The sequence below is a fragment of the Vigna unguiculata genome, chromosome 6 (genome assembly GCF_037176805.1).
Source record: "Vigna unguiculata cultivar grain cowpea cultivar isolate G323 ecotype 2 chromosome 6, ASM3717680v1, whole genome shotgun sequence".
Classification (NCBI taxonomy): Eukaryota; Viridiplantae; Streptophyta; class Magnoliopsida; order Fabales; family Fabaceae; genus Vigna; species Vigna unguiculata.
The window spans coordinates 43,764,852-43,907,634 of NC_140797.1; the positions used below are offsets into that span (position 1 = coordinate 43,764,852).

Genomic DNA, 142,783 nt, shown 5'->3' on the forward strand with positions numbered 1-142,783 from the left:
ATCTGCATAATTCTGCAGATCAGTGTTCTGCATAATCCTGCATATCAACTTATTTGCCCAGCGAGTAGGCTCGCCCAGCGCGTAAGCAATTCTGCATAATTCTACAGAAACTAATTTAAGCATAATTATACCTATTCAACCAATCCATACAACTCCAAAACCTCCACCAAAGACCATTCGAGTATTAAACATTAATTCTATCAAAATATTCACACCAATTGCATCCAATTGCACCCATAACATACAATTATTCTCAAGCAACAGATAAAACCTAAGTATTTATCGTTTTCAAACATCACAACCCAATTCACATATCAAACACATCAGTTAATTATAGAATAATCATATAATAACAATCCTAACAGGTTTGTGAAACATAACAGACATTAGCTTCCCTTACCTGGTATCCTGCTTAAACAACTCTATAAACGCCAAACGTCTCTAACTCCACAGGATGCTCTATCTACATATAGAAACATCACAAGAACGATCAGGACATACCATTATGATCACTGATCAACAGAGACTCATATTGATAAATAAAATGACACATGCAAGCAGTAGAGTGCTTACATGCAACAGAAAATAGAAAAAGATAAAAAAGACAACGAAAACTTAACCTACACGAACGGAGAAACTGATCGGTCCAAATTGAAGAGCTCATCGAGAGGATCAATCCTACGGTCTCGGTTCTTCAATCAGACGACCAGAAAGACAGAACTTTTAGAGAGAAGTCAGAGAGCTCTAGAAAAGTGTTTTTTAGAGAGATGATGTGTTTTAAAATAATGAAACTCGTTTATAACAATTCTATTTATACTAAAACCTTTTTAATATTAAAATAATCGAGTCTCACTATTTTTAAACCACTATCACTTCTAAAGTACCATTTTTTGGGATTTTACAAATATCTTTTTATTTATTTTGTAGATAATTTTTTATTTATTAAAGATACTTAATTTAATTTAAAAATTATTAATTTAAAAAGAATTAAATGAATGAAATAGTTAAAACTAATAAAATGATTATTTAAAAGGTAAAAATGATAAAACAATTATTTTAATTGTAAAAAATGGTTATTAATTAAAGAATTAATTTAAAAATAGAAATCTATGACACCAAAATGGGATATCCTATATATATAAACCTTTATATATAAATATAAACAAGTAAAACTACACGTGAATAGCGAATGTGTATTCACTTTTTTTATGACAAAAAATAATGAAATTATAATTAAGAAAGTAATTTTTTTTTACAATTTAGTTTTGGATAGTTTTTATTTATTTAACTTAGAAAAAATGGTTAAATTTAAAAATCAGTTAAATTAAATAAAATGATAACTTGAAGAGTAAAAGTGAAAAAAAAGTGGAATTTTTTTTTTCCAATATATATATATATATATATATATATATATATATATATATATATATATATATATATATATATATATATATAGGTTCTCATTAATTCAAAATGTGAGCACTATTTCTGCCAGATCTGATTAAGAGAAATTTTAAAAGTGTATTTTAAAAAAAATGAAATTAAAACAATTAAATGAACCTCAACAACTTACAATTAAGTTTTTTTTTTTTTCTCTCTTTATGTTTGTTTAAAGAGGGAATAAACTCTGTTAACTCTCTGATGAGAATGGGAGATTGTTAACCACACATTAAGGATATACTTTGTCAACAAATTGCGTATAGAGTTTAGATGCATGATTGCTTTAACTAGGTATCTATCTTACTTTTACAGATATCACAAGTATATTTAAATGTTTTATCCGAGAATTGACCTTAAAATGGGTGTTTAACTTAATTTTATAGACATTATAATTAATTTGTACATATTATTACTGAAAAAAAAGTAATGAATTTTTCTAATTTAAAATATTATTTTGAGCAACATTGCTCCTATACTAAATTTGTCATGAAGTAATAAGTATAAAAAGTTATCTTAACCTCTCTAAGCATCAAATAATTGGGCAGAAAAATAAGATGGTGAGTTGCAATAATGTTAAGAATTAAAAGAAAAAATGCATCAATCTAGTGAAAAAAATATATTTTCATCGTGATATTACTAAAAATTTTAGCAAATGATTTAAATTAATTTAATTCTTTTAATGTCTTTTTTTAATAAAGAAAATTATTAATAAATTTGGGTGGTGAAGAATATGCATATGACATCCAACATGAGATCAGAACATTTCATATTTCACAAGAATCTTTAGTACAAAAGAAATAGGACAATATTCGACGTGACAAGTCTTTCATATTTCAATTATGAGAAGAAAATTACAAAAACAAGGATAAGGGTGAATATGTGGTACTCATTAACCATCTTCCAATTGATGCATATAAGATGTATATATAACCTTATCAAGTATAAGCTTATTTTCCCTTTGAATAAGTGAATTAATCTTTTTAAACATACCAACCTACTTCCTTTCTCATTATCAAAATAAGTATAAATCTAATTAACATTAAGTGAAGTTGTTTTATAAATATATAAGTTGTGAGATTTTTCAACACTGCACACTCACCTCTCCTTAAAAGAAAATGCAACACGTGTAATAGGTATAATAATCTCATTAGAAAATGTAAACTAAAAGAATTTTTATGTTGTTTACTATTATTGTAGATTGCAGATCCAATAAGATACATCTACCTTAAATAATCATATCATATTTCTTGATATTGTAATTGACTTTGGCTTATAGATTAAATGACCCAACGTATCAACCATTATGCTTGTTATAATTACTCTTACACACTGCATATGCAAATCAAAGTTTGACTTGATAATACAAATTCCCTCAAGAATCTCTTATTAACAAGTTTCACAGTTCTACAACTCAAAATAAACCGAAAATACAGGATAGAGAACTACTAAATTTTTAAAAGTACATTTTACTTACTTTTATTAGTATATTAATATGAGCACAAGTATTATAAGTATTATTAGATTCTTCGATATAATTTGTTTTCTCTTTATTTATTAGTGTCAAAATTTTGCTAGCTAAGACTTTATTGCTATAATCTTATGTTTTCCTTCAAGGTAAAAACTGGTGGTAGCGCATTGTGATGAGCTTATAAGAAAATATAGATTAAAAATATTTGTAATTGGTTGTAGTGAAAATTGTAACGAGGAATGTTGATACACCCATGCATACATAGATAATTACAGGAGATGAAATGTATCCACAAACACCCATTGACAAATCACGATGCAAAACTTAATTATACATATTATTTTAGAAGAAACTTTACATAGAAAATTTTAAAGATATGAGATGAACTACTAAGACACGATGCATTACATTTGTCATACTATAACAAAACTTAGCTTTACAATTTAAGTTATTTGTATTTACAATTAGACTATGTCTTGATGGATGAATATATAATAGAATTTTTTAATATATAAATGCTTTGATCATTATATATATATAACAAATTACTTTTTTAATAATAATTATAAAAAATGTTGAATATAAATCAAAAGTGTCTTACATTACATTTATTTATTTTTTACTAATTCTCTACTTTCTCTTTCTCTTTTCTTTTTTAAAACCAATAATATGACTAAATTTGCTTAAATTTTCCTTTGTCAACAACCATGACTTTTGAAACCTAAAAAGAAAAAAAAAACAATAAAAATTATCTCTTACAGACAAAAAATAACACACTCTTATCTCAAAACAAAACACTAAATATTAATTCATTACACCCATGCTCATAAATATATAATAAATTTGTTTTCTCTATTGTATTCTCTTATAAAAATATAAAAAATAATTAATAATTAGCTTTAAAAGAACTGTAAAACTAACAGTTATGTAAATACTTTCATAAGCTTTTCATTATTAGTTCATAGTTATTTATATTTAAATACGCAGATGTATCTCATTCAAGTTTTTAGGTCATAGTTTTTGAGTGTAATTATATCTATAAGTGATGGATATTGACTATTAATTTTGGAGAAGTGAAAATAATATTTCAAAATTTATGTTTTATCACAATCATTAGTACAACAAAAATAAATATATAATTTAATTATAATCATAAAAAAATCACATATATCTAATAATAAATCATAATTATTGAATTTATCAATAATTAAGCCAAAACATATATTACTAAAAAACATTTATTTCCCACAAGTTTTTGTTTTGAAATTTTTTTCATAAAAAATATTTACAAATTTTGTTATGAAAAATAACTTATAAGAAATTGCTATCAATTTTTTAGTAAAATATGTAGGGTTTCACATAAAAATTTGTAGAAAATGCTTGTAAATTTTAAAATTTTGTAAAAAATAATTATTCATGAAGGAATTAGAAGTCAATTAAAATTTTAAAAAAAAATGACAAGAAAAAAATTCTTATAAATTTTATAAAAAAATTGCAGAAAAAATATCATAAAATATGAAGAATTTTGATAAATTTTCGGTTATATTTTTTTTAATGTAAATAATTTATTATGTATAAAAATTTATCTTCTATTTTATTTCATAATCTTGTTTTACAAAAACTAAATAAATAAAATGTACTTCTTATTCTATTCAAGATTGCTATAGTTCAAAAATAATTGATAGATTTTTAAATTTTAATAATTAAGAATATTAACAATAAAATATTGAAATTAAAATTTTAAATTAATTTTTTATTGAATATGATATTAACAATTTAGTTATAAAATTACTAATTAATATTAAATAAATATAAAGGTGATAATAAATATTTTTTTTTTAAATTCATTAAATAATTAAATTTATATATAATTAAATTATTTTTTTAAAATTATAAATATATTATAAATTTTAATTACTAATCTATAAAAAGTAAAACATTAGGATGGGGACATGGTTCCTGCGGACCAACTAAGGTCTTGGTCCGCCCCTGCCTATAATCGTTCTCTGTCTTTCATGAATTAAGTTCTGACATTTTTTGTAATTTTTTTCTATTACACATGTTGTTCCTATACTATATAATATGTGTCTGCTTTAAAATATGTAATTTACTCAAATAATTGTTGTAAGTGTCAAAAAATAAAATGTGTAATTTGAAATAAGCAGATGAAGTATTGATATAATTTACCCAAAAATCATTTATTTTAGTTAAATTATTATGATAAATCAGTTATTAGAATTCAAATTGGTTTTGCCTTCAGCCTTACAATTTTGTCACAACATCATGTTCCACTCATGATACTAAGAGACTTTTCAATCTTATTTCTTTTTCAACTGTCAGACTCATGCCTAGGACAAAGACAGAAGAGAGGCAAAAATAAAAACATAATATATATATATATATATATATATATAGTTTAGTTACTTAGTAGATTAACAAGTTATAAATAAATTTTTAAATAGATATCTAAGTTATTTTAAAATTTGTAAAATTCTAAAAACAACTTTATACAATCTTTTAATCATGTATATAGTGTTACTAAGTTTTAAGATAATTATTAAAAAAATAATAAAATTACCATACATATTAAGTTAAGTTCAAATAATTTTATGAAATATATTGCTTATTTATATTTAGTTTTGCATGTGTAGGTATCTATCAGGATTTTGTTTCTAATAGAGTGGTCCATAAATAATTGTATAGATTGGAACTACAACCTTACAACTAGTTTTATTACTTCTTTATTTAATAATTTAGTTTATATTTGAATAAATAATTTCATTTAATATTAAAATTTATTAAAATGTTGGAAAGTAAAATGTGAGACATCAAACATAATAATTAACATGAATAGTTCCCTATATTATAACGAATAGTAAGTCGCATTTCTAAAATATGATTTCATGATAGATTTGAATATTTTTTTTTATTTTGACTATAATACTTTGAAAAACTTATTTTTTACAAATTTTAATAAAGTTTTCTTTTCAAGTTACATCAAATATTTCTTTTTCTTTTCTAAGATATATCGAACATTTCTTTTGTCTAATGAGGTAATGAGGTATGTTAATTATGTTGACATTATAAAAATTTGTCAAAAAATAATTTTTCTTTTTATTTTTAATAAAGTTGTACTTTATCTATACAATTTCACTTATTTTTATTTTTATATGAAAATTTTATCTATGAAAATCATACACATAAACACACACTACAAACTTAACATTAGTGAAATTGCTCGTTAAATATTCCATGGCCTCAGGTAAACTAATTAGAATTGTAAACTAAATAGAATTTTAGGTTGCTTACTATATTAATGCAAATTGCACAATTCCTATAAGGCACATCCACCTTAAACAATCATATTACCATTTTCTGAGATTGTAATTGACTTGGACTTTTATAGAGTAAATGACCAAATTTAAACCCTCCAACCATTATGTTTATTGTTGTTAAACACTTTATATGTACAAAATTAATGTTGACTTAAAATGATCTTTGAAAGTCAGAATTTAAGCACCAACCTCTTTTTTTTTTTTCATGGCGTGTTATGTTAAAGAGAGTACCTACAAAGGTAAACCTTAGACGTAGAAGAGTTTTATTGAATAATTATGGTTGTGCCCTTTGTAGAGAGCAAGAAGAAAGCGTAAGTCATTTGTTCTTTGATCGTAAAGTTGCCTCTAAAGTCTGGAACATGTGCAACAATTGGGTAAGGATCTTGAATGTCCACTATAATCAGCCTTACGAAAGCTTTCTACATTTCCATGTATTGGAACTCAACCATAAAGGGAATGATATTTGGAAGGGGGTATGGGTGGCTGTCATGTGGAGTATATGGATACATAGGAATATTTAGCAACGCCATATCTAATGCAGAAGAAATATTTTGTATGGCTCAACTAAGAGTGTGGGCATGGATGAAACATAAAAGCACTAAGGTAAGCTTCTCTTTTTCGGATTGGTGCATGTGTCCTATACACTGCATCAGATCTATAACATAGCAAACCATATAAATATTGGACTACAAAGGTAAGAACATTTGTGGGGTGGGTGGTTAGATGGAAGGTGGGAGGGAGGGGGAGGAGTTGAATTTTAGCAAATATATTCTAGGTTTGTTTGGATACAGGTGTGGATATAAAGGGCAGAAGGGACGGGAAGAATGGGCAATCAAAAGCTACCCATAACAAGGAGAAGGCATGTTATTACAATGTCAAAGGGTGATTGCTAAAACACTCATAACTGGGATGAACACATGTCGAAGGCATAATTAGGAAAACAACAAGCACTGAACGAGGGATATTGATGCGACGAAAGAAATATGCAATGTGTTTTCAAGAGCACCCTGTGAAACCTCTATATGGAAACAAAGACAGTTGAATAATTTCATCAAAGTCCTGGAATCATAGCTAAGAGAAAGTGATGAATGGTAAACCAACCACAAAAGTTATAGGTGTGGAAAGATGTAGGGAGTATAGCAACACAAATTCTTGTATGCTCTATTGAATATGCTTCCCTAGCAATGCACACATAAATCTATATTGCTTTACAAGTTATAGATGTGATAGAAACACCTTCATTTGTTTGGTTGGTAGGGATTTTTGATACCAAATGTACATGTCATTAACCTTGATATATAAAGGTAGAATAACTGGAAACACTTTATATATATTTTTTGTATACGGGTTGGAGTACCCAAAGTACTCCACTATACATATAAATACTTATACTTTGTCGATAAAAAAAACGATGTAATTAAAAATACGATATCAATTTTATAAATATTAAAAAATATATTAAATCGTTTATAGAAGAAACCGACACATATATATTAGATAGGTTATATGAAAAGCCTATATAAATCTAGATTTAAAAAATAACAAGAAAATTAAGAATACTTATATGGGTTATAAAAAAATCATATCTAATAGTTATCTTTTTTTTTAACATCACTATTCACGTTGAGCTTCGTTTTCTCTCTTTGAGAGAACCCTCACCCATCTTTTTCTCGCTTCCCACCACGTTTCATATTCTCTTCTTACTACTAGTATCCTCTATATTTGATGTAACATATTCTAAATAATCAATCTACTATGTAATTTTTGTACTAGTGATAGTATATCCTTATCCTCTGTTAATGTTGTTTTTCCATCATTCCTCTTCATCATAATGATGCCAGTACTTTCAATAGCAGTCAAGGTTGCTATCAATAAGTTTCATCTTTATTAAAACAATAACAATCACTCTCACAGAAAAAGCCACTCTCATCTGAATTAAAACCAAATACTAATTTATTAAAGTTAAAACACACATGCTCATAAGGTACAGTTCCTCTAAATTATTGTTTTGTCTATTGAATGTTACTATCCTCTAACGTGATACATCCCCTCTTGCACACATTCGACAATTAGTCAAAACAATTAAATGGAAAATAGGGTTCTATCTTCACACGCATGTGACTGAGGGACAATAATTCGATGTATAAATAATTGAAATAGAAATATCTTGATAAATATTTATTGTTTGGATGATAAATTCGAAATCAAACTAAGGTTATTTTGGAGATAAATATTTCTTTTATCAACATTAGTTGTTAATTTGGTTAGTAAAGAGAGTTGGTCCCATAATCTTTTTGATCCTTTATTTCAAATCTTTCGAATCAACTTTACTTTAAACTGTTAACGAAAGAACTGAATGTACAATTTTTTTCACTCTATTCTCACTTTTACCAATAGTTCAACCAGCTCCCCTTGAACACGATATGTACGTGGGTTATTAGTTTTCAAATTGGTTTTGCATTCGGCCTTACACATCTTGTCACCAACTCTATGTCTTACTCAAGATACTTAGTTAGTGCCTCTTCAGCTTTCTTCTTTCTCAACTTTCATTGTCTCGTACCCGTGACCAACACAACTTTCTAAAAGAGAGGCAGAATACAAACAAATAGTATAATTAAATAATTTTTATTTTAAAGTTAAATGCATCACACTCTCATAATGATATTTTTTTTTTCAAAACGGTATAATATTAATTTATCACAATCATATATATGTGTAACCCAAAAGAAAATGAGGTGTTTTAAAAGCTAGCAGCAGAGAGCGTATGAGAGGAGAGGAAGAAGGCGAGGCTGAAAGACGGAAAAAGAGGAAGAGCGCGGTTTCTTGTGGGTGGCACAAGAAGACTTCGTAGCTGGTAAGTTTTCCTTATTTTGGTTATATATAGCGAAGATTCTCATCTTTGGTGTGTTTTAAATTTCTGTATTATGGTTCTGTGATTTGCCTGGTTATATCATGTTGCCTACGTGTGTTTTAAATGATATGGGGCAAACTAACCGTAAACACGTTATAACCCTAAATGAGATAAACCCAAAACAATTATAGAGAGATGCAAAGGAGGAGCCATGTGACTCCATGCTTCCGTCCCTTAGTGCAGTCCTAAATCAGAAGTTTGCATTTCAGAGCTTAAAGCTGCAGCTAAGAACCAAAAGGGGTTTGTATGTGTAAGTTGCAATGATTCCATTCAACAAACTTTCATTGGGTTGTTGGCAGCTTCAATGGGTTGATTGCTTTCATGAAAAAACATGTGGTATTCTGCATGCTCTTTTTAAAAAAAATGATAAGATATGATAAGTGTTTTATAAAATATTTTTTTTAAATTTGTAAATTTCTATAAATAACTTTATACACCCTTTTAATCATGTACTCTAATAGTAAGTTTTAAGATATTTATTACAAATTTAATGAAAGGGCCATATATTGCTTATTTGTATTTATTTAGTTTTGCATGGTACAGGTATCTATCAAGCTTTTTATATTTTTGTTTTCTGACAGATTAATTCTCCATGAACAACCCCATAAATTTGCAGTACTATACAGTGCTATACAGCTAGTTATTATTATTATTTTAATATTTTAGTATACATTTTAATTAAATAATTTAATTGTACATTTTATTGCTATTTAAAGTTATTAAAAGATTGGTGAAGCATAAGACATGGAACGGGAAGAAGAACTGCATGAAGCCTTCTTGAGCTCAAGCCATGATGATGAATCATCACACGTAACAGAATCCCGTCTGGAAGAGGTGCTATCGGACACCACCATACCCTTCTCCAAGCGCATCCTCTCGGCCACATGGATCGAATTCAACCTCCTATTTCCCCTTGCAGGACCTGCAATCATCGTTTATGTCATCAACAACCTCATGTCCTTCGTCACTCGAGCCTTCGCCGGCCACCTCGGAAACCTCGAACTCGCTGCGGCCAATCTCGGCAACAGTGGCATTCAGCTCTTCGCCTATGGCCTCATGGTAAATTTGTGTACGGATCACCAGTTACCAACTTTATATATCTTATATACTCATAAATAGTTGTGGTTATGTATTTGTTTTTATGTGTGTAATTGATTTAGCTGGGTATGGGAAGTGCTGTGGAAACTTTATGTGGACAAGCGTACGGAGCAAATAAGCATGAGATGCTAGGGGTATACATGCAGAGAGCAATTATTGTTTTAGTTGTGACTGGGATTCCATTAACGGTGGCGTATATCTTTTGCGAGCCTATTCTTCTGTTGTTGGGTGAACCCCCTGAGCTTGCTTCAGTTGCGGCGGTGTTTGTGTACGGTTTGATCCCGCAGATCTTCGGTTACGCGGTGAACTTCCCCATACAGAAGTTTCTGCAGGCGCAGAGTGTGGTGGCGCCAAGCACTTACATCTCCGGGGCTACGTTGCTGCTCCATGTTTTTCTGAGTTGGGCGGCAGTGTACTGGTTTGATACTGGGCTGATAGGGACCTCCTTGACACTGAGTTTGTCTTGGTGGATCATAGTAGTGGCCCAGTTTGTGTACATAGTGCTTGCCCCTAGGTTCAAGCGGACTTGGACTGGACTTAGCATTGAGGCCTTGTCTGGGCTTGGGGCTTTTGTGAAGCTCTCGGCTGCGTCCGCGGTTATGTTGTGTTTGGAGACATGGTATTTTCAGGTGCTCGTGCTCATTACTGGCTTGCTTGACAATCCCCAGCTTTCTCTTGATTCCATCTCTGTTTGGTAAGTAAATCTTGCTTCAATCAATTACTATATTAACCCCAATAATCAATATAATTATATCCGACTTTTAAAACGTGACTTCATAATATGTTTGAATGTACGATTCTTATTTTTTATTTTTAACAAACTTGAATTTTATATAAAGAATTTCACTTTTTTCAATTTTTTATATTAAAATTTTATAAACTAGCTTAACTTTTTTTTAATGTTTATATATATATATATATATATATATATATATATATATATATATATATATATATATATTCTAGTCAAAAGTATCGAAGTCTCATCTATTAAAACATTCAATGTATTATATATTTCCTTTCTCTCATATGCCTCTCTTTATCTCCTCTTTTCAGTCTCAAATCCTTTTAGTTCTTTCGTCTTCTCATTGTTTTATTATTATTCTCCTTCATTACTTTTTTATCGCCTATTATCCCTTACCTGACCTGTCTCTTTAATATCTTTTTCCACTTTTATATAACATCATAAGTCGATGTACTCTTTTTCTTTATAAACTATTTGATCTAGTATTGGACCGACTAGTTGGACTTAACACCACACAACTCTCACCATTTAGCTCTTTAGTTTAGACCATAAAGATTAAAAGAAAAATGAGTTCAAAATGACTTAATTTAAAAGAAAATCGATTGATTGGACCTATCACTACACCTCTCTTAGTCTTTAGTTTTTTGGAACGTAAAAGCTAAAAGGAAAAAACAGTTTATTATGCTCCTATTGACTTGGATCTGGGTCTTAAAAGTTACACAAATTTAAGGGTTGGTAAACTTGTAATAAACTAGAAAAAAACCATGGAGAAAAATGTGAATAAAGTTCAAATGGGTATACAAGTGAAACTAATGTAAAGTAGGCCAATTTAGCTAAGTATTTGAAAATCAAATAAGACCAAAATCATGTCAATAAAAATGTGAACAAATCATATAAAAAGGAGTCTTAAAGTCAAATTTTAGAATACCTACACACATGAATGATCATACAATAAAGAAAGAAAAACTCAAATCTCACCATCCGGTACACTTTTTTAGTACACAAGATGAATGTCCACATAGTGTGGAAAGTGAAACTAAAAGAATGTATTTGGTAAGAAATAGCCCTGGAGCATAATTTTTTACTGTATGCAGCATGTCAATATCAGGGTTGCTGTTCAACATAGGAATTGGATTTAATGCAGCCATAAGGTAAGGGTTTTGTGCATTGATTTTGCAACATGCATATGTAGATATAGATATGATAAAGATGTGATTGTTGTATGTAACAGTGTGAGGGTAGGTAACGAGTTAGGGGCTGGGCATCCAAAGTCTGCAGCATTCTCAGTTATTATGGTGAATATGGTGTCATTCATTATTAGTGTGATAGAAGCTGTGGTAGTCCTTGCTCTTCGTCGGGTTTTAAGTTACGCTTTCACAGATGGTGAAATAGTGGCCAACGCTGTCTCAGACCTCTGTCCCTACTTGGCCGTTACTCTCATTCTCAATGGAGTTCAACCCGTCTTATCTGGTAACTAATTAAGGATAATACTATTATCACTACTAATAATGCTATTTTTTCTAAGAAATTTAATTGACAGGTAATTTTTTCGTGGGTAATTATTTCTTATAAAATTATAAAATTTGCATGTATTTTCTACAAAATTTGTTGTGAAACATGTTTTATACAAAATATTTTGCAAAAAAATTGACAGCAATTTCCTGCAATTTTGTTTTCATAACAAAATTTATAAGTATTTCTTACAAAAAAAATTCAAAACAAAATTAGTAAGAAATATGAGTTCTTTTTGTAGTGTGTGATTCCTATTTTTTGACTCTCATCCTTGATTTCTTGATTTTTTGATGTGGTTTAGTATGGATCATAGATTAAATATACCAGTATTTTTTCATTTCAAAGAATCAATAACTCATACTAAATCACGTCAATAGAATAAATGATGAAAATAAAAAAATAGGAATCATATAATTTTTCATTAATTAAATAATATATATTTATTGTTTTCAGTCAATATTTTCTTATTTTAATAATTAAATAACTGTAAGAGTCACTACTTTCTGTAGGAGTGGCTGTTGGGTGCGGATGGCAAGCCACTGTGGCCTATATCAATGTGGGTTGTTATTATTTGATTGGAATTCCTTTGGGTTGCATCTTGGGCTTCAAGTTCGGCCTAGGCGTGCAGGTAGCAATATTTATTGGGCCTTACAAATCAATTATTGTATTTACATCATTAAAATATATTTATGTAATACTATATACAGGGAATATGGTCGGGAATGATCGGCGGAACAATGTTGCAAACTCTCATTTTATTATGGATCACACTTCGAACTGATTGGGATAAAGAGGTAATATTACTTTATCAATGACTAATTAAGCATTATGATTCAATATTCAAATTTAACACTTAGGTATCTGTATTGGAAATTATTCATTTCTCCATCATCAATGAAACTAAATACACATCAATTGTTCCTCCACCTTTTTATTAACCTTCATTTTGACACTGAATTCACCAAAAGTATGTAAAAAAAAATCTATTTTGTTTCGTTTTATTGATCATATTCCATGTATATGATAAACTTTATGAACATAGGTAAAAATAACGAAGGAACGATTGGAGAAGTGGGAGAACCAGAAGAAACAGGCTAAAGTTGAGAGTTGAAATGTTTCATCTTGTAAAAGGAAAAAAAAAAAGTTGGTAATAAAAGGTGTACTCATAACTATTTTTTTTAGCATATTTAATAAGACAAATTGTACTTCCTTTGGAACTGTTGTTCAACTCCACTGCATTTCATGATTTAATTCATTAAAAAAATGTAGCCACAGTTGCTCTGTTGTGGGATTTCTTTAACATAGTCATGAGCCTTTCAATTCCTTCAAGCGTTTTGTTCTTTATTGTGTCCTCATCTCCTTCGTTATAAGAATTCTTTAATCTAATAAATCATTTTTTTGACCTTGAATATGTTCTCATCTCTTTCATCATGAAAAATTATGTAATTTAATAAAATCACCGTGGACATTATTCTCTCTCATACATACTTTGTTTTAACTGTTCACCATATGCAAGAAAGAAAAAATCAATGATAACTCCAATAATTATATCGGAAAAAAATTTCTAAAATTAATTTCTTCTTGTACATTTTATCTAGAGATGTAAAAACAGATAATTCGGTCCAGTCCGATCCATCATGGGTTGACCACTTAGTGAGTCAACTTAACACAATTTATCTATTAGTGAGCCAAAAAAATTTGAACCTGACCCGATCTAGCACGGGTTGGTAGGTTAAACAAGTTTACCCATTTACTCAATTAAAAAAATACAATTTTTTTTAGTCTAAAAAAGATTAAATTATAATTATGATTAAAGTCTAAGTAAACTTCAAAATAGAATCAAAATACAATAATCCAAAAGGATGTTAAACTCCAAATACAAACCAAAATCTCAAAAATACAATTATCAATGTGTTGGTTAAAAAAAATCTAACCTGACCCAAATAAAAAGCTTAATATAATAAAAAACACTTGTATGATTATTTATTTGTTAGCCGAGTCAAAAATTAACACTACTGAAATTTGTAAAAAAAAAATCCTGATACATATTGGTGTTGTATCTCCCCATTGAAACAATTCGTAACAATACCTCTCAAGTGTGAGACTTTCAATACAAGGACCTTAATGCACTCGTTTGAGCCGGTTTTTAACTATCAACTCTGATGCCACTTGTTCTCATTTCTAGTAAATGTGAGACTTAGACTATTTTCTCTTGTACCCATTCAACTTCGGTTACCAAATGTTTTTATCAATTCTGGTTGCATTTAAGAATAATTCTATAGTTATTTATTCTATTTTCTCTTATTCAAGAAGTATTTCTTAAGAACTTGAAGCATTTGCTAACCGAAGTTTGAGAAAAATAAATAATAAAGACAAGTTGAAGCGATTATTTTTTTCTCCTTTCTCAATAATTTGAGGTTCAGACGTTCTTAAATTCTCTTTTAAGTGAATCAGGAAAGTAATTTTAGCACCTTGGAATTCAACCGGTTATATCTGGTAACTACATTCGTCCCTATTTTTATATTTATTTATTTAATGTTTTCAATGTATGTTTTGTATAAGCTCAGTTTTCTACTTAATACTAATTATTACTACGTTCTCTATACTAAATTATCTTCAGAGATAACCAAATTAAACTTTGGTATTCATTACAAATCTTTTATTTTTATTTTGAGGTAATATGAAACTAGTTTGTATTCTTATTTTAATAATTTTTTATAGAATTTACTCCCCTAATAGTAGGTCTATTAAGTGAAAAGTAAATATTAATGTTTTGTAAAGGATTAACTATAGAGGTATTAGTTGGGTGCGGATGGCAAACCACCGTAGCCTATATAAATGTGGGCTGGGCTGTTATTATTTGATTTGAGTTCCTTTGGGTTGCACTTTGGGCTTCAAGTTCGGCCTAGGTATACAGATAACAGTATTTATTGGGCCTTGTAAATCTTTCACTGTATGCATACAAAAAATATATATTATTTATTTGTTGTCTTATTTTTGAAAACATATTTAACAAAAATACATTAGATATAATGGGTTCAATTGAAAATTTCTGAGTGTAATTTTATGTTCTACCATCTTGTTGAAAATTATTATGAATAATGAAATTATTGATTTTGTAATTATTCAATATTTGAAAAGCTGATGGGAAAAACGTATCCCAAGTATAATGAAAATAAAAAACAATAAGAAAACAATAGGAAAATACATAAATTTACTTTGTCATTTATTTGTTTATTTTCACATAATTGTCTCAAATGCTTTTATATATATATATATATATATATATATATATATATATATATATATATATATATATATATATATATATATATATATATTACATGTTTTATAGAAAGACTTGAGAAATTCTTTCTCAAATTATAATTGATATCATTTTTAACTCAAAATTTTAAGAAAATGAGTTTAAATTATTGTTATGATTATGTTATTTTTGTTCATAAATCAGTCTTGCTATTGATAAATATTCTAGCTTCTTTTCTTTTTTAAATCATACTCTACATTTTCACACTATCTTGTTTTCTCCTTCATTTAAATATTTTCTCATTTTATCCTGTTAAATTAGGATAAGTTGGTCTTCATCATAACATATATTATTTGTAAGTACGTATCCTTATTTCTTGATCATAGCATCATAATGATACACTTGTGTCATTACACATCATTATATTAATTAAATACATTGTAGTAGTGATAGCTCACCCACTTATGGCGCGACTAACATTGTTATGTATTTAACCAAAAGTCAATAAAAGTATTAAAAAGGAATATTAATAAATTTTCTATCAAATAATAATAATAATAATAATATTATTATTAAAACAAATAGGAGAACACTAAAACTGTGATAAAAATTGAAATGAGGTGAGAATATTGATGCTCATGCATGCCCCCACCATTGACTTTGGTCAGATTCAAAGCTTTCCAAAACGTGAAAGCGTGCTAATGGTGGGGTGGAGTTCAGCCTCTTCATACAACAACCTGTACTTTTCAAACAAATGTGCTGTGCATGGACCGCGCTGCTCCCTCTTGTCCCTTCACATTCGCAACAGCTACTTCTCGTTATTTTATACCATAATTAATAACAAATTTTATTTTATAAATAACTCGATTTAAAGTCTACTTCTTTAACAACGATAACGATCGATAACGATAAGAATTTATTGGAGAAAGAATTCTGTGGTGAGAAATGAGAGAACAAACTACATGTTATGGATGAGGAACAGAAGCACAAGTTAGCGAAAATTTGTGATACGGAAGAATTGTTAATTGAGAAAATGTAAATGATGTCTCATATTTACTAGCCAGGCTGGGTTCTTGCAACAGCAATGGGAACATTTGGTTGCATATACACCTGTACATGCCCAATTATTTAATGGTGAGAAGTGTACACAATTAGTTGCTGGATCACCAAGCTAGTGTAGTGGAAGCTGTATTTGACGAGTTGACTCTTTTCTCCAATAATTTTTCTCATTAATGCTTGCACTTACTTTCACACCTAGTTTTTAATTATTATTATTTCTTTTTTAATTCACATTCAGATCTTAGAATGAAAGAATCCTAACTTGCAACCATGTTTACCTTAAGAATTAAGACTTCTATCAAGTTCATGTTCCATCCATAAGTATCTGAGAAATTATCCAATTGGTAACGGAACAAAAGAAAAACGTCAAGTAGTGGAGGATTTTCGTACCATAAGATAAGAAAAAAATTGATGTCTTTTACAGTTGAATAATTATAATATACATCTAGTTGATTTGATCAGAATGAAGTTGTATTTGGGGAAGTTTGTGATTGTCCCTATTAATAATACATTATCGGACACAGATTGGGATCAACTAGACAATGTAATTGTATCAGCACAACGTGTTCCTGATTTGATGTGGCTTCGGAATTAATTAGGATGTTCATCGTCATATCATACATATAATCCAATATCAGATGGCAATGGCAGCAACCATCACATACTTAACTACTGCACCGTCCACTCCCAATGTCATCATAACGTGTCCTTTTCAAGATTAATACTCATTAAATTTGTGTCTATCACTTGTGCAAAACCACATCAGCGATTGCAGCATTTCAACACTTTTTATTTTTAACTCTATTTTTCAATAAAGGAAGTCCACCAGATTTTCTCATGAAAAATGGGATAGAGGGATGATTCAGAGATTACAGGTATAAATAATAACTTAGTTGTGTCCATTGTTTTGATTAAAGTATGGCTAGTTGTATATGATAGAAACAGTGTCCTAGTAGAACCTTTCAATATTTCAACTCAAGCACTTAATAATATTTATAGCTCCTCTGTCACCTCTCCAAACTTGTCAACAATTCGTTTTACCAAAAGACATTTTCATAACTTGAGACTGCAATAATGAAACTTATTCCACAAGAGACAGAAATCGTTGTTTCATCTACCTCTGCATAAGAAAGTACCAAAAGAGAGAGATGGAAAAAGAGGAACAAAACAACTCAAAATTGATCTACAGGCAGAACTGATATGATTTCACAATCTTTGTATCAGCTAAAGAAAAGACATAAAGAACAAAAAGACAGAAACATGAGATTGTGTCGCAGAAAACACGAGTTTCCTAGTAAAATGTTTACACTTAGGTAGTGATGATGAGTTGATGAGAGGAGGAAGGGTAATTAATGAGGGTCTGTGATTGTCTTCCTCTGGCAAAGAGTCTCTTCCATGTTTTGAGTTGAGTGATGAAGTTTCCATGAATGCCAAGTCTGAGTGTGGAAACACCTGATATAATTCTCTTCCTCAGCCTCATTAGCCTCTTCCCAATCTTAACCTTCAACTTACAAATTCTGAGTCTGAGGCACGATGGCTTTCTGCGTGAATCTGCTTTCTCCAACACTTTGTGGATCAAAAACTGTGCCCTTCTGTGGATTATGTCTTCAGGGTCCTCCTTCTCCACCTTTGAGTAAGCGTATGAGCTCCTACACAGATCCATTCTTCTTCAAAAATGAGTTTTTTTTTTTTTTTTGTTTCTTTTCTGGAGTGAGAGAGTGAAAGAGAAAGAGGAGTGATAAGTTGATAAGCATAGAGAGGTCTGAAACTAAATTTATAGTGTAGTTTTGGGTGGTGGGGCCATTGAAGGATGTCATGTGCACTAATTTTTTTGTTGAAAATAATGAAGATGATGACTGTGCCTGAACTGGCGTGTATCATTTTGTCAAAATGAATCCTTCTCCTCAAGTACAAACTGCCATGGAAAGGAGAACTCCAACCATTATTACTTAATCATCAAGTATATAATTCAATTTAGGATAACAGATTAAAAAAATACAATTTATTATACTTTATAGGTTGGTTAGATTTTAAAGTAATCTTTTTCATTCAATCTAAGAAAATTGTTCAATTGAAACTAAAAAGTTAATTTGAATATTCCAAATGAAATTCCAACTTAGGTAGTGTCATCCCAGTCTGAATTTTTTCTGCATTTTTTGTTGTGATTTGGCTACTTACAAAAACCTGGATAAAATATGACATGCGTAAAAAATAAACCAGAATAGATTTAGAAAAATCAATGTATTCATTTTTAAATTCATTTCAATTAAATTGATTTTGCTAACCCGTGTTTTTAAAGAATAAAAAGAGAAAAACATCATCTGAAAGCAGATTAAGCAACCCAATTAAATTTTGTTATTTTTAATTTCATAATTATTGTAGTTAGTACTTATGAATTAAAGTCAACTAATTTAATAAGCTTTTACTTATCTTTTTCATATATAAGTCCGAAGATTATATTATTATAGAGGAAGAAAACTAGAAAAAACTATAACCAAATTAGTCACAAACTAACTTTCAATCTCTTCCAACTAAAGAACTATAACTACAACTCGCAATTTAAACATTTATCTACTGTGATGGATTTGGACTCTTAGTAACTTTTTATTTGTTCAATTTGTATTAGGAAATTTAAGAAAGTGAAAATTTCTAATTTGGTGAACACTGTGACGTGAAATTGAAATTTTGTGTGGCAAAGAAGTAAACGGAGGGACCATATTGACGTGTTCGGCCTGCGGGAATTATACTAATTTAAATAATGATACGTTGACCACAATAATTGTAATTATATATTCATAAATTATTTTGATTATAATAATACCATCACCAATAAATAAAAAATTAGATTCATGATAATATTCTCAACTCAAGAATTTACAGATGAAGATACTTAGAGATTTTTAAATCTTATAACTGAATAAATAATGATTTGTTATACATTAGAAATATTTTTGTGACATGAATTCTCTAAGAAAAAAATACACTATTTATAAGTTAATTTACAAAATCAGATTAGACATAATATGTTGTTATTATGATATGGTTGTGGTGTGAATACTAATAGAATTTATAATATCACCGACTACAAGAAGCATATTCTGAAATTCAAACATTCATTTAATTGTGCTATAGTTGCTTTCTTTCTCGTGATGGAAGCACTTCTGAAGTCAAAGAAACTCTTTTAAGTCAAAGAACAATTTGAGAAAAGCATGAGCCTTGCACAGTGTAAAGCAGACCAAATTTCTAAGGTAGGGATCTTTAAATTCCATCCATATAATCGTACTTTATTTGGCACCACTTCTTAAAGAAAAAAAAATTATTGAAAATGATTAAAAGTAATTGTTCGTCAAAGAAAAAACGTCAAAATTTGCACAAACAACACCCAACTCAGTATTTAATATGTACATGCCTAAATGTGTGTTCCACTCCTTTTAGTGTGAGAAAATGTATTATTTTAAGAAAAAAACAAATATTCTAAGTAAAGGAACATTTACATTTTTTCTTTCTTTTGATAAGAGAGCCATGTCCCTTTTTAAAGCAATGTCTACATTGTTATTCAATGATATACAATATGTATATATATTAGAATTATTTTATAATAGAACATTACTAACCATATCTGACTATATTAATAGGTTACTACAAATAGAGGTTTTTTTTGGACAAGCATATATTATATATGAAAAATTTCAAATATTTGATATGTAGGATAATATAAAATATTTACATGGTTAATTATTTTTATATATAATTATTTAGACATAATTATTGTGTTATATTTCATATTTTGAGTAATTAAATATAAATCATGATGAAAATAAATAAATATAACATTGTTGTGCTATAGAGTTAAAGAATCCAACAACGGAGTTGGTTTAACTCATTTGGACCTTAAGTTGAAACGTTATCTATCATAACTTTTTGATTATGGTGGTGGGACATTAATCTATTCATACCATTAATTTTTGTTGTGTTCTTATCATTTTTTGTATTACTTTCTTTGTCCATTTTCTTCTGCTCGTTATTCCTCAGTTTTTGCTTTTGTTTTTCTTAAGTGTAATCATTATAGATTTTGGTTGTCTACTAAGATAAAGATTCTTCATCATCAACTTTCTTTCTTCCTCTGATTATTCTTTTGTTAGCATTTGTCCATTAACGTTTTCTAATTTTTCTCTACTGTTAAGAATTTTTTTAAGCAATTATTCAACAAATTTTCACCATGATTTAGTTGGATGTTTACTATAAACTTTATTCATAAATATTTTATCAAGGTAATTAATTAAAATCATTATCATTTTTGAAATATCCATATTTGATTATAAATTCAATAATATATTGAATTATTTAATTTTAAAAAATGAATGATTAAATATACAAAGTTATTAAGATAAACTGTCTGTGTGCATAATGTGAAAAGTAACATCAGGTACAAGGAAGTATTTTGAGTTCACTTTGTTTAAAATGAATGAATCATGAGTCTAATCAAGAACCATATAAATTTCTCTAATAGATATAAGCATTAAATTACTCAGTTAAACCATATCACAATGCCCAAACTATTTCTACTATATGTACCACTCAAGTTTTTCTTCTCACCCTTCTAACTTAAACATAACTAACATTACAGAATAAGTTTGGTCCTATTCACAGGGCATTCTGTAACTATTTCATTCTAAAAAAATTAAAAAAATCGAAAAGATTAGAATTTTGTAGAGATTGGATATAGCTACTAATTATCTGACATGTATATAATAAATACTTCATTGTCGATTCTACAAGTATGAAAGTCTTTCGCTTTCTAAAATTAACTCACACCTTCTTCCTTTTAATTATCTTTCATTTCTCATCAGTTGATGCATCTCTGTTATAACAATCACTTTTTTATAATGTAATGCTCTTCACCCTTCAAATAAGTTTTATAAGTATTTATGATCGAAATCTTTTGTATGCCATCGTATTATAACATCCCTACGCAGAAGACAAATCAATGTAACGGTTGTAAATTAATTAATCCTTAACGTTTTAAGGAATAATATTAAATAGAATTTTTTTATAAAATTTTAACTTCCTATTTTCTATTTTTATTTATCAAATAGAAGATAACGGTACCTAATGCCCATATTACAATTATTCAAATCCTATATGTAACCCAATTAAGAGACGTAAAGCTACCACTGCTATCAATCAAAATTATCAAAAATTTTGTAATATGAAAATTATTGATTAGCACTTAAGATATGGAAAATTCAAATGAATTGTCATTATATTACTTTCAGAACAAATCTCTCTTGGCCTGTTTTAGGTTTATAAGAATAGGAATAGTAGACATTATAAAACTTTATAAACGAGATTTGAATAACTAATCTGTCTTTGCATTACAAATTTAAGAACAAAATCTATCATTTAAAGAGCTCCTTAAATATTGGAAGAGTTGTAACCTATCTTTTATAAAATTACATATTTATAATTTTCACGTTTTTACAAAACCCTAAGTACAATTAATGGGCTCTTGTAGAATGATAGTATGAAGAGGATGAATCATATTCAGTCAGCTGTTCGTCAAAATTAAAACCAAACTACTAAAACAATAATTAAATTCAGGTATTCGTCAATTCCCACAACACATAAACAGTAAAAAATGAGATTATGTAATATAAAATATAACGAAACTAACAGTTAACAAAATTATTGTACAAGCAGCTCAATAAATTAAAATATATAAATATATGTTTAATACTAAATAACTTATCAAACCAAATGTAATGAGAAGTAAAAAAACAATAATTTAGCCGCAAACACAAACATCATCAACTAGAGGAGGTATCCTCAGAAAGGCAAAAATTTCCCATGTAACGTAATGGATCCAAAATAGAAAATATGGTGGATTTATAATCCAATCTTAAAAACATGGTAATGGCAGAGGCGTAATATCAAAGTACAAACATGATAATAGCATAATGCATAATAGATTAAGTAAACAAGTATTCCGCAAGCAATTTATGGATACAAAAGACGGGTCCCATAAAATTTAATGTCATTACGCAAACAAAGGAAAAGGAGAAACGCAAGACGATGGTGATAAGTATGATAAGATTACAAAAGGAAAGGATAAACTTCTCAACTGTATCCTATTTGCTGCTGTTGCTGAGGAGGTTGGTAACCGGGATACCCCGGATAACTGCCATACACGTTTGGATCTTGACCAGCAGGAGCATAACCATAGTTTTCATAACCTTGTGCATACCCATAGTATCCACCACCACCACCATTCCACTGGTTTGGATCTGCCTGAGCCTGATAATAAACAAACAATTCATCCAACCTCATTTTACCAATTATCACCAACTTTTGGAAAACAAACAGATTCACCACTATATAATTACCTGTTTGTTTGAAGGACTGCGTCCCCATGACAGACGAACATTCTGTCCACCCAATAGTGTCCCATTTAGCATCCGAAGTGCCTCTTCAGCACATTTCCTGATGCATCAAAATAAAACCACTATCAAAGATCTGCCAGGCTATAAAATGCTACAACACGCTGAACTTTTAAATTCAAATCGGATCAGATATGTTTACCTGTCAGCGAACTGGACAAAACCACATCGCTTGCCTGCTGGAATCTTCACATGAACTAATTCTCCATACTGGCTAAAAACTTGTCTCAAATGGTCATCGCTGACATTAGCATCCAAATTGCCCACAAAAATCTGCAATTAAGACTTAAGTCAAAAAAAGTGGGGAAAAAAAGCAGTTTCAATATTGCAAAGAAGTACGCACAGTTGTATTATTAGGATCATTTTCGTTCTGTGTGCCTTGAGCTTGAGAATTCTGATATGATGCTGCATGTTCAAAATAAAAGTGAAGTAAAATAACGAATTATACACAATTAGATGGAAACAGTTCATGGGAAAAGGACACCGAAAACGAAGTACAACAAAACAGTGCAAACATGTACCAAATAATTATTAAATAAATAAAGTTGCAACTACTTGAAAAAAAATTCTATGTATGAGCAACTTATAGCATGCAATTATTTAGTACGCAATCTACTGATCAACAAATTAAGACAACCGACCCCTTACAAGGCACCACATATATCTACAAATAAGATAAGATGAAAGCATGCCCAATGAAACAAAGTTAAAAATAGATAATAAATACACTAGCTAACTAGATAATATGTAGATAATAATAAAGCAAGGTGGACAACAACTTAAATTAATCAAATATAAATGTAATAATCAGAAAATTTCAACCGTTCCTATAAATTTAAGTAAATTCAACAAAAAAGTTGTCATATAGCAACAATTGCAGACAACTACGTTTAAAGATTATAGGTCTTGGCAACTGCCAATCCCAAAATATCTACTTTAAAATGACAAAAAATGCAACTAAGCTAAATATAAAACTCCAGGAAAGAAAATAATACCTAGTTTAAGTTGACAAGGAAAAAGAAAAAAAGAAAGTGAAGACAGCATGGGATAACATTAAAAAGTTATATAACACAAACATAGACAACAGAGAACCTTTAACTCAATCGTTCTTGCAGTAATATATAAATTTTCTAGCAATTGAGAAAATAAGATGTCAATAACAACGGTTTGAAAGACTGTGCTAACTGAAAGGAATGAGCAATATAAAGCAAACTACAACTTCAATTGCATGGCATCGCACTTAGAATTTGGGAATAACTGAATGGGTACAGAGCCTATCATCATGAAATATGAAACTACACGACAACATAAACATAACCAGCCAGCAACTGTAGTTTCGGGAAAAAACAAAGTATTAAAAACTGCCACTCAACATTTTTCTCCTATTACACTAGAGGTTGGAAACTGAAATTAACTGACACACGATGGAAGAACAGATGAAATTACCAAACGCAACTAAGTGTTTTTTTGGAAAAAGGGAATGTTACAAACGAAAGTAAATGATGTACTTCTTATGACAAGAAATGGGAGTAAATTAAATGAACAAAGATTAAGAACGGAGGGCTGAAAAATAAGAAACTAGAAAAGTTGCAAATGTAACTGGGGTAAATTCAACCAACAAATGGAAAAGAACTCGAAATTGTAGGCGAAAAAGAAAATGCCAACGAAAATAACTGGCAAAACATAAACAGGTAACTGACCTAAGCAAGGACATGCACTAAAATGGTAACATTTCAGCTGAAATCAGTTCCAGGCTCCGGGATGACAGAGCCTCTTGACACCCTGCTTTGAGACAATAGGAGTTCTATAAGACTTTATTATTATATATAATTTATTTAGCCCAAATTTTGAAAGGAAATAGCAGGAAGAAATGAGTTGCGGCTGAAATCTTCAAGTGAGTAAGAGAGAAAGATATAAATTGATAAAATTTGGCATACACCAACAAAGATATTTCGACACATACAACATTACATTCAATCAGTATCACTCATTTAATGGGGACAGCTCAATTTTCCTTCACCCAGATGCAAGAGACATTAATATTCGCAGAAAACAAAACAAAACAGCATAAATAAAAGATACAGACCTTTCGGCTGAGTAGCAGGGGTTTTGTTACTGGCTGGCCCAATTCTCATGGGTCTTGTTGAACAAAGAACCCCTTGCATCTCAGTCATAGCCCTCACTTGTTCACTCTCATCCGCAAACCTAACAAAGCCATACCCCTTAGTCCGACCAGTTAGCCGATCAATAACAACTTTTGCACCCTTTACGGAGTTGTAACGAGCCCTAAATGTCTCTTGGAGCAAGTAATCAGTAACATCTGCAGCCAAGTCGCCAACAAATATTGTGTAGTCAGGAGAATCATCATGGCGCCTTTCACCAGCACTAAAACTTGCCCAATTCAACCTGAAACTCTGCCCCCCATTTGGCATAATAGCCCCATTATATGTCTGAAGAATTCTCTCAGCTGCAGCACGACTATTAAATTCAATAAACCCGTAACCTTCTGATTGACTAGTTTGCTTATTTCGAATCACTTTGACAGAGGTAACCTACGATCCAATAAAATCGGACTTCAATGCATATAAATTAATACAAAATTCAAAGAAACAGGCACAGTACATCCCAAAATAGGACCGTAAAAATATTCAAATTATGCCAAAAACAAATATCACAAATAAATTCGAAAAATAAATTCGAATTTGAACCTCTAGTTCCACAAAACATCACACTAGTATATTACATTCTGTATACAAATTCAATAAAAAGGAAACATATACTCGTAAAAACATATATTCACGAAAATACCATTCAACTACTTCAGACAACAGTATACTCATAGTATACAATAGTATGAATCAAAAAACAAAATCGACCTAAAATGTCACAAAAATAATCCTCCAACGCATAAATCATTACAAAATTCAAACTAAAAGAAGGCATAAACTTTTAAAAACCTAATGCCTCTAAAATCCTAAAAGTACTCAAAATTAACCTGAACAAAAAACTAATATTGTGTCAACAAAAGCAACACAAACCACGACCTCAAGAAAACGAAAACGAAAGGGTTATCATACCTCGCCGGTAGGTGCAAAGCAGGTGTAAAGATAGTTTTCATCCATCCAGTACTGCAAATCACCGATCCACAGGGTCCGGACCTCGTCAACGCTGGCGGGCTGCTGCTGCGACGAAGGCTGGGCGGAGGGGGCCCACATGGGAGGAGGCGCCTGGGGCTGCGGCTGCATCATAACGTAGGGTTGCTGCTGCGGCGGCGGCTGCTGATACTGTTGCTGTGGCTGCTGCCCCATGGTGGGAGGGGCCATGCCGAGTCCTGGCTGCTGCATCATCTCGCCACCAACAAATCAGAAATTCTAGAGGGAGAAAAAAAAAAGAGCGAGAGTGAAAGGGGCAAACTGAGAGAGAGAATAAGTGAATGGGTCTCGATCCCCTTTAAAGCAAACTCAAACCCTAACCCTAAAAAGGGAGGGTGCGGTATGGAACCAATGAATGATTTTGGATGGCGTGATGGGCACTACTTTTGTTTTTCTCAATAATAAATAATTAATTTAAAAGATTGATTGATTTTATCGGTTCCTGATTAGGTGGGGGACTTTGATTGGCTGAATTGTGTAACCCTGAAAAAAAGTGTGAAGAGATTGATCTCCTCTTCCTTAACCAAAACGTATCTCCAGATTTTTTTTTAGGTTAATTATTTGTTTTGATATATTCTATTTACTGGAATAAATATTTATCTGTAGACATATAATTAATATTTGCAATTTTTAATAGATAAATATTTAAAAAAAAATAAGTGGTTTTGTGTTGTGATAATGTATAAGTTGTAGCACATATGGTGATTTTATAAATAAAATATTTTAAATTATTGGTGAAATATTCGATATTTTCCTAAATATTATTTAAGTTCTCTCTAGTTTTGCTAAAGCAGCCTTCACACTTCCTTAATTTAACTTTTTTAATAATTTTGTTATTAATAAAAAAGTATTCGTCAACTTTATTAATATTTATTTTTCACAAATAAAAAAAATACAAGGCATAAGATAATATAGTAATAAATCAATAAATTTGATCCATATAATTGTTCTTAAACTAACAGAATATTTTTGACAAAAATATAACTTTTCATATGCTCATAAGACGATTTATAATTGGGTGTCAAAATACTTATTTTATTGTTGTTTGTATACAATAGTTAAATGTAAGATATGTAAGTTTTACTGTATATATAAAATACAATAGAAATAAGAGTTTACTTCAAAACTATAATTAAGGTAAGTGTTGTTAGTATAACGTTAATAAATGTAATGGTAAATTCGTATAAATTTTATTTAGATCTACAAAATAATCTGAAAACTAATTTGTATGAGAGTTAAAAATTGAATATTTGTTTTAATCAGTAATCCTCGATATATTAAACTTTATAAGTTATTCTTAAACTGGAAACAATAAATACACTTTTTGAACTCCATAAATACTCACGAAAGCATATGTACAATGGGAATTAACAGATATATGAATACTCACAGTGAAACAGTACCAAATCATGAATATTGAATATGAATATGGATATTTACCACATTTTTCTGATAATAGGTTAATATAAAAATAGTGGTAAAAAGTACGATCAAGGTGATCTGGTTTACGTTAGACTAGAAATTAAATCATGAAAAAATACTTTAATTATTAAAATAGTTGAATTACATAAATAAATTTGTTTTGCACGTTTTTATATTATTTAGGGTTAAATATGTTTTTATTTCTCAAGTTTTAGGGTTTAGGGTTAAATATGTTTTTATCTCTCAAGTTTTAGTAAATTTTGAAATTAGTTTCTATTCAAAATTTTATATCAATTTAGTCATTTATCTTTAAAAATGCGTGTATTTAGTTATTCTTATCAAAATTTATTAAGTTTATTTGACACTTTAAATGCATTTTATGATAATATTTGAGTTAACATTGAAACAAAAATGTGTCAAACGGTATAAACAATTCAAAAGTATCATAAATGCACTTGTATATATACCTCGACGTGAGATGATGTGTTAAGAGTCTCACATCGACTGAAAATAAGATAATTTCATAGTATATAACTCGGATGCAAACCTTACCTTACAAGTTGTTTTTTTTTCTGATGATTTTTCTGAAAAAATCTATATGTCCCTTTCTCCTTATAAGTTTTATCTACATGAATTACAAAAACAATCTTGCACATTTTTATAATTGTTATCACTGTTTTTTTCTCGTATTATGGTCTACATTTTTCAATTCAATAACTTTCTCAAATAATACAATAAAATACAACAATCATCATTATTACAATTAGTGTAGACACAGGCGCGATTATTACAACTAGCATACACACAGACGGAGTATAGTATGTTAGTAAGTGATTATATTGTAATGTTAATAAGTTAATATATAAAATAAATTTAATTTATTAAAAATAAAATGAAATGAATAGAAAAATTAATTGTTAATAAAAAAAATAAAACAATTTTATAGAAAATAAGTAAAATTAATGATTAATTTCAAAAAAATTAATAAATAATTATATTATAAAAAATAGAATTGACATTATGAAATGTGAACAGAAGATTCTCTTCGGTATATATTCCGTATATATTGTTATACACATTTTGCGTATTTTTTTCTCGGACGTGAAAGTTATTTTATTTGTTTCAAGTTTACTTTTTATTTTATCAGTTATCATCCATATTAAATTACTCGCTTTATTTGGTTTCATTTTCTTTAATTCATTCTGAAGGTGGCATAGAAAAAAGAATTTGGTTTCATTTTCTTTAATTCATTCTGAAGGTGGCATAGAAAAAAGAAGAAGAGAGAATATAAAATATGGTTGTTGAAATTAATAAATAAAATGAAAAGTTAGAAGCAATAGATGAAAAGATTATAGTTCATTAGATTGATATAATAAAATAATTTATTTTTATACGCTACATATTTAAAAGATCATTCATAAAATAATTTTCAAAATACTTTAATGTAAAAATAATTTATAGAATTAGAGTTAAAATAAATTTAAAATAAAAAATAATAATATTATAAAATTCGACAAATAGAAATATGTGTATTATTTTATTGATTTTTGTTTTAATTAATTATATAGAAAAATGATATTGCAATAAAATATAAATTTATATTTTTTATTATCTGCTATTTATTATATAATAATTGAATTAGTTGTACATAATCTCTCTTAATTAGGATAGTTTTTACAAATGAGATTTTTCAATTGGATAGAAGAGAGTAGAAATAATTGAGATATAATGAATATTTTATAAATTAATATGAATAAGTAATCGAATTGACATTTTTAATCTACGGAGGATCTTTAAGATACTTTTTTTTATTAGTATTAAATATATAGATGGTAGGATTTCTAAGTTACGTATAGGATCTAATATGGGGTTAAATCAAGTTTTGGTATTATTTTAAGATTTTTTAATATGAATATATATATATATATATATATATATATATATATATATATTTTGTAATTTGAAAATTTCTCTGCTCAATTTAGAATCTCTAAAATAACGTCCCTCGTTGAACTAAATTCCCGCATAGAAGAACTTATCAGGAGGAGCAAACGAGTAAAATATCACACCGTTTTTTAGTCCATTCTCCCAATTTCATCAAGTGCAGTCTTTATATCATTCGAACGCATAACGTAGCCTCGTTTCCTTCAGAAGTTAACAAATGTTCGTTATTGTTGTTAATTTATTTTTAAAATTTTAATTATTTAATACTAATAAAAATACTTTTCGAAAAAAATGTAAGATAAATTATAATATTTGGCTAAATTTATCTGTCTAAATTAGTTTACAAAATAATAACTTTTACCAAAACCTTTAACCCGCTTTCTGACTGGAAACTGGAGTGACCCGTTTTGCTACCAGGACCTGTTCTCACCGTTACCTAAACATATTGTCTACAAGTGTATCTACTCCGGATTTTACTGAAATTGTTTTTCACCGTTGATTACATAAAGTGTCCCATGATTTCGAGATGACAATTCCGAGCTCACAGATCACAAATGCGTATGCCCCTATATTGTGGCATTGCTCGTCAATTCCATAATAACGAGTTTGTGTGGAACGAAAGGAATTTAGAATTGGGTGTTGCAGCTCAACTTCGTCATTGTTTTGCGGGCTGGTACGAAACAAAACCTTCCATACTTTTTCTTTTACTTTCTGATTGAACATTTGAAACAATTGATCTTATTGTCCAATCAGTTTTGGTTTCATTGTCTGTTGCATGAACTGAATGGGTGCTGATTTCATAAGCTATTATTGACTCCTGTGCCCAAATGCTTTTTGGCATTTTTGCTTTCATAACCTTGTCATAGTGGGAATTTGGCTTGTTGAAGTGCAGTAGAGTTACGAGAATTTGTGAAATCAGAACCATCGTCTAATTTCAAGTGCTGAAAGTTGACTGATTTAGTTTCACTGGAGTCAATAGTGTGGGTATAAAAAGGAAAAGAATCTGAGGAATTGGGGAGACAATGGATTTGCATCTGAAGAGTCTGTTCAACAGATTTCAGGAGCAGTTTGGGTCTGGTCCTGGTCTTGGTCCTGGATCTGGGACTTGCATGATGAGAGTGGATGGCATTGCTCCAAATTTCATTAAATCTGTATACAAAGCTTCTGCGGCTTTGTATAGAACTGAGCCGTGGAAGAGGCTGCGACCGGGTCACTTGTTTGGCATCCGGGTTGGGAAAGATTCGGATTGGACTGGGAAGAAACAACCTTTTCCATGTGTTCAGTTCATTGGAGGGGATGGAGGGGATGTTGGATTCTACATGTTTAGATCAGAGAATGATGCTAAGAAAATGTTAGGGTCTAGAGAGACCATTCACGTTCCAAATGTCGAGGTTCTGAGGGTGACATACGAAGTGGAGAATTTGATGTTCCCTTCCAACCGGAAGATGATTAAGTCTTTGTCATTGGAAGCATCAGGATCTGATCGATTTCCTGTTATTGATGTTGCTCGATGCACGCCTTCTGGGGATCTTCGATTTAGAAATCCAACCATTGAAGAGCTTAGGTTTGTTTATGCATTCATGAAAGCCATTTCCCTGGTGCACTCCTTACTTCAAGTTGACAGGGAAAGTGGTCCAAAGTATTCCACAGTGGTGTCTTTTGAACCTTTTATAGAGACTGTTGATGTTCAGTGGCCTCCAGATGTAGCCAAGGGGGGTTATGACCTTGTTGCTGTTACTGTTTCCCACCCGCCGGGTCAGGCATATGAAGAAAGATCTAGTAGTGCTAGTGCTGGCTCTACTCCCACCAAGTATGTTGAACCACCTATGGAAGACACTTTCAATGACACAAAAGCATACTCAGGTACTGGCTTGAGACAGTGTGCAATGTGTGAGAAAGAAGTGCACGGAGAACAGTCTCTTTGCTGTGGGCGGTGTAGAGCAATTGTTTACTGCAGTTCAATCTGCCAGAAGCAGCATTGGAACGACACGCATAAAAGCATGTGTGGACTTTACAAAGCCATGATGGAGAGGGAAGAAGAGCTGGCTATAATGATTTTTTTGTTCCCATGTTCTGCTGACCAGCCTTGTAAGTGGCTTGAATCATTAGGAATCCACCAGAAGGGTATGTGGAGAAGAAAGTGCAGCTGCTATTCACATTGCCCTTTTGGTCTCCTTCCTGTGAAAGGTGGGCTACAGGAACTATGGGGTGGAATTGACGAATATGAATACCCTCATGACTCTCCGTTTAATAACCATTTCATCTCAAGTCCATTTCTTCTCTCTGGTTGGTCCGAGTACTACAACCTTCGCTCACTTCCATTGTCAAGTCCAGTCGCCGACATTCTCTCGCATCCATTGACTGTGTATCACATACTAACTACTCTTAATATAAGTTCAAAGAACCTTATATTGAAAGGGAAAGAGGTGATTGTCCACTACCTTGGACCTGAAGGTGAGTTAGATTGGATGCCAGCATTTGCAGAAGTAGGACACTTGCTTAATGGACTGGGCAATGTACAAATAGTGATGGTGGGACCAGAAGTGCCGACAAATTTGTCGGGTACAACCTCCGGAATAGGTAGCAGAGTTAGAGTGAATCTTGTAAGGGGTGTTTATCAAGTGGAAGCCTCATACCTACCTTCTCCACATGTTGTCATTGCTCTAAATTCTAGATTAGATAGCTATACTAGTTGGGGTGGAGCTATTGATTTAATCAAATCACTGGGGGTGCCTGCTTTCTTCACTGATCAATCTGAACTTTCATGTGTAAATGCTAAGCAAGTCCTTCGTAACGCTGGATTGCACATCACGCATCCGGTTACTCCAAATCCTTTCCGGGCCCCTGTGAAAAATCTCACTGCTTCTTTCAATCTTCCTTCATACAGCAATGGTTTTGTCTTTGGGGTGAATACTTGAATGCAGTCTTAAAAATTCCAAAAAAAAAGTTCATATCTACTGTCAATGTCACGCATTCTAAGACTGCAACCAATTTCACATTTTCTCGGTTGTCATGCAATTTGTTGAACATCACAGCAAACTAGAATATCCTTGTCAGATTTGTTGAATTATGTATATTGATTCTGTTTGGCCAGAGCTCTTGTATTAGTCTCTGAGTTATGGACACTGATTTTTATATAATTCGTATCTTGAGCCTCGGGTGGGCTGAGTTCTTTGGTTGTTTTCCTCTTGTCACATTGAAGTCTGTATCAGTTGTTTTGGTATAGTAGTAATATGATTGTGCTCAACCCCTTGTGACCAAGTTGTTCTGGAAAGAAATAAAGCAATGTCAGAAGAGTTATCCAATGAAATTCATGTTTACACTGCATCAAGTATATGTGACTGCCGTTCTTAACTATAGTTTTACCAATAAATATAAAACTAAGTATCGAATTTGGCGATTACCAATTCAAATGGTCATTTGTAGTTGATTTGAAATTGTAGAGCATGAGAAAAAATTTTGGATGCTTAATAAATAACGGGACGTTGCCATGATTGGAGGTGTCTTTTGTTAATGGTGTGGCTTTTTAGAGACCGCAGAGATATCAGAATATCAAAATGGGTTGTTCTTATCTGCATTAGCATTTGAATTTTTTTAGAAAGCAATTAAAGGAAAAAATAAATTTTAAGAAATATTAAGAAAGCAATGATATATAATGTCATTTTCATTTTCACGATTAAAGAGACATTCTTTTTACATCTTGATTGTGCTGGAAAGATGAATGAAATAAAAACCTCTTTCATTTTTGCTTCGCTGCTAACATTAAAATTTTTGGAGAAAATAAAAAACTAATTATATCTTGTATATTGTATTATGTCAATTATTTTAAAATTTTTAATTTTTCCCGTCCCCTCCTTTCCTTTTTTTTCTTTTCAAACATATACTAATATTTGTAAGTGTAAACACGAGTGGTCAATTACTCGTATTTTCTATTACTCTCCTTTTGATAAAGAAGGGAGTTACATTTTTCCTTCTTTCCTCTCTTCTGTTGAAACTCAGTAAAATTTTGTTCTGTTGAAGCATTTTTTTGGATAAATAGTTAAACGAAATACAAGAAAAAATATGAAACATTATAAATGCAATAAAAAAAAGTTAAAGAAAAAAAGGTATAAAATAATTGAAAAAATTGAGCTGTGCAAAAATAACATGGATAAGATTATAAGGGGACTAAAAGTTATGCAAGAGATGGAGAAGAAAGAAAAGAATGAGATCCAAGTATCCCACTGTTTAGCAGCCAAAAATGGAAGGCAGTGATGAGACAGACTCTGATGAGTTGCATTCATCATCCCAACTTGCCCACTTGTGTGTAAAAATAAACCAACCAACCACTATATATTCTTTTTTACCAACACCACAAAAGCCAAATCAACTACGAAACGAAAACTCTAAATTCCATCACAATGGAGTTCCCAACATCTCACTCCCTTCCCTGGCAATACTGCATCCCTTCTCACCTTCTCTTTCCCTACACTTTCACCCCTCAAAACTATGTCCACTGGACAGAAACCCCTGAATCTCACGTTTTCTCAGCTGACATCCCTGGTATGCACCTTAATTACCCATGTGGCAAAACAATACTAAATAAAGTCCTTTCCTTAATAGTGTCTTTCGTTTTCTTTCTTTCCAATTATTGTAAAGGGCTTTTAGATTACTGAATATAAACAAAACAAATTTATTTAACTTTCCAAAAGGATTTCTATCAGAGGAAATGCACACCGACCAAGCACAAATTCTGACAAAAACTCTAGTATCAGAATTTGTGTATGTTGCCTTTGATAATTTCTGAGCCACACCAACAGTGATTTGTAATAGGTTATAGGTGAAAATTGTGGCTTTTGTCATAATTTGCAAGATATTTGAACTGGGTTTGTTTATTTGATGTTTTGTTGTTGTGGTAGGTGTGAGGAAAGAGGAGCTGAGAGTGGAGGTTGAGGATTCAAGATACCTCATAATCAGAACTGAAGCAGTGGATGAATCCACAGAACCTGCAAGGAAGTTTGAGAGGAAGTTTAGGTTGCCTGGGAGGGTTGATCTGGATGGCATCTCTGCTGGGTATGAAGATGGAGTTTTGACTGTTACAGTTCCAAGATCAATTAGAAGAGGTTTCTACATTGACCCTGCTGATGTGTCTGAGAATTTGGAAGTTCTAGCCAGAGCAGCTTGAATGAATGAATGAATGAAGGGTCCTTGTTCTAATTAGGAGCTATACTGTTTACTGCATGTGATTGATTTCTTCTTGATGAAACATTGGTTATGTTGGCTTTCCATGATTTAGGCCATGTTCTTCTTATCTTAGTCACTATTGTGTACAAAATTGGTGGTGAGTTATGATCCATTTGTACTCTGTTGTTTTCAAATGTGACATCCAAGATTTCAGGTCGCAGATATTTAGCTAACTTTTACCTAACTTAGAGAAAAATTTAGATGACACTAAATGGTACTCAAAAGTGTTTGGGTTGTTGATTAATAAAAAGTGAATAACAGAAAAAATCTTGCCACCAATAAAAACAGGATCAAGTGGATGCAGATATTTTTGGGTACTCCTAATCGATATTTTATCTTTATCAAGTTGTATTGTAAGGAATCTATGAATGGAATATTTTCCTGTCCCACTCCCACTGGGAAAAGAATCACATCCACGTGATCAGACCGAGCATCAAATCAAATGAATCAGGAAAACCTTAACAACTCCTTTATAACTTCAGAGATTTCAACCCTAGTCATTTTAAAGAACCTGAATGTGCTTAGGTGCATGGTCTATACTTATAAAAAGGGTGGAAATTTAGAAGAGAAGCTTGAAGAATAACTTACCTAAGACAAGGCTCTATTTAGATTCTATACACACCTGTGAAGTTTGGAGGTTAAAGGGGATTCAAAGCAAAAAAAAAGAGGAATGATTAAAGAAGAAATATATAAGAACAAGAAAAACAAGACATTTGTTTTCTTTGAAAGAAAAAAACCACGAAGGATTTATAGTTGCATCCTGTTAAAAACTAAGTTCACCCTGTCCATTTGCTTTCGGCTTTCTTACCGTTTTAAGTCCAACTTAATTAACTCACATATTTTATTATAACCACTCATACTTTCTATTCTCACCCCCATATAGCGTATTATTTTTACTTTGTCAACTTAAACACAAATATTTTACTCTGTTTAAATTTAATATAAAACCACATGCACCACAAACAAACATATTAAATTAACTATTTTTTTGGAACATACATTAAAGTTAATTACCACTAGTTAAATAATTTCACAAACTTATTTTATCACATAAAAACAAGTTTTAATAATTCCTTAAAAAAAATCATCCTTCAAAATTCATTTATAAAGGAAATAAAATATAAGTCTTGCATTTCCTCCCCCAAGCTCTTATGCAACATCACCCGTTACTTACTTAGATTGATTATCTTAATTAGAATAATGTTTTTTCTTCTTATTTATTTGATTCGTTGATCATTGATTAATATGAACTGTTATGACCTAAAAATGAAATAACTTACCTTACATATTACTATAATTTTTGTGATTTATTGTAACAATTCAAACCTAATCAACAAATTCTTCCTATCTTAATTGCAAGATAAAAAATAGATACATTTTCTTTAACACAAATTTTCATATACTCGTGTCAATTTCAATATAGCATGATGGTTTTTTTTTTGTTGTAAATAAACTTTACTAAGGATAACATCTAAAAAATTAAAAAAATAGTATTAAGAAAAACAATGTACCAGTCGATTTAGATGTATGATTCATCACCTAATTCATTTTAAATTATAATCAAATAGTAATTTTCCAATCAATCTTTAAAAATTAAATTATAGTTTTTCAAACACTAAGTGATCATAGATAGAAAAAAAAAATCATATATCTTTATATTATAAAGTGTTTGACATCTCACTTTAGTTTTTTCGAATAGCTTAAACAAATCATGCTTGAAGTAAATTGGAATTAATAATTTCACAAAATGTTTATGTAATTTGAGAATTTGATATTTTTTTAACTAGATTTTTATAATGAATATTTTATTCAAGTGACACGATAATCTCGGTGTTTATCTCTAAAGCTTTCTAAAGTGACATGTTTCCATATTCTTAGTCTCTGTCTTTTGTTTTTCACTTTTATACTGGTGTTTCATGTGATTCATAGCTTTGAATCAAACATGTTCATATTTGATCTTCATGATTATTGATTTTAAAATTTTAAATCCGTGTCGATTTAACTTGCATTTGACTCGAAAAAGAAAAAGAAATAATTAAAATAAATTAACCTTCATAAAACATTTATAAAGTAACTTCATTTTATATAGTTGTGAACTTGTGGACCAAATTATATAAATTTTAAAAAATTGAACAAAATGAATAGTTTTTTTATTTTTTTTACATAACAAAATTAAATATCTAATTAAAAAAATATTTACATAAAATATTATAAGTAAAAAAAAATTAAATATATTTATTATTTATTACAAACAAACAAGAAACCATACTATAAAAAAATTAAAATATATTATAAAAAAATATATATATTTATATTTATAAATACATTATGGTAAATACAAATATTTAATTATATTTTATCTATATGAACAATTTTAGATAAAAATGAAGAGAGAACCAACTTACAAAGAATTGCAAATGAACTTATAATCCCTCTTTATTGTTATTCCTAATTTTTTAGTTGAGTTAGTAAAATATTAAAAAAATTGCATTTTATTATAATTAATTAAGTGCACAACCTATTTATATTTTTTTTTCCTAAAATTAATCTACGACCAAAACCAGGCAAACTAAGAAGAGTAACGTGATTGGTTCGTCAACCCCACGCGCTTCTTGATTCGTGCTGTCTTTGTCATTCCTCGTGTCCTCATCTCCTTCTTCTTCATCTTCTCTTCAAATCGCTTCTTCTTTTGTCTGTTATCTTCTTCTGTCACATTGAAAATCATCACACCGTTTCTTGGTTTCTCATTTTCCCCATCACAGTTAAATCTTTTGATCCTTTATCCAGTTCTTTGTAACCAGAGATTAGGGAACCCAACAATGGCTCAAGCGGTTGAAGAATGGTACAAGCAGATGCCCGTTATCACGCGCTCATATCTCACAGCTGCAGTTGTCACCACCATCGGATGCTCCCTTGATGTAAAACATCTCTCTTCGCACTCTCACACTTTTAGGGTTTCCAATTCCTTTTCTGCTTATCAATTTGGCACATCTAATTTGGGCTTTCCGTTACCAATCTCTTGTATTTCGTTTGTTTGTTCGTTTTGAAAATGAGATCGTTAATGTGGTAATCGGGATGTTTATTGTTGGTTTCAAGAAGTGCTTAAAGAAGCTGTGGTTGGATTGAGTTTGTGCTAGCTCGGTCTGATGAAACGTTTGTGTGATTTCTATAATTTGTTTGCCTGGTTGGATTGACTTCGTTTTGATTTCTCTGATTTGAGAACTCCATGTGACTAATTCTTTGTTGACTGATTCTGTTTTTGTGGTCTTGCAGATAATTTCTCCTTATCATTTGTACTTGAATCCTCGATTGGTGGTGAAGCAGTACCAGTTTTGGCGTCTGGTTACGAATTTCTTGTACTTTCGTAAAATGGGTAAAGTTTCTGCTGTTTACTGTTTAATGAATTAATATTCTTTGAGATTGGTTGTGGTGAATGCTTTGATTTTTAGCTTTCAGTTTTAAATGGAAAAGGTCTCAATTTTTTATTTCAACGTGTTTGGGACACTGATTTTCGTTTCAATTTGTTTTCGTGTTTGTGCATACATAGATTTTTTTTTTATCTCACTTGAGAGTAACTAATTTTATTCTTAGTGATAGAAGATCGTATAGTAAAATCTCCCTCTCTTAGGCAGTTAGAGATGTATGCGATAATATGATAATGAATGTTAGCGCTCCTGATTAATTTTCTAAATGGGAGTGTACATATTTTGAAGCATCATGAATCCAATCCTCACATGATGAAAATTACTATAGGAGAGCAATTACATTAAGTGAACTGCAACTGTTTTTAGAAGAACACTAGTGAAGAAAGGCTACAGCTGTAGGTGGGATATACCTACATTTTGGAAAAGGGGTCAATCCAATTGACCCTGACGAAATGATAAGGAGAATGACTATGAACATGATAGTTCCCAGAAATAAACTACTTGATTAAAGATATGAGCTTTTGTGGGCTTATCATAAGCAATGAAGCTGTTTTATGATATTTATTTTTGTTTATTGGAGAGTATATCGTGGTCCTTGTTCCGTATACACACATGGTCATAGTTCTTGACTTTACTGAACCCCTTGTGAAATTGGAAACTAAATCTAGTATTTCTGATTGTGGTGCTTTTGTAGTGTTATGCAAGGGAGACTGAAGCTTGTATTGATGGTTTGATGTGTATAAGTTAGTAAACTCTTGTATCAAATGGGTGTCTATTGTATAAAACGGTTGCCTCATCCGCACATCCCCTATTTTCTTTTACTTTTTTTGTGTCTGTGGTCTAGGTTATCAAATGCTAGATTATTGGATGCATATTGTATTCACATCTTCAGCACATTTAGTTCTTGACATTCTCTGTCCTGCATATTGTTGTTTGTATCATCATCGTCTGAAATTTAATTTGAAAATTGTGCATCTTACATCTAAATTTGACATGGTATTTTCTTATTAAATGCGCAGATTTGGATTTTCTGTTTCATATGTTTTTTCTTGCACGTTACTGCAAGCTTCTTGAGGAGAACTCTTTCAGAGGGAGAACTGCCGATTTCTTTTACATGCTTTTATTCGGTGCCACCGTATTGACCGGAATTGTTCTTCTTGGGGGGATGATACCGTACTTGTCAGAGTCGTTCGCAAAAATAATATTCCTTAGCAACTCATTGACGTTTATGATGGTAAGTCGCATTTCTATATATTTATTGTTCACTCCTGGTGTTCAAATCGGTCTCAAATAATCTTTTTTTTTTTTCAGGTTTACGTGTGGAGCAAACAGAATCCCTTTATTCATATGAGCTTCCTGGGCCTGTTTACTTTCACTGCTGCCTACCTTCCATGGGTGCGTAAGCTGTATATGATACGATAACAATGAACCGGTTTATATTTAAAAGAATTTATCTTTGGTTTTGATATTCTGCTCAAGTTCAAACCTATAATCAAGGCAACCTAACCTTGAAGTTAAATGCTTGTAGGTTCTCTTGGGTTTCTCTGTACTCGTTGGGGCCAGTGCTTGGGTGGATCTACTGGTATGCCTCTGATATATTAGTATTGATACTTGATTCCTAAGCAATACATTTTGTGAACAACAGGTTGCTAATGTGAATCTTGACTGCAATGTTCAGGGAATGATTGCTGGCCATGCATATTATTTTCTTGAAGATGTTTATCCTCGGATGACAGGTCGTAGGCCACTAAAAACACCATCATTCATCAAAGCACTGTTTGCAGATGACCCAGTTGTTGTGGCACGGCCTGCCAATGTCAGATTTGCCCCCCCACCAGCTGATGAACTTCACCAAGATTGAACCAAATGGGTAGAGGATTAGCAACGGAACAGCGAAGCGGTTGACCGTGTAATATATTGATTTAAAACATCCTTTTTCGCCTGCATTTGTTAATTATTAGGATTTAAGGGGCAATATGTCGAATGTCAGAGTTTTAACTGAATGAGTTCCTCTTTTTTCACTGTAGTTTATCAGACACCACCCTGTAGATATGATATTAATATCCTCTTTTTATTTTTATATTTTTCACCCTGCACTCACAAGTTTTCTTAAAACTAATTAATTCTTCAAATTTGGTTTTTCCATCTATAGAACACTTTTAAAATCTCATCTTTTAAATCTAGTTATCTGGGAGTTTATGATGAATTTGAAATATAAATACTTTAGTGGTCAAAAATTAGTGAAAAAATGATTCATTTTGAAGTATCTAAAGGTACTATCTAAACAATTTTCAAGATAAAAAACAGTACATTTCAAAATCAGAGAAAAGAAAAACATAGATGTCAAAATTATTTTTTAATTAAATTAAGAACATATTTCATCATGAATTTTAATAAATTACCATCAATTTCTACCTAAAACCATATTGGAAGTGTATATGTTGAGAAAAACACCAGTCCTAGTGGATCTATTAGTGAACGAAATAAAGACCTAATATAAGTGGCTATTCTATGTCAATGGAAGACCTATGTTGACCTAGTAAATAGTATTTTAGTTACTTGTAAGAATTATTTTAATAAATTACCATTAATTTCTACCTAAAACAATATTGGAAGTGTATGTGTTGAGAAAAGCATCGGTCCTAGTAGAAATATTAATGAACGAAATAAATACCTAAAATAAGTCGTTATTCTATGTCAATGCGAAGACTTATGTTGACTTAGTAAATAGTATTTTAGTTAATGTTTAAGAACTATTTCTTCATCTACTCTCTACCCACAGAAAAAAAAAAAAAAAAACTAGAGTTATTAGCAGAATTCAACTCAACCGGCGAAGCTGACTGCTTGTACTGCTTGTACTTCAAAATGTAACCACTGAAACTATATAAATGTGCATGATTTTGTTTAATTGATTCATTAAAGAGTAATTGTTATTAGTTAAAATTTTATATTAAAAAGATATTATATATATACGATAATAGTGTTTATTATTATTATATTCTGAGGGTGTGTGTGTGTGTTTTTTTTTTTTTTTTTATAAAGATTGATTCGAGGGTAAGGATTTGGATAGATTTGAGTAGGGATGACAATGAGGCAGGTACGGGTTTCGTTATCCTATATCCATTTTCGTAAAAAAAATTCATCCTCGGTCCCATACCCAAATCCAACGGGTATTAAAGTTTTATCCCATCCTCATGTCCACCGGGTAACGAGTATAATCTCGTACTCATACCCGTACTCGTTTCCTTATTATTTCAATATAAATTTTAATTAATTGTTATAAAATAATAAAAAATTACGGTAAAGAAAACATAACATTATCAAATATTCAATATTAGGAGGATGGTTGTTTCTTCAATATCAACTACTTTGAAATAAATTATAATTGTTTACATTCTATATTAGAATACCAAATAAAATAAAATTTCATGAGAGCTAAAACATTTATTAAATTTGCAAACTGCAAACATTAATGAAACCTAGTTGATAAAATTTAAAAATATTTTTTTAAAAAATTAAAGGAAAACAAATATTCAAATTAAAATATATTTTAAATATTTATTTACTTCAATTTTTTAAATTCTAATGAATCTATTTTTTTATATACTAATAAAAATGATAATACATCACTTAATCAAAATGACGCAAATAACGAATAATAAACATAATAATAAAATTTTAACATGGATATTGTATGTTTTAAACTCCAATATATCTTGGATGGTGATAAAAAAATATTCATGGCAATTACATTAAATTTTGATATTGTAGTAAATAAAAGTTATTTATACAATTATAGTGAAAAAATTACAACATGATTGATATAATGAGTTAGAAAATAAAAAATAATTAGATAAAATATACTGAAATAGTATTTTACATGATGAAAATAAAAAAAAAATTAACAAATGTATGTCTTAGAAACAATTTGAGAAACTATTGAAAGAAATCGCATAAAGGAAAACGAATGTATAATTAAGGGTATGATAAAATGAAAAATACCTTAGACATCTAAGAACACTTTTCAAATATCAACATATATACTCAATGATCGAGAAATAATTGTTTTAGCGAAACTAAAGAGTTTTTCAAATGAAACAAAAATTAATAAAAATAAGTAAATAATTTTTTTATATTACGTAGTAAATGAAAGGTTTATGCTATTAAACACTTAAATTGAGGGTATTAAACATACTAATGTGAAAGGAAAATATACAATAAATAAAAATATTAAAAAATAATAGAAATATTCAAATATGACACATAAATATTTTTTAATTGACATACATCATTTTAGCATAATTACATAAATGTTATAATAAGATGAAAAATCTATTGGAGATTCAAATGAGTTTCATGACAAACAAAATAATTAAAAGAAATAAAAAATTGAATATATATATATATATATGGTTACTTAGTTAATTGTGAATATTTTAATGATTTAAATAATGACGGAGATATAGCGGGGATGAGTATTATGACGGTATATGTACATCCCCATAACCATCCCCATACTCACTTGAAAAAGTCGGGGATTTCCCATACCCATACCCATACCCAGTCAATGCGGGATTCTCCGTCAAAACGGAGACAGGTTCGGACAATACGCACGGAGACGAGTTTAGTTGCCATCTCTAGATTTGAGTGTATTTGAGAATAACGTTTATCTTTTTTCTTTGAAGGGAATTGAAAGTGATGGAGGAATTAATTTGAGAGTCAAATTTGAGATAAATTTGATTGATGTAACTAATTTAAAATAAAATTAGTAGATGAAAAAGTAAGAATATTAAATTGTTCTTAATGTTAAAAGTAATATAAAATGATATTTATATAAATTATAATTATTTGAATTTTTTTTGTGATGAATACAATGTTCAAAATAATTGTTAATTGAAATGAATAAAAAATATAATATATTTGATATAAAAAATTAAATATTTTAATTTTCAATAATTAAAGAATATAATATATTTTCAATATTTTCATCACTTCCTGCAACACAAATAACACAAAAACGTTGTTTGTTTTCAAGTTTTGAAGAATATTGGAATAGATTCCAAGTAAAATGGAACCGGTTAAAAATAAAAAGCAGGTCATGGAATCGGATCCAAAAATCCCATAACTAGCTCCATTTAATTGTTGAACCACACAGATCATCTGCAATGCTGGACATGTTATTTCAGTGAAATAAACCAAGGGTATTTCAGTAAAATCACTTAAATCACTCTTAAATTTTTTATTTATCTAAAATCAATAATCTCCTCAATTTCGCATTTCTTTTCTTTGTATAATCTTTCATTCCTTACAAAAAGAACACAACAAATCTTACAAATCACTCCTTACTATTCTCTTTGAATAGTAATTCCATGAAAAAAACACAACCTAAATTTCACAGGTCTAATTAATAAATTTTACATATTTCTTTCACGGTTTAACTATTAAATATAAATATGAAGTTGTGTAGAATTGTGTATAAAGAACTTTATAAATATGTGTACGACAGCACCAGAGGTTGGATCTGTGGCGCAATGGTAGCGCGTCTGACTCCAGATCAGAAGGTTGCGTGTTCGATTCACGTCAGGTTCATCAGTTATTTTATATAGTACAATCTATGAATGACTTTTTTGGACTAAAACAAAATACGAATATATGAAAAAAAAAATGTATGTAGGAATATTCAAGTGTTACACCAAGATTCATTGATATTTATTGAATATTTTAAATATATATACTCTGATTGTTATTTGTTGACAAAGTTATTTAAAATTAAATAAGTCATATTTAACAATAATACAATTTACCAATTTTTTATGTTATTCAATCTGATAATTAAAAAAAATCCTTCTCTTTATAAAAAAATAGAATGTCTATGTGAACATTTTCCATTACCAAAATTAAATAATGTTTAACTTGAATTATATGCAGACTAAAACATGTTAATCTCTTAGTGAAAAGAACAAATGATCAATTAATCATCAAGTATCAGTCTAACATACAATTTTTTCAAGAAATATATTCACCTTATAAAACAATCCGAAAAATTATACTTTTATTTTATTCATTATTATGACACTATATATGACACTATATATATATATATATCTTCACGAGCCATTATTATGACACTATATATATATATTGAGTTTATTAACAGTGTTTTGTCTTGTAGAATGTTTATTGGGTTTAACATATTCATAACCCAAGGATAAATAGGTTTTGTGCGACTGTTCACAATTCACACCCTAAACCCTGCCTAGCGCACTCTACTATCTTCTACTACACATTTATTAATATATAAAATGTATATGAAGATATCATCAGTTGGATCTGTGGCGCAATGGTAGCGCGTCTGACTCCAGATCAGAAGGTTGCGTGTTCGATTCACGTCAGGTTCATGTTTTTAATAAAATTATACCAATTCCACAAGAAGCTTTTTTGATCTCGCTTATGAATAAACAGTATTTTCTTTTTGGAGTAAAAAAAACTATGAAAATATGAAAAAGATTTGTATGTAGGAATGACAGAAAGAAAAAACTTATTTATCGTAAATATTGAAGTGTTACACCAAGATTCGTTGATAATTATTTAACTTTTTAAATATATGGACTCTAGTTGTTATTCGTTCAAAAAATTAATAAATATTAAATAAGTCATGTTTAACAATAATACAATTTTACTATTTTTTTATGTTATTCAATCTGATGATTAAAAAAAAAACCTTCTCTTTATGAGAAAAATGAAAAATCTACCTGAAGTTTTTCTATTACCAAAATTAAGTAATGTTTACATTTGAATTATATACAAACTTAAACATTTTAATCTCTTAAAAAAAGAGAGAACAAAATGGTCAATTAATCATCGGTTATCTTACTAATATACAATTTTTTTTCAAGAAATCACATATTCACCCAATAAAACAATGCAAAAGTTATACTTTTATTTATTTATTTTAGCTCATAATAATATCATATCTTCACTAGCCAGTATTATGACATTATATATATCGAGTTTATTAACAGTGTTAGAGAATCATGTTATAGCATATTAACATATTCATAACCCAAGGATAATTAGGCTTATAAAGTTAGCAATACAAATTAAAATAACAAAAACCGCGAAAATCAAACAAAAATTGAAATAGTAGTAACTCAAACAAAATCAAGACTTAAAAGTTTAATTAAGCTTTAAAGAAAATGCATCCATGAAAATGAAAAAGTAAAAACGCATCGTTTTGTGCGACTGTTCACAATTCACACCCTAAACCCTGCGTAGCACACTCTCTTGTCTTCTGTTCATTCTGTCTTCCCCTTCGCTAAACCTCCGTCCACCATTACTCCTCCGCCGTAAAACCCTAATCCTAGCCATGTCAGTCCTCTCCCGCCTCCGCCACTTCTCCACTTCCATCCTCTCCTCCAACTCCTCCACGCCCCTCACCTCCAAGCAGAAGACCCGCTCCGCCCTCCGCCTCCTCAAATCCGAGACCAACCCCGAGCGCATCCTCGAAATCTGCCGCGCCGCCTCCCTCACCCCGGACTCCCACCTAGACCGTCGCGCCTTCTCCCTCGCCGTCTCCAAGCTTGCCGCCGCGAACCACTTTGATGGCATCCGCCTCTTCCTCGACGATCTCAAATCCCGCCCCGACCTCCGCAACGAAAAGTTCCTCTCTCACGCCATCGTCCTCTACGGCCAGGCCAAAATGCTCGACCACGCCCTCCGTACCTTCACTGACGATCTCTCTGCTCCTCGTTCCGTCAAATCCCTCAATTCCCTCCTCTTCGCCTCCCTCCTGGCGAAGAACTACAAAGAGGTATCTCGAATCTACCTCGATTTCCCTAAAACCTATTCAATTCAACCTGACGTAGACACTTATAACACCGTTATCAAGGCCTTCGCTGAATCCGGTTCTTCCACCTCTGTTTACTCTGTTTTGGCTGAGATGGATAGGAATTCCGTTAAACCTAATGTCATCACTTTGAATAACGCGCTTTTTGGTTTCTACCGCGAGGAGAAGTTTGAGGAGGTGGGGAAGGTATTGAAACTGATGGAGGAGAAGTATCGTGTTTTTCCTGCTCTCAGTACTCATAATGTTAGGATTCAGAGTTTGTGTAAGCTGAAGAGATCTTCTGAGGCCAAGGCTTTGCTTGAGGGAATGGTTTGCAATGGGAGGAAGCCGAATTCGGTTACCTATGCTTGTTTGATCCATGGTTTTTGCAGAGAGGGGGACCTCGAGGAGGCAAAGAGGTTGTTTAGGGACATGAAGAGAAGAGGGTACTCCCCTGATGGTGAGTGTTATTTTACGCTTGTGCATTTTCTGTGTCGCGCCGGGGAGTTTGAGGCGGCGTTGGAGGTTGCTAAGGAGTGTATGGGGAAAGGTTGGGTGCCGAATTTTACCACAATGAAGGTTCTTGTAAATGGGCTTGCTGGTGCATCGAAGGTCGATGAGGCCAAAGAGCTTATTAAGCAGATCAAGGAGAAGTTTGCTGAAAATGAAGACAAGTGGGATGAGATTGAATCTGGGTTGTCACAGTGAGGAAGATTGTGGTCTCCTTGGGTTGTATAATTCTTTGATCAATTGGAGGGGAGCATTGAAAATTGAATTATCTATGGGACATCAGAGCTTAGGAAAGTTTTTTTCGCCATTTCCTCTGGCCATTGGCCTTTTGCTTGCTCAAATGAACTCATTGGTGACTGGTAATCTGCCAAGTTAGTTTAACATTTTTGCTGTTGTTGAGCATGCTTAGTTTTCCTGGAGAAATAATAGAATTGGAAATGTTTCTTATTGTTTTATCTCTTGAAATTGCGTTGGCCCTTTTCTTTCTTTCAAAGGAGACTTATACGCTGCATGGGAGCTTTCTAGACCTGTATATTACATTATTACCATTTTTTAGTTTCTTGTTCTACTCGTCCTGCATAGTTGCTGAAGCCAGAAGCTGGTTTTGATACAATAGTTCTATTGATTTAAAATGTTAATGGAATACGAGAATTGACCCGTTGGCATGTTCCATTCTACTGAAATTATGCAGAACCAATAGTAGTTCCTCTCATTGTTTTAATGTTCACTTGTGCGTATTATATTGTATGTCTCTACATTTGAATGCATATTGAGTATTTAATAGAAGTGTTAAACGTTAATTACCACCTTCAACTATCACCCTTGATGTAATGGTCCTTTTCGTCGTTGGAATATAACAATGGGAGGCAATTCAAGCAACGTGCTTCCTTCAAAGGAGTGCTGTATCTGAAAAGTACACGAGGGATGAATTTTTTAAAAAGGCACTTATTTTAGTATGTTTTATTGCTGATTTAAAAGTAACACGCCGAAGGACTCTGGTTAATTAAGATCATATGCAATTTGTTAGACAGTTTATATTTATTACACATTTCCGAGTATTGTAGCCGTGTCCTAAATCGACGGTCAAATGAGAAAATCATTTACCTCTCTATCATCTCCTCGTTTTATTTTATCTTTTTATTTTTTAATCTTTGCGATAGTTTTTCGCCAAACCATTTTTTTTAACCGTTAACGTGGCATTAAAGAAACGAAAATAACCAATTTGCAATGCGGGAGATCTTATGCTTCTATCTATACACGTTTATGTCACATATGCCTCCTATTTGTGCTTTCATTGTTCGGTTTAATAATTGAATGGACAAACTATTATGCGTATTTGTGAATTTAAATTGAATTGAGGTACGTTTAAGGTTTCATGTATCTACACCTCATGATAAATATACACATAGTTGATTTAACTGGAGTTAGCAGAAATGAAGAATAATAGCCGTAACTGTCACTAAAATAATCTTATTTTAATCGCAACAAAATCTCTCTTATAATACCTCAAGTTGAGAGGACTTTCTACAGAAGGATAGGTACCATCCAAATAGAGATACTCAAAAAGGAAACTCAAATAAAATAAAAACGTGTATGTATAATGACACCTCAAACTATGATTATTCAAATAAAATAAAATAAAATAAAAAATTGTATGTATAATGACACCTCAAACTAGGATTATTTTTATGGACAAAAGTATAGAGATACAACCGAGAGCAACTAAAATAAATAAATAAACAAACAAACTATTCCCGTGCTAGGTTTAAGAATAGAATGAATTTGCCTATTCCCGTGCTAGGTTTAAGAATAGAATGAATTTGCCTAAAAAAAAAAAAGAATACAATGTGTTCATCTTATTTCCATCTATCTCAACCTTATTTTCTACGTCACTACATTTTCTAGTCTAGAAGGCCAAGTGTTTTTTTTTTTTTTAATGTGAAAAATGTTGTCTACGTGTTTTTTTTTTTTTAATTCCAATTTCCAATTGAAAAAAGAGATCGTAAAATATGGTAAGAAGAAGTTGTTGCCATTGTCAGAATTCGTTTTCTTTCTACGTGTCAGAGAAAACCAGCTAAGAATAACTATGTTAAAGAAATTCATTTCGATGTTCAAAACTAAAATAAGTAATTAGAAACAAATATGAAACAGAAATTTTGACCCTGAATAAGGGCTTACAGTTTAGAAAATTTAGCCATCTCCTACCTACCGACCGTTATTCTGTTTTTAATTTTCTCATAAGCTTTGTGCATACGATTTTTTTTTCTGGAGATTGTTGTGTTGGTTGATTACAAATCTTTTCAAGGTTTGTAGCCAACCATCAACACGATCTCCGAAAATGAGTTGCTTCCCATGCTGCAAATCAGACACCAAACCAACCCCTGCCGGGTCAACCTCCGGCAAAGTTTCCAAAGGAAGAAGAACATTCAAATCAGTGGCTGCGGCTATGTCTCTTAAAACAGGTCTGTGGTATGCTCCATTGGTGATATAAATATTAATCTTTTCTAATTCCTACCCCATTATTCTTACATTCAAAACAAATCCACTTTTTATCCTTTTTATTCTTTTAACCCTATCATATTTCCTCGTAATGTTTATGGCAGTTTAATTTTTTTAATCATTTTCTGGCTTAGGAGATTAGCCCCCCCGCAGTAACATTTTTCCTTCAGGATATAAAAATGTCTCATGATGAAGATTTCTTTTAAGGAATTATTACCGATTAATTCTTCCTTGAATGTAATGAATTTCCTAATTGTATGGGCAGCATGCATGAAATATCATATTGTATGTGAATGGATAATTTTATAATAACTGGGTGATCTGAAATTGCAGGCAGCAGCAGACACAGACAAATAGACGCAGAGATAAGAAAATTTGGAAGTGTCAAAAATGATGTCAAGGTATTCACATATGCACAGCTTGTTGAAGCAACGAATAACTTCAGTTCTGAAAGCCTGATCGGTGAAGGTGGATTCGGGAATGTTTACAAAGGATACATAAAAAGTGTTGAACAAGTATGCCTCGTATTTTATTATCTAATAATGCTTAGATCTTTTCACAAGGTTATGAAAATCTCATGTAAAGAATTTTGTGTTCAGACTGTAGCTGTGAAGGTACTGAACAGGGACGGAGCACAAGGAACACGAGAATTTTTTGCAGAAATTTTGATGCTAAGTATGGTTCAACACCCAAACCTTGTGAAGCTCATTGGCTATTGTGCAGATGACAGTTATAGAATTTTGGTTTATGAGTTCATGGCCAATGGGAGCTTGGAAACTCACCTTCTAGGTATGATGACAGAAAATTCTGGTGTGGACTTAACATTACAGAAACACATTGTGGATTATGCAACTCTAACTAGATTTTATTTATGTCAGACTTAGCTGAAGGAAAGGAGCCTTTAGAGTGGAAGACCAGGATGAAAATAGCAGAGGGAGCAGCTAAAGGACTTGAATATTTGCATAGCAGTAGAGATACACCTATCATATACCGTGATTTCAAATCATCTAATATACTGTTAGATGAAAACTTTAATGCAAAACTCTCTGATTTTGGCCTGGCTAAGATTGGTCCCAAAGAAGGCCAAGAGCAAATGACAAGCAGGGTGATGGGAACTTTTGGTTATTGTGCACCAGAATATGCTGCTACGGGAAAACTTAGCACAAAGTCGGATATCTATAGTTTTGGGGTTGTGTTTTTGGAAATAATCTCGGGTAGGAGAGTATTTGACACCTCAAGAGCAACAGAAGAACAAAACTTGATTGATTGGGTATGCTCCGCAACAAAACTTGTCCATGCTTCTGAGTAATCTTCTCATAACACATAACTGAGTTTTTTGTATTTGGCAGGCACAACCTTTGTTTAAGGACAGAACGAAGTTTACTCTAATGGCTGATCCTTTGCTTAAAGGTCAGTTCCCCGTGAAGGGTCTATTCCAAGCACTTGCAGTGGCAGCAATGTGTTTACAAGAGGAACCTGACACACGACCTTACATGGACGATGTTGTGACGGCTCTTGCACATCTAGCAGTGCACAAAGTTGGAGACCAAGACCTAGCCGGAGACTCTATAAAATGTGCAGGCCATGTTGAATCTTTTAGAGTTTCAAGCTCTTCCGAAAGGGCGTAGCTTCATTCACCACAGTTTAGGATTACTGCAAAAATTCACCATAAATTGTTGTAGAAAGATGAAAGTGCTTGCATGCAATTCTGTTTGCGTAACATTCTACAGTTCATTTTTTAGCTGTAATTCTTCCCTTATGGAACTGATATGAGGCTCTCTCTAATTCAACTGTGTTTTTGCATTCAACAACTTACATCCACCTTCTGTTTCTATTTCGTTCTGTCTTTGAACATGAGACACTGAGATCCTGAAGGACAAAAGTAACATATATGTAGTCTCTTAAATGCCTTGGTATTATTCTTCACTCATTGAGTTTCATGAAAGATTAATCATATAATGTTAATGAGCGAAATTGTATCTGATTGAAAAACGATTTCAGAAGTATCTATCTTGTGTTCCTATCAACTTTATTTATGTTCCTCAGTTACAAATACTATTTATGTAGAAGTAGAAAGCTGATCTTAAACTGAATCTGAGATCTATAAAGGCAGCAGTAATAAGGCATTGAAGCAGAAGATGCGACAGAAAATGAAAATGACATGAGCATAAAATTTAAAAAAGTTGCCCAAGAGAGGCAACATAGCATGAAGCGTAAAATGATATGTTCCAAGTTTTGGTTCCCCACAAAAAGCTAGTGCACACTAACTCAAGAGTCATTTAGAGCTGAAAGCTGTTGATATCATTCCTGAGGATCCTGTAGCTGTAACCAGGAATCTGGTTTAAGTGATTCCCTTCAGCTACTTCAGCAACAGAACAAAATTTTGGAAGAAACCCACTTGAGCCTCTTCTCTTCCTCCTCTTCCATGTAGTTAGCAACTCCCAGAAACCAGGCCTTGAAATGGAATAGCTTCTGCCAGAAACCATGTCCACAAAGTGTTGCTGAGGCTTTTGTGAGCTTCCTCTTCTGTCTAACTCAAACTTAGTGAAGTATTCAATTTCCTTCCTGACTAGAGATCCAATAGTGCCCCTAGTCCCTATAGCAACAGGAGCAGCCATTTCAATTGCACTAACTAGTTGTCATGGCACCACTCTTTATATATAGTGCATAAATTTACTATTGAAACGAGTGAGGCTTTCACATGAAGAACATAGTGGTCGTGGCTCTTAATTTTCAATTTGGAGCATCCATCTTTTGGTCATTATTAAATAGTTGATGCTTAGTTGCTTTATGAAAAGCAAAAGCATGAAATTTCCCATAATTGAAACTTTAAAAAGTTGAAATTATCGTGATCTCCCAGTGTTTGATAAGAACTAGCTTGTTTTCCGGAAATGATACTACACTCTTTTGAGTAACTGTTAGGAATTCTGCTAAAATAGTTACCACATGGTAAAACACTCAGAGAGATTGGTGCATTTGTAGCGTTTCGCATCACAAACACATTGCAGTATTTAATAGTTCGACACACATTGTCTAACCAAAGACTATTATTGCATTATTGGCAATAGTACTTGTCATATGAAATGGTGTTTTCTGTAACCTTAAATTCCTCTGAATTTCCTATGCATAAAAAAAACACACACACAAAAATTTAAATTCCCCTGGTTTTCAGTGGTCGTCTTTTAATGTTCTTTATTTGTCAGGTCAAAGTTATTCTCCGCCATTCATGGCTTGGCAAGTGGAAAGAGAGGCAATTTTTTTAATGGTGTGACAGTTCTTTTGGGGCGTGATTGCTATGTTGTCCAGTGCAGATGATATTTCCATTTGATCAAATTAAAAGAAACAAATAAAGTTTTTGATTTCCTACCTAACATTACGAAAAGCTATTTTCAATTCAACTCGTTCTTCTATCAATGAAAAGAAAAAGAGGTCATCCACTTCGATCGGACAAATTAATTGTACTGGCGATATGAAATGTAAATGTGTAAGTTTACTCTCTCACGATTAGCAGTGTAGATGAGTTGAATATCAAATCTTAAACAATAAAGATTAAATTATTTTATTGGTTTCCATTTTCATAAAAAAAATTTAAGTAGGTCTTCTACTTTTTTGTCTCAATTACGTTTTTGTTGGTTTTCACTGACACATCCCAGTATCTCTATCACTTGAAAATAAAATAAAAATATATATAATTAACGTATTTAGTGTATTAGTAATGAAAATTATCTAATTACAACAAATTTTTCAAAATAAAAACATATGCGAGACAAAAAAAAAAAAAAGGAACCTCCTCAAGATTTTTTTACAAAAATGAAAATCAATGGAATAATGATTTAAAAAGAAATTAAACATAGTGAATATAGTTTATTTTTATATTTACTTGAGTTTAAACTTTATCAACTGCTCACAAATGTTTTATTAATAAGCTATTTATTTGCATTTTTTGTGACAATTTTACAATAGTAGAAATATGTAAATTTAGAGAATTAAAATATTTTCTAAGTTTCATTTCTTTTTTGGTAATGGAAAAAGAAGTTTTCAAATTTCTAATAAAACATTTTAGTGGGAGGTTTCAAATCTTATAATAAAAACATATAATGAGAGGTAGAGGAAGATAGTGGGAAGTGGAGAAAGATTGATGAAAAAAAAAGGTTTCAAAGTATGTAAATTTTCACATGTTATACTTTTAAACTATTTTAATATCAATTTAATGAAAATAACTAAGTTGACACTGTTAAGAAATATAAAAACTAAAAAAAAATCTCAGATCAAATTACTCATTAAACGTAATTATTATTATTATTATAAAAATAGAGTAATATCAATATAATTATTATTATGTATAGATGAGTAAGAAATATGATTGGATCGACTACTAAAGTTAGGTAAAAGAGATTTCTTTATCAGTAAAAATACATATACATTAACCCAGTGGTTTTCCTTCCATAATAATTATTCTGATATTAGATTCATTTAAATTAAAACTGGTTATTTGATGTTATTTTCAAAGTTCTCAAACCAAGTTATAGATGTGTGTTAGGCAAATCCATTTTCTTTTAAGTTTCATTATACCAAAGAAAAATGTTTTGAAAGAGTCCCATCCTCTACCCTTATTCCATACTTTTGTACATAAATGATAAAAAAAAGAAAAAAAAAAGAAGTCCAGTTTATACATAAAAAGCAATCATACCTTATCCTTAACTTATCCATTATTATTCTAGTGGTATTTGGTTTTAGATATGCACGTATCTTTGTATATTGTATTGACAAAAGTAATGTAGTAAATTAAATGATTTTAGGATGCGACGTCAAACACTAACATTATTTAACTTTGTTACTTTTTTAACATATTATTTATAATAACCACCGTGTTTATTACAAGGTACTGTGCGTTTTTAAATATTTAAATTCTGTGATGATTTTGTTTTCAAAAAACATTTTAAAAAGTAAAAAGAGATATAAATATATTAATTTTGTCGGACCTTGACTTTTAAACGATGTGAAATTTATTATATATACCGATAAACACTTTTTCACTGTTATTCTTTCAATTTTGTTCTTCTTTCAACATAAAAACATTTACCAGCATGCAAATATTGAACCACGGATACTGTGCTATTTATTTATTTACCTAAAAATTTTCGTCTGAAGAAAGGAGTTGTAGCCACCATAACTCAACTGCTTCTCTTAAATTTATCATTTAATCAATAATTATTTTTTACCATTATAATAGTATGGTTAATTTCCAAATACTATATGTTTCCTTTTCATTATTTTGTCAAATTAGTTACTATTTGTATTTTAATTTTGAAAACTGGAGAAATGTTTGGGACAAACGCACAGTGTAAATTGAGCTGTATAACTTTTGCCGTGCATTGTGGCCCAGATTAGCATTTTCATGACATCATCACATAGCAACATCTTTTTTAGTATGTACAAATGCTAAAATAAAAATGTATATAATCATTTTTATTAAATTTCAAACATTCATAATTTACTAATAAAAGTTATATGTATGTCGAGTGTATTGTATATATATAAATATATCAGAATACTTAGTTAAATTATACGTTTTAGAATATGTTATATTTTATTTATTTACATTTCTCTCTCTCTTTCTCTAATTTTTTATATCTATTAATCGCGAAATTTCCAAAAATAAAATAATTAATTTCTCGAAGATAATACGCCAAGTGTAGTTTTATATGTTAAGATTATATTTAAATTATTCATGTATTAAAATAAAAACTTTTGCACTCTTTTTTTAGATCTTTCTTTCCTCCTCTTTCTTTCGTTCTGTTTTTCTTTCAATCCTTTCTTTTCTCTCTCTATATATATGCTACATTTAATTTCTGCATAAAATGTTTTTTTAAGCTTTGAAAAAAAAAATTATAAAACGTAAATTCTCACAATAATAATAGTAGATATCTCGTGACGACTTTCGCGGTGACGTAAACAGATTGTGTTGTGTTAGTGTTTAGCGATAAAATCAAACCGTATTTTAAAAGGCAAACAAGTTTGAGTTTGACTGTCATAAATCACAATTTCAAAGATCACATTATATTATAATATTCCAAATTAAGACTTTGACTACTCATTTGATTAACTTGCCTAAACCACCCAAAAACGTGTACTTGTACTCTAAAACTAATTAAAATTTTATATTAGTCACAAAATAAATAAATGTATCTGTTATGTATTTCAAGTAGATTACAAACAAAACTTTCAACTCAATTATAAATAGAATATATTCTACATTTTTTTAGTAAAAATAAATAAACATTTTGTTTGGTAGTAGGTCATAGCTTAAAATTATGTGGGTAACTAGAGGTTAATTAGACAGACAAAGGACTGTTGTTGTCCAGATATGTTGCTTTCGATCCATACGTTTCACAACTGGCAAAGAACAAACACACATATTTTGGCCCACCACAACAGTACAATACAATTTAACAATTTTTTTTTAAATTATTGAAGCAAAAATACTCAATACTTCAAGAAGGATGAGTTTTTTTTTTTTTTTTTTTTTAAATTAGGCTAGTTTATCTAAATGTTGGTGTCACCTACAAAATTTTCGGAGTTTTTAAATTATAGTAAAGGGAATTGATGAGTGTGAAGTGCGAGCTCAATGGAAATTATGAATTGTGATTCTTGAAATTCCAATCTCTACATGAGAAAAATATAAGACCTTTGAAGATTGAGATGAATACAAACAAAAGAGACGACAATAATGTTCTTCTGCCTCGTAACAAAATCACTTTCAAAAGACTTGTTGGTGAATGTTGGCAACATGAAAGAAATTCCGTGGCTACATGCGATAACAAGTTTATTAGAGCCACCTATATTTATCTTTTGAAGCATGAAGAGATTCCTTGCAACACTTCTTCATGTTGTCAACTTCAACGAGGGAATTAGAGGCTATTCTTGTAGTTTCAAATTCTAGAAAGTCTTTTTGGGAATTATGTTATTGGAGTCGTAGAAGAAGATTAATTATTATCACTGGTTCACCTCTTGTTGCTTGTCTTGTTCATCAATCTAGGAATAGTAATGTAGGTATGATATTGAGATTGAAATTTGAAGGCTTTAAAATTGTACACTCTTTTATACAAAGTGTACCGAACCCACTCTTTTCAGTTTTCACCACTGTGTGGCCAAATGGAAAAGTTCATTGTAGTGGTCAAATTTTAAAAAGTGGTAATTGCGGCATTATTAGACAAGGTTGTCACAAGTCAACATGGATTACGATCAAATGTTGTTCAAAAACCAACTACACCGTCCAATGGTCGCATCCAACAGATGCATATAATGTTCAATGTTCAATACATCCTTTATATTATAATCATGTGAAAACAACATCATTTTTATGGTTCAGATTGTGTGGAATTGTAGAAGATCGTGAATCGTGATCCAGTCAGCATATATATCCAATGACGTGACCATATTGCAATGGTGTGTAGCTAATCAACTTAAAACCTCCCAGAAGAGTCGCTAGATTGAATAATTTTATGAAGGACCAATTGCAAGGATTTAACTTGTGTGAAGTGACGTGCAAAATGAGAACATAGAGGACACTTTTGCTGCTGATTTCAATTAAAATACTCATAAGCTTGATCAGATGCATATACTACACCCTTATTTTATCACTTCATTCCTTTTTTTTCTCGACTACCGATTTCAATCTAGGATAAGGGACAGAACGAAAAAGGATCGCTAGCTAACATGTAAATGCAGATATTCTCTAAGATAAAACTTTAGTTGCACTTCCATATTTTTTTGCCACTGAATTGAAAAATTTTCTTAAATCCTCCTTTACTTTGCTATCTGCAAATGTATACTCAATAGCATTCCTTGACAGCTCAAACATTTCCCTCCTTCCCAGCCCTAATAAACAATTAATCAAGCATGTGGTCAGCAAAACCTGCTCAATTAATTCAAAAGTACTGCCAGAAAAAGAAAAGTGCAACGTAACGTACCAAATGAATCAGCAGCAAATTTGTATTCCTCGGTGAGACTGGTAGAGAACACACCCGAGTCATCAGTACACAGGACTAAAGGATGTTTTGCTTTGTACAGATCACCTGCATCACCAAGATCACGAGGTTAAAAGAGGATTTTATTCTAACAAGATACCCTCAAAATAAAAGTTTGTATACAACTCGGAAATTACTTTACAGGTGTTTGAGAATAAGAGTATGATTATTGCATAGACTTTTAGCTTAGTAGCTTATTTGTCTAGAATACCTAGACACTCTTGGTGATAGAATAGAACCACTAGTTTTTAACCCACAAAAGTGAGATTTGTTCTCCAACAACAAGAGATGAACTTCTCTTGCAAAATGTAAGAGCATTACGTGCTGTAATCACTTTATGGAAAGTCAAAACGGGTCTTGTTTGTTTATGTGTGTCCCCTGAACACGTTAAAAGGTTTGGTTCCTGAAAACCAGAACAAAACATTTGAAGAAACAGACGAGAGAAAACGTCTCCCAACTGTTTCTGTTTTTTTTTTTTTAAAAACACGGTTTCGGAAAACAATTTCATCACTTCTATAGATTTCGGGGGAGAAATTGGTTTATGGGAAATGTATGATTGTTTTAGAAAACAATTTTTAAGCAAAAAGTATAGAAGGGGAACACACATGCCTAACTTCTGACTTCTCCAAAAGTTCTACTGTTTATTAATTTTTTTCCCCGACATAAAAGAAAAGCTAGCCAAAATCCAAAGCCACTTTGAAGCATACAGCATCTTCTTTGTGAAGTTAGAAAAACGGCCCCTCCATGGATTCTATATTTATGATCGACTTCAACTATAAACAAATAGCACCTACCGAAATGGTGAACTTCTATGGACCGAATAGTCAGTGTCCTAATGTTTGATGTCAAACAGATTTCAACCTGAAAATAGTGAAGAAGATGGAATAAATAATATGAATCTTAGTTAGCTAGCTATAAATTGCAAAGTGATATTATGTAAAGTGCATTCCAACTTAGCATCGATCAGAAGCCCAGAAGTGTTGATCAGTGAAGACATAACCTTTTTTTTATCTATGAGGAGTTCACTGTATATATACATAATATTTTTTATTTGTTATGTACGAGGAACTTCTTAGATAACACACTTGAAATTCCTCTGTGAACTTGAATCATAATTTACTTTTACTTGTTTAATTTAACTATAAGGGTGGTGCAAAAGTCAGACCGGAATCTTGGACGACTTCAGCTGTCTCCAGTGTTCATCCTCCAAGTGACAAGCATGTCCAATCCTTTGGGGGCGAAAGTCAAGCATATTTTTTATCTCCACTGAATTAGGTACCTAAAATCACTTAGTCGGAAAAATAGACCAAGTCAGGGAAACTCCAAAAGTCACAAGTAAGAGCTATAGATTAGCTCACCTCTCCACAGTGAAGCGTTACATAAAGACGTTGTTCTCGAGCAAATTTCAATGCCGGCAAATACGTGGCCCTACGGAAGTTAAGAATGGGTTAGAATAAGCATCGATTTTCAAACATGAAGATGCATTACTACTACAATCAAGCCTTGGATCAGTTTGATGTACCAATCACCAATACTTGGATTTCCAGAGAGGTCAATTCCAACCACCCCAAATGGCCTCATTTCCAGTGCAAGCTTCACCTACACCAAAGAAATGTAACATTGAAATCCACCACATAGCTTTTAAGTGTTTCAAATTACTTGTTTGCACATATTGTCTTACAGTTTCCATTGCTGCTTCTGCTGTCTCCCTTCTGTCAATGCTCAAGAGAAGCCTAACATAGATTCTTTTTCTCACATGTCCAATTGCAGGTACAGAACTAAAAAGACTCTTTGAATCTTCACAATGCGGAATGAAATCCACGTCAACAGAAGTGATTGATCTCAGACCTTTCAGAACAGCTTCAACATAGGAGCGTTTGCTCATTCCCACGGAATCATTTCTCTGAATGGTGGAACCCAAAAAAACATTTTCTTCATCAGATCAATCAATTTTCACAATCAATGGAAACAACAAGAACACCCTGAATTATAATAAATCTCCTTCGGTTACCTTCGGAGTAGTCCTCAACTCCAAATAGACAACATTCTCTGATGCAAAATCCTCAATAACCTGCTTTCAAGTATTTTTATTACTATTAACTATTATCGCTTGTTAAAAAAAGAAGGCAATAAATTGGGCAAAACAAAATTTACGTAGCAACCAAGCAGCCATACTTCTCTGGTAATTCTTGTAACAGTCTCGTGATCAGTAGTGAGAATGTGGATTAGGTCAAACAGCTTGAAAACTTCAGCCACGGAACGATTGTCTGTATTTACAACAACACAATTAACATCAGTATGAGCATGAAGAAACACAAATGAATTGAGCTTAACAGAAACAGGAGTAAAACTGAGAAAAAAAAAAAAAAAAACAAAGTCCGGCAACAGCTATGCAAGAAGCCAAAAGAAAATTAAGAAAGCACCTGAGTAGGTAGTAGTGGTGCCATATATATGTATATGTATTGTTTCATTAAAAGGTTAATGAAAAGATAATTGATGGATGGTTGTGTGAGTTGGTTGGTTTATCCAGGTATGAATTATGTGGTTTAAGTTTGGAAGAGAAGGGTCGGAGAGCATGTGGTGAAGCGTCAACATGAATTTGAAAATGGAAAAAGGAGCACATTGAAAGAGAGACAGGGTGGACAATTAACGAAAGAGCAAGCATAGAAAAACAGAAAGAGAGGGACATGTTTGTTGGCGGTCTTGTCTTTTCCAGCAACCAAACAGGAGAATAAACAAGAGAGGCATACATACATTTCTTGATGATATGCTCCACTTCCGAGATATCTATGACACCCTTTCCAACCAAACCCTCCGTGAGTTCTCTGAAAAAACAACAACAATAATGGTAATCAAGTTCAGATTGTGCATCCTCAAAGAGAGAAAAAAAAAAAGTAAATTGAAGTTAGATAGAAGAAAAGAAAGTTACAGAAGTGTTGAGTCTCGGATGGATCCATTGAGGTGAGCATGCAGTTCAACCTTTGGCATTGACAAACACCACTCCATGTCTCTTTTCTTCTTTTCTCTTTCTCTGCCTTTTGGTTTTGCTGTGTTATGAATGTAACTGAAAGACAAACGGTGGGTTTGGTTGCTTATGTATATGGCTCACGCAAACCAATAGCTCCACGACTTTTGTTCCCAAACTCCAATCTCTATTTTCTCGAGGACTAAGCTACACCGTTTTAATTTTCATTTTAATCATTTTTATTTTATTAAACGTAATATATATTATAAGGATCAAATTCTAAATATAATTAAAGAAACAACCTTTCTGTTTTTTTTAATTTCTCTTGAATAATATAAACATAAATAACTTTGAAAATTAACACAAAAACAAAATGCTTATAAATGAAATATTTAATATTATAGTTATGAGTTTAATAATCATGTACCACTATAAAATAATTGTTTTTTTAATAATTATTATAAAAAAATAAGGAAAACTTGGAAATGATGCATTTAAAAAAAATGCATGAAATAGCCGTTAGTTAATTTAGTATTTGGTAATTTTGATGTATAGAATATGAAAAACAATATGCATGAACGGTTAGTTTAGTAAATTGTGCATTCTTTAGTTCTTTTTGACACAAGTATATCCGTGTCTTAAGGTTATCTCGTGTAGGACCATGATAATCTCGTGTTGAAATGTTTTGAAAGTTGTAATTTTAAAGAGGGATTTCTAATTTTCTTTTCTTCCAGACATATTAAAAAAAAGGTTTATAAATTATTAGTAATATCTGCTTGTAAAATTTTATTTCGTTAAATTGAAGATTATATTTGAAAAACAATATCCCATTAAAAATAATCCTTAGTAAAATTCATACATATTTTACGCCAATAATATAATTATAAACTATAAACATATTAGTAAAATTCAAACATTAAAAAATAACAACATATGCATGAATGAATTGTATAGAAATTCTATCATACTAATTTTTATTAAAAGATGTATTATAACTTATATAAAAATATTCACAAATATTTGTTCTTAAAAAACTTGAACTATTAATTTAGCATATTTTTCAGTGGTAGTAACAGGCATGACGAGGAAAACGACACCATGAATCCCATCAATCTCATAATTGCACACAAAAAATGAAAACTTTGATCAACAAAACAATCTAAAACACCATGCTTTATAAAAGACATGGATTCACAGAGAAAAAATAAAATAAAATCTACACCAAAAACTTGAAAAACCTATAAAGGAAGCAGAAACAAGAAACTGAAATGAAAGAATAAGCAGAATTTTCTCACAGGGAAAGTTTCTGGCAAAAGGAACAGAGCAGAGTAGAGAGATATGGTGAGATTGAAAGCCACACCAAACAGAGTCTGCTTTTGAAAGCCTCACTGAGACGCAAGAGTTTAATAGGCTGCACATTTATACATGTTAACCAATCAAATATTATTTTTAATAATTATTATAAAAGTTAAAACCTAACACACACATGTGATTTACAAATTATAATTGAATGTGATATGCAAACTGAGAAAGTGTGTATGCCTTGTTTCTTCTTTAAGAGGAATGCATGAATTATTCAATCTATAATTGGCATGTGTGTATTCATTAAATTACAAAAATTAGGCATACATGTAATATTCATATTCTATTAAAATTATTCAACCTTGCTGTTTATATGTGAAACTACAATTTAATGTGAAAGAATATTGCATCAATTAATCTATGTGATAAATAATAAGTTTTAATAGGTTTCTTAGTTATTACATTTTAAAAGAAAATAGGTAAGCTAGCCAATATTTTAAGGATATTATTAATCAAGGCACAAAAATAATTTTAAGAAAATGTAATATTTAATGAATTATATTTTTATTCCAATTTTCAGTAAAGTACCTATTCATAATTCTTTGATCTTAGTACCTTTAAATTTTGTATCATAAAATGGTGTTAATATACAATACTTTTAGTTTTTATATACTTGTAACTTTTATGAATTTTTTTTTAATTGTTAACTTGTTAAACTCTGTGTCTTTGTGATAATTATTGATAAAGTTAACCTTTTAGAGGTTTTAAAAATATAAGGGAATCAAATAGATTACTACTTTAAACTAAAGTTAGAGACGATACTAATAAATTGATTTATATAGTTGTAAAGACAATACGATTTTGTATAAAATTCTCATTTTTAGTTACATAATATTATCTTTTACTAAATTAAAATATTTTCATTACTTCGTAAAATACATAATCGTATAATTCTTTTTTTAAATAAATAGAGTGTCTGACCCACTTTAAAATAATTCTATAAGTTCTCAATTGCTTTTTTATTTTTGTTTTCAAATATAAAAACTTAGACCGAAAACATAAAAGATCGCACTAAATTCATAATAAAATTTATAATTCAAAAAATATAGACAAATTATATCTATTATTGAAATAATATAAAAAGTACATGGAGGTAAAACATTAATTTAGTTAACTTATTAACACAATTATTTTCTTTATAAAAAAAAATGAAAAATTTGAAATTGTATGTAAATATAAGTTTTTAACTTAAGACTTCAAGGAATCACTCCTTAATTGAAAAAATCACGATAACTAACAAAAAAAACAATTTAAAAACTAAAACTTTTAAAAGTTCTCCTCTAAGTCTACTCCAAAACATAATGATCCCTATAAACTCACATAATTAGAAGTTGATACCCCAAGAATTCTTAAAACTATCCATGTATTTACTTTGACTTTCTCTAAAAATAGCGGTACATGAAGTCAAACAAAAAAAATCCCTATTTACATTATCAACATTCACTTTAAACTATTTAGCATAAAAAAATTTGTCATATTTATAAATAAAACAATTATACCTTCTAATTTGGATATTGAAAATTTTTAACATTAAATAAATAAAGGCATAACATAATGTATTCATAGGATGAGAGATTAAGTTTTGCCTTTTAAATGTAATTAATAGTTTTATTTGTAGGCTCACGCAAGAAACAATTTGGTAGGAAACGTCAATACCTGAATTCTCTTTACTATGGAAATATCAATAATTATTCTTATTTTAAAATTTTAAATATATTTAAAAAATATATTTTTTATTTAAAAGATCAATGTATTTTACAATTTTACCTACTTTAATAAGTGTAATTTTTGTGGTGAAATAAATTTAAAAAAATATTTTCTTTCAAATCTGTAGTTTGTTTAACATAAATAAATACGAAAAGAAACAAAGAAGATAAGAAGATGCTTACTTCCCCTCTTTGGATTCTTTGTATATGTAAGGAAAATATACATGTTATATAAAGTTGTTGCGTTTTGTTTTTTCTTCAACTTGAGAAAAAAAGGATAAGAAAGAAAGTTTCATTACTAAAACTTTTAAATTTGTTATATTTGGTAAAAAAAAACAATCTTATAAATATTTAGTGGGACTTTATGAAATTTTTCAAAAAATTCTACTCGAAACTAATTTTTTACAAAAATTTATAGAAAATCTTAAAATAATATCACAATATATAAAAAAAAAAACTTATAGAAAATATTTAATGGTAACTAATTATAAATAATGTATCTTTTATAGCAACATAAGAAAAACATCCACCTATGGAATGTGTCATCGTTTCGTGTAATATGCAATATTGGTATGTTATTCTCTATATTACTAGTTTTAGAATATGTGTCATTGCGTAGTGTGCTGTAATTCTATTCTAATATATGCAAACTATTAGTTTGAAATTTCTCATTTAATATATTCATTTCATCTTTTTGTGTTAGTGAAATTGATAATAACATTTGAAACTAGTAGTCGATAGAATTGAGGGACAACAAAATAAATAAGAACAAGTTCTCGCAAAAAAAAAAAAAAAAAACTTCTTTACATTATAATAGATATTTATAATATGTATTAAACACTCAAAATATATATATATATATATATATATATAATAATATTATATAATATAATTACGTATTAAAAACGATACAATTGACTTTTAACGACATATTATGATTTATGATATATGCAAAATTGTAAGAATTGATTTATATTTTAAAATACAATTTTAATAAAGAAAGTTAAATATTTATTTCTTTTATTTTATTTAAAAATATCTTTAAAAAAAATCAAATTTATTTATAAGTCTAAAGAATATTTTACCTATCATTATTAAATTATATTGAAGAGAAAGATGGATAAATAATTATATAAATGAAGAATTTTCAATGATGACGAGATTTACAGAGGTCGAGGTGATGTCAAATGGGATGAGGGAAAAAGAAGCAAGGATGGAGGTAATGGTGTAATTGGAGAAAAAGAAGAAGAAAAAAATAACTCAAAAATAAATTTATTATGTCATTAATCAATCTGACGTGATAAGAGATAAAATCAAATTGACTTTATTTAAAAAATATAAAAATTTAATTGAGTAAAAATAATATATAAACAAAATTAAATCGTAAAATTAAAATATAAGGACCAAATTACTAATTATACTGTTTTATTAAGATTTTCATTTAATCTCTATTTTTTTTCTCTTTTTTTTCTAGTTGTCTCTTAAGATAAAATATTGTTGGTGTAAGCTTTGAGTTTTGAAAACGATAGAGGAAAGCTTTTATAATGAACACACTTCAATCCAATCAAAGATAGTTAATATTGATTTTTTACTAGTGCAACAAAGGATTTTTGCACCACTTTTTTTTTTCATTATACTTCGGTTCTACAACTTAAGCATATTTAGACAAAGTAAAAAAGGAGAAGTTTAGACTTTTGTTGGTAAGACAACTGAAGCATAAAATGATTGAAAAGTAAAAAAAAAAAAAGAAAAGTAGACTTCAGTCAAATGAGAGTGAGAACAAGATTAAGAGCGAAAGAGACCATGACCAGCTGCTCAAACATGAACCAACAACCAAGACAACAAATGTTGTGGTATTCCAAATGCAACAGACCAAGATCAACATGAACTTACAATATTGGGATGCCCTAACACAAAAAGGTGACAATTGCCACCAAAATGCAATAGTAGCACCAAAACGAGATGAAAACAACATTAGTAGGAGGAAGAGAAAATCAAGAACGAAAGGAAGAGAAAATCAAGAACAAAAGGAAGAAAAAAACAGAATGAAAGGAAGAGATAAACAAAAAGGAAGATAAACAATAATGAAGAATATAACGAACCTCAACGAAGGCTATAATTGAAGAAAACACGAAATTGCAATTAGACAAAGGAGAAGAATGTAACAACACTATGCAACAAAACCTTTCACGGGTTGTAAAAACTCACAATTTTATCTTATGTAGATAGGTATAGGCTTCGGTTATAGATTAAACTGAAACCTACACTTGGTTGCATGAGTACAAACTTTGGTTTTTTCAAAGAACCAAAGCCTATACTCATGTAGTCATGGTAACGACTTTAAAAAACACGGTGACATTTTTGAAAATATTTACACAACTATAAGTTTCATTTTTTTAAAGAACCGGAGTCTATAGTTGCGCAAATATTTTTAAAAATGTTGTCGCGTCATTATCAGTTGTTTAAAGAACCCTGGTCTATACTAATGTTGTTAGGATATGAGCTTTAATTATCCTTTAACTGTTATATATAGTTGTACAAATATTTTCAAAAATGTCACCGCGTCATTATAGACTTTTTTTTTTAAATCATAGTACATTAGGCAATGTCGAATCCTATTTTTGCACTAGTGTTTATTAATAAATTGGTTGTTTGAAGTGTGGAGTATGCGATGGTTGAATTGTTAGATATATGTATATGGAAAATTGTTATATGAACATCTATGAGTGTGGTTTGATACAATATGAAGTATGTGTTGTGTTAAAGAGTATTCCAAGTATGTGAGTACAAAAACTCTATATAAGTAGTACCTTATTGTTAACCGACATGAAGTACCATGCTTTGTGACTTCAATACCCTTTTTTAGTCTTTATTGCTCTTTATTATTTTTAGTTTCTTGGTAGTTTCTGCGTACTATTTTTTTTTTCCAGCATATATATGAGGACACTCATGTGGAAGTATCACTCAAGCACCAGCATAACACTGACTAAAGCTCTGAAACTTGTTAGAAGATATACAGAAAGTGTGTACTATTTAAGCATTATATGTATACTCAAATAACAAACACTCAAATGTGAAATATAGTATAATACTTATACGAGAGAGGTTCAAACATAGATTGTGACACAAACGATGATATTTTTCAAAATTATTCAAGTCAATTATTGATCTAAAGATATATACATGAATTGTTCATGAAAATTATTATTATATATGATGTAATTATATATAATATATATTTTGATATATATATATATATATATATATATATATATATATATATATATATATATATATATATATATAACCATCTAAATGACTATAAACCACATATATGAAAAATATAACTCAACAGTGGTATCAGAGCCGATGATTCAGAGTGACTAACCGTATAAACACATAACCATAACCAAAAAGGGGTCACCGAAGTGACTGACCGCATAACCATAACCAAAAAGGGGTCACTCATACACCTGAAGGAAAATATATCATATGAAAAAAAAAAGGGACTCACCCTTGAGGGGAGATTGTTGGGAATAGTCCAAGTGTGAGTCAAAAGTCTCATATGGGATAGAAAAGATAAAGTTAAACACTATATAAGAATAAAGACCCATAACACTATTGCCTTTAAGATTTTGGGGTTAAAGTGGTGTTAAATGTCTTATATGTGTAAGACTAATGTCATATAACCATATGGAACCACAATCTCTCGATGTCATAATCATAACTCATATGACCTAAAATATAAAACCCAGCATATATGATGTAATTATGTATAATATATATTTTGATAGAAGATTTATATATATTTATATTTAAAACTTAATGTCTGTGTGGATAAAAAAAATGTTTTGTTTGAATGTAAAAATAATAACAATAATTAAACACGAGATTTAAAAAAATGTGAAGAAAAGAAGAGTATTTTATAGTGATCCGGAATGAAAAATGAGGAAGCAATTTTGGCCTGACTTTATAGGAATGACTTGTGGATGTGACATAGGTTGTTGTTGATGGAGAATTTAAAAGATATTGTGAAATGTCAAAAATACAGGTTGAAGTGCACTAAAGTGATTGTACAAAACCCTTTTCCATACATTGCATCTTCTTATGTGCGCATGTGGTCTGTCCATAAATGGATTTGACCCCAGCATGTGTCCCCCCTCTTCTCTCTTTCTGCATTTTCCCACGTAACCCTCTCTCACCATCCTGCGCTCTCTATTTTTTACACCTTTTCTTTACAATAATATTTCTTTCACTGTGGTTAATAATTTCAAAATTAACACAATTTTAACTTTATATTTTAAAAATAAAATTGTAACAAAGTTTTATATTTTAAAATAAATTATATCTTAAATGCTGTAATAGTAAAGATATTATCTCAACAATCTTAAGATTAAAACAGTGATATCTTGTGTGAAGATGAAAAAGTATAAATTTTCTTGTGTTGTATTCACTTCAAAAGATTTATTATTCAGAATTATTAGAGATAAATGATTTCAAGGTCACTATCGTGTTTATTTCTTAAGATTTGAAAGCAAGTCAAAAGAAGAAATTGCAATATTATGTTATTTCTTCTATCTTTTTTTTTTCGTATGAGATGATTTGGGAATGATTAATGATAAAATATCATTATACTTTCATATTTTTTTACATGTATGTTTTTCGTTTATCAATAAATTTTCAGACATTTCTAAATTAGTTATAAAACAAAATTAAATATGTAAATATATTTTATTTTCATTATTTTTTTTATTAAAATAATTATTTTTAATTGTCGTATTTCTTGGACGAGGGAAGATACATCTCTCATTTTCGCATCTTTAATTATTCACACAACATAACCACTCAAACAAACAACCATGTCTCTTCCAAATCCATGCACTTAAAGACTAAATGAGGTAAAACAAACATAGACTAAATAAATTATTTTAATATATTCAATGGTCTCGTATAATTTAACAGTTAAATTAAGAACAATTTAAATATATTTTAAAATTGAATTTTTTGAGTTGTTCATATATGTAACCTTTTTAAAATACTGATATGTAATATATTAATTTTTTTTATCAAAATTAGTATAGTTTAAAAGCACATGACAATAAGAAAAAAAACACCATAAATTAATTTTGAACTCTATACCTTTTCTTAATTTTTTCAGCATATATATTTTAGTGACAAATCTATTATAGAACTTCAAAAATCCAAAGATGATATTCTAACAATGTTAAATATATAAAATTTTCCATATATAATACTTTTCTCACAAATATTAATCGAGTATAGAGTTTTTATTTTATTTTTTTCTTCTTATTTCTATCTATCAGCATGGCATAAAACTTGCTCTAAAAACTACTACTATCTCTTATATTAGCACAATGTATTTATTTTTAATAGGATAATAAGTTATTTATTTTTCACATATAATAACTTCTGAAAATAATAATGCAATTGTTTCATTATAAACTAAGATTAATTCGAGATATTCATGTCTGCTAATAAATAAAAAACTAAAGAAAAAAGTAGCCGACTAGAATCCAATTGGGATGGTCGAAGAAAACGATTCACATATGCTTTTACTTTCATTACAAATCATGAATGCTTTTATTTTATGTGATTATGGCGTTGACGCGTAGTCGTAATTTGTTTTTTCACATCGAATTTAAGTCACCCATGTACCATACAAGGCACGAAGCATAAAGTCATGATTAATTAAGAAAATGATTTATCACAAATCTGAATATTTAAATCCAAATTAATGAAACGGTTGACTAAATCGATGGAAGTGAATATACATATGAATTGAATCAACGTGTAACTTATGCTCTATGTATGCGATGACCATGACGCCAACTCATAAAACGATGAAAGTATAATATGTGAATATAAGACACTCATCGTATTATATGATGGAAGTGGTTAGTTTTTTTTTTTCTTTTAAATCCTATTTTGGCCATTTAATTCTTATACAAAATCCAATTAAATCTCTTTTTTAATTTTATTTGATTCAATTTAATTTTCTAATTTCTTTAAAATGATTCAATTAGATTTTTTTTATTAAATTGACGTTAAATTTTTTTATAATTTATATATCGGATCATTTCACCTACAAAATGAAATTTAAATATTTAAAATTTAAAGGAAATGATTTGATATATTAATTTTAGTGAGAATACCTAATTAGATCACTTTATAAAATTAAAGAATTAAATTAAACCAAATAAAAACTAGGAATTTAATTAATTTTTTTAAAATAAAAGAATTAAAAGAATATTTTAACCTAATTTTTCTAATTGTGAGAATGTCATGATAATTTTTTTTATATTAATAACATAAATGTCTCATTCATTTATCAGCATTTTTTTTTTGTATAAACTTGTAATGCGGTTTAAACAAGTTAAGTAAAATATTTTATAAATTAAATCATTTTTATATGATATTAAATTTCAATTACTTATATACAGTTATGTAACATTAAATATTTTTTCTTGTAAAAGTATGTAAGCAGACTTAGGATTATTATAGAGATATTAAACCCACTTAAAATACCATATTGTTGGTAATTTTATGTAATTTATTTATATATTTTTTATTTGATGATGCGCATTTATTGGTGGTTAAGAATTACTAGTAAATAATTTTATTTTCATTCCGTGATCGATCTACATTTATTGCTAGTAGTAGTATCCATCCTTCAACCACTCGTATTTCATTGTATGTTCTTGTTGCTTTGTAACTTTCAACATTCTAACTTTCTTTGACCTTTCACTTGTGATGTTAAGTTGTTATTTATCTTTGTTAAAATAAATAATTTTCAACGACAAATTAATGAAATAAAAAATATATTAATTAATACAATATTTTTACAGTAGAAACTATAAAAATATATCATTTATACAATAACACAAAATTTTTAAAGGTATTTCTATATTGAACATACTACATTATCTGCAATCTCATAACTCTAACTGAATTTTTCATTGCCATTGCAACCTCTACTACTCTATAAAGTCATTGTCAATGAATTTCATCCTACCATAGATAAGGTTAATCCATGATCATCTAAGGTCATTCTCCTGATTTAGACTATGACCTCCTACTACTCTCACCACATAATCCATTATACTCTATTTGAGTGTGAATGATCATTAGAGTTTCAGGATGTCACCTTACTTGAATCCATAGTTCAATGCATACACTAAAATAACATCACCATCAAATCTTCTCATAAGATCCATGAAATTACGTCAAACACATACAATGCTCGTGTATATATATTAATAAACTCATTATCATCATAGTTTTACAACAATCATTTCACAATCATGTACATCCTTAATCACATTTTCATATTTACATATTAATAAGTTCATCTCAAATTCCAAATATCAAACAAATCACATCACATATTTTACAACAACATATCAAGTCAAGTCTTAAAATACCAACATCATTCATGGATAGTTTCATACATCATATTTTTAAAATTAACTCATATAATCATAGGTTAAAAATAAGAAATTAAAATTTTGCAGCATTCTCGTATGAGCAAGGGATTCTCACTTAAGCGACAGGGGCTCTCACTTGAGATAAAAATTCTCGCTTGAACTAAAATTAAATAGAAGCAAAAAGAGTTTCAGTGACTTTCTCGCATAAGCCAGAGATTCTACTTGAGCGAGAGGAGCTATCGCTTAAGCAAAAGATTTTCGCTTGAACTAAATCTCAAACAGAGACATAGAATTCTAACTATTTTTGCTTAAGCTAAATTTCTCTAACTTGAGCGAAAATAACAACTTTTCATCTATTCTCATCATTCAACACTAGAAACACAAACCACCACAATTTCATGTGCGCTCATAACTTCAACACACTAAATCACAACAATTCAAACAATTCAATCTATCAAATTATAACATGTAAGACAAGTTTACTTCAATAAAAAAGAAAAAGCTTCTCTCATCTCAAATATAAACAACGAAATCCCAAATACTATTTTGACCACAAAAACTCTAAATCAACCGCGATAACCCAAAACAAATGAATCACGGATAAAATGAAGTTGGAAAGGAGAAAATAATTGGAATTGAGAGGATGAGAGAGTCTTCATGGTTTAAAACAAAGAACAGAGTAAGCTGTGTTTGCTTAAAAAAAAAAAGTGGATTTTAAATTTAATGGTCAAATCTCTCAAATAAATTATCTTATAACTTTTTACAGTGGAGAATTTCAGACAAACTTATCCAAGTTGAATAATATCCCGAGAAAAAAAATTATACATTCGTTGTGCTAAAATTTTGTATGAAAAATAGTGTTTTTGAATGTGCGCAATAAATCTGATGAGCCATCATTTTTCTTTAAAATTTAAATGCTAGAGTTTTCATTAGTGATTGTCCCTTTTATCTAACATAGTACGCTAGTTTGGAGATTTTCCAAGCTTTTCAAATCAAATCGATCATCATGTTTCTTTGTCTTTTCTATACTGTCATGGTCCACTCCTTCTTCTCTGTTTCTTAGGGTTTCCTTAAAATTATAGACATTATTACATTTATTTTGTATGAAGAAAATTTGAAAATTGCGTTTTTGTACCAGAGCTGAGTCCTCTTCTTCTGTGCTGCTTCTTCCAATTTCCCTTAATACGTTGAAGAGAGTTTCCTTGTCTGTCTCCAATCTATTATTCCCATGTATAATTTTTTTTTTATTTCTTTTTGACTGCTTGATTAAATGAATATTGTTCAAATAATTTTTTGATAACTAAATTTTAAAATTTTTTTCTTATAATTTAATATGTTATATTTTAAATGTTTTTCTACTTTTTTAATTTTTATATTCTAAAACTATTCAAAAGATATCATCCAGATTATAATAAATAATTATTAAAATTTAGTAGTCAATATTCATTATTTAAATTTGCATTTATTTAAATGTTTGTTCTTCTACCACAATCAATGAACGGTTCCTCTACTCTATCTTCTCTCTTTCTTCTCCAAAGCTTTTCAACCAAATTTTATTGAATGAATATAATCAATGAAATATTAACTCTTAAAATGATTCGAAAATTAAAAACAGTATACATACATGTTAACTATTAAAATCATTATAAAAAATATTGATGAGTAATTTAGTTAAAATATATTAAAAAGTAAACTTTAACTAATTGAACTAGTTTTGTAAGGAAAGTATCTCGCAGCGAGACAGTGACTAAAATAAACTCTAATTCTATATTAAAAAGTAAACTTAAATGTGGATGTTAATATAGAAAATATATATTTCTATTTTATCTTTTTTCAAACTTGGTTTTATTCACTTTTCACGTTAAATTAAAATTCGTCTTATTCAAAATTTTAATATATTTTGGTCATACATTTTTAAAATAAATAAATATAATTTTTTTAAATCAATTAAGTTATTTTTTTTAAGTGTTTTTTAGCCGAGAAGATATCAAACAATATAAATAACTTAAATATTAGCATGAAACACATTTGACTCGTAAAACAAATTTAATATAATTGAGTTAAAAATACTACATTTATTCATTTTTTAAGTTTGAGAATCAAAATTTTTAAATTTCACGTCAAAATTCAAAAACTAAAAATATATTAATTTTTTTATTTCTTTAAGACCTTGAGTCCTTCTTTCACCTAACTGTAAAAACATTATTTAACATTTAATCTTCAAAGTGATTATAATTAACATGTTAATTTATAAACCTTCACAAAATAGCTCTTTTAGATAAAAAAAGAAGAAGACGAGAGTATAATATATTTAAATCAGAAGGACCAAAATATGTCAAATGAAGAGAAATAATAATTTTAAAAACTAAAAATATATTTATTCATGTTCCAAAGTTAAGTTTGTTGAAATATCATTGTTATAGTTAATCACTGTGTTAGAGGTATTATTAGATTTAGAGTTAAAATTTTTGTTATGATTTTATTCTTAGAAAATTAACGAATAAATATATATTTAAATTATCTTTAATTTTACTTCTTAAATAATGTGAAAGTGATGGATATACCGGAACAATTTCCTTCAAAATATTTATATAGTTTACAGAATATGAAATTAATTAGCATAAATAAAATGAAAAATATCAGCATCAGGTATAGTTATTTGTCATTATCAGAATTATTTTGTTGTAATTTTGAGAACATGAGTTTTAATTTATTACTACTACTATTCGATGATATGATCCATAGTGTGAGCATTAATTTTTATGTGTTGATTTTGGCGTTGTAGACTCAACTCTCACCATTTATTGTTGTATTGGAAGTATGTGTGGCGTTAAGAGAAAGATCCAAAAGGGAAACCATGTTTTTCTAAGAGATGTAGAGGAAAGAGAAGCCAAGTGGGACACTGGATGGCAAATGTTTTCTCACTTCACCAAAATTTTGTCTTTTTTGTGAACAACATATCTTTGTTCTCTCTTCACAACTGCACTCACAAACCCTACTTCCCTTTTCTTCTACCTTTTTGCTTTTCACCCCATCATCAAATTATTAATATTCTTTAACTAAGTAGTATAGGTTAAATTCTTCGATCATGTTGTTTTAAGTAATAATATATAGTGTTTAAAGGAAATTTGGATTCTCTGCTGAGTTTTTGTATACTATTTTTCTACTATATCTTTATAATACATTGATTATTACTTATTTTGATATTTTAAAATATATTAAAAAAATATTTAAAATATCAATGCAGTATATTTTTAATGTTCAGCAGACAACAACATTAAAAAAATCAATAAAACATCTGTACTTATTCAAAAAAGAATGTTTATATTTTACATGCTCAACCTTCTTAATTCTATTAATTAATATTTACTTCGACTTGAACGATCAATTTATATGTTTTGACTACAAATTTATTACCGTAGTGTAAAAATACACATGTTCTTCTTATTCGTAAACAACTTGAGCTATTTATTATGTATTCATAGGCACCCTTTAAAAGTTGAAAATTAAAATGGTTTCTGAAAAATTAAGAAAAATGTATTCACTATATGATTTTGTAGTTTTTTTTTAAATAATTTAATGATATGGTAAAAAATGGTGATATTTCACGCAAAAACTGAAAATATGTATTAAAAACACATTACAGAAAATTGTGTTTTTTTTTTAAATGAGAATTATTTGTTTTATTGACGGTTTAGACTCCTTATTAAACGTGTAATTCGTTGACGCAAAAATTTAGTAAGACATTCGTGGCAAACAATCTACCAGCAATTTCAGGTAATCTCAATAATGTCTTACATTTATTTTATTTTTCTAATATAAGTTAATGTCATAATATTATGAACACTGATATTTTGACACCACCTTTTTTTTACTATCATTTGACACTATTCCTTATTACTATTCTCTTTCTCTTTCTTTTAAATTATAAAAGTTAAATTTTATGAAAACTATTTTACTCTTAGAAAAATTATCAAATGGTCGTTAAATGGTCTCAAACAATATTTTTTCTAATATTATTTATGATTTTATAACCTTATTGATGTTATAAGATTATATGTAATTTTACAACTCCTTAACACCATATCATCATCATATGTAATTTTACAACTCGTTAACATCATACCTTAGCTGTAATTTTATAATCTTTGTAAATGTCGTAATACTACCATTGCCACTTTTTTAATCACTATATTTTTATAATATTACTATTTTTTTTAATTAATTATAGAGTGATCACCCACAGAAATAAATTTTATATTATACTTACATTGACATAAGTTACATAAATATTTCAAAATTAAAATAAACTAAGACAAACAGTAAATTAAATTAATTAAAAAATAACGTAAAAATTCATTAAATATTAAATATTTATCACATGAAACTTATGTGATAAAACATATTTAAATAATAATAATTATTTTTAAAATATATAAACGTCAGTCAACATATCTAATAGTCGTTGAGAATTAATTGGAGATTGGCTAAGTCTTAGAATTGGTTGTACACTTCTTTTATCTAACACCTAAAGTATAAATAATATAATTATCAATAAAACTTGTTCCAAACCATTCATAAAAATTCAATTTTGATCTTGACGAAACTCTTCTCTAGTAACACATGTTTAGAAGCTTGTTTCATATAATTTTTATTTTGGATTAGTGTAATTTTTAAATTTTCTTATAGCTTTAAATGGTGATGATGAGAAACTATTTTAATTAAATGTGAACTGGATATTTTTTGAATGGTGACTTAAAAGAAGAGATATATGTTAAATTAATCTGCATTAAATAACTTTTATATTTGAAATCTTTGTTAGACTGTTTATGAAATGGTGATTGGTAACCGTGTTATTGTATGTATATGTAGGCACAAGGAAGATCGCATCTAGATGGAGTGAAAACACAAGACATTATTAGGTTGGATGTTTACTAGACATGAATCCTGCAGTGTTCTGTCAAATTTTGTACACGTGAGACATGAATGCTCTAAATTTTGGCTTGGATTCGACTTCGATTCAGACAAACAGGATCTCACCAATAGATCACAATTGACAAAAATTAAGACACTGCATGTGCATCTCATGAATCAACTCTCGTCTTATCTTCCTTCTTCTTTCAAACATCTTTCGTCTTTAACCTATCAATAAATAATATATACTTTACAAAAATAAACCATTTACTTTTGTAAATATGGAAGCCCTTTTCAGAAATTCAGAGTGTAATAATGTTACCACACAACAACATGAAATTAAAACAATGCATGTGATGAATAGGATGCATCTTCTGTTTCCTTTTTGTTTTTCTGTTTCTATTTTCTTATATTATGCGAAGCATCATATCTCAATATTCCCTATGAATCTCATACCTGTTTACTCAATCTATCTACGTACCTATTAAATAACTTACCCTACAAACAGTGAGAGTTGGGACCATTTTCCAGGGAAGTGTTTACAGCTAAGTCTACAACAATTCATACACATTATCCTAATTTTTTATTAGTAGGAATTCAATAGTAGATCTACCACAATTATTCATACACATGTTTAACTTGTGGAATTTAGACTCTTTCAAATGCATTTCCCTATTTTAACAATGACTCGTAATCGGTTTGAAATCTCACTTCTAACATGGTATCAGAGTCAAATTATAGCATATAAGTAAGACCACCCACTGATTTCTTGTTCCACATACGAGATAAAGGCGCAAACTCACTTCTAATATAATCTTCTTACTTTTGCAGGGATAGGTTAAAAAAAATTAGAAGTTATATTTATAATTATCGAACCATTATTTTAAAACTCGTGTTTTTTTGAAAATGATTCTATTGTCTTTAACTTGTTTTAAGTCTTTTAAAACTTCTTGTCTTTTTCTAATGAAATATTTTTTCTTTTATTTTCTCTAAATTTTTTCTTTCGTTTTAGTCGGTTTCATTTGAGAATACAATACGATTTATAAGTTTTACAAGCTGATAACGTTTTGCTTATACTGATATAGTTTATGATTATTATTTTTAGGTTAAGTGGTGCAATTTGGAGTTTCTAAAGTTTATGGAATTTGTAAGTTCTCGGTTGAAGTTGTTGTTTAAAAGACAATTTACATAATTACAATTTGTAAAATTGTCAAATCAAATTATGGGATTTTATTTTACATATTATTTAATTTTATATGTTTTGAAGATACATACCATTTAAGTTGGGTTGTGGCTCAAACATTAATCATTCAAAACAATACTTAGTTTACTCTTATTGTGATTATGCGTAATCATCTTTTGATGTAGAAGAAAAATGTTTTGAATTTGATAAAACTTATAGATAATTGGGGTATTACTATAAAAAACTGAACATAAAGTAATTTGCAATGGAATAACTTTACTCGTTTTCTTTAAATGTATGTATAACTATTTGTTTACTTTTAAGTTTTTAGCATGATGAGAACGCTAGGAAGTTATACTGTAGATTTCTTTTAAATAATCTTACATAAGAAGTAAGTGAATTATTTTAAGATAATCTCTAGTTATGATTTTCTAATTTTTAAAAAAACAAATAGTTATATTTTAGTAAATTCTTTTAAGTGCACTTTATTAGTTCTTTTGTTTCTTCGTCTGTTTATTTCTTTTTGCTTAATTTATTACTAAAAAATCAATATAACAATATTCAATAAAAATATAATTTATTGCATGAATTTAGAAATTATTTTAATATATTTGTGTTTTCTTTTCAATTTGTCAAAAATTATTAATGATTATTTTCAAATATTCCTTTTATTTATACTCAACTCTCAATACTTTGCACACTCAGTATAAAAGAAGAAAAATAATTATGGAGGTAATATCATTAAGGTATTATACTTTTAAAGTAAAAGTTATTTTAACTATATTTTTTATATAGTTGAATTTGTATTATCAGTACTAAACTATTTGCTATTTCAATATCACTATACCTTATTTATTGTTCTAGAATAAAGTTTCACGGAAAAGTGTAATATTGTTTCTATATTTCTACCAGAATTTGTGGTTTCTTAATTTCACAATCATTGTGAATATTTTTTAATATATCAAAATCTTTTATTGACCAGGGCACAAATATATAATTTATTGACGATTAAATTATATTAGAAAAGTATTACGAACCTTTTTGTTAAGGCGCAATATGTGTCCGTCGTCTAAACAAATATAAGGTCAGCCCAACATTTCGGATTAAAAAATAAATAAATTAAAAGATGATAAACTAAAAAAATAATAATTATGACTATGAGCATGACCCAACTTAAGTCTAAACGAGACGACCTCAACTCCAAAAGTAATACAAAATGATATGATATGATATGATATATTATATTTACTTTATAAAATTCATTTAGATATTTTAATAAAATATATTTTATTGAATTTATTGATGATTAAATGATGACCTCAACTAACATTCATATATTTTAATAAAATAATATTATATTTACTTAACAAAATTATTTTTAATTTTAAAAAATGGATTGATTTATTATTAACCTACGTATGGACTCAACTTATATCAATATAAGATAAAAGATTGAACTAAAAATAACTGAATTCAGTTTAGATATATATTTTTTTTTCTAGCCCAATCTTTGAACTTTTCTATCTTATGGTCAGCCTAATACTGTTTTCACACTTAAAACTTAAAAAGATAAAATAAGTGTATTTGTGTAGATCTGGCACCAACTTTTGATTGAGTGCCACGTTACGTGTCAGTCATTTAATGTATGATACGAAAGTAGTGAAGTAGTTCGATACAGTTATCAAAGTACTTGCTTGACTACGTAACTTTCTACGTAATTTGTAAACTTATTTTATGATATAAATACTTCCGTGACTTTCACAAATACGTAGCTCGAGTCACCACATTGTATGTGATAATACAGTTTCAAAAATATATTATTTTGTTTTTCATTTCAAAAACATTTTTCACTTTATGTTTTTAATATAACATTTTTTGTACTGTATTTTTTCTCTGATCATAATTGCAGACCTATCTAAATACGAAACCAGACCAAAATTGATAACAATACAGACAATAAACAACTTTTCTATTTGCACATCTTTTTAGCATTTCATTCGAACTTTTTGAAAAATTTTGAGGCTTAAATTCACTTTTTCCTCCCTGTAATTTAGTAAAATGTTCATTTTGATCTTACACAATTTTAATTATAAATTTGGTCATTCAGTTTTCTAAAGTTAAGATAAACTGTTTTTACCGAAAATGTTGTGTATATGTAAGTAATAAAATGTCAACTAATCATTGACAAAGATATTAATAGAAAGCCCTTACAATAATAAATCTTGATACGTATTCGGATATGCTAATATTTCTATCATCAATTGAATAATATACTTACGTGAACTAAAATTTATTAATTAAAAAAAATGGAGACCCAAATATTTTATTAGATTTTTATAAGGGTCAAGAAACGCATTTGCGAAATTATAAGAATTAAAATTGAATTGAAGCCATTTTTTAAAAGTGAGAGGATTAATAGAAATATGGGGTGCCAATAGTAATCCCTTATTTATATGAAAGAAGGCCTAATATTAAACCAAGTTCATTGACGTAGCCCAATGTTGACCTCTCTGATAAATGGGTTTACTTATCTTCAAAGGTTTTTACTTTCTACACTTCCACAATTTTTGTGTGCACTGTTTTAATTCTGAAATAAGTTTTTTGAAATAAGATTTTCGGAACAAATTTTCTGAAATGCATATGATAGTTGGTAAGCAGTTTTCTGGATAAAACTTTTCAAAAAATGCGAAATGAATTATGGAAAGAGCTTTATGAAATGAAGTTTTTCCGTATTCTTGTTTTATTTTCTTCCTCAGTAGTGATAGTAATGGAAGTGGTGGCAGGAACGGTGGTATGATATAATAATAAAGGATATTTTAGTCTTTTCGACGTGCAGTTAGTAATTGTGGGGTTTAAGGAAGTAATTCCCATCTTCAAAACAAAAACTTGGCTGCCTCGTATAATTGCGAAGAAGAAGCTAGGAGTCGGAGATAGGAGAGTGAGAATGGGCTCAGTGGCAGTGACGGTGGCGTCAATGTTGTTCTCTGGTGGCTGCCGGAGCCTCACGGTGCCTGCAGCGGCGCACTCCCTTTGCATCTCGCGGACAGCACTTAGAAATTACCGCAACAAGAACGCGCCGAGTTGGTGCTGTCGGAGTTCACACAACAGTTACACTGCACTCGCCACTGAATCTGAATTCTCAAAAACCAACGCCGAAAGCTTAACTGCTTCTACATCTTCCGATAGGTACCTGAACATTCTCAAGAGTTCGCGTTGAGTCTCCAATAGTTAGTTCCTTTCCACTATCTTCGCGTTTTGCTTGATACTGAACTTGCTTCTGTTTAAGTTTCCCGAAGTATGATCGATTGCTTCCATGTCCGTTGCAAAAATCTCCACCGAGAGTTGAGCACTTAGTTGTGTCCGAGGGCGGACCAGTTTTAGAACATATTTGCAAGGCGCTGGAACTTCCACCTTTGTAAGCGTTTTTTCTATGCCTCTGCATGCCGTAAGATTCATTATTTTCTCATATTTTCTTCACGCAAGTATTATTAAATGGTATGTTTCATTTTGTGTAGGTATGTTAAGGATCTGATTCAATTTGGAGCTGTATACTACGCTCTTGTTTGTCCACAGCCTCCTCCGAGTGCTACTGAAGAACAAATTAGGGTATTCAAAGAAGTAACGAAACCTTCGGTATTGCGCCAAAGAGCTTCTATCAAAGGCAAAACTGTGCGGGAGGCACAGAAAACTTTCCGTGTAACTCACGCGGATCAATTTGTTGAGCCTGGAACATATTTGCGAGTCCATGTGCACCCCAAACGCTTTCCTAGGTACACTCAGAGAGTTTGTTGGAATGAATTTACATTTTAGATTATTTTGGGAAGATGTTATTTGACATTTTAAAGCTTTTTTTTTAGGTGTTATGAGATTGACTGGAGATCACGGATCATAGCTGTGGCGGAATCCTATGTAGTTTTGGATAAACCTGCTGGTACATCAGTATGTAATCAATTCCATATTACAAACTCAAAGTTTATAAATTCTTGTATATGTGCACAGTACAATTGTTTCTGTAACTATTTATGCTTGATGGTGCCGAATCCTGTAGTTAGTGAAAATTGATATTTAGATCAGGCTAGATGATTATCGATTGATTTTTGTACTCATTGTCTGTGTCAGTCCTCAGCTTTCACTGTTCTAACTTTTTGGTTTTACAGATGTCTCAGATTCAGCATACTACAATCGTAATTGCATTGCGTCTAACATTAAGATTAGCCAGACTAGTTGAATTTGTTGGTTGTAGGACACAGATGGTATTAGAATTTAGGAGGCTGAAATTTGGAAAACAGGTTTTCAAATTTGATTTAAGGTTTGAGGGATGGTTAGTAGAAAAGAACAGAGATAAAAATATACTGAGCCGAGATTGGTTTAAGGTGTCAGATCCGCATCTGCAATTAATTTATGTCCAAATTGTGCCAACGATGTAGTAGTAGAAGCAACTATCACATGCTTTGAAATTGACGTGCCTTAGGCCTTCTAACACTCAACCAAACACAGTAAGTTGGAGTTCTCTTTATATTGCCAAGGGAAGATTAGTTCTCGAGTCTTGAAACCTGAGAGTATGTAGTTTTAGGTTTGCAAATGATTCATCAGAATTGATTAAGAAGAAATCGGATAGTTTCTATGTGGTTTAGATCCTGAATGTCATGAACCCAGATTTTGATCATACTCTAAATCAAATATTGACCAATCAAGAATTTCCATCAAAGTCTAACAAAACGACTGCTTTGTGTTCCCACCCTTACCAGCATAAATCTTCATGATTCTGTTGAATCATCTGTCATGGTATCTACTTATAGATGGGGAAACTGTGGTAATTGAGGAGGATGAAGTAGTCATGGATGTTCTCCATACTCTTATTGTAAAGGAATGTGCTATACTTAAAAGAACTACTTCCCTTTACACAACTTCCCTTTATTGATATGTTTACACTATTAAATAATTAATTGCTTAGGGTTTCTTCATAATAATTTTTTTCAAATCTTGGTTAGGTAGGTGGCACCACTGACAACATTGAAGAAAGTTGCGCGACCTTTGCTACTCGTGCCTTGGGATTGACAGCCCCTTTGATGACTACTCATCAAATTGACAATTGCACGGAAGGCTGGTACTGCATTTATGTTAAAAGCAATTAGAGCTCTTTGTCATTCTGACTGTCATAGATTGTAATGAAATGTCATTACGTGCAGTGTGGTGTTGGCTAGGACTAAAGAGTATTGCTCTGTCTTTCATGGTAAAATCAGGGTATGTCTATGATCCCATTTCATATCTTATGCTAGAATAACCTTCGTCTACTTGAATGGGCACACTCTTATTTAATCTACGTTGTGAGACAGGGTTACAGCACGATATGGTTCTTTTTTAATCAATTGAAAGTAAAAATTGCTTGTAACTGAAATGTCATTGTTTGTATGTTACTGAGTACATGTCCAATCAATATTTTTCAGGAGAAAAAGGTGAAGAAGCTCTATCTGGCTCTTGCATCTTCTCCTATGCCAACGGGAATCATTACCCACTACATGCGCCCTATTAACATGGCTCCTAGACTTATTTCTGAAGGTAATCACATGATTTTGAGTGATTTAGCAATAGATGTAGCTAATAGTGATAGTTAAGGGTGCTTTCATTGACTATCTTTAGCAGCATGCAGGAGAAGGCGGGACCTCATCATGGTATTGGTGGCTCATAAGCTTAATTTTAGACCTCAGATTTGGCTGTTGAGAATAATATATTCGTTTTAAACTATTTGATGGAAATTCAGATGTCATTTACACCTCAACCAAATACTTTGGTTAGGTGCATTACCTTAGATGGAAATTAGTTCCTTAATGAACACACGTAATTGTATGATATTTGACTGAGTATAATTTGAATGGTTTAGCCTTGCCTAGTGTTATGCAGCATGTGTTATTATTTGACTGAGTAATTTGAATGGACAAGACAGTTCTATCAAATATGCTCCAAAAAGGGTCTTGTATTGTGGATTCAACCCATTATGTTGATTTGAATGCAGATTTTATCAAGGGATGGCATATGTGTCAACTCGAGATCCAGGAATGCAGAAAGGTTCCCTGGCCAACTCCTGCTATACAGGACAAGTACTGTGTTGAAGATTGTGGGTGGCCTTCTCAAGATTTTGCTTACGAATGCAAAATCAACCTTCTTACTGGTCGTACACATCAGGTCTGTTAGTGGTCATTTTATTTATTGTTTGTATTTTTAGGGAAGTGTCCTGTTTTATTACGTATGTGTTGGCAGATTAGAATAAATAATCGTTGATAATTCAAAAACTTAATGAAGATATAGTTGAGTGATATTTCTAATCCTCAAGTAAACTGATGAGAAGTTCGTGATCTACTTCATTCTACATATTTTTTTCTTGATCACTGCCATTGTTAGTTAAATGTATACTGTTCTTGCCATTGTTGGGTCTAAATATCAGAATACACTTTTTCCAAGGAGGATTTTAATTTGAAAATGTCTTCCCTCGTTATTTTGGTGGTAATATCTCCCAAAATCTGGTATCAACCACTTAAATGTTGCATTCTTTTATACATTTGGCAGTTTTCGAAAACAGATTATTTGGATAAACATCTCTATAAGTAATTTTAGGAGAGGAAAATAAAAAAAATGGAATAAGTTCTTTCCATAATCTAAAACTAGTTCATGTATAAGTTAATTTTAAATTATAGGAGAAACTTTTTTTTTCCTTTTTATTTTCTTTTTTGAGTGTATTAAGAAACTTATCAGAATAGGGCCCAATTAGAGAATCTTGGAATTTCTTTTATTTGATCATCCTTAAGGAGAAAGAAGCTACGTTTTGTACCTGAATAGTAACTAAAATTTAAATGCAGATTCGAGCTCAATTTGCTGCCTGTAGAGCACCATTAATTGGTGATTCTATGTATATGCCAGCTGCAATTGCGGATATAAGTAATCCTGGACTTAACCCGTTTGGAAAATACAACAGAGATTTCAGTAGTGAGAGTGAGAAAGAAACGGCTGTTGTAAATTGGATTGCACAACATGGAAAAGAGCCAGGTGTTGCAATTGGCCTTCAAGCATGTCAAATTTCATGGGATGATAATGAACACTTTTACGAATCTGGTTCCCCTTGGTGGAGGTGTTAAAATGCTTGAAACGTGTGCTAATGTTGAGGATAGGGATTCGCCTTTATAGTTATGTTTTCATCATGCCTCAGTTTCAAGTGAGTATACTATCATTCATTCTGATAGGAAACATCTTGATTCAGAGTTACAACTGATTTGTTTGGCTGAAAAATAATAAATGTTTTTGTAGGCAGAAGCAGATATTCAAAAGGTGGAAGAGCGGCCACGGACGACTTGGTGCTGGTTTCTGCTTCAGCGGGGGTAAGGTTACAATATTTCCTAGAGGTTGTTGAGTGAAGGCATTGAGATTTTCAGGTTTGAAAAGAGAATCCCAAATAAATGGAAAGGAGGAGGACTTCATGCAGGGTTTTAAATAGTGCATGCTGTCATGTACTGGTGAGCATTATGGCACATTTTCTAGCAGAGTAAAGTCTGAACAGGTAAGCCAGAGGATAACACATTCTCTGATAAAGGAGTATTTTTTGAGAAGATAATTTAGCTTTATATATTTTACTAGGAGATTGAAGAACTGAGATAATGACACAACTCTTTAGTAACATGTGATCAGGCCGTTAATGTATTAAGCTCACGTCAACCACAAAATTGTTTGTATTGTATTTTGCCAATCTCTGTAGCGTTTTGGGCCAGGATGACTATCAATTGCTTGTACTAACTTGGTAATGATTTTAAAGTTCTTTCTCTTCAACTATTTTAATCAACATTATCAATATTTTAACATATATTTAATTTTGCATAGGTAACATGTAATGCTTATCAATTATTTTTCATCAATGATTTTAAGGTTCCACTAGTCACATGATTACGGGGATTTCTAGCTGTTACTCATTCTGAGACATCGCCTATCACTTTGTCCAATGGGTGGTCTTATATTGTTTGTCACTCCTAGGCAGTAGACCCGTGTTTCATTTGACTTATATTTTCAGTCCATTCTCTTTGTTCAATGTCGTTTAGATCATCAACATTCTTGTAATGTAAACTCTGTATTTTTACTAAATGGTGAATAGGTTAATAATATAGTTTCATATAATTTTGCATCAATTTTTCCAAGGTTACTATTGTCATTATTCAAAACAAAACATTTGCATTCAAAGGTATGGGAATGTGACATTAATCTTTCTTACCCTTGTAAACCTCATAGGTGGCTTCATCAAACTAGGTCTGGTGAGGATCTTATTCATGACATAGTGGTATTTACTGCAGCAATGTCAAACTATATAGTTAATTTTCATTTTATATTGTTCTAACTATCACTTTTTAGGACCTATAATTCCTTTTCATTTTCCCATTTTTTTTTGTAGAGTCCAAGTGTTGAAAATTTATGATTAATTTTCAAAGTCATTTTTCAAGTCTGCGTGTGATCACTTCCTATTGACGCTCTTTTTTGCTTGGTTTTGAAAATTTCCTACATTCGTAAATACTCAAGGGATTCTGAGAGTTCATGTGAACTTTGTAGTCATCAATAATGCATAGTAATTAAAATTTTCTGCAATGTTACTGATTTGAAGACGAGTTATCTTATTATTATGAACAGGCAATATGTTCTACAAGGAAACAAAAAGCAATAGGGAAAAAGAAGAAAAGACACACCTGAGATAATACAACACTGCAGAGAGAAATAAAGTACTGACGTATGCATTAGGAGGAATTAAAGTAATTAAAGTTTTATATGAATGGATAGATCAAAGTTGTATATGAAAGCACTTGATAGTCATTTTATATGATATGCAGAAAAAACTTTTTCATTACTGGGCACAAAACATACAAAGACAAAAGTGCATGAACTAGTTTGTTAAAAGAAATGTAAGTAAATAGAAAAGGATGCAACCAAGTGGAAATATATTTACATAAACAGGTATTTATTTAAATTAAGACAAGTTTTCATTTTATAATTATTTCTAATCTCTAGTATCTTTTATAACATTTTATCCTTACAGAAGAATACAGATAAAGTCAAATTCTTATCAAGAAACATTAAATTAAATTTAATGAATAATAATATGTATAAAATAAATAAGTCATTTTAATGAAACCAAAATATACCGTGTTTTAAATTTTGTGTAACATTCATAAAGTAGAACTTATCATCATCATCATCATCATCATTTTCTTCTAAATTTCAATCATCCATATAAATTTAATAAAATATGACTTTGAATCGACCTATATACCAATGATAAATCCCAATTGTTTGTTATACATTACAAATGACACTTACAAGAAGATTGGGCCCCAAAAGTCTACAGAAAACAACAACACTAATTACACACTTCCACACTTAAACTTCTTCCACCCCCATTAATTTCTTGTCTCGCCTATATTTGACAAAGTCCAATCCAAAATGAGTAAATGAGCAGGACGTGACCAAAAACATAACGAGGTATTGTACTGGACGATATATCACAAAAATAAAAAAACAAAGGAATTACACGTAGACTTTCATCCATGTGAGCATCTTCTGCTTCCGTTTCAGTGGCCCACTAATAATACCACGAAGGAAAATAACTGCTCTTATTTTTCCTTGAAACCAAATCATATACCATTCCATTCATTCTTTGTCACTCTTGACTGTGTAGAGGTTTGGTGGCTGGGCCAAAGCCATGAAGAGCAATGAAGTTTTTGTACCAAGAAGCAGACATTCTTGGAGTTCTTTCCAGAGTGTCATAGTCCACACGATGAAGTCCAAACCTTATAGAAGATCCATCGGTCCACTCAAAGTTGTCAAGCAAAGACCACAAAAAGTACCCTCTCACGTCTGCTCCTTTCCTGTTCCATGCAACAAACATTTTCTTAACCAACAATGCCTTATCATAATTACTTATTTCTTAATATTTTATCAAGACAAAAAAAAATCAAAATTGTGCAAGTTTGGTTTGTATATTTTTCAAACAAAGATGGGTATATCAACACCTCATTGCTGTAACCAAGGCATCCAAATAAGCACGCACGTAGTCTATTCTGTCCTCATCATTGATCCTTTCATTAATGGTGAGGTTGGGGCTCTCCTTCCACCCAACTCCTGTGCAAGACAACATATACAATTCAAACCAAGGTAGGAAGATAAATTGTTAATAATATCAGTTAATCAAGTTTTATCAATTAATCTTTTTTTGTCCATATTAATAAACTTGTAAGAACTAACTTGAAAAAAATAGGTGTAATAATGTTAGAAATGTTAAAAAAAGAGTGATCGGTATTTGTATTCACCATTTTCGGTAACGAATATTGGTATCTTGAACCTCTCCCAAATGTAAGTCACAATCTTCTCCATTCCTTGTGGGTAAATGAACAACCACTCAAGTGAAGTCTGCATGCATTAACTCTCAATGATTAACATTATGTTCCAAATTGCAGGTGCATGGTCTTCGATCTACAAAAGCTATTAACACAGGGTTTCATATATACACACCGGTTTTCCAATGGTCCTGCCATCGACATGAGCCCATGTCAGAGCAGAACCTTCTGTTCTTGTAGAGCCTAGTCCTCCTTCTTCACACGCTGAGTGGAGACAGTCCTTTACAAAGTAACTGGTATAGTGGTTTACTCCAATGAAATCTATTGAAGGTTTCAGTCTTTTTAGGATTTCTGGAACTGGTGGGAGGTCGTCTCCCAATATTTCACGCATCTCTTTTGGATAATCCCCTCGGATAGCTGGGTCCAAAAACCTGCATGTTTCACCAGCATAAACAATTTTGAAGAAGCCATTCATGCATGCATGCATGAATTCATTCAATGACAAAATATAACAAAGCCATTTACCAATTCATATAAAATGCTTGAGCTCTCTCAAGAGCCATCTTGTCTTCTGTGGAGTTGCTGATGGGTTCAAACCACATGGTATGCGAGGCAAGTCCAATTTTCCCTCCCTGAATTTTCTGCCATTCAAACATTTCCCGTAAGCTTCCTCATATTTCGACAAACTCTTAATTCACTCTATCTATTTCTCTCATAACTAACCTTACTTGAACTATAGAAATATGATTCATTAGTGTAAATTTTGCCTTACACGTTCTTTTTATGTTACCTGATATTTGGTTCTGTAGAGTTCAACGATAGAGCCATGGGCTAAGAGAAAGTTGTGGCCTACAATGAAAGGTTCCTTCTCTGAGTTCCCACCAACGCTGCAATTCCCAAATGAACCAGAACAACGACCAGGTGGCCATATCCCAATTCTATAGCCACGAATAAATGCAACGTTTGGTTCATTAAATGTGATCCAGTATTTCACTCTGTCACCGAAGTTCTTGAAGCATACGTCTGCATAATACGTGAAATCCTTCCTACAGAAATCAACGTATATCTGTGAGCATACTCTTTTATTTTACTTTTATTATGCGTTGATATCAGAAGTACTTACGCAATCTCAGGACTTAGCCAACCGTCGTATCTATCCACAGCTTCTTGAGGAATATCATAATGTGAAATTGTCACAAAAGGTTCTATTCCTGAAATAAAATCAGAGAATGAAAAGAGTTAGAGATAGAAAAAGTACAGAAGAAGAATAACAATGATAACAAAAGAATGAAACCTCTGGCGAGAAGTAGGTTAAGTAGCCTGTTATAGTAATCAATGCCAGCCTGATTCACCTTGCCGAATCTACCCTCTGGATCAAATTTACAATGCAGTGGTTAGAGATAAAAAAAAAAAAAAGTAAATGCATTTTGTTAACTAATGTTTTAGGCTTTTGATGGAACGTTAACTATTGTGTTTATGATTTATTTTCAAATAAGTTACATCAGTTCAATATTTGTATTTTCAACTGATATAAAATCAATGCTTTTACAGTTTCAAAATGTTATTTTAATGTGATTAAAGTTCACAACTATGATATGTGAAGATGAAATTGTAGAATTAAAATTTAAAAATAAAAATTAAACATTTAAGAATTTAAAATGAAAAGTATAATTAATTTGTTAATTAAAAGAAAACTTACTGGGCAGAATTCTGGTCCATGATAATGACATGCGATAACTGTTGACTCCAAGGTCTTCCATAAGATCCACATCTTCCTGTTTTCCAAGTCATATATTCATCAAACAATTAGTTGGGTTGTATCACTGAAATTAATACCAGCAAAAAAAAAAAAATCATGTTCCAAAATGAGTTTTCAAATGTATCTAAAAATGTTTATATAATTTTTTTTTCAAAAATATCTAAAAGATCATTTCCTCTATTTTATATTTTTTTTTTCTTAAGAAACTATTAATTATTATTTTTTTCAAACGCTTTATTTATATTTAGTTGAGTAATGTGAAATTGTGTCAATTGGTTATTATTGTTACCACGAAATTCATGATCTCATCCTATAAATTACGATCGGAAATACCCTGACCAATTAGACAACAAACAGAATAACATTAATATATATATATATATATATATATATATATATATATATATACTTAATTAAATTAAGATTTTTAGTATTTAAAATTAATTAATAAAAGTATTTAACTAAATAAATGGAAAAGAATTACTATTTTAACATGCTAAATTATTCAGTTATATTTTATAATTGTATTTGTTATATTATTATATATTTAAATCTTTCTAACTATATACCAAATAATTTTTAGGTTATTTTTTTATTTATTTTATAAAAAGACCAATAAATTCTGTCATTGGACCGCTAACGGCCTAACGTGAAATGACAACACATTAGTTCAGGATGGACCAAATAGGTACAACACATTAATGTAGCGTGATGATAGAAACTTCCTATTTTTGAATTTGGATTAAATATATTTTGATTAAATTTTAAATTAATTTAATCTTTTAGTTTTTAAAATATGTAAATTTAATTTTTTTAATCAGATTTTATTAGATTTAATTAATATTTTGTACGTATTTTATAATTATATTTAAATTATTTATTCTATTTAACATATTTTTATTTTAATGTTAAATTAAATAATATTATAAAACACGTTTAAAATATTAAATAAACTTAATAAAATTTTATTAAAATAACTAAATTTAAATATTTTAAAAGATAAAAAATTAAATTATTCTAAAATTTCAAAATACGCTAATTTTAAAATCCATTTAAAGTTAACGACCTAACCCTTCAAATTTTAATATCTCCTATCATGAAGATCCAAAACTTCCTATTTTCAAATCTTAATATCCACGTACTTCTTCTTTTCTTCTTGGTCTGAAAAGTTATTATGTATTCAATTTTTAAAACAAATTAAACTAATCAATACTCTCACTTTATTAACACATCAGATTTATTTATTTTGTATCTTTAAATTAATTCTTTTTACATATTAATAAAAAATATTCATTATGAAAAATAATCAATAAGTATATAAATATTTTATTTTTAGTAAAAAATAGTAAGTCATTTCTTTTAACTATTATATTTAAATACTAAACTTTTAAATAATATACCATCTTTTCTACATCATAACAAACTAGTCCTTTTGTTTAGATTATTGATTAATATTTTATGAAATATAACCAATTTTTATTCTAAAATATATTCTTACAAAATTTATATTAATTTAAGTTATTTTTATTTTATTGATTTATTAATATTTATATTATTTTATTTAAGAATATAGATTTGGATTTTAGATCTAATTCAATTATTTAGAATTTTAGTCCACACAAAATTGAACTTTTTGTTTTTCTACAAAAAGTATGAGTTTAAATCTATTTTCAGTAGAAGTATTTAAATTTATATCATATTTAAACTAAATTTTGGATTAAATTTTTTAGAATTCAATTCATATTCTATTCTTATTCCATCACTACAAGGATATAATTTACTCCTATTAAGAAATCACATGTGGTGAATTATTCAAATCGAATAACAATCATAACAGCTAATTTCACATAAAACATGTATTAAATATTAAAAATTAGTTTAATTCTACAATTATTAGTTAATTTCTATGAAATATAAAAGGTCTCAATCAATTTTTATTTAGAAAACTAGTTTTAGTACATATAGAGTAATTTTAAATCATTTTGGATTTAAAATTAATTTTTAAACATCCAACCTATTTTGTTATAAAGAATGTAAATTTAAATTTAAAAGTCAATTCAATTATTTAAATTTAAATTTACAAAATCATAAACTGATTTTTCAAAATAATATAAATTTAATTTTAATTTTAATTAAAATATCTAAATTTAGATTGTGTTTGAATTGGATTTTGGTAGAGCATTCAAAACGAGTAATCTGGTCTGACCTGACTCGACCCACCATGGGTTAATCACTTAGTAAGTCAATCTAACCCGACTCACTTATTAGCAAATCAAAAAAATTTGAACCCGGTCCGACCCACCCCATGTTGGTGGGTTAAACGGGTTGACTCACGGGCTAACTTAATTAAAAAATATATAATTTTTTTTTTATTTTTTTCAATCAAAACTAAATTATAATTATAATTAAAATCTAAATAAATTTTAATACAATCCAAATACAAATTAAAATCACAAAAATACAAATTATCTATATGTTGGCTAAAAAAACAACATAACATGACCCAAATGCAAAATTTAACTTAACAAAAAATACTTGTATGACTCTTTATTTATGAGTTGATAAGCCAATTTGGCTTACCATAAATTCAATTCGAGTAAGTCAAATTTTAAATAAATCGGATAAAAATCAACCTATTAAAATTTGTAAAAAAAAAAACTTAATTTAACCTAAACTCATGAATTGAATTGACTTTGAAAAGTATAGATTTTGGAAATATCTACTGACCCATTCCTATGTGTCCCCGCAAGTGTATAAATACGAAGTGCCCATCATTTATGCATTCACCAAAATCGATACTTGTTGACTCTTGTGCCATTTTAATCTCATCCACATCTTCTTCATATTAAATTTTAATATCCACGTACCTTTTTCTTTTCTTGGTCTGAAAAATTATTGTAGTTTCAGTATTTTAAAACAAATTTAATTAATCAATATTCTCACTTTATTATAACATTCAATTTTGATATTTTAGGTCTTAATAAATACAATATTCTATCATAAAAAATTATTTTTTTTATTTTTAATTTAACCTCTGAAAAACTCCGACACTACAGAAGAAGGAAGAGATATTTTGGAGACAGTTGGGACTTTTATTGAGGCAATATTTCACACATTTATGTGATGTGTCTTTTTTATTGAATGGTACAACTTTTCCGACCACATGTTATCTTCAAAACAAAAACTACCTTATCTTTTATTGTCCCATATCTTCGGCCATCTTATCTTAGATCTAAACTTCTGTTCTATTTAGAAAAATACTTTTAGGCACTAAAATAAAATGCTTTAATACTTAATATACATTTAGAAAAGGAGTAAATTTAATAAATTTATAAATTATATAATATATTAAGAAGAGATAAATAGTAAGAAAAAAAAAGGTATTAAACATTATTTAGCAGTTCACCTAATCACCATCAAGTCAATACAACAATTAAATCCATTAAAAACCATTAGACATTCATCAACATCAAGTTACTAACTTGATTTTTAATTTATGAACAATAAAATATTATCACACCAACATATATTTATTGTCACGGAATAAAAGAAACAATAGAAATCGACAACTTATCTTTAACTAAAAAATACATATGAATTTAAAACCTTATATTTTTATTATCTAATATTATATTGCAGGTGTACTAGTCATTTCAACTTACTTAAGTATGGTTTAGATTTGAAATGGATCTAACAGCAAAAAGAAATTATTTGTCGTCTATATTTATCTTACGCATAAAGTGTTAAGATGCAAGGTCTAGTTCAAGCCACACCTTTTCTTTTTATGGATTATGATTATTTTTATGTCCAACTTTGTCTTATATAAAATCATTGAATCATATTTGTTCCGTTTTAAAATAAATAAATAAAAATTTAGATAAAATAAATAATTAATAAAATATATTTTTAAAATTAATTGTTATGATTAAAATAAATTTATTGTTACATCTAAATTATATTTAATGAAATAATATTATTCAATACTTTCAACTTAAATTATTTTTATCATTATATTTATGTGGTTAGGAAATGAAGAATACAATATAAATAATGTAAGACTCACTAAAAATTTAAAAATACAAAAAATATCGGCTGTTCCCCTCTCCATGGTTTGTTATTTGATAATCATTATTTAGCTTGATGGTAAAGTACCAACAAAAGTTGTTGGATTGACTTGAAACAATTGTTTAAATCCGCAAGTTATGTGGACTTCATTGAAAAAGACTCTTATATAAATAGGTTAAGACTCACAATTATATAACTTTTATTTCTATTTTTTACATAACATATACTAATTTTTTTTATTTGTTATAGATTAACAACCACTCAAATTTACACAACTTTTCACGACAGATTTTATTAAATTTCTATTTAATATTTCAGTGAAAAGTGAGTGGTTAAAATAATTTTTCCATTTTTTTTACATATTGTATTGATATTAAATTTGTGTACAACAGAAGAGCATGTCAAAGTTTGTTTGTTAGTTGTATTAAAAAGAGTGAAAGTGAGATGGATCGAAGGGACGGTGGATCTGTTTATAAAAATTAAAAATAATAAAATAAAAAAGCTAATTTCAGAGAACTTGTCTTGTTGGAAGGTTTGAAACACATCCTCCAAATTATTATTGAGGACTGTGTTTTGTTTAAAAGTGATAATTATTTGAGTCCATAAGTTCCGTAGAGAAAGCAAGGGAAGGGAATAATGAGACAGAATAGAAGATGATACCTTATAACGATGGTAATGGTCATCAGCAACGTCACCATTACTTCCATCAGTGACAGTTCCTAAAATGTACAACCACATATACCATTGGATTTTTTTTCCAATATAAACGATAAATGTTTTAGAAAATAATGAGTAAGAATGTGAACCTGGCTTGTGAGTGAAAACATCCCAGTTATTTAGCCCCTTTCCATCAGCCAAGTAAGCTCCTTCGATCTGCGAAATCGTTCATTGTTTGGCAAAATCATTCACTGGAGAAAATAAGAAGAATAACCAATCACAGTGTTTCACAGAGAAAGAACCTGGTACGAAGAAGATGCAGTTCCAAAGAGAAAGTTTGGTGGAAATGGAGATGAAGATGAATCGTCTTTGACAGACAGAGAATGAGGGAAGAGAATGGAGATAGAGAAGGTGAGTGCAAAGAGTGGTAGAAATGGAAGTTCCATTGTTTTGTGTGTGTGTGTGAGGGAATGTGGAGCGACAAATACTTATATGCAAACAAACCTATTAGCAACCAATAGAGAAGCACAGTGCTTGGCATGTTGATGAGGCCCATATCAAGGTATATTGATAATTGACAGGGACTCTTTTGTCATTCTCCCGTCCCGCTTTGATTTCCACCTCAAAAATAATGCCTTGGATAATAGGTTTATTCAAATTTTTCATGTATATCAATTTTTCAAAAAATCATTTGTTTACATTTAAGTTTTAATACAGAGATATTGATACGATATCAGCCAACTCACTTTATTTTTCGAAAAATATTTTATGAAAGAGACCCGTTTAATTTTTTTTAATTAAAATAATATTATATTATTTTTATTAAATTATTTAATATCATAATTAATTAAAATTTTAACATATTCTTTTTAATTTGTAGGATGTATACAACCAATCATATTTTTTCACTAAAAAACAAAATTTAATCAATTATAAGAGTTATACTTGTTACAACACTTGATTAATGTTGCTTTCTTTTCTAAATTTTTATTTTTTATTTAGTTTCTATGATTGATGATGTTATTTTAATGTTATGATAACATCTTCACATGAGATGTTGGAAAATTTGTCAAATTCAACCATGATGTTATTGTTAACATTGTCTCGTCAATATATAACATTACCGGAGATTAAAATAAGAAATGATAATTTACAAAGATTAAAATAAAAATATATTATCTAAAGGACTAATATAAAATAAAAACTATTTTTTATTGCATTTGATAGTTTTATATTTTTTTATAAAATGTTGTCAATCACTTTTCATTATTTATTTATGTTAGATTAAATAAAAAAAATGTTTGTTTCTGAAACTTTGTAACTTAATAATCTTTAAATAAAATATAAAAAAAAACCCAACCTAGGAAAAATACATACTCATGGTTCAAAATACTATGTTCTCTGTTTATCCTTATTTTGTTAAGGGATGAGAGAATTTACTGGTGTCATAATTTACTATTGTATTGTTCCAATCACGCATGTGAGAAGACACTATGTGTAGGTCCAATCAAGTCGGACAATAACCTTAAGAATAATCACTACGTTTTTTAGGTATTGTCTGTTTTCAAATGTGAAGCTTTGTTATAATTTTATTCTTAAAAAATATTTCGAAAAATGAGAGAGGAAAAACTATTTAAACTCATTTTATCTCAACTCCTAAGCGATGTGGAACTTATTAGATGTACCGGAATAAACTCCTCAGTCGAGAGTAAGGGGAGTTGTTCGACCCCACGGTGGACGTCAATGTTCCAACCCGACCCAAGTTGGTACGACAGTATCGTTAGGAACAACAATCGCAATCTGAGATATTATTCGCTTTGGAGCATGTAACTCTATCACAATTTTGTCCTTAAAAACCCGTCAAAGGGTGGACAGAAGAAAAAAATATTTAAACTAGTTTGACCTCAACTCTTAAACGACATGAGAGTTATTGGATGTACCAAAACAAACACTATACAAAATTTTTAAAATATATCATCAAGATTATCGACAACATTTATCAACATTATTTTTTGAATTACATTTTTCTTTAGGAAGACGATTGAACGTATTGAATTTTATTTAATCTTTAACTTAAGATAAAAAAATAATAAACAAAATATTTATATTGTTGTGAAATCTTAGAAGACCAATTAAAAGTAGAAAATGTGTTTTTTTTTTCTAGTCAAAGAGTAAAATCGTATTGATCAAAATATATATATATATATATATATATATATATATATATATATATATATATATATAATGAGTGATATATCTTTTTCTTATCCTTATCTCTTTATTCCTATTTTTCATGACCTTTTGGTTGTCCTCTCATATATTTTTGGTTAACGTTTTGTTTAATTATGTCATTCACATTTCTTTAATTGATCAAACTTATAAATGTATACCTTATCATGTGATATAGAAGCGGAGATTGTGCGACCTTTAGATATATAACTATAGTTCTTATGAGACAAGAGTGAGAGGTGATATGTGCATGATCTTTGAGTCTATTCAATACACGTATTTTTTAGGACTAGAATAAAAAAAGTTAATAATTTATGAATTTGTGTGATGAATTCAATGTTATTATTTGATTTTATTTATTTAGAACAATTGAAAATATGTTGTTTATTTAAAATGAAATTTAATCGTTTTATTTATATTAGCTCACACTTCTTTTAGTTATTGGTCTATGATTTTAAGGATATTATATATTTTTTATATTACTTTATATCCTAAATGTTGATACTAGTATTTTTTTTATGCTAATATAAAGGTGTTAATTTTTCATTTTATCTTTTAAATATATTTTAAGATTACATTTATATTATTATTGTTAAATATAAGAAAAAATTGTATAGAGTTAATTTTCCTTGTGTCTAAAATACACATAGGGTAAGTATATTTATAATAAAGAGTGATACAAATATGTATGATAATAAAACATAAATATAGTAAATAAAAAATATTGTTATAGAAAAGGTCAACAATATATACCAATATCAAACAATGTTTATGTTTTCATAATAAATAACATACATTATGTTTTCCTAATTAACATAAAATGTAATATATCTAACAATTATATTATGTATATTAAGTTAGTTTACTTCTTTTTTGAACTTGAAAACAAAGTTTTTTCCTTCTATACCTTTTCTTCTTTATTTGGTTTCTCTCTCATCCATATCTCTATCTCTTTTTCACCTCTCATTTCTAACTCAATTTGCAATCTCAATCTTTCATTATTTTCAAAATCAAATTCTACCACATTGAAATTAGGGATTTAAGAATCAGTTTGAACATTCTTTTGAATAAGTTCATTTTCTACTTTTTTTTAAATAACCTATTTTCCTTTTACATGTGGTTTAGGGTGTAGGGTAAAAGAATTGTCTCTTTTTTAAGAGGGAGATTTGTGATGAAGATGAAAAAATACATATACATTAACTAAACTTGAGAAGTTTCATGAATTCCAAATTTGAAGAAAAAAAAAACTCTCTAAATTTAATATAATTACATATAATGACTTTGAAAATTCTTTAACAAGTATGATAGTTTATATTGAAAGGAATATTACAACAAATTTTAATTTTGATTCAATTATTAAAAATTTCAAATCATTTAAAGAACGAAGATGAACACTTTGAATAAAAGTAATCTTTAATATTTAATGATAATTTTTATAATTATTTAATAAAAAAATAATTAATGATAATCATATTTGTTTTAATTTTAATATTATATGTGCTTATTTTTAGTAAGAAAAATAAACATAAAAAATAAATATATTTTTTTTAATTACAAAATAATTTATACATAAAAATTTAATTTAAGATCTCTATTTTTTTTTTCAAATTTCATCGCAGGTTACACTGCACATTTCGGTAGAAGATGAAAGAAGAAGTTAAATCACACTATTTTATAATATTTTATCAAAAAAGAAAAAAATAATATGTATTCCCGTTGCTTTCATGTTGAAAGTTACAGAAGTATTTCAAAAAAGTTGGTGAGGAAGATAAAAACGTGATTGGTGATGGTATATTTTGAGAAAATGTTAACGACACGTTTTTTTTTAATTCTTTAATTGAAATTTGTTAAAAACTTGTTTTTGTTCACAACACATTTTATTCTTTAATTATTTAATTGAAATTTATTAGAAACTTGTTTTTTTTTATATATGATTTAAAAACTTGGATATATAAATTTAACATAAAATCCACTAAAATTGATAATTTTCAACAAATTTCTAAGTTATAAAAAACATTTTTGTACTTTTGTACAAAATGTAGCTAACATTCCTGTCGTATAATTTATTCCAAATTTTGTTACTAAAATCGAAAATACAGCCTGTTATTGATATTGTATTCTATTTATTCATTTATTTTATTTCATTTAATTTCGTACAACAGTTATTTATCTCTCTTATTACACAAATTCAGTTAGGAGCTTAATTTATCTAAATATATAAGTGATTTAAATACAATCAAAAATAAATATTTTATTATGTAAGTTAATAAATTTATAAATAGAAAAAATATTAACTATTCTAAAACTTCATTTAAAAGAAATTATTATATTTTTTTATTTCCTCTCTATATTTTAAAGATAATTGTTGATCATTTCATATATCTGAGTTTATCTTACAGATTTTAATAGGAATTAAAATATTTTTGTCCATTCTGAAGTTGTTTTAGAGTAGGTTTGATTTAGTTCTATTTTAGTTTATTCTATAAGAAGGATTGTATGCTAGAATTAAGACTTTACATGTGAGATTTTAAAAATAAAGACTGAGATAGTACATTTAAATTATTAATTAAAATATTCTATGCATATGTTAACCTTAGTATGAAATTAATAAAGTTTGGGACTTGAACTTTGTAAAGCAAAGCAAGTTGTAAAGATAAAAAAAAGTTACTTAAAATTTTACAATCGATATGTGAACTTGATTTTGTCCCAATATTTAGAGTTTTGTGTGGGGAGTGTCTTTTATTATTCAAAATGTTGAATTTTTTATATAAATCGTATATGTGACGGTTATTATCTTTTTAAGTCGAATTAAGTTGGATGAGATATGTCGTATGTTTTAGGGTTAAAGTGTAAAATGGTGCAAATGGGTCCAATTTAATTCAAGCTGATGTTATTTAAAAGTAATTACTCAATTATGCGTATCCATAATGAGGTGGAACATTTTATTTACCAATTTAACATAATTTATGTCATTCTTGTTTTCTACATATAGTTCTATTTTGTTATGAGAAAATTTTATTTGAAACCAAAGAAGTTTAGTTGTTGGATGCTTATTTATTCATCGGACAAAATTTAATTTAGTAAAAACTGAGAGTTATTTTGTTCGTCATGAGAAAAAAAAAATCATTAAACAAACATACCTTTGGTTGAATGAGAAAAATGGTAGTTAAGTGAATTTAAATATATGTTGAATTCACTAAGTGAGCAAAATTGGTAGTTGAATGAAAATAATGTTGTCTAAGCTTTAAGTAATATATATATATATATATATATATATATAAATGTTTAAATTGCTTATATTTCATTAAATTATTATATATATACTTGAACATTATTATAGTCTCATGATTAGTAAATTAAATTTTATGAGTATTTATTTTTATGTTAGAATATATCATTTTAAATGATAAACTTTATATGTAAGTTTATCAATTATTAATCTATATATATATATATATATATATATATATATATATATATATATATATATATGACTATACGACTATACGTAGAATTTAAAAGTTTTTTCATCGAAGTAGATTTTTTTTAATTTCTTCAAATGTGTAATTTTTAAGAAAATTACTAAGAAAATTACGGATATAAATAAGTCACTATTGTAAATAAGTCATGTTAAGGTGTTCCGATTTTTATTTAAAATATTTTTAAAGTTCAAATCATATTAAGGTGACACAACTTTAGTTCAAAGCATCGTGTTATCCTAGTATGATTTCTAACAAAATTTAACTAAATTCATGTTATGATTCTAAGACGATTTTAATTTAAAATGCATTAAACTAAATTTATGTAACATTATTAGCATGACTTAACTTAAAAATGCTTTGTGCTAAAATAATGTTACTCTGACCCAACTTTTTCTCAACAAAGTCATGTGAATGTTAAACAACTTATCCATATTTATTTAAATTGTCCATTTTGACAATTAAAAAAAATCACACAAATTTATGAAATTTAAAATGCATGATGTAAATTATGAATGATATTAAATAAAATATGAATTTAGTTGAAATACACGTAAAAACAAATATATAAAGATGTTCTCATATATGACAAGTGATGTATCGTAAACATAATTATTTTAAGGGATAAGAATAATATTTAGGTCGTGGATTGAATTTAAGATTTTGTATAAGACATATTAATTCTACTAATAAACACATTCCATATGAGTTTAATTTAACATGTCTTCTAAAAATATATTAAAGTAAGTGATAGTTTTACAATAACTGTTTATATATATATATATATATATATATATATATATATATATATATATATATATATATATATATATATATATATATCATATTTTATATATCTATATCTATATTAAGAATAGTTTTTTTGTCTATATTTATTTTTCAATTTTATCTTTTAAATATTTTTTAATAAAAATAATTATTTTATTAATATTATCTTTTAAGTGATTATTTATTTAATTTAATCAATTTTTTATTTAATTATTTTTTTAAACTTAATTATTACAAATAAAAATTAATTATAGTAAAATTATAAAAATTATTTATATTTAATTTTATAATTATAATAATAATAATTTTATTATTTTTTATTATCATAAAAAAAAATACAATGTCTATACTAGTTTATATAAAAATTTTGTAATTATTCTTTTGTTTTTTATTTTCATTTAAAGATATCAAATTGGTCTTCTAGTTTTTTTTAATCTCAATTTGGTCCTGATTTTTTAGAAAGTGAATGCAATTTGATCATTTTTCCGTTAAATTTCTTGAATCGGATTAATGTTTTCTCATCAAAATTGAAGTTGAGTAAAATTGATTTCCTTTGTTGGTCTAATTGACATAATGCTAATGTCAATTATGATGAAAAAATCTTACTCTTCTTCAAATAATTTAACGAAACTAATCAAATTGCATCAATTTTTAAAAAATCGAAATCAAATATATATATATATATATATATATATATATATATATATTAAGCAGATGCAATTGTTTTTAAGTGCTACAAATTTCATTTATCTTGTAGACATTAAAGATATCTCTTGGCTATTTATTGATAGTTAAAGACCAAGTCTTTTATAATTAATGTGAAAAAGATATTGAAAAAAAGCTTCAAATGTTTATAATTATGATAGTTTTTTTTTTTTATTACTATATATCAAAGATACTAGCTTGACAAAAAACGAAAATATGTTTTTAGGTATCGTTAATGTTACTATTTTTATACGTATTAAAAATGTTGTAGCCATTGTGCGCCTGAATAACTAATGTTAGTTATCATGTAAAAAAACTTAGTTCAATCATTGTCGACAGCTCATTCCAACTGCAACTGCTTCGAAATATTTGTCCAAACAATAATTACTTTTTTTATAAAATATCTTCAATCTTTTCAGTACTTTGTGGTAGGGGAGTGCTTCAATAATTTCTCAAACAAAACATCTCTTAGATATGCCAAAAAAAATTATAGACCTATGAATAGTTTGATACGCCTAAATAAAAACTTATGGTAAAGAGTGATTTTTCTCATAGTTACAGAGATATAGAAAATTTATTGAAAAATTTATGTATTATTTCATTTTTAGTATATTTTGTATTGTGGCTATCAGACCATTGGTCAGGCGGACCAATTATAGGCCGCCCGTTACAGGCGGACCTTTTCCTAGGACGTTGATGTAACAATTTTTCCTGAGTGCTTTAAGAGAGCTCGCGACCAAAAGTCTCCCGCGTTCTCCGGATGAACTCTCAGCTCTAAACACGCCAAATCGGCTACCTGGAAGGTCCCATCGCCGGCCCGTCGGTCAGGCGGACTAAACGCCCCTGCGTTCATTTTCAATTGCACTTTGTCTCCACTTCTGTGGAGACCCTCATTCATGAGAACAACCGACAGAACGCACGACCCTTCGATTTGGCGACCACACCAAAACTTGGATCAGTAAGTTAGAAATAAATTAAGATAATACAAGTCAATAATCAAGTTTAAAAAGTGATTGAGCCATGATTAAGAAACTCTAATCACATGTCATATCGAAAACTATAAATAGAGGCCTAAGGTAGGTTGGTAAGAACCTTTTAACTCGCATTTATTATAACATTTATTGCTATCCACCGATCAAACTTAAACTGACTTAAGCATCAAAGTCTTTTATACAGGTTCATCGATCGTCCGATTAGCCGAGAGGAGGAAAAAAAAAGACTTTGAACTAAAAAGAGAAGACAAGTTAAATGAGGAGAACATCAGACAAAAAAATTAAAGGAATACTGAAAATAGGTGTTTACTCCCTACACCCGAAACATATTTAATTTTTCTTTTGTTCTTGAACTGGTTAATCACTTTATGGAAGTTTCGTGTCTTATTTAAGAAAATGTTGTCATTCATCTGAATCCTCATATATTGCAAAAAGACTTAAGATAAACACTTATATGTTGATGAATACATATGAATTAGCTCGAGCTTTTTTCTCATATTTTCATTATCAAATCTACACTTTAGCAGCATAACAAAATTTAATGGACCCAACTAATGCCATGCCAGGGCCATAAAATATCTATCAGGATTCACACTATTCAGGATCGGCTTCTGGGCGCGGAGTATGATTATTCCCATTTCATATCTTATGCTGGAACAACATTGTATTTTATATAAAATTGTTATCTCTATTTTGTTATTAACATGAATTAATATTAATCAATAAATTATATTATTAATTAATAAATTATATTATTTATTAGTATAATTACATTGCATAATATTTATTAATTTTATGAATAATATATACTAAATTAATATATACTAAATTAATATCAATAAATAGATATTTCATTAAGTTGTTGACAGATTTTTATATCGGTCAGTAAAAATATAAAACTGATTCAATTAATTTTAAATAAAAGTAAATAAAACCCTAGATACTTGATTTTGTTGTGTTGAGCATTCGATCTACAGGAAATATCTTACTAGAAAGAAAGTATCATCGTCTCACACAGGTATGTTTCCGCATTATACTGTTTAGGGTATTGGGGAATGTTCAATTAACCTAGGGTTGATTGTTTTATGATTGTGTTTTCTGATGCAAAATCTAACACAACCTTCTTCTACTTGAAAAGGCATGAAGTATTTGATCTTCGTTGTGAGATGGGAATAGAAGAAGCTAGATAGTGACAGTTCTGTTCGCTTTCGCCGACTATCTTTAGCAGCATGCAGGACAAGCCAGGACCATGCCTCATCGTCATGGTATTGCTGCCTCAACCTTAACTTTAGACATTGCGTTTGGCTCATACTGAATATTCAATTCCCTGAAAGGGAATAATAAAAACCAGAATCATACTCTTGATAATAGTAGATTCGTTTTAAACTGTTTGATGGGAATCGAGATGTCATTTACTCTTCAAACAAATACTTTGGTTTGGTGCATTACCCTAAATGGAAATTAGTTCCTTATTGAACATGTATGATTGTATGTATTTCATTTAGTATAATTTGAATGGTGTAGCCTATCTTAGTTTACTGCAGCAGCATGATGTGTTATTATTTGACGGAGTAATTAGAATGGACAGGGCTTTTCTATGAAAGATGTGTTTGCTACGTAACTTGCGTGGTTATATGATGTAGGCATTTCTATCAAAGATGTATTTGTCTATGAATGGACAAGGCATTTTAATCTGAAAATATATCACAGAATCTGGTATCAACCACTTAATTATGAACGGTGAAGCAGCTTCTGGAGTTTGAATCTTGTGTAAAAATAAGAAAGTTAGAAGATTATATAAAAATACCTAATCTTTTTGGTGTATTTCTTTGAGAAGTATCTTACTGTAGTATACAGAAAACATGTCTCATAAAGTGGGACAAGTAAAGGTCAATGTAGAAGGACAGTATATGGAAAAATACAAGAGAGATTTCAGTAGTGAGAGTGAAAACGAAACGGCAACTTTGGATTGCACAACATGGAAAATTGAAAACATCCTGGTTCTGTGTTAGAACTGATTAACGTTTTTATACACAGAAGAGTGCAATATTTCCTAGAGGTTGTAGAGTGAAGACAATGAGATTTGCAGGTTTGAAAAGAGAAATCAAAATAAAAGGAAAAATTGAGGAGGTGATACAGGGTTTTTAATTTTGCATGCTGCAATGTACTGGTGGTGAGTGCACCTTTTTCTAGCAGAGCCAAGCGTGAACAAGTAAGCCAGAGGTTATGACATTCACGGACAACTTGTTATAACATTTGATTAGGACGTGTTATTATTGCGTTAAGCTCGAGCCAACTTCAAAATTGTTTGTATTGTATTTTATCAATCTCTGTCTTGGTCAATCTCTGTCTTGGGTAGGGTCATTATGACTATCAGTTGCTTGCACGAAACTACCAGTGATTATGGAGTTATATATATATATATATATATATATATATATATATATATATATTGATTTATTTATTTATTGGACAAGATTACAGTAGATTGAAGGCCAAAAGTCTAAAGAAAACAATTACAATATACACACTTTAACTTCTTCAGCCCATTAATTTCTTGACTCACCTGTATATATTTCAGAAAGTAAGTGAGAGTGAGCCAAAACATTAACGAGGTACAGGAAGATATATCAGAATATAAAAAGGAATTATATACCATTCCATTGATTCTTTGTCATTCTTGAGTATGTGAAGGTTTCGTGGCATGAAGAGCAATGAAATCTTTGTACCAAGAAGCAGACATTCTTGGAGTCCTGTCAAGAGTGTCATAGTCCACACGATGAAGTCCAAACCTTATAGAGGATCCATGAGTCCACTCAAAGTTGTCAAGAAAAGACCACAAAAAGTACCCTCTCACGTCTGCTCCTTTCCTGTTCATGCATCAAACAATTTTTTAATCAACAAGACTTATCATGCATGTTATTTTAAGTTTAACTTCGAATCGGCGTGTAAAGTATATATTATAAAATTGTTTTATCTTTAATTATCTGGAATCTTTCTGTACTTTCTAATTAATTATCTCGTAATATTTTATCAAGAGAAAAAAAATGTGCAAAGTTTGGTGTGTGTATGTACACTTTTCAAAGTAAGATAGGTATGTCAACACCTTATTGCTGTGGCCAAGGAATCCAAGTAAGCACGCAAGTACTCCACTCTTTCCAGGTCATTGATCATTTCTTTAGTGGTGAGGTTGGAGTTCTCTTTCATCCCAACTCCTATGCAAGACAATGTATACAATTCAAAATCAATATTTCCAAAAACTACTTTTACTCAGTTATTCTCCATGTAACTCAACTTTTTCTAAAAGGTTAAAAAACTCCAAATAGATTATGGAAGTGTTTTGTATTAAAGATTGGAGGGAAGAACGATGGGTATTTCCACTCACCATTTTCAGTAATGAACATTGGTATATTGTTGTACCTCTCCTTAATGTAAGTCACAATCTTCTCTATGCCTTGTGGGTAAACATACAACCACTCAAGTTGAGTCTGCATGCATGAACTCCATATGATTAACATTATTTCCCGAATTGAAGGTGCGTGATCTTCGATCTAGAAAAGTTATTACAGGGTTTTATAGATACACACCGGTTCTCCAATGCTAAGGCCATTCATTTTGGCCGATGTGAGAGCAAAACCTTCTGTCCTTGTAGACCCTTCTCCCGGTTCACACACTGAGTGGATGCAGTCCTTTACAAAGTAACTAGTATAGTGGTTTACTCCAATGAAATCTATTGCAGGTTTCATTCTTTTTAGGCTTTCTGGAACTGGTGGAAGGTCTTCTCCCAATATTTCACGCATTTCCCTTGGATACTCCCCTAGGATAATTGGGTCCAGAAACCTGCACGTTTTCACGAGCATAGTTTTGAAGAATTCATGCATGCATTATTCAGTGACAAAATTTAACAAAGGCATTTACCAGTTCATGTAAAATGATTGAGCTCGCTCCGCAGCTTTCTTGTCTTCTGAGGAGTTGGTGAAGGGTTCAAACCATTTAGTATTCATGGCAACTCCAATTCTCCCTCCTTGATTTTTCTGCCATTCAAACCTTTCTCGTAAGATTATTGCTCATATCTGGACACCTATAAACTCTATACACATTGAGTAGATAAGAAAACTCATGTCTTACCTGATATTTGGTTCTGTAGAGATGAACAGCAGTGGCATGGGATAAAAGAAGGTTAGAACCTGCAATGAAAGGTTCCCTTTCTGAGTCCCCACCACTGGTGCAATTCCCAAATGAACCGGAACAACGACCAGGAGGCCATAACCCTTTTCTATAGCCACAAATAAATGCAACATTTGGTTCATTAAATGTGATCCAGTATTTCACTCTGTCACCGAAGTTCTTGAAGCATATGTCTGCATAATACTTGAAATCCTTCCTACAGAAATCAACGTATATTTGTGAGCATACTCTTTTACTCTACTTTTATTATGTGTTGATATCAGAAGTACTTACTCAATCTCACGACTTAGCCAACCTTTGTATCTTTCCTGAAGTTCTTGAGGAATATCATAATGTGATATTGTGACAAAAGGTTCTATTCCTAAATCAAAATCAGAAAAGGAAGAGTGTTAGAGATAGAAAAACTACAGAATTAATGATATAGAAAAAAATGAAACCTCTGGAGAGAAGTGTGTCAATGAGACTGTTATAGTAATCAATGCCAGCCCAATTCACTTTGCCGAATCTCCCCTCTGGATCAAATTTATAATGTAATAGTCAGAGATAAAAAAAGTAATTGCATTTTGTTATTTTTAAGAATTCAAAAATAATTAAATTAACTAATGTTTTGGGCTTTTGATGTAACATTAATTATTGTATTTATAATTTATTTTCAAATAAGTTAATCAGTTCAATATTTGTATTTTCAACTGATAATAAAACTAATACATTTACTGTTTGAGAAGGTTATTTAATGTGATCAAAGTTCACAATTATGATATGTGAGGATGAAATTGTTGAATTAAAATTTAAAAATAAAAATTAAACATTTAAGAATTTAAATGAAAAGTGTAATTATTTTTTAATTAAAAAGAAAGCTTACTGGGCAGAATTCTGGCCCATGATATTGAGAAGCGATAACTGTTGATTCCAATGCCTTCCATAAGATCCACATCTTCCTGTTTTTCAAGTCATATATCCATAAAAAAAAACATTCCATCAAACAATTAGTTGGAGGCCCTCCATATATTTTTCTCTGCAGCTTATATAAAAAAGTTTTGATTTTTCTCCTCTTTTGAATTTTACAATTTAAAAATTATAAATGACTTCTGACTCATATGATTTATAGGTAAAAAATATTCATAGATTCCTGGAGTGTACAATTCAAAAGTAAAAAATAATTTTGAATGTATATTATAAAAATTAAATAACTTTTTTTAATTGTATTCTGAAAACCATTTCTTTTGAAAAAAATTAATTATATAATTTAAAGTCATTTTTGTTTTTCAAATAAACAATCCAAAATTAAATAATATATATATATATATATATATATATATATATATATATATATATATATATATATATATATATAAAGTATAGGAGAAAACATATGGAGGTGGAGGAAAGTGCCTTAGTTAGATTGTATCACTAAAATTAAGATCGACAAAAACAATCATGCATATTTAGATACCCATACTTGAACAGTTAATCTTAATTTCTTTTATCAATAGTAAATTATCTACTTATAAAAATATGCATAATCAAAGATGTAAAAACTAATTCAGTGGAATAAGTATCAAGAAAAAAGTCTCAACAAGTTTAAGAATATTCTGATTATACGAAACTGTTGAAAACTACCAACAAATTCAATGCGTGACCCTACTTACAACCAGAATATCATTTTTAGTGACTAAATTAAATGTTGAATGTCTCAAACTGAACTAAATTTCTATTTTACTCCAGGACTTGTCTAATGGACTCAAGCAAACAAGGCTCAAACTATATATATATATAACAAAAAGAAAATCATATTATTAAGTTATATTAAAGGTTATACATTCTATATTTGTCAATTATATAATTTTTTTATTAAATTGAGAAAATTAATAGTTTTATATAATAAGTTACTCTGTTGTAATTTTTAATTAGAATTTAAATAGTAAATAGTCATCATTTATATTAAAAAGTTATCATATATATAATCTTCTAAATAATATTAAGCATATTTTATTTTTTAAATTAATTTTAACTAAAAAATAGACGAAATCATAAGTTAATGCTGGTTGGCCCACTATCACCATCTTACTTTAGACTTAACTAAAGATGCGTTGACAAAAATAGATATCTGCTGCCACTAAGATCTCATCTTCCTGTTTTTAGAATTTAATATCTACGTACATACTTCTTTATTGGTCCAAAAAATTACAATAATTTACATTTTTTAAACAAATTAAATTCTTTAATACTCTCACTTTATTAAAATGTTTGATGTTTATAAATTATTTCTCTTTAAATTAATCTTTTACGTGCTAATATAAATAATATATTTATTATAAAAAATATTTATTGCTATTTTTAATTGGATTTTTTATTATTGAATGAATAATAATATTTTGCTGTATTTCTTTTACTCACTTTTAATCTAATACACAATGAATTAAAAATGTGTCAAAAAAAAGTGAATCAAAATAGACCATTCTGTCTTTCTGTCTTTCGTGTTTAAATTTGTTTTCTATCCATTCCAGATAATGCAGTGTTTTATTTTTAATTATTATTTGGGCTATATTTTATATATATTATTTTAGAGTTGGTCTAGTAACTTAATATAAATAGTAAATTCATAAAAAGCATTGTATAGTAATTAAATTGATTAATAAGGAAAAATTATGACACCAACAATGATTTGTAGTCATGAAATATAAAATATGATAGATGAAAGAAAATGACATCTTATCTTAAAGATGAATCTAAACCCTCAACCAATCCTCAATATTGAAGTGGACTTAGATTCATTTCAACTTGTTTAAGTACTCTATTCATTGAAATGGAATTCACAAGTAAAATATCTTATCCATAAAGTGTTAAATAGCTTTACCTCAACCCACATTTCCTACCGATTAGAATTTTTTTTTTGTGCTCAAACTAGTTTTATATAAAATCATTAGGCCCATTCTAAAATAAATAAATAAATAAAGATAATTTAGATACAATAAATGAAAATTTAAAATCTTGTTCTAAAATTTGTTTCTTATAAATAAAACTAAATTTATTATTACATATAAATTTAATACATAAAATATAAAATATGTACACATATTTAATAAAATAATATTATTTTAATTGCTTTTAATTTAAATTATTTTTTCTCATGCACCTACCCAAATTCATTTGATTCGACATACTAAATAATCAAACTAAATTTGAATGGTGTTTTTTTACCGTCCAACCTAATTTTATTTGATCAAGAATAAAATATAAATACAATCAAACTCAGTAAAAATTACAAAAAAAAAATATTAGTTTCTCCCATAGTTAATTAACTAATTTCATAGATAGGATAAAGTACAAAAAAGAAAAAAAATGTTGAATTGGAAATGATTGACACCATTTAGGCTCTATTTTAAGGCTCCCACCAGTCTCTATTTGAAAGCTGCAAGATCGATGCAAGTTGGTACTTTGTATTTATTTATACTATTATTTTGAGAAGAAGGTTTATATTTATTTTTTTAAATTAAAATAATTATTTCATTAATTTTTTTTAAATTTAACTGTTTTTTTCATTTTGACTATTTATTTAAATTAAATTATTTTAAAACTAAAATAACTATTTATAATAAAAACGATACTTATAAAATAAATATCTAGTAAAATATTTATATTTATATTTATAATTAAATTAAATATATTATTTTTATTATTATAAAAAAAGAAAACGACATCTATTTTCAATGGTACATGAAAATAACTTATTGAAAATTCGATTCATTATAACCAAATAGAAATAATATAGTGAAGAAAAAATTGATTCATTAATATTAAAATCATAATTATTGCGAGTACTTTCTCAGTTTTTCCTTATTTTAATTTACAATCACTTAAAGTAAAACGTTATAAATATTTTATGATTGATAAAGTAAAGTTTACTCTATTAGTTTTAATTACTTTACTTTTATATTTCTCTTCAACAATAATTTCCTAACGTCATTCTTTCTACACCCATGGTGGATATTTATTTCAGTAATAACAGGTTAATTTCAAATTAACTTTTAACTTATATTTTCTTATCACCCCTTCGTCTACTATTATTTTCAGTCAGAAAAGCTTTATGATTAAAATTAGGGTGTGCAATTTATTTTATACTAAAGAAAGCAACTTGAAAAACGATGGATAACATGAACCACGTACAAATATAGAATACATGTTACATAAACAAAAACATGCTATATATATATATATATATATATATATATATATATATATATATATATATATATATATATATATATATATATATATATATATATATATAAATGACATAAATCTAATTTTAATAATTTTGACTTCTTGAAAAGGAATAATTATATAAATATTTAGTTTGATTATATTTTTTATCCATATATATTTTAAAAATTTGTAGTTTTATTTTTCTTTTTCTTCAGTATTCAGTCATTATTATAATTGTAGTTTTATTTTTATTTTATTTTTAATGTTATAAAAATAAGCATCAAAATTAAAATTAAATTATGCTATTATATTTTTTTTTACACATTTCATAGCGAAAGGTTTACACTGATATTTTATATATAATGGAAGAGACGTGAAAGTTTATTTTTTCAGATGTAGGAAAAAGAGTGAGATAGATTGAGGTAGACTTTTTAAAAGAAATATTATCAGGAAATTTGTTTTGTTAGAATCTTGAAAACATCGTCCCAAATAAAACCCAGGATTATTAAAAATAATAATTATTTGTGTTGATAAGTTTTGTTAGAGAAGGAAGAGGAAGCGTTGGATGAAGCAGAAACAGAAGTATGCAAGATGGTACCTTATAACGATGGTAATGATCATCAGCAACATCGCCGTTACTTCCATCAGTTATTGTTCCTGAAATGTAGAACCATGTAAATAGCTATGGATTCTTTCCCAATAAATAAGTATTTTAGAAAATAATGAGTAAGAAATGTGAACCTGGCTTGTGAGTGAAAACATCCCAGTTATTTAGCCCCTTTCCATCAGCCAAGTAAGCTCCTTCAATCTGCGAAATTGTTCATTGTTTGGCAAAATCATTCACCGGAGAAAATAAGAAGAATAACCAATCACAGTGTTTCACGGAGAAAGAACCTGATACGAAGAAGATGCAGTTCCGAAAAGAAAGTTCGGTGGAAATGAAGAAGTTGAATGGTGTTTGAGGGATAGAAAATCAGCAGAAACCCATCCGAAGAGAATGGTGAGAGAGAAGCTTAGTGCAAGGAGTGGTAGGAGTGGAAGTTCCATGTTGTGTGTGTTTGAGGGAATGTGGAGTAACAAATACTTGAATGCAAACAAACAAAAACAACCCATAATGGCTAAGATGTCATCCAGGGAAATTGATATTTCACATGCTCTCCTTTAACTATACGTGATTTGATTTTATATCACCAAAAGTTCAGATTAGACAGGAAAATAATTGAGTTTAGCTCCGTCTATTTATTTCAAATATTTTCAAAATATTTTAGTTTAGGTTCAAGAGTATGTGAACATTGATAAATCTTATACATAAAGCAGCACTACCTCAATTATTTTATTAATGCTTATATTCATATTCTATAATTTCTGTTATTGTTATTAATTTGAGTATCACAATCTTACGATAATCTTAAATAGTAACTCCATTATTTTATTAACTTTTATATTTATATTTTATCATTTTTCTTATTTTCACTGTTTTAGTTAAAAAAAGACCGGAATCTGATTAGTCAGAGCATTCAAAGTGTTTTTTATTTTTTATTTTTGTCATATGTCACTCTTTATTTTACTTTTTCTAGTCTCCTTAAGACTCTTTTAATGTCACTTTAACGCACTCGTTACTCTTTATAGTCCGTTATCTGACTTATCTCTTTAATTCCCTCTTTTATCATCATGGGACATCCTAGGCAACATCTACTATTTCTCCTCCTAAAGTATTCAATCGATATTGGGTTGACTGGTTGGGCCTATCACCACACAACCCCCTAACCTTTAACTCTTTGGAACATAAAGGCTAGAAGGAAACCTGTTCAAGATGACTTACTCAATAAGGGACTGACCGGTTGTACCTATCACCACACAACCCCTTAGCCTTTAGCTCGTTGGAGTGTAGAGACTAGAAGAAAACTTGTTCAAAATAACTTACTCAAAAAAAGGACGACTGGTTAGGCCTATCACTACACAACCCCTTAGCCTTTATCTCTTTGGAACATAAAGGCTATGATAAAGCTTGACCAGGTATGGACTTATGGACTTTGACATGGGTCCGTGATTTTCAAACTTCCAAACGAGAGGGATGAGTTCTATGATAAATTCCTACGCGTGAAATATGATTATGAAAAATATCGAGACAAAATACAAGAGGATCGAGCTGGATGGGAGAAGAAGGAAATTGATTTGACCAAGGCAATTCTAATTTGATCACCAATTTGGAAAGAATGAAGATTGATCTGGAGGATGCCAAAGACTTTATTGTTAAGTCTTTTTGAGAGGAATTCACAACAACTATGGAGCAAACAAAGATGCTTTATCCAGATACGAACTTTACTAGTTTAAATCTGACGAAAGAAGTTGTGGATGGTCGGTCAACTTGTTGATATTCCTACATGTTCCTGTTGAAAATACAATTTATGTCTTTTAGATTGAGTTTTACTTGGTGTAATCGTTTTGGATGTGTGCTTAGTGCAACACTTTAGTACTTGTGTTGGGCATTACTTTGGTTGCATATCGTATTTTGCATGTTTGTGTTTTTTAATTGAGAATTTCTTGGCCTTGCTATCTTTTTTATTTTTGCGTACCTAAAGAATTGGATAGCGTACGTGCGCAAGCTGTGTAAATATTTTTTCATAGATGATATCTTTATGAACTATGGGTGTCACCTTCAAAACCTTGATTTTAGAGTTTGTTTTTCAAAATATATAGAATAATGTACCTGCCCACTGATTTTTACCTTATTTTGAAAGAGTTGGGGTAGCACTATGTTCTTCTTTCTTAATGGTCTCTTGATAAAGGAGATTATAGCAGACTTTGACATTTAGGAGATTAGTTGCCCCACAGTAGATTTTGAGATTTAGGAGACCAGTTGCTCTTCTAGAAGATTTTTTTTATTATTTTAAGAAACTGATGGCTCCCGTTATAGACTTTTTTGACATAGGAGACCGATTGCTTCCACTCCATAATAGATTTGTTACTCTTAAAAGAATTATTGCACTCATAAAAGATTTTTTGGTCTTAAAAAAATGGTTGGTTCCATAATAAATTCGTTGATCCTAATTTTATCTGTTAAACCTAGTAATAATGAGGGCATTATCTTGATGTCATGATGGGATCTTCAAATGTGCAATGTCAACAAAATTATCAAATCAATAATCATGATATTATTGAATGTGTGACATTAATGTATGATATCATTAAAGATTAAAATAAAAAAATTGTATTGCTGTATATTAAAGTAAAAATAATAATTTTTATTGTCTATTAGAAGATGAATGAACAATTGATTTGTATAGACAAATTTAGTTAAAAATTAAAATAAGTAAATAGTTTGATTTAAATATTAACTTTTAGTAATATTAGAGAAATTAATTATAAACAAATACTTAGCTTCAACAGCGAAAGTTGGAAGACGCACTGCTCTAAGTGATTTTACAATGATCTTTTGAAGATTTTTTTCATATACTTTTAGCCTCAATATGTAAGCACTCCATCCTTCTAAATCTCATTTACACAAAACATGATTACAAATTCTGCGGATATGACCCCAAAAAGAAAGCAACTTAATTCCTATTGACGACATAACTTAATAGCTAATAATGCCATTATCCTCATCAGTGACACTTTGAGCTCCAACCATGAGTCATTCTTCCCTTTTGTTACATTACAGCTTCAAAATTTCAGCCTCACTGTTTAGCCTGTTCACAGAATTAACGAAACCTGTCAGTTTCTTTAACACACATGACAGTGTCCGATGTATCACTAATAGAGTGCATTCATTATATAGTAAACAACTTGATATGTATTCAAATTCTTCCATATATAAAAAAATATTGCTTATTTGACTTTGTTTTCACAAATCAAATGCTTTAAGGGATGATTAATGCACCTGTGAATAGAGGAAAGTGCCAAGAATTGCAATGGCAGCACCAAGAGCATTGATGGGCTGAACAGGGGTGTGAAAGATAAGAATAGAAGAGACAATGACCGAAATCCTCTTCATTGTGTTTCCAATGCTGAATGTCAATGGAGAAATCTGATCCAGAGACATATAAGAGACTTGGTTGTACAAGTGATAGAAGACACTCTGAGCAGCTACCCACCTGCAAACATAAAAATTCACCACTTCAAAACATTTTCTCAAGAGAATCACGAAATTAAAGGCAGAACAATAAGAAATCTTGTTGGACTAATTTAAAGAACTCAACAGTTAAAAACTTCAAATACAACACCTTCAATGGAAGATTGTAGATGTACTCACCACACAAAATTTGGACCAATCTGAGACATAGCTGATTGCCAGCCTGCAGCCCAAACCCTGGGGCCTTCCACAGCAATGGCAAAAGGTGTGAGGATCAACAGAGACATTATGGAAAGACAGGCATAGTAGTTCATTCCACTAACAGACATTCCCTTCATTCCTTTCTTTGAGAATATATTCCTGAACACAAATGCCAAATTGGATATCATAGCCCCCATGAAGCCTGAAACAATCAAAATTTGTCATTTAGAGTGTTGAACTAACAAAGATTCTACATTTGTCAAAGTCAGAAACTTGCTGTTCAGTAAGTAATCATACCAATCATATTGAAATTGAGTTCAGTCACGGCAGCTAGTGCACAACCACCAATGATTGGCATCAGTGACAGATAAACCGGCATGGGGAACGCTTCCCCAAGCAAGAACCTTGACACCAGGACACTGAAAGCAGGCTCTCCACTCTTGATGATGTGAGTGAAAGAGACAGCAACCTTGGACATGCTCACAGTTGCAGCAACATGCCCAATTGTGTGCGCCACCGCAACCTGCACAAAAAAGTTGAAATTGAGTACTACTGTATCATCAGCCTTTCAAACTAAACTCGCATCGTCACACCATTTGACCACACACAGAGAATGAATTACTTTATTGAATTCTCTCAAGTTTTTCAATTTACAATAAAACTTTTCACAAACAGTTTATAGCCAATCACATCATGAGTGTTTCTTCGCCCACATGCAAATAGCTAGGAAAACGACAAAAATGCAAAAAATAGAAAGAAAGAAAAAAAGGATTTTTCTTACGGGAAACAAGGCCTTCCAGAAATCGAAGTTAACTTTTGGGACTTCAGCAACTCTGGTGGCCCAGGAGATTAACATCATGAGGGAACCAGCGGCGAGGGAGAGAGTGGAGGTGAGCCAGGGGTAAGGAAAAGCATTCAAAACCTTCTTGTTGTAGATGTTGAAGACCACATTCAAAGCCCACCAGGTGGCAAAATACACCCCAATCTTCACCCTCTGAGCAGCATCTTCACCCGGAAGTTCAATGTTAATCTCTATGGGGCGTGACCTGTCAGCCTCGTAGGCCTGGCACTCCGTCACCCTCTTTCTCTTCACCAATGCCATGTTCTCTGTGGATGAAAGGTACAGCGGTTTCTGGGAGCACAACTGAGAGGGACTTATGCTTTGTTCAACGTTGTTAACGGTTGGTAATGTGAGAAGTTGAGGCCTTGCTAGGGGAAGTTTTCTGGTTGAGAAAGCAGAACAAGTGAGCGATGACGCTGAGCATTTCGTTAAAGAGATCATGATGGCTGCTTCTTCAGTTTTCTGAACGTTGGATATCAGAGTTAACAATGGTGAAGTGATTACGAATGTTGCAAGGAAGGGAGAAGGGTTGGTGAGAAGATGGCAGAGTTGGAAACAGGGTTTTCTGTGAGGAAGGGGCGTTAGAGTTGGACATTTATAGAGAATAGGGATTCCATAGTTTGTACCAAGTTAACAACTAACGGCGTAGATTTTTACTGAATAAATAAATAAAATTAATATCTTAAAGAGAATTTTCTTTGTAGTTTCAAAAGATTTTTCAATATCGTCATCTCTATCATAACTAGTTGGTTTTTGCTGATACTGCCTTGTGGTAGATTTAAGATATGAAATATACAATTTAAAATTTTTAGATATAAAGAAGTTTAGTTTACGCATAAAAGATGTAAGATATAAGAGTTTGATGACGGGAAATTTGAAGTTTTTTTATTTATTTATATTGGACTAAGATTAAAGTTTTGATTGATAAATTATGAGTGGTAGATAATTAAGTTAACTGATTTGTGAAGATTTTGAGTAGAAGATTAGAATTTTGAAGTTATAGGTAGAATGATATCGATAAAAAAAAAGGCAAATTTATATCATTTAAAACCAAGATTCTGACTGATAAAAAACAACTCGGAGACCAAAATTGGGTCTAGTCCAAACTGGAGAAATTAAAAGTATAATTAAAAGATAAATTATTTAGATATAACGCAACTAGGTAGTTGAGTTTTTATTATATCATTTTCTGATATTATAAATGATTTAGATAGTCAAACTTTTTCTAGTGATATTTGAGATAATTTTATATTGTTTATAAGATATAGTCAACCATTTTTCATTATTTACGTTAAACTTAAAGCAAAACTTGTTAACATAATAAGAGAATAAATAGATAAGTAAGAGATATATTTGATGTATAAATAAAAATATATATCATATTCTTTTCTTCTCGGTCTAAAGCTAAGTTAAATGAAAATTTGGATAATAAGAGAAATTGCCGGTTATCGAATCATAGATCTTTTTGATCACGAGATAAATTAAATAAACAAATAAAACGAAAACGAAAGGAAAAAATACACCAAAATAACGTGTTGAGATTTTCGATTATGGTAAGGAAGATTAAAACTGTGTCGTTAGCATTTAGTCGCACTAATCACGTTTTTTTCTGAGTCAACAATTTTTTTGAAACGTAGAGCTTCCAACATGACAGCCACTGCAGTACAAATTAAATTGGAAGTTTGCAAAGAAAGTAGGTGATATGAACACAACTCAACAACTACTTCACACTAACTAACGTTTAGGAATAGTATCATCGTTAACTTCTTTTTGTAATTAGTTAGAATGTAAAATTTTTATAATTATAAAAAAATAAAGAGATGTGAAATTTGTTGGACCGTAAAAGGTATGATGATGATCTTTGATGAAATATTTAAAAAAAGTTGCATGATGAATATGGTGGAGCCTACAAGTGTGGTCTATCCCAGCATGATCAAAGCAAGTACAACAATAATTGTGGTTAACCTTTAGCTTCTGGTGATTGTGAACCGCTAATTGAATTGCCTCGAAGTTTGTGCATAAACGACAACCCTCACGAGTTCAACGACTGAGGGCTGAGAACAAAAATCTTAAAAATCTGAAGGAGAAAGACAGACACTACTTATCTCTGGTTGTGATGTTTAGCACATTATGACGCTGATTAACAATGTTTTGGTCGCTGCAAAAAATGTGTAGTTTGATTTTTGAATTCATTATTGACGGCTGGTATGAATCTTAAACGAGTTTGGTGTGGTCCAGTTGATGAAAGGAACAAGGTTTGGTGTCTTGCATTTTGGAATGAGTTTGTGTTTGCAAATTCAATTCTGACCGTTCAGAACAAGCAGAGGCCTTCTTACTCTGGTTAGGGTGCTCCTACCAACTCACGGAATCACTATAATGATAATGATCTTGCAGGGAAGAAAGACAAGGGATGTGAAAGGATCGGGTTTCACTCTCTCTTTCTCACTTGGGTAATAAAAATTTATTTTCATTCTCGTTTTTATATTTAACGTATCATTTTTATCTTTTTATTGGATAACAGATATACTCCTATATTTATACTCATCCATATTTTTATTATTTCAAATATTAATTAATTTTTTTTTAAATAAAAATAAAAATCATCATACTAACAAAATATTTAATATTAAAATAACATACTCTTTTTTTATGGAGTTAAATATTAAAAAAATATTATAATTATATAAATATCAAATAATAACATAAAAAATTCAAATAATTATATAAATAATAAACAATTACACAAACTAAAACTTTAAAATAATATAAAATATTTATTAATTTTACAAACTATCAATAGTTTTATTTACACGTTGAAAAGGAAAAAAAGAAAAATAATATAATAATTTAAATTAAAAAATTTAGTTAATAGAATATAATGTATTGTGATTATTACATTCGTTTTTACTCATGAGACTATTTTTCTTTTTTACTTTTTTAACACCAAAGATCAAATATAAAAATTTAAATGGGAATTCATAAAAAATACTAATAAAAAATATCCCAAATTCAATGATAAAAGGAAGGAATAAATACTTAAATCTTCTTGGGTTTCAATTTTTCTAAGCCATATAGGTTTATTGGATACGGCAGGAACAATTAATAAATTTGAATAACTAACTTAAAAGGTTTGAGTTTCTTATTTAATTTCTTGTACACATTAAACCTTTCTAATATGATGAAATCAATTTGGATGACAACTTAAAATTTGACCACCCATAATATATATATATATATATATATATATATATATATATATATATATATATATATATATATACCCAATAAATTATAGGTATTAATTAAGATCAGAATGGGTATTTTGGCAGGTATGGGAACGAGGACGAGGCGGACCTTATTTTTTTAATTTTACGCTTTTAATAATTATTTTTTAAATTTAAATAATTACTTTTAACAAAATTTTTTTTTTCATTTTTTTCATTTTAATAATTATTTTTTCAAAATTAAATAAGCATTTATTATAAAAGAATTATTTACCTTTTTATCATTTTATAACTACCTTTTAAAATTTAAATAATTACTTCTAATAAAAAAATTATTTACACATTATTACTGATAATATTTTTTATTTCAATAATTAAAATTTATTTTATATAAAGCTATATCTATAATTACATATCTAAAATTATATATACTTTTTGTATATATTTTTAATATTATACTCTTAATTATTAATTTTAAAATTTAAATAATTTATAAATATTTAATTACTGTATCAGGCCATTCAAATCAAATTTAAAAGCTCTATAATGAACGAAAAGGTAAGACTAAATTTACCGCAGGAGACTGAATTCGTGTAATTAAAAAAGAACGAAAGTCAATTCGAAAACAATATTTTAAAAGAGTTTTATAAGATAAATATAATAATTTCTTAACTACTTATCAAACAAAATGAAATCTGTGGGCAGCAGGGAAAAAGAAGAGAATCCTAAAGGGAAAAAGGAAATAAAAGAGAATCCTAAAATGAAAAAAAATATTTATTCTGAAATTAAACAATAAAAAGTAATATTAAACAGTGATCGAGTTGCAATTGATTTTTTGTTGAAGTAAGCAAGAATTAATGCAAGAGGGGTGAAATCGATGAAAACACACTCCAAATGGTTGAACTAAGTCCCCGTTGGTTTGATCCTCTTGGGAGAGAAGGGAATGCACCACCACACTCAATGTCTTTGCTTTCTTAGCTTCACCATACTTATCATCAAAACTTAGCCAAAAATCCCCAACCTTAGCAAGATGTGCCCCACTATTTAAGCCAAAAAAACTTAAAAACAAAAGAACGGTGGACATTGGCAATAGGCAAAACAAAAACTGGACACACTATGAATTTTATATTCTTAATTACTATTTTGAACATTTAAATACAGTATACATTTACTTAAATTTGTATTTATTTAAATCTGCATCACACCTAAATTTATATATGAAAAAAAAAATTCTAGATTAATAATTTTGTTATGGTTTTATTTTTATTTTTAGAAAAAATCATGTAAAGTCATTTGACAACTATTTTTGATTTATTCACATGATAGTGTTGATTAAATATTTTGTAAGATGTGACAAGGAAGGACGCACCCTTAACTTGATTTGACTGATCCGATGAGTAATATTTCACATGGAATGCAGTTTGAATTTGTTCCGAACACCCAATAAGTCTCACATGATTTAGGAATCGAGGTAAAACGTAGTTTAAATACTCCTTAGTATCATATATCACATGCTGCAGTTGGAATCAGATCCATAATTAACTATCGCTTAAAGGTTTGGTGTACCAATCCCATTTACACAACATAACCATCTTATTCATCCATCAATAAGTATGTCTGTAAGACCACAAAGGACTATCCATCTTGTTTTCCAGGATCCCTTTAGCTGCCCACATGCTCAAACTTTGTGTTTCCTGTCCTTTTCAGTTTGGTTGCATTGGTTATGTATAGGGTTCATCCTTATAACCTTATTCCCGTTCTTGTGCGCATCTTTTTAGCTCATTAGTCTATTCCTGGAGTTGTGGTGATGTTCCTGTTATAACGGTTGTTCCTGTTAGAACTCTCCTCCCACAATTTACTTTAAGTTTTGAGGCAAGGGAAGCTAGAATCTAAAGTTTTAAGAATATTGCATGCATGTTGGTTGTGGAATCATATTTTAAAATGCTTGTTGGTCATTTGTGCTGATTGAAAATATGTTGGGTCATTTTATGCTTGAGTTTCTAGATTTGCATGTGTAAGAGCAGGTGGAGATCTGCTGATCTCGCCTAAGTGAGTGATTTTTCGTCAAAAAAAAAGGCTCTCGCCTAAGCGAGAATAGCAGAAACTCATCCCTCTCTCTGTTTCGAGTTGTCGCCTGAGCGAAGGCCTTTCGCTTGAGCGAGAGTAATCTCGCCTAAGCGAGATAGACTAGCTTAAGCGAGAACTCGTGGTGTGCACTGTTTACAATCTCACCCAGTGAAAGTCCCTGGCTTGAGCGAGAGACTCATGTAACTTAAGCGAGAGCTCTTTAGCTTAAACGAGATTCACAACAAATTTGTTTGAAAGTTTGTCTACTTCCATGATTGATTTGTTTACCCTTTTTATAGTATGAAGTATGATGTCGCGTAAGTTTAATGCAATGTAATGATATTGTTATATGTTGTGCTTGACATGAGATGAGACATGAATTGGCTGATTGGTTAGGCATTGACATGAAATTATAATGCTTGAGATAAAACGAGGATTTGGTGTGAGAAAGATGGACATGGCATGAGTAGACGTAATTTCATGAGACTCTTGGCGAGATTTCATGGTGGTGTTGTAGTGTATACAATTAGATAAAGATTTAAGCAAGATTGCATTCTGAAACTCTAAAGAATCGGTCAGGCTCACATAGAGTAGAAGTGGTGAAAGTAGCAGGAGGTCCAATCTTTGACAGGATAATGTCACTAGATGATTATGGACTAACCTTGTACGTGGTAGGGTGAAACCCATTGGCAATAGCTCTGCAGAGTAGTAGAGGCCACCACAAGTGCAAGCATCCCATGAATCCGATCTCTTTATATATATCCGGATAATTGAGTTTGAGAGTCTTATATTGTTTGTATGTCTGTTTAAAAATCTGCTTGTATACATATATGATGAAAATTATTTTTGTCTCTAGCTTACCTTTTCTCTCCGTGTTTGTGTTCTCTGATTGACTTTTTCTTTTTGCAATGATCACTAAATACTTGATATGAGCAGATGTGAAGATTTATAGGGATCGTTTAGATGATGGTGATGATGTTGTATAGTTTTGGACGACTAATCCTCTTTTGAGCACCTTGTGTCAAATTATTTTATTTTTGCAACTTCTTGTCCTATGAGCACTCTCAAATTAAATTGTTTCATGTTTAATTTATGTCTAATGATACTGCATTGTGCATTTGGTTTTTCCCTTTATTATTTGGATAACTGTAACATGTCATCTCCCATATATCTTATGTTATAATTCTATTTCATAAGTGACGATTTATTTATTATAACTATTCTTCTAAATTGGGTTGTTACAGCCACAAATATTAGTGATTCCCAATCCATTTTCTTGCTGTTCTCACTTTTTGTCACATATCTTGAGAGATTGCATTATTGAGAAAATGCCAGAATAGGTAAGGAAGAACCTTGTAACAGTTATCTGCAGAGATTGCATTATTTGGCTTCCCATATCATAAATAACAAAATGGTTTTATTCATATGATTATATAAACGGATACAAATTCAATTATGATTATATAAAGGATGAAAATTGACAAAAAAGAATGCCGTTTCTTCCACTCACAGGTGAAGCTTTTGCCAACCACAAACCTTGATGGTCCCATTGTACCGCAAATCTAATTCATTTTCATCATCACACTTATCTTTCACATCACGCAATCCAACAACTCTCAAACTCAATAGATTACTGTTTGATGATCATATAGCATTATTTATTTATTTATAAATACATTAAAATTTTATCCAGCGGTGGATCTTAAAAAAAAATATTAGAGACATCAAAATAATATAATTTTCAAATTATTAAATTTGATCATTAGTATAATACTATAATAAATTACTTCTCTAATTAAATTAAATGAGTATAATGCTTTAAAAGATGTGAAAAGATAGATTACTTTTCTAATAAATTATTTCTCTTATTTTCATTAATTCTTTCTTTTTTATCATTTTTAAAAAATAAATTTATTTTTTTTTAATTTTATCAATATATTAAATAATATTATAAAATAATTTATCACAATATTTTTTTTGTAATTGAGACACATAATTATTAAAATAAAAATATATTATAATCAAGTCACAATTAAAAATCGATTATGAAAAAAATACATAATTCATTATTTATTTTTCTTTTATATTGATAAAAAAATGAATATTCATAAAGTTTATGAGATAAAAAATAATGTTTTCATTATTAAGACAAGAGACAAGAAAGGGATAGAATAGATGAGAAATGAGAGAAAAAAATAATGAGTTTGTTTCTAATTTTTTTTTCTTCAAAAACAAAAAAGAAAGCATATGAGTGAGAAATAATTACAATTTGCGAAAAACTAAAAAGATAATGAGAATAAAAATAAAAATTATCTTAATAAATATTTGGTTTAATTAATTTTTTTATTCAAATTTTGTTCAAAAATATAAAATTGGTCTTCCAGTTTTTTTAGTTTCAACTTGGTCCTGATTATTGAAAAATTAATGCAATTTAGTATTTTACGGTAAATTTTGTTAAATTTCTTAAAACAGATCAATGACTATTTTATTAAAATTAAAACTTTTAATATAAATAGTTTAGTAATTCACATAATTTTAATGTTAACTTTTGAAAAAAACAAGACCATAAAAAAAATTAAATCAAAATATTTTAATTTTTTATTATATTTAATTTTATATTTTATTATCTATTAACACTAAATATTGTGTTTTATAAAATAAATAAAAAATATACAATTTAATTTTTATCAATTCTTAAAATATATTATTTACAATTTAAAAAATTTAATAAATTTCAAATATATATATATATATATATATATATTATAACTAAAAAAAATTCAAAATTTTGGAAGAACATGGCCCTCCTGATACAAAAAATCCACCCCTGCCCACAGCTAATACCTCTAATAACTTCTATTTCATGTGGTTATGGTGACAGAAATTTTGAATGTGAATGATATTAATGAATCTATAGACACTTTACAAACCGAAAGGAAAGAACGACAATTTCTAAAGTCAAAAAGTTCACTCCTTTTATTTGTATTCATATTCCATGGAATAGCGTTAGGTGTACGAAGGTTGACGTTTTCAGCAATGTTCAAAAGAAATTTCCTTGTGTTGGGAAAAGAATAATCACACAAGAAGGAAAAGAAAAAGGACAAATACTTTTTCTTTTTCGATCAAAAACTATTACAAGTATCTCTTGGTTGGTGCACAATTAACGATACCAAAATGTAATTTATATAATAGGGATTATTTGGTGTTTAAATCAGTATAACAAAATGTGTATATATTAAATTAAATGTCTTTTTTATTGTTATAAATTGTGCAGATAACATTCCGATTTCTTATTAATTAGAAGCTATAGTTATTATTGGACAAATTTATTCGTAATTTATATTTATATAGTAATATTTTAATGATTATTTGATAAAAGTTCTAAAATATAGTTCATGCTTTTTTTTTATATAATTACGTTATCAACGAAGTATTTTGTTAGTTTTGTTAATGATTAATATGTATTTTATAGTAAACCCAATTTTTTTTATTCTACTACTTTATAAAAAATATATTAATACAATGCTTAAAAAATTGTGTTATCATTTGTATTTTAAATTTTAGTCTGTCAACTCAAGAATTTTAAAATAAGAAATTTTCTTTCTTTATTTCATTATTGAAATTCGCAAAAATATTTTTTATCTATGAAAATGGAGGAGGACCGTATACGTAGTGTTAAACAGAAAACATCAAAACACAAGGGAAAAAGAATTCAAAAGCAACTTAATTAATAAAAATATCACCACTATTTACTATTAAAAGTTAATGACAAATATCCATTAATAATTAAAAGTTAAAGACAAAAGTCTGAGATAAGCAATAGTTGATTTCATCAAAGCGTCTGAATAGGATCATCCCATGATTTTCTCCTTCCTTCGCACATTCGCTTTTCTTATGTAATTGTATTCCTTCTTTTTACACTCTCTCATCTTCAATTTCTAGGGTTTCGTCTTCTTCTTCTTCTTCACCGTAAACCCTTCTCCATCTCACACCACTGTGCAGCTAACCATGGAAAACTTCACCTGTTCTCCCTCTCCTCTGTCAGCCATTCCATCCATTTCAGCTCCATCTTCTTCTGCACCTTTCGACGACTCTTTTGAAGACTCCTGCAGTATATGCCTAGAGTCCTTCACCATTCACGAACCATCCACTGTATGTTGTGACCCATCACTGTTTTCTGTTTTCTGCATTTGGGATTGTGAAAAAGTTACTAACTTGAACCACTGATCGCACTCCATGAACTTGTTGGTTCATTCACGTTGAGTTTTGATAATGTTTTAGACAAAATTTGAGAAATTTCTGTGCTTTTTGGAAATTTGATATGTCTTCAACTTATTCTGTTTTTTAATATGTTTTGGGGTTTTGCAGTTGCGATTGAATTTGCTTAGAACTTTACAGTGTTTTATTTTGCTTTAATCTGAGATGCGTGTGTGGATCTGCTGCTGTCAGCTACTGTCAGCACTGACGGATAAGTTTGCCTTGCAGTCATGTGCATATCCGAAGAAGGCTGTGCTGTTCTTATTATTGCACCAGTTGATAATTTTTTATGTGTGGACGAGGGTTAATTTTTTAGCTTCTAAACGTCAAAGTGTGTTTGAGGTCTAAATTTTGATTCCTGTTAAGTGAGTGTTACCACATATTTTCAATAACGTGATATCTAACTATTTTGATGTGTTTCATGTTTTGTGTGCGAATGAGTTGCGACCTGTAGATAATCAAAAGGAAATTTTATAATCTACAATTTGCTGATATTAAATTTCTAACAGAGTATAAATTTGTCTCGTTTTGAATTCCAGGTTACTAATTGCAAACATGAATATCATCTGCATTGCATTCTTGAGTGGTAAGTTGTCTAAGTGCTTGATGAATATAGATTGGGTTTTGTCTAATGTGAGAAGGAATGGTACCTTTTTCCTTCTTCTGCAAATGTGGAACAATAGTTTGAATTGTGAGGCCTGCATCTTACACAACTCTTTTCTTCTTTAGGTCACAAAGAAGCCAAGAGTGCCCAATTTGTTGGCAATCCCTTGCTTTGAAAGACCCTGCCAGGTATATATATGCTCACCTGCTAAACCCCTTCCCCACCTAAAAATAGTCTGTCACTTTTTCTACTCCTTTTTAAGTACTTGTTCCTAGCCTTTTTTGGGTATGCTTGGCAGTTTTTCTTTACTGCTTTTGCTTCTGCAGCCAAGAGCTTCTAGCTGCAGTTGAAGTTGAAAAACGCTTGAGATCAAGAAAGATGACTACTTTTCGTACCCGCCTTGAACAGTATGCCTATGTAAGATATCCAAGTGTTGATCTTTAGGGATCAGTTTTGTTGTGTTAATATCTATTGACATTTCTTTCCTTGGTACATGTAGCATAGTTTCATTCAATGATCAGTTTCAAGTTATTCTGTTGCAGGAGGATGACTTTTTCTCAGACGACTCTGATTCTGATGACCAGATTATGAGGCGCCTAGTTGCTGCTGCAAATAGATCTCGTCTTGTTCAGAGACAGGAAAGGAATAGATCACCTGGTGCTGGTCCATCAGATGTTCTTGATATTAACTCTTCCATACATGTATCTGGGGTGCAAACAATTTCACCATCTTCGGGTCCTGCCTCTGGAGTAACATCTACATTTAACAGTCAACCTCCGGTATCAAACACTACATCCGAAAGTGCAAACCGACCAAACACTTATGAGATGTTTTCCTTCCCAGAATCCTTCAAATCCAAATTTTCTGCTGCTTCAACCAGGTAAACACCTTAGCACTTTGACCGGTGTATGCTCCAATCCAATTATTATCTGAAATATTGTTAGTGCTAATAACATCTCTAAAATATTGCAACAGATATAAGGAATCAATTTCAAAAGGTACACGGGGCCTCAAAGAGAAGTTACTTGCCCATAATGTCTCAGTAAAAGAGCTGAGTAAAGGTGTTCAGCGTGAGATGAATGCAGGCATTGCTGGAGTTGCACGGATGATTGAACGCCTTGATCTTTCAAAACGGTCCAATTCTCCTATCATTCCAATCCATAGTGAGGGAACTTCAGACTTCCCAAAGGAAGGGAAGAAGTATGTTGGAGAGAATGGCATTGGGGGTTCTCCAAGTAAAGAGAGTGAAGGTGCAGTTCACGATGTTAGTTCAGATGTCCCATTTGTCACTGGCGTTCAATCTTTTGGTCCAGGTTACTTCTAATCTATCAAACATCTTAGTTTCTACCTTAAAAATTTGTTTGTTACAAAAGTTATCTGGTTATCAAAGTTCGATGAAACCTTGGTATCCAATAAACTACAGCACAAGTTTAAAGTTGAATTTATGTAGCAGTCATAAATTAGTCTATCTTAATGAAACAAAAATTGCATTTGCACCCCTGTTGGTATAACTATTGTTGTTCTAAAAGGAAGTGTGCCAAATTGGATTTTGGAATGGTGGATGTCTGTGTAGTGTGTTTCTGAATGGTTGAAAGTTGAGTATTGACTAACGCCTTCAATGTGTTTCACTATTCAGGGTGGAAATGATAAGCTATGGAGACTTAGATGACCAGGTTTAGTCACTATCCTGAGTCAATTGTCTAAGAAGTGCAAGAGACGCCTCTGATAACCAATGTACCCGTTGGTATGCGTCCTGCATCGTTATCAATGTCAATTACTTGTAGGAATTAGAAATATGTGCCATCAATTATAGAGCTACTGCTTTTATTTAATGCTGCATCTATCTCAATAGATGTTTCATGGAGTCTTATCTATGTCTACTACCCCTTTTACATGCCAATACTTTATTAGCATTAATCTAATTATTTCAGAGCCTCTAAATTTGCAAATTTGGTTATGTTTGAGGCTACTTGCTAAGTAAAAATTACAGATGTTGCACATGCAGTTAAACTAAAACAGGATTAACATAAATTATAAATCATTATGATATTAGCAATTTAAGAAAACATGTCACCATTTTGTTTCTTATGGTATAAAATGTGCGCTAAGAGAGTATTGGACATGATCATTATATCCACTAAGAATTTTTAACTCCTATATTTCGTAATAGAAGTTATAGCTTGTAATATATTTTCTTAAGAAACCGATTCTGGTATTCTAGTCCGATTTAACTTGTGTTTGAAATTGTATCTGAGCTAATATATTACTGCATTTTTTTTTATGTTTTACATTAAGTTAGTTAATCAAATATTCAAACTATTCATTAACATTACCTTTTTCATTTCAATCATTTAACATAATACTTGATTTTGTAACAAAAAATTATAATAGTTTATAAGCTTAACAGATGCTTTATCAATTACATTTTAACCAAGTGTTTCTCTTTTCAAAAACTTTTGTCCAACTTTTCAACTACTTGACCAATGCCTAAAGAAAACAAAAGGAGGTAAGTTGTGGTGGCAAATGGCATCAATTACTCAATTAAATATTGTAATTAAGGTCATTCAATGCATAATTGAATATAATACAATTTGTCATCATTATCACTAACTATTTGTTCTATGTGGATGTTATCAGTTTGATTATACGAAAACGGTTGATGAATATAGATGGTACCGATCGGATAATCCAAGAAAGTTTATGGTTACCTTATACAATATAACACGAAATAACTTTAGTTTGATATTTATTTTAACATTAAACATGAAAAGACATATATTAAGCATGAAATACTTAGCTTATTTGCTGTAATTAAAATTTATTTTAATGTCAACATTTAAAATTACTAAATTTTATTAATTTCTTTCATTTTCCTTTCTCGAATACGTATATTTGTTTATCTTTTTAGGTAAAGACTAGCATCGTCTGCATTGCTCACATTAAATTGAGTCTAAATTAACAAAAAGAACTAAGTAGGGATTTTTGAAAGGTCCTTTTATTTAAGTAGATATTTTGGTTCTAATGTTATATCTCACTTTAAGATATTAAGTAATTTGTAATAGGCTCAACTAATTTCTTTTATTGTAAAAAAGAATTTAATATATATATATATATATATATATATATATATATATATATATATATATATATGTGTGTGTGTGTGTGTGTGTATTTTTTTTATATTTTAAAGGTCTTGATAATTCTTGTAGAAAGACTTATTCTTCATGATGAATATCTTATCTTTCTCTAATACAAAATCTTATAAATAATAAATTTTATGTTTAAAGTCTTTCTTAAATGTCCACTACTAAACATACTTTTAGAAAATTTATTAAGTTTAAAAAGTCGATTTATTTATAAATGATGTTTTAATAAAATATCATTTTATATATAAAATTACGTCGTCATACTAATTAATAATTGTGCTTCTGCTTAGAAATAGTCTTAACTCTCTAAAATTAAAATTATTTGCAGTTTTATCCTTATTTAGCGTGATAAGATAATTAATTCGTAAATTTATCGGTCTATTTAATACAGTCCCACTTTTTAAATAATTATGATATTATCTAATCAAATAAGACAATTGCGTTAAATCAACCACAGGGCTTGTTGATAATCAATTAACATACTTGAAACATTAATTCGAAATATTTATTTAAATGAGAGAAATAAGTTAGTTAGGATAGACTTGTATGAATATCACGTTAAACCTGAAAAGAAAACACCATATCAGGTTTATATTAGAAGATTATAAAGCGTATTTAACATGACTTTATCACTCTCTCTCCCTCCGTTTTTAGTCAAGTAGCTTATGTCATAAATGAAAGAAAACTATTGACGTGAATTTTACAATTGGTACAGTGTAATAACGATGTTTCAAACAAGTTGAAAGTCAAGTCACACCACAAAATATCTGCATAACTTGTAGCCCAATTTTCCTTCGTTTTTAATTTTCGTGATACCTACATTTCTAGGTTAATAATTGCTAAGCCAATTTTAGTTTAGTTTGACTAAAGTTTTAGAAGAAAACAAAGAGCAGAAGATTTATCACTGCAAGAAGAAAATTCATCTATTTCTTTTGAAGTTTAAAATAAAAAATAAATAAACCAACATCATACACCTCAACCATGTTCAAAGATTTAATTTCAATTTTACTGACTATAAACCAACCTCACACTGTAAGATCAACTTTATGCATAGAAACAAACCAGCAGAAACCTCAAATCTGTTCCAAAATGGTCTGTGCAGCAGAAACTGTAACAACAGATGGATCTTCTTCAACATTTAAAGCCTTAATCACTCCATCTACTACATATGCTGACCATCTACAACCAAGCAATACTCTTTTAATATCTGAATGAAGTTAAAGATAGAAAAGAATAGTAATAGATGCATCTTACATAAAAAAGCACTTCTATATGGATTACAACTTCTATGATATATACCTTTCAGAACAAAACAAAACTATGTGTCAAATCTTAATTCATGGAGGGTAGATATTATATACCTTTCAGAACGAGTTCCAAGCAAAACATTAGAGAGATCAGTGACTAATTTCAAACTTCTATGAAAGCTCCCATCAAAGTCCCCATAAAACTCAATCTGGAAGTCCAATTTAAAAAGAAAATGAAAGGGCAACATTCGTAGCAAGTACCCAGAAGTAAAAGAATGCAACCTTGGTAAATGTAAAATTGTAAATACTAACTTGTTTCATCTAGTTTGCAAATGTAACAGTTTGCAAATTCAAATGCTAAGGAAACTACTAACTTGTTTCATCTAGTAACAATTTGTAAGAAAAAAGTTATTTTTCACCTCTCCTTTTAATATAAAAGAAAATACTAGTTATATTTCTGAATTTTTATATACCAACTTTATGAATAAAGAGAATGGAAGAAGAAACTAAGTAAGGCAAGAAGACAGGGATAACTTACAGTGTCTTTGCCTTGAAGCTTCTCTGCCCACTCATTCATAGTATACGGATCGTTGATTGCAACACAGATAACAAAATCGACCCTCTTAGCCTTAAACTTGTCAGCATTATCCATGTAAGTTGGAACATGTTCTTCTGAACAGACTCCTGTGAATGCACCCTGATAAATAGTCAAAACATCACAACAAATATTTTGGAAAATACAATGAAAGCAAGGTCCATTAATTTACTTCTAACTCTTGAAAATCACGTATACAAAATTCTAATATATAATATAACTCACCGGGATTCCAAATATGACGACTTTCTTGTCCTGAAGCAAGGTGGGAAGATACATCAGTAACAGTAACTGAGAGAAAAGATAAAAAGGATGGGTTTGAGAGTGAGAATGGAACAGAAGGTGGTGGGGACCTTGAAGATGTCCACGAGAGGAGTGGTTAAGAAGTTAGAAGCGACACTTTGGTCCCATGTGCGAGCTCTTTGAAGAGAAACATTGGGTGCAATGCAGAGTATATCTGTTCCAACTTTAACCTTTGCCAAAGAGGAAGAAGACCTCATCCCATGAGCTGCACACAATGATTTCATCACTCGCTTCACCAATGTGCCTGTCATGGCTTCCTTGTTGGGATTCCTTTCGTTTCGTTGGAAAGGCCAATGGAACAAAACAAAACAACACATGCATTCGTTTTCTGCCTTTACATAACAGCATAACCTATCATTCTTGTCTTGTCCTTCAATTCTACTTTTTTGGGTCCTCTCTTTCTTCTGCATTATTCTGTTGCTTCTTCGCTCAGTAATTCCGCCACTTGAATAAATTACGAAAAAAAAAAAGAATTTTGGTTCCTAATCTAGCCCTTAACTTTTCAGTCTCTAGCCCTTTACTTGCCAGAGAATTGCTCGAGTTGAGAAGATTAATGTTTCTCAGCTAACATTACTGACAGATGTTGTTACGTTAGCAGACTGAATAACAATGTCAAGGAAACACGAATTTCACAGCATTTTAAAAATTCATTTGGAACTCTCACTTTCTAAAACAACAAAAGTACAACAGAAGTAGCAGTAAAATTCATTCTGTGATTAAGAACTACTTCTCCACTTTAGCACTCAACTAGTCCTTCCCTAATGAAAAAAACATAGAACAAATTTAAACTTAAGAACACAATTCAAATTCACCAAAAGTAATGAATCTATAAATTATTTACTACGAGTATATACTATAATTTAATATACCAATATTTTGTGAAGATTTAACTTTAAAATAAAATACTTGGTTATGAATTAGTCAGACATAATTTCTACCATACACATTTGAAATTTTGATTTTTAAACTTTCAAATTTGTTTTAAATATGACATGGAATCTCTTAACCATTTTTATGTTTGAAATTTCAATATTTTGAAAATTGTAATTGAATACAATGTATATTTAGCCTCTTCAGGAATAAGTATTGATATTTATTTACACGCAAATATCTAATACCCATATCTACTATGCTTAATCCTGTTCTGAATATTTTAAGCATCATTGAAAGTTAATTAAGGATATAATTGGTTGAATAGGCAATCAAGATGAAAGAATATTCCATAATTGGAATATCAAATTGGCAAGAGTGTTTAAAGTGAGAAAAGCCTTATGATTTCAAACGATGGGCCATAAATTAATTATTTTTATCTTCAAATTCATATTTTATTTTCTTGTTAATCTAAACTAGCTATACCTATAGCATGAAAACCTTAAGAAAAAAAGTATAAAAAAGAAGAAGATAAATGTGGTTATAAAAAATAATACATCCAAAAAATTGAAGGATTTTCAAGACTTAAACTTGTCCTTGATCCATAGCTCTGTGGAAGGTTAACAGACATGAACTTAAAAATGCAGGGTTTACCTATCCCAAAATCACCACTCACGCCCATGACCAAAAATCAAATCATGCAAACATAATATTTTTTTTTTATCGACAAATCTTAGATGTTAGTTTTTAATAATAAGAGAAATTGAACCTACAACCTTTCACCCTCCCTTCTAAACTCTACAAACCAACCTTCCTTCTCCAAATTATTATGTAAACATGAATTGATATATAACAAAAGGATTCGGTGTCATAATTCCTTAATGTATCAGACACGTTAAGCTAATACGGCTAAAAGGTGTTACAGTGTAAAAACCTAATGGAAGCCTTTCACTAGTCGCAACTTCAATGTATCATGTTGATTTGTATAGTCAAGCAACTCCAAAATACTATTGAAGAAAATGAGTTTTTATAGAGTTCTTATACGACAAACTACAATCAAAGTTACCTAACTATTAAAAATACAGTTTTCCAAATCAAAATAAAGATTTTGTGAATAGAGAAATAAAATAGGACTCACTAAAATAACTTAGGAACTCAAGTTGCAATGAAGATGTTACTAAACTCAAGGGAGACTTCAACAGAAAAACAAGTAAGACTATAAATAAATAAAGAAATGATAAAATACCAAAGTTACAGCTGATATGTTATGCATGCCGAAAAGTTACTCAACCGAATAACCATGCATGCAGGGAAGAAGGGAGTAGTGACCACAGAAAAAAGTCCAAACTGACAAGCTTGTATCAGCAGGAAGTATTAGGTACATTTTATTGAAGACTTACTACATATAAACAAACCAAACAGGAACTTTAAATCTGTCCCAAAATGGTGTCTGCACCAGAAACCTTAACATCAGATGGAGCTTCTTCAACATTAAGAGCCTTAACCTTTCCATCTACCACATATGCTGACCATCTACAAGGAAACAACTACTCTTTTAGAATTGAAATCTAATCTTTAACTCAAAAAGGAATATGCATGTCTTGTGTAGAAAGCAATGTTCTAAGGACTAGCTACCCAACCAATTGGTCTGGCTTCAGGTATGGTTTCCCCCAAACCCCATATTTGGCCAATAAACAGTAAGTGATAGCAAATCAACGTGAATCAGAATTTATTTTATTATTATTTTGAAAATTCCAACAGGCAAAGTGCATTTATAGTGTTTCCTCTTTAAAATGATGCATGCAGGATTATGAAAATGGTTTGACATTGTTAATATATTTACATTATTATGTTGTCATTACTTGGTAGTTTCATCAGTACTTTGTATCCTTTTTTTTTAAAACAGAGAACTTATGACCTCAAAATTTAGGCGTGTGATAGTTCTAAAATATAGGAAGAAAGCAAGTTTTTTCAGGATCAAAATCAAACACTTGTTCAAGTGAACAAGTGCAACTACGAGGATGGTATATAACATACCTTTCAGATCGTGTTCCAAGTAATGCACCCGAGAGATCAGTAACCAACTCCAAACTCTTGTGAAAGCTCCCGTCAAAGTCCCCATAAAACTCAATCTGGAGATAAATTGTGCATAACATTAGAAAAGAAAATGCACATAACCCATTTCCGAAAGAGAAATGTTAGGAACACACCCTCTTTTAAACACATTCTCTATAATTAATTGAAATTTATTAAAAATCACAATTTGATGAGTCTTACAATTTAATTAACACCTGTCTCTCCTTCCAATAAATTTTAACCCATAAGAGAGTGTTTTCTCAATAATCCCTTCCCAGAATAAAGGAGATGGGAAAACCAAAAGACACCAAATAGAAAAAAATTATAATTCATTGAGGTCAATGAATGCATGATAGTCAACATAGAAATTTCCATATTAATTGAACAGATTATGTTTACTACAACTTTCACATATTTCATTTAACCAAGTCACTGCTGATACATTATCTTCAACTCGTGACCAGTTCTAACAAAATGACAATGTACAACACAAGGACATCCCACGCTTAATTACAAACATGTCTACAGATTGAACGATCCTTCAATTGTCACTCAAAACTTAGCAGCAAAAATTAGACAGAGATACCAAGTGTTTTACCAGGGAAATGCAAATGAGAAAAGTATAACCTCAGAACATATGAAACCTTTTTTTTTTAATAGTGAGACTAGGGAAGTAGGCAAGGATAACTTACAGCCTCATTGGCTTGAAGCTTCTCAGCCCACGCATTCATCGTATACGGATCATTAATAGCCACACAAATAACAGAATCTATCCCTTTAGCCTTAAACTTGTCAATATTCTCTTTGTAAGAAGGAACATGTTTGTTTGAACAAACTCCTGTGTATGCACCCTGAGAGATAACCAAAGCATAAAAATTATCACTCTTAAAATAATCACATTTCTTTCAAACAATTCCATTTCCTAGAAACAAAGGAAGCAGTCATTCATCCACGTAAAACAGCACCAAATCTTGCAAAAACAAAACAAACAAACACCAAAGTGGCATCCAGAGACACATCAATTATTCAGAAAAATTGAAAGTTAACTTACTGGGAGCCCAAATATAACAACTTTCTTGTCCTGGAAATTAAAAGAAAAAAAAAAGACTTAGCAATATAGTGAAAAAGGGGTTTGAAAAATGGAACGGCATAAAAAAAACCAAAGAAAGAGTGGGACCTTGAAGATGTCTTTGAGAGGAGTGGTGGAGAATTTGGAAGCAAGACCCTCGTCCCAGGTACGAGCTTTCTGGAGAGAAACATTGGATGCGGCAGAGACTATGTCAGTCCCAGTTGCAATCTTGGCGTAAAACCTCGTACCAAGAACTGCAGACACTGATTTCATGATCCGACAACCACCTCGATTCACCATAGCGGAAGCCATCACAAAACTCTCACAGGTTCGTAACTGAATTGAAATCGTGTACCAAGACAAAAATCACATTCCAATTGTTTTGGGCCCTTACTGGGCCTTTCTTAAAATGGGCCAAGTTCATACTCCATCTTTTTAGCCCAACTGATTCTGGTCCGCATTCTGGGTTGAGTCATTTCTTAGATTCAATTTTTTTTTTCATTTTATATTTTGATGCATGTGTTGTTTTATTTGAGCATATTTCCGATACTTTTCAATTCCTTGCATGTGTTGTTCTAACTAAACAATATTGTTTATAGCAAAATTTATAATGATTCCCGATACTTTTCAATTCCTTATATTTTCAAAAGAGTTGAAAAGTTCTAATATTTTCAATTCCATATTTTTTAATAGTGATATTCTTCACTTAAAAGTTCTAATAATGATCAAATGCTTGTATATTGACGATTTTTTTTATGAGTAATAGACAAAAAAAAATCATGTATAAATAGTGATAGACAATTGACCTTAAAAAAAAGTTATTGAGACAAATATTAAAAATCACAAATTAATCTTAACTTAAGTTGGATTGAATTGTTAAAGATACCTTATAAATTGTTAAATCAATATTAGATGAATCAAAATATTTTTACACTAATACTTTATTTGGTAGATATAGTTTATTATTTGTGAAAGTTTAAGAGGGTTAATTTAAGATGTTGTTTGTATTTGGTTTCAAGTAATTTGAGATAATCTGTAATGATATGGAAGGAAAGTTTTGAAAGAGAAAATGAAATGTGAGAAGAGAAAAGGATGGATTTGCAAGAGTTGTTTCATAGATTGCTAATTTACTCACATATATAATATTTTTATTTTTTATAACTATTACTAAAAATTAATAAACAATATTTAAAAAGAATATTTAAAAAGAATATTTGAAAGAAATAATTTATTTCTCAACTATTTTTTAAAACAAAATATTTATATTTTTAAAAAATACACATAATGATAATGTTTACATTATACTAAAAACAACCTACTATTAATTCAATCAAATCAATCCCTATTAATAGTAAACTTTCTACTTAAATCCAGTGTCTTTCTATTAAACCAAATCACCACCTTCTATCAACTTTCTCTGAAATCACTACAAAGAGATGAAAAATGAGCAGAAAAAATTGTAAGACGTGAAAGGAAGTATTCGAAGGCCTTATAAAAGAAGTGAAATTATGGCAACAGATTGGAAAGTTGGAAATAAGAGAAGAGAATTTCTAAGTGGGATATGATCCGTAACCTTTAAAGATTCTTACTTACATCCTTGGAAAAAAAATGTGGAAAGAAAAAAAAAACGTGCAGAATAAATAAGAATTGTTTAGTTAGATACGAAATATATAAAATGGACAGTATTGAAAAGATTAGAAATTGAAGTGAAATTATACATGTTCCTATCTAAAAGTTCTAGTCATTGACACAAAACAAGGATTAAGACGATGAATAATACTCATAATATTCCTGTTGATGTCGGGAATGCATACCGGAAAAAGATATCATTTAAAAGTGGTAATTTTTTAATAACTAAATTTTGATAATTTTTTTAATTTTTTTAATTTTTTTATATTTTAAAATAGTTTAAAAGATGTCTATTCAAATTGAAAAAGAAAATTGTTAAAATTTAATTTTCGAATATCCTAAAAATCTAGAAAACAGCCCTGCCACTTTGGTAGTACCATGGGCTTGTCTCTTCGGTGTTATAAATGAACCTTTCAGTGTGTCCCTCAATTATTTATAGCGAAGAAAATGAGGGTTCTCAGTTAACGTCTTCTTGGTTGCAACATGCACCCTTTAATGAAAAGAAAAATATCAAAATTTGTAATAAAAGGAGAAAATAAACAAGTTCATTTTTTCTTGAGAGTGTCGGCCACAAGGAAAATTGTTGTAACTTGTAAGAAAGGAGAAGCATTCTTAGACAGCAGATCTTGCCTGGAAGATTCACAGGTTTATTATAATAAGCAAAGCCCAATGCTTATGCTTGCAATCATAAACAACTTTTTTTTTTTGCATCGCTTCTAATAGGATCTAGTAAACGATAAAGTGAAAACTATATTAGTTTTTGTGACTTTTCTCTTCGGTTGTCTTTCTTCCAGGAAAGCAACGGTTCCAAACTTTTTCTTCACTATTCGCTATCCAAACTCTTCAATGGAACATGCTCATAGGATCCACAAATCCATATCAAAATAACTTCTGTCAATTCTTTTAATGAATGTTTGTCAGGGAATAAAAGTATATGATGAATGAAAATGCTCTCTTAAATAAACAATTATTATAAGCTTAACTTTTCCATGGATCTCTTAGTTATATTTTCCTAAATTAAAATGCATAAATTCATTTTAAATAATATTATAGGGTCCGACGGATTTAAAATTAAGCATAATTAATTTTGATAGAATTAACTTGAAACCAACAGTTATGTGAACTAAATTTTATATCCAAATGCAAAACTTTAAAATAAAATGTTTTATAATTAAAAAAAAAAGTAATGTTATTTGTCAGCGGTGGAAGCCAAATATGATTAAAAAGTAAACGAAAGAAACCAATTTACCAATTTTATAAAGTCAAGTTAATTTAACTCCGTTTCTAATATATGAGCTATATTCAAAATTGGTACTATTTTTCTACATAGAACACGCTTCTGAATAGTTCGTCGGTTAACTCGTGGTGGAGAGATGCTTTAGACTAGACAAAAAATAGCAGGTTTCGTTCAGGATATTTTGTGCTCTCTTTACACAAATATCACAAAAACGCAATTTCAGTTTGATTTCAAAATTCATTTTAAAAATAATAATAATAATTTAACCAGAAGTGAAAAGGATAACTTCACTTAAATTTTGATTAATGTCATTTTATCAAGTAAATATAATTTTAAACAAGTTTGTCTCACTTACTCCATGACGCACATCGAATTGATAGAAATATTAAATTTTGTTAATGGCTTCTCTGTAACTTTTAAAAAATATAAATAATCACATTTAATTTTTACTTGTGCATAATTTGTAAGTAAAAACATTATAGAAATTATATAATAAAACGATCAGAAAAGAAAAAAATCATTCTAATCACAATTTTACTTCAGCTTCATTTGTTTTTCTTTTTCATTTCCAAGATATATAGAAGTTGAAAAAGAAAGGATGAAGTTGCAGTGTATAGAGGGAGTAGAAAGGAAAAGTGGGAATAAAAGAACAATAATATATCTTTGCAACCATGACAAACTTATGACAAGAAACAAGATAAGATAACAATGAAATGCTTGTCTGCAGAGGAAGGAAGCAAAACCTTGGGTGAACCTTCCTACACCATGTCTAATATTTTGGTATATATGGTTTTCCCATTTACACTAACCTATATATATATATAAAGAATACAAATTAACTACCCATATCATTATTGGCCGGCAAAAGAATCAGATCCACGAATTATTAAAACTTGGGAAAGAAATTAATCAGTAGAATTTGTAAGATTATGCAGGTTTTGACAGGGATCTGTGTGATACTATCCTTAGCCATTTCTGGATTTGAAAGAATTCTTGTTAGGAACATGAGAAACCGTTCTGGTATCTTGAGACTGCTTTTGATGCTTTGCATGTGAACCAGCCCTTCCTTTCCTCTGTTTCCTTCTTGGCTGTGTTGCCTGGGGGATAAACACACCCGTGCCTTTGCTTTCTCTCCTCAAAGCGTGCTCATAGAGAAAAGCAAACTGCGGAGGAGGATAAATTGCCTCAGAAAAAGCCTGAAAAAATAGTTTAACCATGTTAAGATTAATTGAAAGAAGAAGAAGGGGAAAACTATGGTGGTGCAAGTGTTTGAAGTTTGAAGTTTGAAGTTTGAAGAGATGAAAGTGGTAAAAGAACCTGAAGGGAACCAGGAGGAGAAGAATCGAGATGGTCTTCATCTTCATCCATGATCAGGAGAGCAATTTCCTTGCTCAAATCTGCAAAAAATAGGTCATCTTCAAGTTCAACTGCAACCTCCATGTCCGTTTGATCCGAGTGAGAACCAAAAAAAGCTTCCTAATTAGGTATGAAGGCAAGTACAAGAGTTTCCAATCTCTCTTTGTTTCTCTTTTGTTGTGTTTTGGATGAGTTAAGGAAAAAGAGGTTTATATAGGAAAAAAAAAGGGAAGAAAGGGTGATGTGGGTTTGTGGGGTCATGGTCACAGTTGGCCAATCTGGCAAAAGCCCTACAGAAGGGTTGCAGAGGCATGATGGAAAATGGTAGTGATGTTATCCTATTTCATCACAAAGTTAGAAGGAAAAAGTAGGTTACAACCAATGTCCAGATATTGAATCTTGAAACCACATGGTTGAGGATGGGGTTGCTTATCTCTCTTTCCAATCTCTAATCTCATCTCATCTCATGAAACAGTAAGTTATGGCTCACATTATTCAAAGCCTTTCATATGCATAGGCGACAAATGAATATTTGTCGCAGAGATTCTTATCCCTATATCCATCATCTCATGGTTAAGGTTAAACCAAGCACACAAATATTACTTCCATAGGTCGGTGGATCTACTTGTTTAACCACTTGCAATCAGGGTCCCCCAGAATCTACACCATTCATTCTAACACCACTGTTTCTTCTTTCAACACCCACACCTTAGCCTAAAACTTTTATTTTTCAATAATATACATTCAAAAATTATGATTAATTAATAAACACTTTTAATTAAACTAAGTGTATGTAGAAAAAAGTTAGATTAAAAATTTTAGTTATTCAGCTTGTTTTGAGTATGCTTGGAAGATTTTTTGCTTTGAGTGGCTAATGAAAGTCCCAATTTTCAACTTGGTTGGACTTAGTGTTTGTCGGTTGTCACGTGAGGTGAACCGCGTGAGCTTGGAAACTTAAGATTTGTAGATATGAGTCCACATTCCTGTGATTTGATTAATATTTTTTTCTTTTTCTTTGTTTACCTCTGTTTTCAATACAGTCCATGTATTTGCACGTCAAATGATTTTCGGATAAGGAACCTACCTCATGACTTAGTCGTTAATTTAATTAATACATGGATATAAGAAACTCTTAAAAGATAAGTATTTTTAAATTTTAAAATTTAAGATTTAAGATTTCATCAGAAAAATTAAAAGTTTGAATTATTTATATTTTTAATTTTACGTTTGTTTTCTCACATTTTTTTCTTCTCAAAATGTTTCTAGAGGATAGAAACGTTTGACTTATTTGACAATTATTATTCTTTGATTGATATTTACTAACGCTTTTTAACGTTGAACTTCTTCATTGATACTCTTCACAGTTATTTTCTAGTCGTTGACCTCAATAAATTTTTTTAATTCTTAACAGTAATGTTATATTTTAATAGTATGTTAGGACTTTATTATGTTGATTAATGAAACTGTCGTTCAACATTAAGTGAAATTATTTTTAATAAATTTAATGACATAAATTGAAGAGTTGATAAAATAAAACTCAATCAACCATATTGCAAAAATAACTCCCAATAATATAAGTGATTTGAAAAATATTTTATCAATAATCAAAACAAATTTTGAAAAAATGAATAAATAAATAATATCAATAAGTGTTAACTCAAAAATCATTAATATTTTCTGATGTGGAAGATCGCAATCATCGAGTATATTAACATAAAATAAAATTCTACCAAATCAATCACATATAGACTACTTTCAGTGTTTGACTCCAAGTACACTCACATTCTAAAAAAAAAAAGTAACACAAACCTCACATTATTCTACTACATGTAAGGTAGTTAAATCGAGATTTAAATCGTAAAAGCATGAGATCCTACGATTTACATAGTATATATGAGTCAAATCTCACGCATAATCATAATACAGATAATATAGTAGGATCAGTAGGATCATCAAACAAAATTGTAAAATCGTGTAAATCGTCATTTTTTGTTTGAATTTTCTGTTGCACTACGTGTTCCTATTGTTTGATGAGTAATTAAACATTTACATTTTTATGTGTTATCGGTCACACAATCACATTTCACCTAATTAAATTAAATATTAATACAAATATATTTTATTTCTTAATAAAAATAAATACAATTAAAATTTCTCAATTTTGGAGCCACAATTTTGTATATACTCAAAGCATAATAATGTTTAGTATTTATTAATTATAACATTAGTATTTATTACTTCTTGTATTTATTAATTATAACGTTAGTATTTATTACTTCTTGTATTTATTAATTATAATGTTACTATTTATTATTTATTGTATAAAGACATTTATATTAATGTTATTTATGAAGATTGATGACAAATTGCTTTTTTGATTTATTTTTCCTCTATTGTTTTATTTTAATTACTTTTCTATTTCTAAATTTTATCACATTAATTATTTTCATACATCATACATGTTATTTAACATTTCAACAAATAAAATTAGATTAATTTCTACTCCTTATCAAATCGAATAATTATTTATCTCTCTCTCTCTCTCTCTATATATATATATATATATATATATATATATATATATATATATATATCACGATTTACGATTATATGAATCATTTACAATCCTACTCATAATCTCGATCTTAGTTATACCTTGACCTCAAGAGTATAAAAAAGTCAAATACAAACTTAAAGAGTGTTTGACTGGGACAAAAAATACCATAAACTTAACGTCATTGAAATTAATTTATCTTAGACGATGTAGAACCTTCCAAGATATATTATTTTCAACAGTCAACAATAAGTTACCCGTGCTAACTAAGTTTCAACCACACACTACTTGTAGAGCTGTGAATTTGGTCCGGCCCATAGGGCAAAAAACCCTTAAAAGCCCACTTAGGTGAAGAATATGTGGGAGAAAAAGAAGACATGTTTACAAAAACACGTTCACCGAAGGAGAAAGGTGAGGAATTGTTTTAAATGTGAAGAATATTCACGGCATAGAAGAATTTTGGATTAAATATATTTTTTGTCCTTCAACTTTTAGTGTAAATTGAAATTAATCTTTCTTGGAAACCTTGAACCAATTTAGTCCCTCAACTCTGTAAATGCATGTATTTAATCCTTTTAACGAAATTTTATTGAGTTTATTTGATATTCAAACACATTTTATTATAGTATTTTAGTTTGTTTACACCGTTTGACAAATGTTAGCTTCAATGTTAACTGAGAAACACATTTAAAACGTCAAATAAAATTTTAAAAAATAAACTAAATTGGCTGAAGGTTTTGAAGAGGGACTAATTCCAATTTGTACTCAAAGTTGAAAGACCAAAAACACATTTAACCAAAAAAAAATTGAACTAGAAGAAGATGTGATCTAAAACGTGTTCACCCAAGGGGCTAACTAGGTCCTAAACTTTCCCAACCCACTATTTGGGAGGCTTTGGGCCTAGGGACTTTGGAAAAGCCCCCTAATGCGTGGGTAAAAAAATGGGGCCTAGCTCCATAGGGGCTAGGGCTACTAAAAAAAAGTTAACAACTCTAATTCCTTATAAACTTAATAAAAACAATTAAATATATAAATTTTTTTAACATTTAAAGAAAATATGTTAAATAAATTTCTCTTTATCCTTATCAAGAGAACATACAGAACATAAATTCGGTCTTCTAGCATGTATT

At 29.6% G+C, this 142,783-nt stretch overlaps 18 protein-coding genes, 1 long non-coding RNA gene and 2 other non-coding genes across 23 annotated transcripts; 11 read left to right on the plus strand and 10 right to left on the minus strand.

The window, feature by feature from the left end:
- The first annotated feature begins 8,792 nt into the window (after positions 1–8,792).
- Positions 8,793–13,838, plus strand: LOC114188160 (protein DETOXIFICATION 40-like). Its single transcript, XM_028076711.2, has 8 exons — positions 8,793–9,097; positions 9,871–10,213; positions 10,315–10,946; positions 12,092–12,148; positions 12,229–12,467; positions 13,019–13,137; positions 13,217–13,303; positions 13,552–13,838. The coding sequence occupies exons 2-8, from the start codon at positions 9,899–9,901 to the stop codon at positions 13,618–13,620; spliced, it is 1,518 nt and encodes a 505-aa protein (XP_027932512.1). The 5' UTR covers positions 8,793–9,097; positions 9,871–9,898; the 3' UTR covers positions 13,621–13,838.
- Positions 13,839–17,982: 4,144 nt separating this feature from the next.
- On the minus strand, positions 17,983–18,590 carry LOC114187443 (uncharacterized). Its single transcript, XM_028075704.2, has one exon. The coding sequence runs from the start codon at positions 18,494–18,496 to the stop codon at positions 18,143–18,145; it is 354 nt and encodes a 117-aa protein (XP_027931505.1). The 5' UTR covers positions 18,497–18,590; the 3' UTR covers positions 17,983–18,142.
- A 4,190-nt stretch (positions 18,591–22,780) lies between these two features.
- LOC114187557 (polyadenylate-binding protein RBP45-like) lies at positions 22,781–26,736 on the minus strand. The gene is made up of 6 exons (XM_028075835.2): positions 26,348–26,736; positions 25,357–25,822; positions 23,614–23,675; positions 23,413–23,543; positions 23,217–23,313; positions 22,781–23,127 (listed from the first exon to the last, which is right to left on the minus strand). Exons 1-6 carry the CDS (start codon positions 26,615–26,617, stop codon positions 22,951–22,953), a joined length of 1,203 nt encoding a protein of 400 aa, XP_027931636.1. The 5' UTR covers positions 26,618–26,736; the 3' UTR covers positions 22,781–22,950.
- A 3,546-nt stretch (positions 26,737–30,282) lies between these two features.
- LOC114188235 (zinc finger MYND domain protein) lies at positions 30,283–33,098 on the plus strand. Of its 2 annotated transcripts, none has more exons than XM_028076802.2 (2): positions 30,283–30,461; positions 30,655–33,098. In XM_028076802.2, exon 2 carries the CDS (start codon positions 30,811–30,813, stop codon positions 32,704–32,706), a length of 1,896 nt encoding a protein of 631 aa, XP_027932603.1. In that variant the 5' UTR covers positions 30,283–30,461; positions 30,655–30,810; the 3' UTR covers positions 32,707–33,098. The 2 variants fall into 2 exon arrangements, with proteins under 2 accessions (XP_027932603.1, XP_027932604.1); XM_028076803.2 differs by having other exon boundaries at positions 30,681–33,098.
- Positions 33,099–34,120: 1,022 nt separating this feature from the next.
- On the plus strand, positions 34,121–35,171 carry LOC114187361 (HSP20-like chaperones superfamily protein). Its single transcript, XM_028075599.1, has 2 exons — positions 34,121–34,330; positions 34,687–35,171. Exons 1-2 carry the CDS (start codon positions 34,189–34,191, stop codon positions 34,950–34,952), a joined length of 408 nt encoding a protein of 135 aa, XP_027931400.1. The 5' UTR covers positions 34,121–34,188; the 3' UTR covers positions 34,953–35,171.
- Positions 35,172–37,645: 2,474 nt separating this feature from the next.
- Positions 37,646–40,516, plus strand: DER2.1 (DERLIN-2.1). Its single transcript, XM_028074947.2, has 6 exons — positions 37,646–37,929; positions 38,285–38,384; positions 39,456–39,670; positions 39,748–39,831; positions 39,965–40,018; positions 40,115–40,516. Exons 1-6 carry the CDS (start codon positions 37,831–37,833, stop codon positions 40,295–40,297), a joined length of 735 nt encoding a protein of 244 aa, XP_027930748.1. The 5' UTR covers positions 37,646–37,830; the 3' UTR covers positions 40,298–40,516.
- A 3,437-nt stretch (positions 40,517–43,953) lies between these two features.
- TRNAW-CCA (transfer RNA tryptophan (anticodon CCA)) lies at positions 43,954–44,025 on the plus strand. Its single transcript has one exon. It is a non-coding gene; the product is annotated as a tRNA-Trp (tRNA).
- A 737-nt stretch (positions 44,026–44,762) lies between these two features.
- TRNAW-CCA (transfer RNA tryptophan (anticodon CCA)) lies at positions 44,763–44,834 on the plus strand. The gene has a single exon. It is a non-coding gene; the product is annotated as a tRNA-Trp (tRNA).
- Positions 44,835–45,680: 846 nt separating this feature from the next.
- PPR336 (pentatricopeptide repeat 336) lies at positions 45,681–47,236 on the plus strand. The gene has a single exon (XM_028076761.2). The coding sequence runs from the start codon at positions 45,803–45,805 to the stop codon at positions 46,967–46,969; it is 1,167 nt and encodes a 388-aa protein (XP_027932562.1). The 5' UTR covers positions 45,681–45,802; the 3' UTR covers positions 46,970–47,236.
- Positions 47,237–48,924: 1,688 nt separating this feature from the next.
- LOC114188201 (putative serine/threonine-protein kinase PBL23) lies at positions 48,925–51,081 on the plus strand. The gene is made up of 5 exons (XM_028076760.2): positions 48,925–49,233; positions 49,604–49,785; positions 49,870–50,059; positions 50,149–50,540; positions 50,620–51,081. Exons 1-5 carry the CDS (start codon positions 49,110–49,112, stop codon positions 50,896–50,898), a joined length of 1,167 nt encoding a protein of 388 aa, XP_027932561.1. The 5' UTR covers positions 48,925–49,109; the 3' UTR covers positions 50,899–51,081.
- Positions 51,082–51,328: 247 nt separating this feature from the next.
- On the minus strand, positions 51,329–52,006 carry LOC114188203 (uncharacterized). The gene has a single exon (XM_028076762.2). The coding sequence runs from the start codon at positions 51,886–51,888 to the stop codon at positions 51,550–51,552; it is 339 nt and encodes a 112-aa protein (XP_027932563.1). The 5' UTR covers positions 51,889–52,006; the 3' UTR covers positions 51,329–51,549.
- Positions 52,007–56,851: 4,845 nt separating this feature from the next.
- Positions 56,852–61,701, minus strand: LOC114186652 (N6-mAMP deaminase-like). Its single transcript, XM_028074621.2, has 12 exons — positions 61,561–61,701; positions 60,230–60,472; positions 60,055–60,125; positions 59,476–59,567; positions 59,312–59,371; positions 58,982–59,203; positions 58,823–58,899; positions 58,659–58,728; positions 58,466–58,579; positions 58,095–58,161; positions 57,244–57,348; positions 56,852–57,151 (listed from the first exon to the last, which is right to left on the minus strand). Exons 2-12 carry the CDS (start codon positions 60,304–60,306, stop codon positions 57,009–57,011), a joined length of 1,098 nt encoding a protein of 365 aa, XP_027930422.1. The 5' UTR covers positions 60,307–60,472; positions 61,561–61,701; the 3' UTR covers positions 56,852–57,008.
- An 18,062-nt stretch (positions 61,702–79,763) lies between these two features.
- LOC114186855 (Pseudouridine synthase family protein) lies at positions 79,764–84,699 on the plus strand. The gene is made up of 10 exons (XM_028074898.2): positions 79,764–80,061; positions 80,162–80,290; positions 80,391–80,645; positions 80,733–80,814; positions 81,867–81,982; positions 82,065–82,119; positions 82,323–82,434; positions 82,889–83,058; positions 83,730–84,082; positions 84,175–84,699. The coding sequence occupies exons 1-9, from the start codon at positions 79,820–79,822 to the stop codon at positions 84,003–84,005; spliced, it is 1,437 nt and encodes a 478-aa protein (XP_027930699.1). The 5' UTR covers positions 79,764–79,819; the 3' UTR covers positions 84,006–84,082; positions 84,175–84,699.
- Positions 84,700–86,170: 1,471 nt separating this feature from the next.
- Positions 86,171–94,239, minus strand: LOC114189212 (beta-glucosidase 47-like). The gene is made up of 12 exons (XM_028077925.2): positions 94,020–94,239; positions 93,867–93,933; positions 93,721–93,779; positions 88,936–89,011; positions 88,531–88,605; positions 88,360–88,447; positions 88,027–88,282; positions 87,762–87,877; positions 87,412–87,667; positions 87,210–87,309; positions 86,913–87,021; positions 86,171–86,768 (listed from the first exon to the last, which is right to left on the minus strand). The coding sequence occupies exons 1-12, from the start codon at positions 94,161–94,163 to the stop codon at positions 86,561–86,563; spliced, it is 1,554 nt and encodes a 517-aa protein (XP_027933726.1). The 5' UTR covers positions 94,164–94,239; the 3' UTR covers positions 86,171–86,560.
- Positions 94,240–101,684: 7,445 nt separating this feature from the next.
- Positions 101,685–103,532, plus strand: LOC114187953 (uncharacterized). 2 transcript variants are annotated; one of them, XR_003605366.2, is made up of 4 exons: positions 101,685–101,877; positions 102,084–102,213; positions 102,478–102,929; positions 103,050–103,532. It is a non-coding gene; the product is annotated as an uncharacterized LOC114187953 (long non-coding RNA). The 2 variants fall into 2 exon arrangements; XR_014995706.1 differs by having other exon boundaries at positions 102,096–102,213.
- A 676-nt stretch (positions 103,533–104,208) lies between these two features.
- On the minus strand, positions 104,209–111,468 carry LOC114187951 (beta-glucosidase 46-like). Its single transcript, XM_028076399.2, has 13 exons — positions 111,200–111,468; positions 111,047–111,113; positions 110,904–110,962; positions 106,962–107,037; positions 106,537–106,611; positions 106,373–106,460; positions 106,040–106,295; positions 105,830–105,945; positions 105,499–105,751; positions 105,297–105,399; positions 105,018–105,126; positions 104,568–104,781; positions 104,209–104,477 (listed from the first exon to the last, which is right to left on the minus strand). Exons 1-12 carry the CDS (start codon positions 111,416–111,418, stop codon positions 104,586–104,588), a joined length of 1,617 nt encoding a protein of 538 aa, XP_027932200.1. The 5' UTR covers positions 111,419–111,468; the 3' UTR covers positions 104,209–104,477; positions 104,568–104,585.
- Positions 111,469–113,723: 2,255 nt separating this feature from the next.
- LOC114187952 (glucose-6-phosphate/phosphate translocator 2, chloroplastic) lies at positions 113,724–115,996 on the minus strand. The gene is made up of 5 exons (XM_028076400.2): positions 115,360–115,996; positions 114,876–115,101; positions 114,558–114,780; positions 114,186–114,399; positions 113,724–113,994 (listed from the first exon to the last, which is right to left on the minus strand). Exons 1-5 carry the CDS (start codon positions 115,858–115,860, stop codon positions 113,983–113,985), a joined length of 1,176 nt encoding a protein of 391 aa, XP_027932201.1. The 5' UTR covers positions 115,861–115,996; the 3' UTR covers positions 113,724–113,982.
- Positions 115,997–124,533: 8,537 nt separating this feature from the next.
- LOC114189009 (E3 ubiquitin-protein ligase RHF1A) lies at positions 124,534–127,506 on the plus strand. The gene is made up of 7 exons (XM_028077705.2): positions 124,534–124,862; positions 125,507–125,553; positions 125,697–125,759; positions 125,898–125,988; positions 126,114–126,451; positions 126,547–126,884; positions 127,208–127,506. The coding sequence occupies exons 1-7, from the start codon at positions 124,719–124,721 to the stop codon at positions 127,216–127,218; spliced, it is 1,032 nt and encodes a 343-aa protein (XP_027933506.1). The 5' UTR covers positions 124,534–124,718; the 3' UTR covers positions 127,219–127,506.
- Positions 127,507–129,622: 2,116 nt separating this feature from the next.
- Positions 129,623–132,674, minus strand: LOC114186602 (peroxiredoxin-2F, mitochondrial-like). The gene is made up of 5 exons (XM_028074554.2): positions 130,913–132,674; positions 130,785–130,814; positions 130,503–130,661; positions 130,079–130,173; positions 129,623–129,896 (listed from the first exon to the last, which is right to left on the minus strand). The coding sequence occupies exons 1-5, from the start codon at positions 131,270–131,272 to the stop codon at positions 129,791–129,793; spliced, it is 750 nt and encodes a 249-aa protein (XP_027930355.1). The 5' UTR covers positions 131,273–132,674; the 3' UTR covers positions 129,623–129,790.
- Positions 132,675–132,926: 252 nt separating this feature from the next.
- LOC114186603 (peroxiredoxin-2F, mitochondrial-like) lies at positions 132,927–135,230 on the minus strand. Its single transcript, XM_028074555.2, has 5 exons — positions 134,986–135,230; positions 134,860–134,889; positions 134,501–134,659; positions 133,770–133,864; positions 132,927–133,265 (listed from the first exon to the last, which is right to left on the minus strand). Exons 1-5 carry the CDS (start codon positions 135,187–135,189, stop codon positions 133,160–133,162), a joined length of 594 nt encoding a protein of 197 aa, XP_027930356.1. The 5' UTR covers positions 135,190–135,230; the 3' UTR covers positions 132,927–133,159.
- Positions 135,231–138,379: 3,149 nt separating this feature from the next.
- LOC114187029 (uncharacterized) lies at positions 138,380–139,433 on the minus strand. The gene is made up of 2 exons (XM_028075133.2): positions 139,061–139,433; positions 138,380–138,939 (listed from the first exon to the last, which is right to left on the minus strand). The coding sequence occupies exons 1-2, from the start codon at positions 139,181–139,183 to the stop codon at positions 138,709–138,711; spliced, it is 354 nt and encodes a 117-aa protein (XP_027930934.1). The 5' UTR covers positions 139,184–139,433; the 3' UTR covers positions 138,380–138,708.
- Between the last annotated feature and the right edge of the window lie 3,350 nt (positions 139,434–142,783).

Bases quoted from the DNA above. Each gene is read 5' to 3' on its own strand.
- LOC114188160 (XM_028076711.2), top strand. From the start codon at position 9,899: ATGGAACGGGAAGAAGAACTGCATGAAGCCTTCTTGAGCTCAAGCCAT. The intron at 10,214-10,314 runs GTAAATTTGTGT...TAATTGATTTAG, and splicing joins TCTTCGCCTATGGCCTCATG to CTGGGTATGGGAAGTGCTGT. The intron at 12,468-13,018 runs GTAACTAATTAA...TACTTTCTGTAG, and splicing joins AGTTCAACCCGTCTTATCTG to GAGTGGCTGTTGGGTGCGGA.
- LOC114187443 (XM_028075704.2), bottom strand. From the start codon at position 18,496: ATGGATCTGTGTAGGAGCTCATACGCTTACTCAAAGGTGGAGAAGGAG.
- LOC114187557 (XM_028075835.2), bottom strand. From the start codon at position 26,617: ATGATGCAGCAGCCAGGACTCGGCATGGCCCCTCCCACCATGGGGCAG. The intron at 23,676-25,356 runs GTCTGTATCTTT...TTGAACATGCAG, and splicing joins CCCTGCTACTCAGCCGAAAG to CATCATATCAGAATTCTCAA. The intron at 23,128-23,216 runs GTAATTATATAG...GTTTATTATCAG, and splicing joins GCAGTCCTTCAAACAAACAG to GCTCAGGCAGATCCAAACCA.
- LOC114188235 (XM_028076802.2), top strand. From the start codon at position 30,811: ATGGATTTGCATCTGAAGAGTCTGTTCAACAGATTTCAGGAGCAGTTT.
- LOC114187361 (XM_028075599.1), top strand. From the start codon at position 34,189: ATGGAGTTCCCAACATCTCACTCCCTTCCCTGGCAATACTGCATCCCT. The intron at 34,331-34,686 runs GTATGCACCTTA...TTGTTGTGGTAG, and splicing joins TTTCTCAGCTGACATCCCTG to GTGTGAGGAAAGAGGAGCTG.
- DER2.1 (XM_028074947.2), top strand. From the start codon at position 37,831: ATGGCTCAAGCGGTTGAAGAATGGTACAAGCAGATGCCCGTTATCACG. The intron at 37,930-38,284 runs GTAAAACATCTC...GTGGTCTTGCAG, and splicing joins CCATCGGATGCTCCCTTGAT to ATAATTTCTCCTTATCATTT. The intron at 39,832-39,964 runs GTGCGTAAGCTG...AAATGCTTGTAG, and splicing joins CTGCTGCCTACCTTCCATGG to GTTCTCTTGGGTTTCTCTGT.
- PPR336 (XM_028076761.2), top strand. From the start codon at position 45,803: ATGTCAGTCCTCTCCCGCCTCCGCCACTTCTCCACTTCCATCCTCTCC.
- LOC114188201 (XM_028076760.2), top strand. From the start codon at position 49,110: ATGAGTTGCTTCCCATGCTGCAAATCAGACACCAAACCAACCCCTGCC. The intron at 50,060-50,148 runs GTATGATGACAG...TATTTATGTCAG, and splicing joins CTTGGAAACTCACCTTCTAG to ACTTAGCTGAAGGAAAGGAG. The intron at 50,541-50,619 runs GTATGCTCCGCA...TGTATTTGGCAG, and splicing joins AACAAAACTTGATTGATTGG to GCACAACCTTTGTTTAAGGA.
- LOC114188203 (XM_028076762.2), bottom strand. From the start codon at position 51,888: ATGGCTGCTCCTGTTGCTATAGGGACTAGGGGCACTATTGGATCTCTA.
- LOC114186652 (XM_028074621.2), bottom strand. From the start codon at position 60,306: ATGGAGTGGTGTTTGTCAATGCCAAAGGTTGAACTGCATGCTCACCTC. The intron at 59,204-59,311 runs GTAACCGAAGGA...TCCACCATTCAG, and splicing joins AGTTGAGGACTACTCCGAAG to AGAAATGATTCCGTGGGAAT. The intron at 58,900-58,981 runs GTAAGACAATAT...TCTTTGGTGTAG, and splicing joins CAGAAGCAGCAATGGAAACT to GTGAAGCTTGCACTGGAAAT.
- LOC114186855 (XM_028074898.2), top strand. From the start codon at position 79,820: ATGGGCTCAGTGGCAGTGACGGTGGCGTCAATGTTGTTCTCTGGTGGC. The intron at 80,291-80,390 runs GTAAGCGTTTTT...CATTTTGTGTAG, and splicing joins GCGCTGGAACTTCCACCTTT to GTATGTTAAGGATCTGATTC. The intron at 82,435-82,888 runs GTAATCACATGA...ATTTGAATGCAG, and splicing joins TCCTAGACTTATTTCTGAAG to ATTTTATCAAGGGATGGCAT.
- LOC114189212 (XM_028077925.2), bottom strand. From the start codon at position 94,163: ATGGAACTTCCATTTCTACCACTCTTTGCACTCACCTTCTCTATCTCC. The intron at 88,448-88,530 runs GTTTCATTCTTT...ATTTTATTTCAG, and splicing joins TAACCTACTTCTCGCCAGAG to GAATAGAACCTTTTGTGACA. The intron at 88,283-88,359 runs GTAAGTACTTCT...TGATTTCTGTAG, and splicing joins TGGCTAAGTCCTGAGATTGC to GAAGGATTTCACGTATTATG.
- LOC114187951 (XM_028076399.2), bottom strand. From the start codon at position 111,418: ATGGGTTGTTTTTGTTTGTTTGCATTCAAGTATTTGTTACTCCACATT. The intron at 111,114-111,199 runs GTTCTTTCTCCG...ACAATTTCGCAG, and splicing joins CTGCATCTTCTTCGTATCAG to ATTGAAGGAGCTTACTTGGC. The intron at 106,612-106,961 runs GTAAGCTTTCTT...AATTTGATCCAG, and splicing joins ATGGGCCAGAATTCTGCCCA to AGGGGAGATTCGGCAAAGTG.
- LOC114187952 (XM_028076400.2), bottom strand. From the start codon at position 115,860: ATGATCTCTTTAACGAAATGCTCAGCGTCATCGCTCACTTGTTCTGCT. The intron at 115,102-115,359 runs GTAAGAAAAATC...TTTTTTGTGCAG, and splicing joins TCTGGAAGGCCTTGTTTCCC to GTTGCGGTGGCGCACACAAT. The intron at 114,781-114,875 runs GTATGATTACTT...TGATTGTTTCAG, and splicing joins ACTCAATTTCAATATGATTG to GCTTCATGGGGGCTATGATA.
- LOC114189009 (XM_028077705.2), top strand. From the start codon at position 124,719: ATGGAAAACTTCACCTGTTCTCCCTCTCCTCTGTCAGCCATTCCATCC. The intron at 125,989-126,113 runs GTAAGATATCCA...ATTCTGTTGCAG, and splicing joins GCCTTGAACAGTATGCCTAT to GAGGATGACTTTTTCTCAGA. The intron at 126,452-126,546 runs GTAAACACCTTA...ATATTGCAACAG, and splicing joins TTTTCTGCTGCTTCAACCAG to ATATAAGGAATCAATTTCAA.
- LOC114186602 (XM_028074554.2), bottom strand. From the start codon at position 131,272: ATGCAGAAGAAAGAGAGGACCCAAAAAAGTAGAATTGAAGGACAAGAC. The intron at 130,815-130,912 runs GTCCCCACCACC...ACCTTGCTTCAG, and splicing joins CTCTCGTGGACATCTTCAAG to GACAAGAAAGTCGTCATATT. The intron at 130,174-130,502 runs GTAAGTTATCCC...TTGGACTTCCAG, and splicing joins AGCTTCAAGGCAAAGACACT to ATTGAGTTTTATGGGGACTT.
- LOC114186603 (XM_028074555.2), bottom strand. From the start codon at position 135,189: ATGGCTTCCGCTATGGTGAATCGAGGTGGTTGTCGGATCATGAAATCA. The intron at 134,890-134,985 runs GTCCCACTCTTT...TTTAATTTCCAG, and splicing joins CTCTCAAAGACATCTTCAAG to GACAAGAAAGTTGTTATATT. The intron at 133,865-134,500 runs GTAAGTTATCCT...ATTTATCTCCAG, and splicing joins AGCTTCAAGCCAATGAGGCT to ATTGAGTTTTATGGGGACTT.
- LOC114187029 (XM_028075133.2), bottom strand. From the start codon at position 139,183: ATGGAGGTTGCAGTTGAACTTGAAGATGACCTATTTTTTGCAGATTTG. The intron at 138,940-139,060 runs GTTCTTTTACCA...CTATTTTTTCAG, and splicing joins CTCCTCCTGGTTCCCTTCAG to GCTTTTTCTGAGGCAATTTA.